This window comes from Strongylocentrotus purpuratus, unplaced genomic scaffold (assembly GCF_000002235.5).
Source record: "Strongylocentrotus purpuratus isolate Spur 01 unplaced genomic scaffold, Spur_5.0 spur5_scaffold_1, whole genome shotgun sequence".
Classification (NCBI taxonomy): Eukaryota; Metazoa; Echinodermata; class Echinoidea; order Camarodonta; family Strongylocentrotidae; genus Strongylocentrotus; species Strongylocentrotus purpuratus.
In genome coordinates, this window is record NW_022145594.1 from 41,653,417 (window position 1) to 41,797,595 (window position 144,179).

Sequence of the window (144,179 nt, forward strand, 5' to 3'; positions counted from 1 at the left end):
AAAACTCTTAATAAGAGCGGCCTCTTGCTCGAACTCGTACTCGCACTCAGCATCCATGGTGGTATACAGTATAGTACTACGGTACACATACAATTGCAATCGCACGCAGCCTAGCCAGCATGCATGCATGCAGCAAGCGGAGACCGTACCGTACCACTCATAAAAACGATACCTTCAGAATGGAACGATAGCTGCAAAACGGAACACTATCTGCCAGCCACTCTGCGTGGTGGGTTACAATATCTGCCGGCAGATTTTGTGACGGGAACAATATCTGCCGGCGGATTTTGTTCCGCGAACACGATCCGCCAGTCACACTAAACGCCGTCACACCGGCCGGTGTCGTGGCGTTATGTGTCTTAGCGAATTCACGTCTGTACAGACGCATATCGCCAGGCGATACGCGTCTTAGAGACGCGTCTCGCCGCATTCCACCGGCGATATGCGTCTCCTAGATGGGCGATATGAGTCTGCGATTGGCGAAAAGTGTCCACTCTATTTGTTAACGTTTATTTTCAGAAAAACCTTAAAACAAAAAGTTTGGCGTATTATTTAGTTGTTTTTATGTTTGAAGTGTTATGTTTTTATAATGGGGCGTTGCAAAAAATGTTGAGTTGCAATCGATTGCAAATAACTTATATTTTGCAACTATATCAAACGAAATATCTACATTAAAACAAAATGGCGATATATTTTCAATAATTAAGTTTAATGTCAGTATAACTTAAATGTCAATATATTTCTAATCATCCTCGGGACAATTATTCACTGCACAGCCATTAATTTAAATCGTGTAACATGTCTACATGCATGTATATTCGGAATACGAGTCTGAATTCTTAGACTGGGCGCGCGGAAATGTACGTACGTACGTACGTCCAGGCCGCGCATATTTTTTTTATTGTTCAGTCAAGTATACTGTGCGAATGACTGGAGACAGAGTCTATTTTTGGATTGCTGGAGCTGTACATACTCGGGCGTGTAGCTAGCAGCGGCTGTGATTAGCCACATTAATTGTAGGCAGGGGCGGCGATCCCAGGGGGACGGGGGACACGTCCCCCCGGAAATCCGAAAAAGTGCAAAAAATGAATAGCAAATACTGACTACAGACTGCAACACACTTATAAGCTCTGGAGGGCCCAAGAGTACAGCGTTTAGACTAATAAAAATGCAAACAAATATTCTCGCTCGTTCGCTATAGCATCCCTTGCATAATATCCTTCAAAACATACAAGTAAATATTGTAGAAAATCTATATATTCCATTGGTATCACGTAAGCACAGTTTACACTGTATATTTACAAGATTAAGAGTTATAGAAATAGATCAGTGCTAGTGTGCTACAAAAATGAATATTCCGCTTGCTCTTTTCAGTAAGGAGTAATACAACATATTAAGTGTATATATTTGCCAGGCTGATAATTTAACATCGGTAGAGCAGTGGTCTTGTCATCCGGTGACCCGGGTTCGAAACCAAGTCAAGGCGCTAGTGCCCTTTTGGAAGGCATTAATCCTCATTACCAGGCCCCTCGGAGAGGACCTAAAGCCGTCGGCCGTCTGGTTGCTTACTAACAAAACAAGCATTTATGCTTTCTTAGCAGTCAGGTAAAATAACCGCCACCAGGCTGATATTTGCCATTTCAACTCCCATAGCGATATCAATATACATGTATATGACAGAGGTCTAGAGTGGGAAATAGAAATCCCATCCATGCCCAAGCTTCCTACTGATACTAAAATTTACCTCCTAAACTGATATTTACAACCCTTCGGACTGCCCACTAGTTACCAGCAAAGTAAAAGAGGTATATTGCTTGGTTTTATAATATAGTTTTGCTAAGGAAAGTAATTTTTTAATACAACAAAACTTCAAAAAACCTGTGAGGGGATAGTCAGTGCCGTCACCTTCGCCCCTCTCGTTCACAATGCTCCCTCGTCCCTCGCACTGGCGTACTGATGGGGGCTTGGGGCAGTTGCCCCCCCCCCCCCCAAAAAAAAAAAGAAGATTCAAACGTATTTCTCACTTTTTTGTAAATTATACTGTTGTATTCGTTTATGGAAAATTCCCAAATTTACAGTCAGCCAAAACTATGCTTATTTAGAAGCCTACGTGTCAAGGCCCGCGGATCGGGGGGCTCGAGCCCCCCGCCCCCTCACTTTTTTGAAAAAGTGTCGCAATATATGCTCGTCTGACCGTAATTAAATACCTAAAATGTCTGAGCTTGCGGGGATCCACCCCTTGGGTCCTACAATGGACCCTAAGGCGGGCTCCTGGATGCTTATCTGACCGTAATTAAATGCCTAAAACCCCCGAGCTTCCAGGGGCTCTGCCCTTTGACCCCACTAAGGGCCATAAGGAGGGCCCCTATATGCTTATTTGACCGTAATTTAATGCGTAAAACCCCTGAGCTTTAGGGGGCCCCTTGACCCCACGTCAATTAGCGACCTGCCAGTGTCACAAATAAGGTATCAAAATATGCTTATCTTACCGTAATTAAACGCCTAAAACCCCTGAGCTTCAGGGGGTCCACCCCTTGACCCCCTTTGGGGCTTTTCGCCTGGACCCCAAGCAGTAAAGGCAATATAGTCTCAAACAAATCTACACATTCAAGCTCACTCACACATGATATATTGCTTTCAAAGCTACTTATTATTTCAAGTTCATGTATATACAAACGGCAACAGTTTCAATATAAAATGTAAGTTCTTCTCACTTAAAGGACCCATGATATCGAATTACAAGTGTATTCCTATGTTGGTGTGCAGTCCTGCAAACATCACATATTTTGATATGTAAACTTCTGAATTTGGTTCATAGATTTTTAAATATTTGTTGAAATATTTGTTTTTCAAACTTGCTAAGCTCCACCCCAAAAACCTCCAGATCTCATTCCCCTTGTGACATCATCTGTCAGTCATCAATGAGCTAACTTGAGAAAATGGTATGTATCTTTGCCGAAGTCGACCACCTGTTACAATACGTAATACAATAGCAACATATAAGTTGCTATGTCAGACATGCTGTAGCATCACCAGGAAGACAAAGGCAATGATGATGTATTGTACATTATGTATAGAAGCATGCAATTCTATTATGAACGTGTGCAAAGCTGGGGGAAATTACATACCATTGTCTATTCTAAAATATTAGTTTAATCTGACATGTCTGACATAGCAACTTATATGTTGCTATGGTTTGTGGTATTGTAACAGGTGGTCAACTTTGGCAAAGTTACACGCCACTTTCTCAAGTTAGCACATTGATGACTGACAGATGATGTCACAAGGGGAATGAGATCTGGAGGTTTTTGGGGTGGAGCTTAGCAAGTTTGAAAAACAAATATTTCAACAAATATTTAAAAATCTATGAAACAAATTCAGAAGTTTACATATCAAAATAAGAGATGTATGCAGGACTGCACACCAACAGGAATACACTTGTATTTCGATGTCATGGGCCATTTAAATCATTGGTCTGGAAACAATTATTTGCCCATTGTTGCATATTGTATTACATTTTCACTAACGATGAATTTACATTGTAATGCAATTTTCACGTTTCCCAGGTCTATTTAGGAGAATAGAAGATTGATATTGTTAAGTTGTTCGATAACATCACTCAATTCGATTTGATTGGAGATATATCTCAGTAAAGGCTATTATACTCTCAAACAAATCTACACTATTAAACTTCAAGCTCACTCACACATGATATATTGCGACACTTTCAAGGCTACTTATTATTTCAAGTTTATGTATATACAAACGGCAACAGCTCCAATATTAAATGAAGTTCTTCTCACTTAAATCGTCGGTCTGGAAACAATTATTTGCCCATTGTTGTATATTGTATAACATTTTCACTAACGATGAATTTACATTGTAATGCAATTTTCAAGTTTCTTAGATTTATTTAGGAGAATAGAAGATTGATATTGTTTAAGTTGTTCGATAACATCACTAAATTTGATTTGATTGGAGATATATCTCAGTAAAGGCTATATAGTCTCAAACAAATCTACACCATTAAACTTCAGTTTATGTATATACAAACGGCAACAGCTTCAATATTAAATGAAGTTCTTCTCACTTAAATCATCGGTCTGGAAACAATAATATTTGCCCATTGTTGTATATACTTGTCACTTGTTATATTTGTTATATGATACTAAAGCAAATCGTTACGCTTATCGATAGGATAATGTGAATAACGTGTCGAATAATAACATCATTGCGTGCTATTATTAACCGGACTAGACATGTAAACAAAAATTTAAACATGCATACACTTTTGCCAGCAAGCAAGTTTTTTCAACAAAGAATACAAAATGTGAACAACGTTTTACATTTTAGTCAGGACAGATTAGAAGATGCTTTAAAGCATGCCCTATAGTTGAACTGTAACAGTTGTCTTCTAAAGTCTTCCATATATAAATTTAAAGGAGGTCAATAATCATTATGAAGGTTGACACATCAATTATATTGTGTATACATGTAACAATTTGAAAATATTTTTTCTTGGGGGGGGGGGGGTGAGGGCGTGGGCAATTCAGAAAGGGACCGATATGTGAAAAATTGGGTAGTACTACTAGCCCATGGACTGTGGCCTAAATGGAGGTTTACTAATATCCTTCAAAATGTACGAGTAAATATTGTAGAAATATGTATTCTGTTGGTATCACGTAAACACAGTTTACATTGTATGTGTACAAGATTAAGAGTTATAGAATAAGATCTGTGGTACAAAAATGAATATTCAGCTTGCTCTTTTAAAAAGTCCCTTCCTGCCTACTTACTAACATTTACCTAATATATATTTACAACCCTTCGGAATGCACACTAGATACCGGCAAAGTAAAATTGAAGTGTGAAAAAAGTATATTGCTTGTAATTTTTATACTATAGTTTTGCTAAAGAATGTAATTTTGTAATACAACAAACCTGTGAGGGGGTAGCATAGAGCTATATAATAAGACTTATCATATGGCTCTATGGGGGTAGTCACTTCCGTCACCTCCTCCCCGTTCACTGGCGTACTGATGGGGGGGACCAGTACCCCCCCCCCCCCCAATAAAATCAAACATGGTTTATTTCTAATTTGATACCAACAATTTACAAATGTTGCTAAAATGGCATTATATTCCCCTGGAATCCCGGGGCTCTACCCCCTGGACCCTTCCGAGGGCCCTAAGGCGGCCCCTAGATGCTCATCCGTCTGATCATAATTTGATGCCTTAAAACCCTGAGATTCTGGGGGCGCCGCCCCTAGGCCTCACTCCAAATTAGTGACCTGCCAGTATCACAAATAAACCTTATCAAAATGCTCATCTGACCGTAATTAAATGCCTAAAGAACTCCTGAGCTTCATGGGGCTCCGCCCTTGACTCCCGCCGGGGCTTTGCCCCTGGACCCCACGCCAATTTAAGCTTTTTGCTTCGCTCGCTTTGCTCTACCTGATCGTAAACACTTGAGCCCCCCCCCCCTACACCCCACACACACACACCCCAACGTTTCTGCTCATTACGCCACTGGCCCCTCTTGCTCACTATGTTCCCTCGTCCCTCGCATTTCGTCCGTCCCCCCCCCCCCCCCCTGGTCATGAAAAGAAATCGCCGCCCCTGATTAAGATTGTAGAAGCCCTAATTGATTGGAGAGCCAGTCAGCTAGCTATTTTTTATTTACACGCTAGCGAGGGGAATTTCTCGATTAATTCCAATGGAACCGCTTAAAATTCCAATGAAACCGCTCGCGAAGAGTCTAGCCTGGATCGGAGAGCTCGCTAGTGCTATACGCTAGTGTGAATTTAAAAGACAATTTCTAAAGACAATTTCTCTCTTGAAAAGGCTCTGCCAGGCCCCTCAAGCTCTTCCATGTTGTATGGATCCATTCGAAAGCAAAATAAGCCCACTCAATAAATAATATATATTAAAACGTCATAGCGATTCATCCAAAAATAAATCCACGTAAGAGGCATTTTGAAAGTTTTAAGAAAATTCCTTCAAATTCCAGGATATTGGGTGTTATTTTTCAGGAAACTTTATTTAAACGAGTGGAAGCACTGGCGGTTCTGTTTTTTTTTTAAACTGTAACAATTCTCCTTGGATCAGATTAAGACCAAAAACAAGCCTCATTATCTTCAGTATACAAGTGTCATTTCGGACCTTACAGCTTTCATAGAATTCGCTTCTGGACCGTCAAAGAAAAAGTTTGAGAACCCCTGGTCTACGCATTATACACATCAGGACCAACTTGACAACTTGACACAAATTTGAGGGGGGGTTCGACCCCCCCCCCCCCTCGCGTACGCGCCTGCATGTGCATCCCTTTCCTCCTTATTCCCTTATCCATCGTTACCGTCACTACCATTTGAGTAGGGCTGGCCCCCTCCTTAATAACGACTCCCAAGCCATCAAGAATGACCCCATAATTTATAAATTACCATTCTGCGGTTCTTTGGAGGGGCCGGCCGGCGGGCGCGGCCTTTTCAGAAGTGTTTCTACTCTAACCTTTTCATGCACTACGGCTTAACATAAACAAGCATGGTAAGATTTTTTTTAAAAGAAGCATAATTCCGACTCAGTTTCGCATAACCTAAAAATAAGAATACGGCCAGTTACCCCTCCCCCCCTCCCCTCAATGCATCCGCCTTCACGCACCCCCCCCCCCCCCCTTCCCCTTGTCTTTCCCTTATTCGTCGTTACTGTCACTAATTTTTAGTGCCATTTCGTTGTCTTTCTTTCTCCCCGGCTCCTCTCTTCTTTTTCTTTCCTCTTTTTTGAACTCTCTCTCTTTTCTTTTCTTTTTTCTTCTCTTTTCTTTTATCTTCTCCTTTTTCCCCCCTTTTTTTTTCTTTCTTTTTTTCTTTCTTTTTTTCTTCCTCTTTTTTTCCATCTCAATTTTTTTTTGCGCCGCCAATAGGGGGGGGGCCGCGGCCGTTTCGGCCCACCCCTGGATCCGCCACTGAATGGGGTGGTGCGGATTTTGTTTCCCCCCCCCCCCCCGTCCCCAACCGTTTTTTGCTCAATTCGCCACTGCTGGTGTCACCATTATGAACCAATATTTGGCTCGCATAATTTCAAATTTGCCCCCCCCCCCCCTCATCCCTTCAAGAAATCCTGGATACTCGCCTGGTCGGTGAAGCATTTGTATTTTACAGGGCACTTTGGGGGCGGAGAAATTGTCGGCGGAGCAAATGTCGGCGGAGCATTTGACGTCGGAGCAAATGTCGCGGAGCAAATGTCGCGGAGCAAATGTCGCGTTTTGTGGAGTAAATGTCGGCGGAGCAATCGTCGGGGCATGTGTCGGGTTACCAAAGTTTCATATCAACACATGCTATATTATAAATGTACAACATTTAAGAGACTGGTGGAAATCTCGGTTGATAGTTTTCCCTTTATTCCGGATCAAAATTAATTGAACCTGCTATTGGGAAATGCAAATTTAGAGGCAATTACACTCATGAGATGAGATATAATTTGTTGAATCAGCAGTGATAGCAGACTTTTGTCTAAAATACCTAAAAAAGAAAATTATCTAAGATGTAGTGCGGATCCAGGGGTCCGCTCCCCCCCCCCCCCCCCCTCCCCCTGGGAGAAAATGGGAAGGGGGAAAAAAGGGGGGGAGGGAAAGATTTTTTTTTTTTTTGGAAAAAAGGTTTCCCACTTGTATCACAGAGAACAACAGTTTAAGTTAAGTCTAACGTTAACTTTAATTAGTTTAAAATGTAGAGTTCAGCCCTTGGCCTTAGCCCTAATTTAGGCCGTTACTGTTACTGTTTGAAAATCTAAAGTAAAATTAGACGGTTTTCACGGTTAGACCAAGTAATTGAGAGAAAAAAGTTTACCAGTCACTCAGACAACGTCAAGCAATCTTCTAGATCCATTATTAGGGTCTAACGTTAGTATATATAAAGTAGATGCAGGTGCGGATCCAGGGGGCAAGCGCCCCCCAGTGGCGGATCCAGGGGGCCTGAGGGGCCCAGCCCCCCCCCCCCCCCCCCCTGGCAAAAAAGGGGGAAAGTAGGGGGAAAAGGGAAAAAAGAAGGAAATATTAAAAAGGGAAAACATAAATTATCAAAGGCATCAAAATATGCTCATCTGACCTTAATTAAATGCCTTAAAAACCCTGTCTTCCGGTGGCTCTGCCCCCTGGACCCCACCTAGAGCCCTAAGTCGGACGGCTGGATACTAATCTGATGGTAATTTAATGCTTAAAACCCCTGAGCTCTTGGGGTCTCGGCCCCCTGGACCTCTCGCCAATTAGTGTCCTGCCAGTGTCACAAATAAGGTTTTAAAATATGTTCATCTGACCGTAATGAAATGCCTAAAACCCCTGAGTTTCCGGAGCTCCACCCCCTCGACCCTACAAGGGGCTTACGGCGGGCCCCTGCATGCTTGCCTTGCCGTTTTTAAAATGCCTAACACCCCTGAGCCTCTGGGGGCTCCGCCCCCTGGACCCCACGCCAATCCGTCACCTGCCAGTGTCACAAATAAGGTATAAAAGTATGCTCATCTGACGATTAATTGATTTATAACCTCTAAGCTTCTGAGGGCTCCAACCCCTGGACCCAACACCAATTTGTTTCCTGCCAGTGTCACAAAATAAGATATAAAATATGCTCATCTGACGATAATTTAATGTATAAAACCCCTGAGTTTCTTAGGGCTCCAACACCTGGACCCAACACCAATTTGTGTCCTGCCAGTGTCACAATATAACAATATGCTCATCTCACTGACCGTTATTTATTGCCCTAAAACCCTGAGCTTTCGGGGGCTCTGCCTACTGGACCCCACGCCAATTCGTGACCTGCCAGTGTAACAAATAAGGTATAATTATGCTCATCTGATGTAATTAAATGCCTAAAGCCCTGAGCTTCTGGGGCTCTGCCCCCCCCCCCCCCCGAACCCTACCATCTGACCGTAAACTATTGCCTAACACCCCTGAGCCTTCTAGAGCACCGCCCCCTGAACCCCACGCTAATTTGCCAGTGTCACAAATAGATATAAAAAAATGCTCATCTGACCGTTATATATTTCCCAAAAACCCTGAGCTTCCGGGGGCTCCGCCCCCAGGACCCCACGCCAATTCGTGAACTGCCAGTGTCGCAAATAAGGTATAAAAAATGCACATCTGACGATAATTTAATGTATACAACCCCTGGGCTTCTTGGGGCTCCGCCCCCTGGACCCAACACCAAATTGTGTCCTGCCAGTGTCACATAAGGGGTATCAAAATATGCTTATCTGACCGTTATTTATTGCCCAAAACCCCTGAGCTTCCGGGGGCTCCGCCACCCGGACCCCACACCGATTCTTGACCTGCCATTGTCTCAAATAAGGTATAAAATATGCACATCTGACGATAATTTAATGTATAAACCCCTGAGCTTCTGGGGTTCCGCCCCCTGGAACCAACACCAATTTGTGTCCTGCCAGTGTCACATAAGGGGTATCAAAATATGCTTATCTGACCGTTATTTATTGCCCAAAACCCCTGAGCTTCCGGGGGCTCCGCCACCCGGACCCCACACCGATTCTTGACCTGCCATTGTCTCAAATAAGGTATAAAATATGCACATCTGACGATAATTTAATGTATAAAACCCCTGAGCTTCTGGGGTTCCGCCCCCTGGAACCAACACCAATTTGTGTCCTGCCAGTGTCACAAATACGGTATAAAATAAGCTCATCCGACGATAATTTGATGTTTAAGACCCCTGAGCTTCCCAGGGCTCCGCCCTGGGAAGAAAAGTGTAAAAACACGTTATTTTACCTTTTTTTTTTGATAGCCCCCCCCCCCCCCCTTGGCGTTCGAGGTGGGGGTGCGAATTTTCACATTTTCGAGGGCCAAAAAAAAAGTTTTAGTGCTCACTCCCTCCCCAAACTCTGCGTCTTCACGGCCTATATTTTGCCCTCCTTTGAGGCAATATTTATCACGTGTTGTACATACATTTTTGGTTTCAAACCTTTCTCAATATTGACTTTGTCAATAGGTATAGGTGTTGGAAATAAATGACCCTTAAGCACATTTGCATAATTTATATAAACATGAAAAATGTTACACCTACATAAAGTTTTATATTCTCTTCAGTAACTTTTTCTTTTTATTTGGTAACAATCTTGTGGTCATGATAAGATAACATTGATTAATGATGTCATCACCAAAGGTCTCTCATTACCTACATGTGTAGGTAATGAGGGACGGTTACAAATCAAGACATTTTAAATACAATTTGAATGAAGATGGGATTGTTATAGTTAGTTCAAACACTTTTTGAAAGAAATGCATGCAACCAATGAACTTACTGTAATTTTGAAATGATTTTAAAACAATGTGGCCCAAATTATTTCTGTATTTTTTTTGTTTACAGTAATAAAGGTGCTTTAAATTATGTTTAAATACCTTCAGAATAATGTTCTGGCAATGTGACTTTTACATTGATAAAACTCACAGCATAGAAACAACCTCCTAAAATGATATGCATTCAAATTAGAATGGTGACACGAACAACCAAATATGTTTCATGATAGTGCCTTTCAACATGAAATGAACAACTGGGGGAAAGTTCGCCCCCATCTTGGACCTGGTTTCCCCATTGCCTACACACATTTCTGATCAGACCTGTTTATAATGTGCATTGCCTCACCCATTCACAACACACAATGACCATAGTTTTATGTAATGGTTGGCACACTTCATAAACTTCCTTTTAACACCCCTTAATATCTGCATACACCAAAACATTCAGTGAAAATTGTGTTTTTATATCAGAGCAAAATTTTACGATCAAAATTGCTTATCTTGGTCAATTTTGCCAATTTTCTCGGAGAAAGAGCACATTGTAGTCTTCGAAATGAATTGGATATATGCAGTAGTGTTTTAAAGGCCACAGATAGCGCTACAGCAATATTGGAGCCAACACGGCTTGGTGGTCTTCAATTCTCTACGGTCTCCAATTCCCTACACCTACCCTATTCATTGTTGTGAGAAACTACAACGACATCCAACATCTTCGAGAAAACTTTTTCTGACTTTTGTTTTCAATAACAAGATCGAGCATGATGCTGCTTGCAAGTGTCGACTTGCATGGTGATGTAGATATACAATAGGCTTGCGGGTGTACCATGTGAGAGAGAGGGAGGATTGAGGAGTCCTGAAAAGGACTCTCGGTAATCTTTCTTGAGGGTTTTTATAGTCCTGAAAAGGACTGTTGGTATAGTCTTGAAAAGACTGTTGGTTTTCTTTCTTAGCTTATAGTTCTAATAGAACTATATATTTGGAGAGGATGAGTGACGGAAGTGGCTCGGCTCTCCGTCGTCAGGAGAAAAAAAATGTGAATTTTTACATTTGTTAACATTAATTTTACCTTTTTTGGAGATGGGCCCCCCCCCCCCCCTCCCCTGGCACGCAAGGGGGGATGCATCTTTTCAAATTTTCTAGGACAAAAAAAAATAATGCTCACCCCCCCCCCCCCCCCCCCCCCCCCCCCCCCCCCCAGCACCGACGCGGCTGCCATAGTTGCCCTTCCTCAAGAAACGGTGCACACGGCCAACAGGGAAGTGAAGTCCTGCACGGGATGAGCGGCTCTTGGCCTTGCTCTTTGCCTTGCCTCCTTTACCACGTCCAGTCATGATGATTTAATTTGGTTTAGGTCGCTACGAAATGAAACGAATGAGGTTTCAAATTTCGCAGCCAGCTATTTATACTCTCGCGAAGATTGTTCTTTCCAGCGCACCGGTCGATAAGCTGCGACGGTGCCGCCGGAGGGCCGGGGCGCGAAATTTTTATTCCCAAACAGGTTTGCAATTTCTTATATTTCCGTTTTCCTCAATGGATGATATGTTGTACGTCATTAGCAGCTTGGAAAGAGGTCACAAACAATTAAACTTTGATTTCTCTATTGCTTTGCCTCACTATTTATAAAGGCAAAACAACTAAATAAACTGAGACTTGAACCCACAACACTAAGATTGTATTACCCTGCACCTTACCGATTGAGCCAACGATGGGTTAATGAAAGATGATTCTGCATGATATCTATAACCCTATCACTCACCCTAACGGTTACGTCATTGCTAATGACGTAACATATCAGCCAATCAGATGACCGGAAATATTAGCATTGGCAAACCGCCTTCCCGCACGAATGAGCGTGTAAGATGGGAAGATTACGTAATAGCTATTTTGAGGACCTCGCGGTCTGGGTGGCGCCCAAGTGAAACCAAGGAGTTACGAAACGACGAATGTTACACTTAATTATGAAAGAACGTTTTGCTAAAAACACGCTGAACATTATTCCTTTATCATTCCTTTTGGTACATTATATTATTCCTTTTGGTACATGGTATTACTTTAAATAATTCACTGTGTCTTTCGTCGGGATTTTTCAACAAGTTTTCGTAACATCTTGTAGAAGGAAAAAGAACATCATAACTATATGTATACCAAGAAGGGGAAAAAAGGTTATACCAAGGAGGTAATAACTCCTAGCTTGTACATACAAACCCACATTCAGAGTAAATGTATGAGGAATCTTTATATATTTATGTATATGTTATATTTGTATTAGTTTTTTTTTGTTTTACTAGGGTGGCTCCATCAGTAGTTAAATACTGTTTTCCGTGGAGGCCCTACAACATAAATACACAATTTACAAACACATTGGTGTAAACAATCCAAATCGAGACAAAATTAATTTAGTTACAACATTTTCGATCAAAAGAAAAGAAACAAAAAACAACATAATAAAGACCAGTTCAGTGATTAAGATTATCATAACGCCAACACACAAGAGTAAATAAACAAGTTGATGGCGCATTTCAGTAGTTAAATACTGTTTTCCGTGGAGGCCCTGCAACATAAATACACAATTTACAAACACATTGGTGTAAACAATCCAAATCGAGACAAAATTAATTTAGTTACAACATTTTCGATCAAAAGAAAAGAAACAAAAAACAACATAATAAAGACCAGTTCAGTGATTAAGATTTTCATAACGCCAACACACAAGAGTAAATAAACAGGTTGATGGCGCATTTCTTAAAAAATTAGGTAAACTATTCCAAAGAATCAAATGAAAAACTTTGTTTTCCCATCTGGGTTTTTATTTTTGTTAATTTTGGGGGGCTAAAATCTTTATCCTGTATACAATTACCATATTATCATATAATAAGAGATGGATTTTCACACGGTGATACCATATACCATATACCATATACCAATAACAATTATTGGTAATAGGCCCATCTTTGCTGATGATGGTTTGTAGCAAGAAGTCTATCCAACATATTTGTACTAAACCCTTTTCTATTGTTATTTGTACTATGTTCCATGTGCAGCCAACATCAAATTAGATAGAACTTTGCAGGAATTATGAGTATGTCACGTATGTCCTTTCTGTGAAATTTAAACGTTAAGGCCCGGTCCCACTGCACTTACGAATGCAAAGAGGATGTAAAACGTAAAAAAATCTTGCCATCCGTTGGAAAACGTTATGCATCCGTTGTGTACTCATTGCATACGTGTTCCATACGCTCTATCCATCGAGCATCCGTCCACTGTGATTTCATCCGCGCAAAAAGTTTTGAGCTGCACAAAACTTTTAGAACGGATGAACTTCCGCCGTGTACGATGTAAATCCGCGACAAATACGAGCAACAAACGTTCTATGTCCATTATCATCCGTTAAACGTCCGCTGTATCCTCTCTGCATCCTCTGGGCAACCTCGCAACTCACATCCGCTGCAGCTGAAAACGGAAATAGGGAGGAAAGATAAGGTACATGGAACGTCTATACATCGTTAGTAGCACGGAAATAGAAAGGATGTAAGCGTATGCATCTCGTATATAAAGTATTCAAAGCTGTCATCCACTTCCATCCGCTTTCATCCGCTAGGCTTCCGATGAACATCCGTTTAACATCCCCGCTACATACTACCCACGTCCATTATTTTCCGTTCTATTTTCGCAAATTTTCGCAAATTTTGTCCATTTCTAGAGCGGATCGAAACGGATGGAGTCACCCCCGAAATTTTGCTCGTCCGCTGTGTCCTTTATGCATACGTTTTGCGTCCATCGGCCAGTGGGACCGGGCCTTAAGCAGTGTCCTAGTGTTTAAATTATGCAAGGAAACCCGTTTACTTTCTAAACATCACTGTCAGGCACTATTTAGTGAGTAAGTGACTTTTTTTCTTTGGTAATATAACATACATAAAATGAGCTGTATTGAAAGGGTGCATGAGCATTTTTGTTTGTCTACATCAATAACCCACTTCTTTTAATGGCCAATATTAAAACTGATTGAATCTTTGCGCAGCACAAAACGTACACCATTCGGTTACAAAGGTCTGAAAATAGACTATACTAAAAGGATTGCAATCCTTAAAGTCGATCGATTCGACCACTAACGGTCGATGATTTCCCCACTAAAAGACATTTTCAAGCCCTTTCGTTATGAGGGAAGTTCTAAATTAGTATTGGGGTAGGTGCAGGGAATTGGAGACCGCAGGGAATTGGAGACCACCAAGCTTGAACGCATTACTGTCTGTCCTTGTCGGCTCCAATATTGCTATAGCGCCATTTGTGGCCTTTAACAACACTACTGCATTTATCCAATTCATTTCGAAGACTACAATGTGCTCTTTTTCCGAGAAAATTGGCATAATTGACCAAGGTAACCAATTGTTATCGTTAAATTTTGCTCTGATATAAAAACACAATTTTCACTGAATGTTGTGGTGTATGCAGATATTTCTTAAAAAGTAGTTTTAAAATGAAGTTTATGAAGTGTGCCAACCATCACAGAAAACTTATGGCCATTGTGTGTTGTGAATGGGTGTCTGATCAGAAATGTGTGCAGCTTATGGGGGACACCAGGTCAAAGATTTATTATTATTATTTTTAATCATTTATTGGTATATAATGATCGACCAGCAGCACAAGGCTGAAAGGGTCAATTTACAAAGGTACAGTGATGTAAATTATATACATGTACAATAGTATTACGAAACGTAGTAAATGAATCTGTAACATAATGACAATACAGCAGAATTATATTGCGTTCGTTTATGTACATTAAGTGAAAGGATGTACTAGCAGAAGATATAGAAGAGTAGGGGAAGGTATATGGCTCATGAAAGTGAGAGTGATAAAGCGAGTAGAGTAGAGAGAGAGAGGATGGGAGAAAAGGGGAAGTTCAAAGAGAGAAAGGAAGAGAGAGTGAGAGAGAGCAGGGAATGGAATGATCATTATTAAATAAACATATTATTCCTAATTACATGTAATACATTAATGAAAATTAAGAGAGTCAGATTTCGGCGAGACAACAATAATCATCATACAAGTACATGCTAGAAGACAGAAAAGGGACGGTTAAAAGAAAAAAAGAAGGAGAGAAGTTAGAAGAGAGAGAAAGAGGGAGGGAGAGAGATGGGGGTCGTTTGTTGTGAATGTCGAGTATGCCGAGAACAGTCAATGACCCGATAATGGTTGGTTAATTGTCCATGTACAGAAATATTTTGGGCCACATTGTTTTAAAATCGTTTCAAAATTACAGTAAGTTCATTGGCTGCATATATCTCTTTCAAAAAGTGTTTGAACTAACCATAACAATCCCATTTTCATTCAAATTGTATTTAAAAATGTCTTGATTTGTAACTGTCATTGTTATCTTCTTAATCAGTTACATCATGCCCACAATTTTGTTACCAAATAAAGAGAAGAAGTTACTGAAGAGAATACAAAACTTTCTGTATGTGTAACATTTCTCATGTTTGTGTAAATTATGTAAATGTGCTTAAGGGTCTCCAATTCCCTGCACCTACCCTATCTTTCAAATGCCGGTGAAATCTAACCCTTTTCTTTTTTTGGCCTGCAAGTTGGGACATGAAATTATGTACATCAATATTTCCTCAAGTATTCTCTCTTTTAATCAGACTGCATCATGACTCCTTTAAAACTAAAAACTAAATTTAGCCATAGGACTCAGAAAGCCCTTTATCCTTGTAAATAATTGATTTAGAATATATATAGTCCCAAGCATGAACATTTAAGCTGATTTTCTTTAGAGATCACTTTTTTTAGGGGGGAGACGATGAGAGCTCTTGAATAGAAATTTATAGTTCTTTTGGGCAATCCCCAGGCATATTTTGTTTGTTATTCTCTCTTTTTTAATCAATATTGTTATTATTAACATCAATTTTGGTGATAATAAATAATAATAATAATGAACGTTATTTGTATAGCGCATATCACTAACACGGTCCCTATGATGTGCGTATCCAGAGTCAGACCATGGTCTCGTGAGGGGCATCACATTAATTTTCAATTTACTCTGATCCATATACTTTTAGCAAGGAGGACCCTGGTTTACGTAACAAGGGTGGGGGTCGGCATCTTCCATGGTAAAAATGGTAAGCCTTTAGAGAAATATGTCAAAAAGTACCTGCGATTTATAATTACCAATGATGGATGTGGGGAGGGAGGATGTCGGAAATGGAAATTTGTCAGGGGAGGGGGGAAATCACTCCCATTGCCCTATGTCATATACGCTAATGAGAAGTAAGTGAGATGCAAATTTCTGCTCGAATATAAATCATCCAAAAATGGCGTTCATTTCATAAAATGTTCGTGGAGAAAAATTATACAAATTAAGTTTCAAATTCTAAGAGATATTTCATGAAATCGTTGTGTATGTGAATCCTACTCGTGATGTACGTACAATCTAATCTTGAGTTGGGCATCGTATGTACTTTGAACATTGGCTAAAATTCATTCTCGATTCATTATCAAAGTTCATTATAGTACAGCAGCCTCGTTAGCGCAGTAGGCAGCGCGTCGGTCTCATAATCTGAAGGTCGTGAGATCCTCACATGGGGCATACTGCTTTATTTTTTCGCACACTGTCAATTATTCTTTTTTTCTCACCTGAATTCCTGCAGTAGATTGATTGTTCGAACCAGTAAAATAAAAACAACCTCACAAAAAACTTGGTAGAAATCATCTTCAATAAAAAAAAAACACACGTCTCATTTTGCACATGGTGTATGTGTTGAACACATGGTTTTCTTTTTATGCTCATTACTTAGCCCTATACATTTTCTAGCAAACTAGTTTGGCACATGAACATGTATTGTAAGTTTTGTTGGATTATGTGAGAATCTTTAGCCTATACCAGAACTCGAGCTGAGCATTGAAGCCTTTTTAAAGACATATTCTTCACGTTCTCATCTACAGGTGACCACTAAAACAGGTCTTACTGTAATTATATTCGTACTACATGACTTGTGTAATGAAATATAACATTTGAACATTTAATATAATTCATAGCCCATATAGACCCCCTTTTTAGTATTGTTGGATTGATTTGTTCTTTGCCAACAGTTTTTTTTTAAATAGATAGTAATATATATCTTTATAGATTATTATCATTGTGTGCAAGTCCGGTGCTTTCGGCCAAATTTCATCTTCCTCCGTGTTTGTCGATGTATCTTTCATTTATAAACTGAGGTTATGTCATTTAATAATAATAATAATAATAATAATAGCTAGTTTTTATATAGCGCTTTTCAGTTCCGAAGGCCCTCTCAAAGCGCTTTACAGAAATATATATATTATTACCCCGGTCATCGGATTCAGGCTTACCCGCACACAATGTATGCACATTCTCCACTCCCTGGGGAGCATTCCAGCCAGGCGTCATTTTTACTGATATAAGCTATATGGCTATGAGTATGACTGATTTTCATAGAAGAACGCCGTCTTTTATTATCCTGATCCCCGATGAACGCAATATTATAGCTAATCTGATCTAGACCAGGCCTTCTCAACTAGTTTATTAGAAGTGCCAAAACAAAAATGTATTGAGGTTGAAGTGCCAACCTGTATGTTTGGTGACTGTGATGCGAGGGAGCGTAGCCGATACCGGGTGGGGTACAGGGGTGAAACCCCTGGAAGCTAGTGGATTTCAGGGCTTTTTTAAGGCCAAGATGTGGCATTTTTAACACCTTTCTATTCCATAAAATATAAATCATAATTTCATATTGAAGTGAAATAATTAGTACAATTCCTGGGTAAATGGAAGTAAATTTATATGTAGTTAATGTGGTGCAATAAAGACGGAAAATGTCAAAATCAAGTGAAAATCAAACAAACAAAATGGCTTGGTTACATTTTGGACTCTACTTCGACTGCGACTTTTTGATTTTGCTGATTTTTTTTAATTTTAAAATATATTTTTTTGATTTTTCTTTCTTTAATTTTGAATTTAAATTTTCATTAATTATTTTATTAATTTTTTGGAACAGCCGCGCGCCACTCCAACTGACCGCATGCGCCACAAGTGGCGCGCGCGCCGCCAGTTGAGAAGGCCTGATCTAGACAATGATATCTATTCAAAAAAATTCATGATACGAAATGGTATATGAAATCAAATGTGGCCTCAGGATGTGCCTTAGATAAATGATCAAACTGCTTATTTTCTATAATTAGATCATAAAAATAGGTTATATAACTTGATTTGAAATTCTCAATTTTTGTCATTTTATCATAAGTGAAGGATGAAGAGAAAAGGTGCCAAGATCACACAGGCCAAAGAGGAAAAACGTATAATTAGAAAGATTTGAGATAATAATTGAGGATATGGTGGCTCTGAAAAAGCCGTTTGTAGTAAATATGGCGTTTGCCATTCAATTTACTTGGAGGTGGTGTACTTGGTGACAGCCTTGGTGCCCTCAAAGACGGCGAGCTTGGCCAGCTCTCCGGGGAGGAGGAGACGGACAGCGGTCTGGATCTCTCGGCTGCTGATGGTGGACTTCTTATTGTATTTGGCAAGACGGGAAGATTCACCGGCGATGCGCTCGAAGACATCGTTGACGAAGCTGTTCATGATGGACATGGCCTTGCTGGAGATACCAGTGTCGGGGTGGACCTGTTTCAGAACCTTGTAGATGTAGATTCCGTAGCTTTCCTTTCGTTTCCTCTTCCTCTTCTTATTTCAAGCAGCGCCGCTGACCTTAGCCTTCCCGGCCTTCTTGGCTCCCTTTCCGCTTGTCTTGGCAGGCATGATGATTACTTGATTGTGTCGAGTAGATCAACTGATGAAACCACTAGCGGAGCCACGGTATTTATAACGATCCGCGGGGCCGGGCGCACGCACTGGTATAGTCCAGAATCTACACGGTCCTTTATAATTTCCCTACACACTTGATTCAAGCCGTCGAAGATGGCGTTATTAACAAACTTATAATAATGCTCACAAGCTTCACCGGGCGGCGCATATTTTTTTTACACAACTGTTTTAGCCATTTTCGCGAAAAAGTTCCAAGAAGTGCTCTGGAGTCTAAGTCGTCAGCGCACTATGCAAGCACGTACACCCAGGGAAGGGAAACTGATAGAAAGGGAAAAACAAGGATAGTGGAGATGATATGGAGAAGGAAAAACAAGGAAATACATAAGGAAAGAGAAGAGGATAAGTCAAAGGAAGAACATAGAAATACATAATTGAAGAGCTAAGAGCTAGGATCATAGACTAAGGAAAAACAGGGAAATACTTAAAGAAGGAGAAAGGAAATCTATCAGATTTAAACAAGGAATAAATGACGAAGGAGAAAAGGATAGACTGAAGGAGAAACAAAGAAATACATAAACAAAAGAGAAGAGGTTAGAATGAAGGAGCACAAAAGAATTACATAACGAAGGAGAACTGGAGGATAGATTGTGGAAAAACAAAGAAATATATAACGAAAGAGAAAAAGGATAGATTGAAGATAAAAAAAAAGTACATGACAAAAGAGAAGAGGAAAGATTGAAGGAGAACACAGAAATACATAATGAAAGAGAAGAGTGGATAGATTTAACCCGAAACAAATAAAGAGTATATATAAGGGTAATAAGTCGTTTGTACAGTATATTTGACTGAAGTGGCTAAACAGTTGTGTTAAAAAAATATGCGCCGCCGGGCGTCCTAATTTAATGATCACGCCATCATCGGCTGGTAGCAAGTAAGTAGGGAGAGGTAGCGTTGGTGTGGTGGAGATCAAAATTAAATAGGCCAGAATCTGTACTAGAACTGGTATAGTCCAGAATGTCGCTTATTCAAAATGATACGCTCCAAAAATCCTTTTGAAATCTTGAAACCTTGAACCTTAAAAATCTAGGTGAGTACAGGGTGTCCCTAAAGAAGGAAGCCCAAAATGTATTGTTAAATTTCTTAATAATGTAACATACCCTTTTGCTCATGAACACATCATTTGAAAGCTAGTCTTTCATAGTCTTCTAGCCTTTCAAATGAGATCATGATCACTGAATCACGCATGACCGATTCCAAAGAATCTGAAGTGGAACTGTGCGAAATCAAATTGTCCAAAATAAGTGGATCGCTATCACATGCAAGAGACTTTTTCATGATAAGTACAATATACACATTATACAGAATCATTATTCTCACCGGCATGCTTATGATCCCCCCCCCCCCCCTTTTTTTTTTTTTTTTTTTAGGGAGACCCTATATTATGGATCTGCCAGCTTAATAATATATCAACCAAAGGTTTGGGCAAACTTAATCACTATACCAGCGTGAGGCTATTACAAGGGAAATATGATTCAGTTGAATGAATAGGCTTAATAGCAAACTGCAGTTGAGTGATCAAGTTTGACCGTATTCTGGCCGTTGTTGATATATCATTGAGTGCGTGCGAATTCACCTACCAGAAACTTTGGTGTCCTCTACGACTCGCGCACGTACGTGTTAATTCTTGTGGAATTTTCCATCATTGAAAGCAACTTTAAGTATTAGTTTGGTGTGGTTTGTGAAATCTTATCTTCTCTACGTTACAGCTTGCTTTTTGGTACAGAACAGTCGCAGGTAGTAATAGGTAAGAATTAAAAGAACTATCTGTGTGTGTAGATCGTGGCAGAAGTATAAGTTGATTGCTTATAGTGAAGGTTACATTAATTCTCAACATGTAAATCAAGGTAAGGTTCAACGCCGTTGATGAAATCTTGTAACTCACTAAAGCTTTAATGATGTATGGCCATAACCCGCCGTATGTCGATCTTGTGCACGTCCTCGTCCCGAAGCTGCGTTCGGGTGGTATAGGACAACTCCAGCGATTAGTAAATCCTTCTTACACTTGTCTTACGATCCCTCATGGGCGGCTACAACCTCCTCACAAATATGACCCCCTCCCCCCCCCCCTTTTTTTTTCAATTTTCGTTTTACCTGAAAGACTCTGTCAGGTGCACCCATAACCCCCATGCAGGAGCCTATAGCGGTGTACTGCGCCAGACGGATCTATAGACCACCGCAATTCATTGAGTAGCCGTTCAATGTCGCAAGAAGCCCTTCGCTATGTTTGTAATAAAGTACACTACCCTCCAAAAGTTTGGCCCATTTATCATCAGATTTGTGGCACTGTTAGAATTTCGTATCAAACTGAAGAGTAAACATCAGCTTTCGAAGTTATTGTAAAGCGTTTCAGCATGACTGTGTGTTCATGGTGCAGTCAGGTGTTAACAAAGGCAACCTACCCGGCCCCAATATATTTATCTTTAGTGGAGTGAGGAAACCGCTGGTTTTGGTTGGTTTGTGCATTCTACAAAACCAGACCCTTGTTTGTACCGATGAAATGTATTCACTAATAGGCAATAAGCATCCCTTGGTCATACAGGAAACTAGTATTTTCATCTTAGAGACACATCAATATTTGGAAACACCGAAATGCGTTTTTCTTCTCGTTTTCACGTGAATTCATACTTTAATGATACATTCTTTGCTTTTCGGATATTCTTACAAAGAAAAGAATGACTAATTGAATGTCCGCATGTCATGAAATTCACATTTTCTGTATTTCCAAAGTTTTATTAAATCATACCTCAAATCATAAAGACTTCTAATAATGAATCTACCACCGGCATATCCACGGCAGCTTGTGAAGGTAGTCACTCGAAATATGACCCACCATAATCCTGTCCGATCAGAATAGTCAATGGCAAAATGCATTTTACCATTGTCTTTTCTGATTGAGAAATAATATTTGTTCATTGATTAACTGTGTATTACTATTGACCGGTAAATTACACACAAAATCCCATTGACTTTGCTGAGCGGTCAATAATATTTTTTTCACCCGTAGTTTTGTTGGATTAACAATTAAAATTCGAGGGCAATAACAAATGAAAATTGCTCTGCTTAGATGTCTGATACAGTTAAGAATAATTATTATCTACATAAGGCATCCAAGTGGTAAAATAAATCAGTGATTCAATATCTTTAGCGTAGTACTCGGATGACTGACCAATATTGTTTTCGTATTGCTCAGTCATTCGGGAACTTCTACTATCGACATCGATATCACACGAAAACAAAGCCATATTTACCGAGGTAAGTCAAATATTGATATTTCGCTAGTCAGCCTAATATAGATAATACTATATACCTCTCTTTAGAAATCTAGCCATCTGATTGGTCGAAATTAAAGTCGTGATTTAAGCCATTCCCGTAAAGAAACGAATAATGCCAGTAACGGTTAATAGTTCTTGAATGAGATTCCCGAAAGATTCCGGGTACCGGGAAAATAGTAAAATTTTGATGAGATCCGAATTGGTGTATGTGTTAAAACTTACTCTGTGCGAGCACGGATACCATACAGTGCTTTTTGTCTGCGATTCCCAAATGATTGTAACATTTAAATATCTTTCCAGCGAAGATTAATAGACAGTACGTGTTTCAGATTTTCTGTGAAGTTTTTTAACCAATATTTACTCAAGAAAAGGATAAGGTAAGAATTATTGGCAGATTTTTGTGTCAATCCGGTATATAAAAGATATAAAGACTGCTTTAATATTCGAGGCATATTTGTTCTTATAGGCTCTCGGGGACGTAACATCCTGTCATCACCCTCGGCCCCTCATTATATCTACAACAATTTAAAAAAAAATAGTATATGGCTTTGTTTTCGTGTGATACAATAATATATTACTCTCGCTATGAAAATATTGGACTCGTTTCCGACTCATTCAATATTTCATAGCTCGAGCAATATATTCTTGTATCACACTCAAAGCCATCCGATATTATATAATCATTATTATTGTTATTATTATCATCATTATTAGTAGTAGTAATAGTAGAAGTAGTAGTAGTAGTAGTAGTAGTAGTAGTAGTATCATCAGCAGCAGCAGCAGCAACATTATAATCAATGTCGGTAGTAGTAGTAGTATATCTGCAGTAATATAGGCTAAGTGGTAGGGGTATCATTCTTATCCTTATATTCGTTATATTGTAATACATGTCCCCAGGAGTATTGCTATTATCACATTGCCACACCCAAGATGTCTACCAAAGCTCTCAATTCGTTGCTGAAAGTATAAAATAAAGTAGAATATAAAATAGAAAAGAATATGAAGTAGAATATAAAATAATACGTGTTAAGATAGTATAAAAGATAGAATTATAGAAAAGAATATAAAGTAGACTATAATATATAAAGCAGAATATAATTATCAGAATATATTGCAGTCCATAATAGTGGATGTAATCCTGCGTCAAGTAATGATCCTCACCGTCAACCTTGTACTCTGACGCCGTAAGATATCATTCTCATGAGGAGAGTCAAATGATGCGTCAGTCATTGACGCAATCCTGCGTCAAGTAATGATCCTCTCCGTCAACCTTGTACTCTGACACCGTAAGATATCATTCTCATGAGGAGAGTCAAATGATGCGTCAGTCATTGACGCAATCATGCGTCAAGCAATGATACCTCTCCCCCCCCCCCCCCCGTGTACTCTTTAACCGTAAGATATCATTCTAACGAGGAACGTCAAGGATGCGTCAGTTTTTTACGCAATCCTGCTTTGGCAAATGGTGCATCTTGTGCATCGGACTTTAAATATCCTTTCTGTCTACCATATTTTCTATAACAGAATGACTCCAAGAACTTTCCTGGTCATCCTGCTATGTGTTGCCGTTGTCGGCATGGTGGTCGCGGTCGTGAGCGCTGAAGGAGAGGATGGTGCGCCCTCTAGCGGACTGCTGGAGATGCTCTTCTCTCTTAAAACTAAGGACACTGGAGAAGAAGGTATCATTTGAAGAAGAAAAAAAACTTTATTTCTTTCCATATCTATGTGGTGTTTTAGGAACAATACTTCTGTTAATACTTTGATAATACTTTAATAAACCTTGGATACGTTTATTATTTCCGGTATGTAACTGTTATGAACATCATCGTCGTCGTCATCACCATTACTAATTGTATTATTATAAATAATTGTTATTACTAGTATTGTTATTATTATTATCATTACTATTATCATTATTATCATTATTGTTAATATTATCATCATCATCATCATAGTTATTATCCTCAGTATTATCATCATCATTTTCATCTACACGTAAAATGGTATTTATTTGGCCATAGTTTGTGGTCGTTTCGTTTTGGGTGGTTGGGGTATTTCCTTTTCTTTGATGCGCATGTCCGCCTTATTTGAAATACCTTTTTTCTTTTTAATATCTTATTTGGTTGTGGCTTGTGTCTTTTTCAGCTCGCAGAAGCGGATGGCCACCTTGGCATTGCCCCCCTAGATGCGGAACTGGGCGTTGAAAGAGGAGCGGGTGGCATGGCTTATTTTTCTGGTGTTTTTTTTTTTGGGGGGGGGGTTGTGTTTTGTAATTCCATATATTCTAATTCAATTGCATTCTTTAAAAACAAATTGTACCTGAAAACTCTTGTACACGATAGAAATATTATGTAAACAATGGTATACTTACAAAGTTGTTATGATTATTTTTAATACAAAAACATTGTCGTGTAATCAGGGGAAGGGTTTTCGGATATAATAATCAGGATATTGATGTAATTATTTATTTGTGACAGCCCATTCTTTTTACAGTTAAACTGTATTATAAAGAACTTTCAAGTGAGATGAAGAAAGCGGTTTTCATAGACAGGTGGTCTTTTAGTACGTGTTTCAATAAAAATAGATAATGCTGTCACTATAGACAGGCCTTCCTTCTGTACAGGTGGTCGCTGAAGCGGGTTTCACTGTAAATTGTATTACTCTGTCGTACATTACAATGTAAAATAGCCTAGTAAATGGTTAAAGCGTGTAGGAAATAAAAAATCGAATCAATTGTAATCATATAAGATCATATCAAATCAAATTATACATAAATCGATTAGAGGAAAAATGCATTTAATTAAATCCATGTGATTTCTATGTCCAACTCGAATTTTAGTATTGTCGTTTTCAGAACGTAATATTTTGTTTATGATGTACTCATATAATCTCAATTTAGAAAGTGTTTTATTTGAGTTCTATGCAGAAAGCTCATTGAGTAAAGAATCACCTTGTTGATGTTTGTTATTAATACAAAAACGAATATTTATGATAACAACAACTACTACTACTACTAATACTACTACTACTACTATACTACTACTACTACTACTACTACTACTACTACTACTACTACTACTAATAATAATAATAATAATACTAATACCACCACTACTACTCCTACTACTACTACTACTACTACTACTACTACTACTACTAATACTAATACCACCACTACTACTACCACTTCTACTACCACTACTACTACTACTAATAATAATGGTGTTTTCGCATGGAGCTTGAAATTACGATGAAGATTATGAACGAAAGGGGTTGTCACACGTAAATATTTGAAGGCCGTCGTGAAAACAAATACATACAATGATACAATAAAGGTTATTCATGAAAACATATTTACAATGATGTATTGAAGTTTATTCATGACAGTGATACAATTAAGGTTGTTCATGAAAACAAATAAATACAACGATATGATAGAGTATGATTGTAAAGGCTGTAATGAAGTGGAAAATACATGAGCAAAGAAGAGTGAGGGAAGGTTGAGAGATAAAGAGAAAAAGGGAGATGGTAGGGAGGGAGAACGGATAAACAGAGAAGAGGAACAGGACAGAGAGTGAGGGAAGGTTGAGAGATAAAGAGAGAAAGAGAGATAGTAGGGAGGGAGAACGGATAAACAGAGAAGAGGAACAGGACAGAGAGTGAGGAAAGGTTGAGAGATTAAGAGAGAAAGGGAGATAGTAGGGAGGGAGAACGGATAAACAGAGAAGAGGAACAGGACAGAGAGTGAGGAAAGGTTGAGAGATTAAGAGAGAAAGGGAGATAGTAGGGAGGGAGAACGGATAAACAGAGAAGAGGAACAGGACAGAGAGTGAGGGAAGGTTGAGAGATAAAGAGAGAAAGGGAGATAGTAGGGAGGGAGAACGGATAAACAGAGAAGAGGAACAGGACAGAGAGTGAGGAAAGGTTGAGAGATTAAGAGAGAAAGGGAGATAGTAGGGAGGGAGAACGGATAAACAGAGAAGAGGAACAGGACAGAGAGTGAGGGAAGGTTGAGAGATAAAGAGAGAAAGGGAGATAGTAGGGAGGGAGAACGGATAAACAGAGAAGAGGAACAGGACAGAGAGTGAGGGAAGGTTGAGAGATAAAGAGAGAAAGGGAGATAGTAGGGAGGGAGAACGGATAAACAGAGAAGAGGAACAGGACAGAGAGTGAGGAAAGGTTGAGAGATTAAGAGAGAAAGGGAGATAGTAGGGAGGGAGAACGGATAAACAGAGAAGAGGAACAGGACAGAGAGTGAGGGAAGGTTGAGAGATAAAGAGAGAAAGGGAGATAGTAGGGAGGGAGAACGGATAAACAGAGAAGAGGAACAGGACAGAGAGTGAGGGAAGGTTGAGAGATAAAGAGAGAAAGGGAGATAGTAGGGAGGGAGAGCGGATAAACAGAGAAGAGGAACAGGACAGAGAGTGAGGGAAGGTCGAGAGATAAAGAGAGAAAAGGAGATAGTAGGGAGGGAGAACGGATAAACAGAGAAGAGGAACAGGAAAGAGAGTGAGGGAAGGTTGAGAGATAAAGAGAGAAAGGGAGATAGTAGGGAGGGAGAACGGATAAACAGAGAAGAGGAACAGGACAGAGAGTGAGGAAAGGTTGAGAGATTAAGAGAGAAAGGGAGATAGTAGGGAGGGAGAACGGATAAACAGAGAAGAGGAACAGGACAGAGAGTGAGGGAAGGTTGAGAGATAAAGAGAGAAAGGGAGATAGTAGGGAGGGAGAACGGATAAACAGAGAAGAGGAACAGGAAAGAGAGTGAGGGAAGGTTGAGAGATAAAGAGAGAAAGGGAGATAGTAGGGAGGGAGAACGGATAAACAGAGAAGAGAAACAGGACAGAGAGTGAGGGAAGGTCGAGAGATAAAGAGAGAAAGGGAGATAGTAGGGAGGGAGAACGGATAAACAGAGAAGAGGAACAGGACAGGGAGTGAGGGAAGGTTGAGAGATAAAGAGAGAAAGGGAGATAGTAGGGAGGGAGAGCGGATAAACAGAGAAGAGGAACAGGACAGAGAGTGAGGGAAGGTTGAGAGATAAAGAGAGAAAGGGAGATAGTGGGGAGGGAGAACGGATAAACAGAGAAGAGGAACAGGACAGAGAGTGAGGGAAGGTCGAGAGATAAAGAGAGAAAGGGAGATAGTAGGGAGGGAGAACGGATAAACAGAGAAGAGGAACAGGACAGAGAGTGAGGGAAGGTTGAGAGATAAAGAGAGAAAGGGAGATAGTGGGGAGGGAGAACGGATAAACAGAGAAGAGGAACAGGACAGAGAGTGAGGGAAGGTCGAGAGATAAAGAGAGAAAGGGAGATAGTGGGGAGGGAGAACGGATAAACAGAGAAGAGGAACAGGACAGAGAGTGAGGGAAGGTTGAGAGATAAAGAGAGAAAGGGAGATAGTAGGGAGGGAGAACGGATAAACAGAGAAGAGGAACAGGACAGAGAGTGAGGAAAGGTTGAGAGATAAAGAGATAAAGGGAGATAGTAGGGAGGGAGAACGGATAAACAGAGAAGAGGAACAGGACAGAGAGTGAGGGAAGGTTGAGAGATAAAGAGAGAAAGGGAGATAGTAGGGAGGGAGAACGGATAAACAGAGAAGAGGAACAGGACAGAGAGTGAGGGAAGGTTGAGAGATAAAGAGAGAAATGGAGATAGTAGGGAGGGAGAACGGATAAACAGAGAAGAGGAACAGGACAGAGAGTGAGGGAAGGTTGAGAGATAAAGAGAGAAAGGGAGATAGTAGGGAGGGAGAACGGATAAACAGAGAAGAGGAACAGGACAGAGAGTGAGGGAAGGTTGAGAGATAAAGAGAGAAAGGGAGATAGTAAGGGGGAAGAACGGATAAACAGAGAAGAGGAACAGGACAGAGAGTGAGGGAAGGTTGAGAGATAAAGAGAGAAAGGGAGATAGTAGGGAGGGAGAACGGATAAACAGAGAAGAGAAACAGGACAGAGAGTGAGGGAAGGTTGAGAGATAAAGAGAGAAAGGGAGATAGTAGGGAGGGAGAACGGATAAACAGAGAAGAGGAACAGGACAGAGAGTGAGTAATGATAGTAATGATAATACAAATAGTAATGATAATGATAATAAAAACGATAATAATAATAATAATAATAATGATAATAACTACTGCTACTGCTACTGCTACTACAGTTATGATCATAATAATAATAATAACAATTATAATAACGATAGTAATGATAGTAATATTACGAAATTGTGGCATTGTTTTGATTTTATTCAATTCATTAAAAAATAAATCAACAAAGACTAATAAATGGATTAAAACAAAAACAAACCAAAAGCCATTGACATGGAATGAAAGCCATATCAATTTGATATAACCCTGCGGCTTCTTTGCCTATAATCATCGGACATTTTGCCCTTATTTGAGGCAATATTTTTCCCCTGTTGTAAAGACATTTTTGGTTTCCAACCTTTGTAAATATTGACTTTGTCAATATTCATTGTTGCGAGAGACGACAACGACATCCAAAAGCAGATCTGGAGCTTCCAGACAATAGTTTGTTCTGACTTGTTTTCAATAAAAAGATCGGGCATGCTGTGTGTATCTACTGGGTGCAAGCCGACACTTGATTTACAACAATTGGAACTTCTCCCAGGAAGCATAACATTCAAACTATTTGTCACGTTCAGTATACGAGTGTGACGTAGATGGTCACGTGTCTCGGTAACTAATTCTGCCCGCCATTACCTTTAATAGAGTAATAGCGTGACGTTAACCGTATTGCTGATGTTATTTCTTTTTATATCTAATCAGAAGCTTCCTCAGATGGCACTCGGCTCGATCATCTAGAAACGATCCAAACAAAATTCACTATCTATAATTAGATCATGACGTGTTGCACCCGCATTTTACGCAAATCCTGCAACTTCGCAAACGTCGCAAATGTGCATTCAGGGTTCGCGGAGAGTTTCAATGAGCGTCAATTGATTAACGGCTCTGTGTGCTCGGTCAACATTGGCTGTAATATCTAAATATTAGCAATTACCTTCTAAAGAAAATAACACATATTTCTGATCACAGAATCACCAGTTGTAAATATCGCCTCGGTCTATATTCATTCTTTTACGAGAAACGACTACATCCAAAATCAGGAACTCAAAGACAACTTAAAGGGGAAATCCACCCTGATATTAAATTGCTGTTAAAGTCCCTCTGCACTAGTTTGGCATGAAGTGATTAGTGTTACAATGTTACAAATGTATTCAAGTGGGTAACAAAATATCCGTGTACATGAGTTACAAAGAAAAAGAAAATATCCATAGCCAGTTTAACCATATGTACAAATTGAATTAATCATATTTCATGTCATATCAAACCTGTGAATTAGCTATAACTTAATAATACGTGAACATTTGTGGCTGGAATTGAAATTCACAGAGTTCCAATAGCGTATAAGTGATTGAAATAAAGGATATTTTTTAATTTAAAAACTCAAAATGTTGTTAAAGGGAGAACCAAAAGGTAGCATTGATAGTATCGATATACATTTGCATTCATATTTAAGTAGGACAAGATTGAACGTTAAACGTGATCGCAAAGGCTTTCGAGAAAATAAACGAGAACATCATGTGTTATATACATTTGACAATTGAATTATTCATACCCCTTGTAAATTTGATCTTTTTGTGTTATTCTTCACTCAAGAATGACAAGTGAATCAATTAAGGGCCTTTGTTGAATACTTTTAAATGTTAGTTTCAATCTGTCACATTCCCAAGAAATATCGATCAGGAAAAATCAATTTTTCACATACTTAAAGTGCGGGTTCATAGAAAATCACAAATATGGCAAATATCGTATTACTAGAAACTGGTATGCTAACAGATGGCCATCATGCAAGTTTTAGGTTAACTACATATCGGGTGGTTTATAAAAATGCAAAAGTAAAACAACCTCCATAGCATCTGGGATATGCGAGAGATTCGCCGTAAAAAAACGATGTTTTAATGCCGTCACATTAATGAACCAACCCTGCCCAAGCAGACGACATCCCATGAAGAATGAACATAATTGCAATACTTTTATTTCTCAAATTATAATGAGTTTAGTGTATATAAATGTGATCGAATTTTACACCATTCAAAAAGGGGTATGACCCCCATTTTAATAACTAAATTATTTTGTTTGTAAATACACAGGATAGGAGTTAATGAACAATCAAAGAAACCACACTTTCAAATTAAAAAACCTCCGGAATGATAGCATGGACGTCATTTGTTACCTCTTGAAACGCCGAACATGCCGCGGTGTATGCAGCTGAAAATACAATGGCGTCTTATTTTGTTTACAAACGACGGATTCCTTTTTGTTGTTAATCCTTGAATGTTTCATCAAAATAATACCATGCACGGGATTTAGAGGCAATAGATTAAACATTTCGCCTGAGGGCATTGAAGTAAGAGAAATTACTGAAGAAAAGATGACAAAACAGGCACTGAAATTGTGTGAGATATCATGGGACATCGTCTACTTGTGCACATCATGTTCAACATTGTGACGTCATATCTCAGCAGCGATCGGATAGCTTTTCAGGGGCTATGTCAGGGCTGTATCTACGCGTTTTGTAATTGTTAATAATCATTACCTCGAATGTTTCCAAGCATTGGCTGTTGATACCCTTGGCCAATCAAAGTGTCACCTTTGCAATAATGGCATTAAAGTTAGATTTTTTAATCAATGAACCTTGTCTTTAAACAAAACTTGGTAAGGGCATGACTAATTTAGCTGTTAATTGTAGATAATACGTATTAAAATGTAATGTTCTTTACATGTTTTAATACTTTAATACAATGTGGCAACTAAAATTGCCTTAGCTTGAGTAATTTGAACGAGTCTTATTAAAGGCTCTTGGCGCAGTTCTTCCTTGACATCATAGTTCTAAATAATACTAGTATTGTTTTGATCTTTACATGGCATCATTCTCATCCTAATGTATAAGCAGCAGCTAGTTGTCAACAATAGCGCAATGTCTTGCAAAATAACAATGACGCAGGCGAAAATGGAAATGACCCTAGTTAGTTTGGAATTGACAAGGTCGTAAAATATTTGACTTGATCATTAATTTGTAAGAAAAAAAAGTCATCCTTAAAAGTTGTTAGCGAATCGATCTAATCTAAGAGCTGATGATGTTGAATTTAAGGTAATTGTTAGGGGTAGGGTGGTGAAGATGTTCAATTTGTACCGCGGTACGAATATAACTCAGAAATCAAAGATCATAACGACCATAACTTGGGGATTAAAGAAAAATTAATTAGATTTGTAATACCCATTCGATCTGTTCTCCCACATGAAAGTTGACAGATTGTTTTTCAAAATGTATTTTCAAATATCAAGATAATTATACCCTAAACAAACTATGATGTTGTTTCTATTCATTTGATTCCAATGAGTAATTCTACACCCCCCCCCTTTTTTTCCTCCCTCTCTCTCTCTCTCTCTCCATCTCTCCTTCTCTCTCCCTCTCTCTCCCTCTCTCTCTCCATCTGTCTCTCTCTTGCTTTCTCTCTCTCTCTCTCTCATACAATCTCCATCTATCTTTCTATCTTTCTGTCTCTCTTTTTCTATCTCTATCCCAACCACAATCTCTATCTCTATTTCTCTCTCTCTCTCTCTCTCTCTCTCTCTATCTCTGTTATTATTAACATTGTTTATTAGGCATTCGAAAGATACGATACAATGAAGACAGTACAAAATGATTCAGTTTTCCCTTCTGCACCTCCCAAAGTGACTAGGAAGGGGAAAAACGGAATGTTCAAGTCCTTTGACCATTGGGCCTTTCCCATCCCTCCCGGTAGCGCACCGGGGAAAGATACAAACATTATAACAAAGAGAAGAAGAAGAAAAAAGGGAAGCCAAAGAACATAAACAAGAAAGAAACAAAACAAAACAAGACAAAACACAACAAAATCAAAACAAAATCAAAATAAAATCGAACAAATATAATCTTTCTTATCTCGTCTCTACCTCTATTTCTATTTCTGTCTGTAGCTCTCTCTCTCTCTCTCTCTCTCTCTCTAGCTCCTATTCTCTCTCTCAGTATATCGATCTATCCCATCCCACCCCTCCTTCTCATCCCTCTCTCTCATCCTCTCTTTCTCTCTCTCTCTCTCTCTCTCTCTCTCTCTCTCTCTATCCGTCCCGTCATCCCGTATGTATCGTCAGTTACTAGTATCTGACGTCGCATGCCGTTGGTGGTTACCATGGTAATTAAGTTAAAGGATTGCTGTAATTGGTGGTAACTTCAGGGCGGAGTGTTTGTCAAGGATTAGGAGCTGTTGATCACGTTATCATCCCTTCATGTTTTTGACCGCGTCCCTTTCGGGAACACTTCATCCGCTCGCAATGCATTCTGGTCAGGCGGAACAAAGTGGATTGCTTTAGGAAATTTATTTTAAAAATCGATATTACTGTTCTCCGTAAATATTAAAAAGGTAAATGATGTTTGATATTCGTGAACGTCTGGATTTTAGCCATACCTGAATTAGGCTTGTCGATGATGATGTGTACTTTGAAAGGGTTTATAATTATAATCTCCGTGTCAATTTTGTTTATAATTTTGGTCTGTACATCCATTTAGGCCAAAGTTGTCTATAGCCGCTTTTAGGTCTTCACACATTTTGCTTGAACAGGGAAAATTCCCAAATATGGCACCTCATTCGTGAGATTTTGATATTTTGTCATTCAACTGGTCATAAAACCGGATTCCAAAGAAAGATTCTCAAAATATATTCTTTGTTGGGGGGGGGGGGGGGGGGCGGGGGCATTTAACATGCAAATCGTGATCTCCTTTTGAGCTTCCATAAAAACAGAAGAGGGCGCTCTTTTAGAAGCTCTTGAATGCGATGTTGTAATAAATCAACATTTTGATACGCCTTTATTAAACAGGCAGAATACAAGCCAGATAATGTTTTATTGTTACTAATTTATCATTTATTAGTTACCATTATCCTTATGATAAAATATATAATTAATATCAATATTATAATCGTTATAGTAGTAGTATAACAATTATTGAAATCCTACTTTAATAGTATTGTTACTATACATATTATTGTAGACTAGTATTCATAATATCATTTAGTAGTAATATTACATGTAGTAAATGTAATAGCATCATCATCATCATCATCATTTTTACCATTAATCATCATTATCAGTATGATAGTTATCGCATTTGCCATGTTTTAGTTACAAGTTAGAAGTCATTCTATTTGTAAAATAACAATAACAGCAAAACAAAACTAACGACAAACACTGAAGAAACACCAACATAAACCCCACTATCAATGTATCAAAAAATAAAAAATAAACTGTTTTATACGTCGAACTAAGCCAATGTGTGTATTTAGATGTTGTAATATCATAAGCAATGCAGTAGCGGTTTGAGATGGGGCTTGCCTGTGCTTGTGGTTCAAGCATTCTACCCCCTCCCCTCCAAAAAAAAATTATCCACCCCCCCCCCCTCAAATTGTCTTTATTATAAATGAATTTACGAGACACGTGTAGAAAACGACTGTAAGAACCCTTTACTGTCCCCCCCCCCCCTTTCCCTACACGAAAAAGTATATTCTCCATCTGTGCCTGATCATATGGAACGAATTTTATTTAGCATGGTGTAGATGGACTGATGTGTCCCTTTAAACGTCGTTATACCTGATGAGTCAATTGAGGAAAGGATCTTTGAGGAAGCTTTCAATCAAAGGAAGATCGGAAGCTAGATCTCACCGCTCCTACTCTTCCAAGTCTGAAGCACTTTCGTCCCCTCCCTTCAAACCCCTCATTCTTGGACGTGTTCACACAGAGAGGCTGCGTTCATACAAGAGTATACTTCCGCATCGGCTCATTGACGAGGGCAAACTTGCCAATGTCAATGAATTTTTGCCGAGACTAGTCGTTTATTTGATTTGTATATATCTATTCAGTTATTTTGTTGTTGTTGTTGTTGTTGTATATTTCCGTATTCATCATTTCATTCACGCATTCATTCTTGCATTCATTATTTATTAATTTAGTTATGTTTTCATTTATTTACTTGTATATTTTTTATATATATTTATTTATGTATTCAATATATATACAAATAATTCAAGTTGGATAATCCTTCATCGTGGAAATATACAAATAATTAAATTTTATAAACACATTCGAAATTTATTTAAAGGAAATATTATGGAGGGGAGAAACTGAACTGTTAAATAGTATCACCTCTGGAAAAAATGGTATTGACGTTAAAAACGTTTTACTCCCTAAAGTTGTGATATAGGCCTAAGTATATTTTATGTGCTTTTCTTTGTAGTCATTACTTATTATTTGTTTTTGTGTAAGTGTTTTTATTCAATTAAGAAACGATGGAAATTTTTGTTGTTATCTATTTTAATAATGATTGAAACAATTAAAATAGAAATTTAAAATCGTCGAGAGTTCACTGCTTCTCTTTACCGTTTTCAAGTTATTTCATCAGACAATGAATTTAAAATGAATGTACTTATCACGATAAATATAATGCCGAAAAAGCGGAAGAGGCATAAAACAGGAGAGAAGGGAAGAGAGAGAGAGAGAGAGAGAGAATGATACGACCCTCTCACCATCTATTATACATGAACTGAATTAAAGTAATGGAGGAATTTTCTGTAACCAAGGAGCGATCAAGAGTTATAACATTGTAATGATTGTATGAATTTAGGAAGCTCCTTCCCTGGAACTGGGCCAGAGTATATCACTAAACTCAACTTTTCCAGTCAAGCGCCATCTACGTTGAGGAGGATATGCGCCAAATTTGTTTTGTTTTATTTCTGCAGTAAAAAAAAGTTCTCACCTGACGAAGCGGTAAGTAAAATCACAGAACATAACTATTTCCGGTAAAATTCATTATTATTCATTAGCTGGCTTTGGATATTATTTTGAGCCCTTATTATTATTTCTTGTGAGATCATAGATCGTAAAATGATTGAAATATGTGGTAGTCTAGATTGTGAACGGAATATTTATTTTCGTAAAATTGTCCCATGTGTTGACATTGATGTATCATGTAAGCTGATATGAAATTCTTCATTATTTATGATCGACAACGCAATACTAATAGACCAGTTCACGGTTAGCACATGGCTGCAATGACCCCGAATATCCACAGATCTTCAAAACATGAAGAGGTCCCACTTTGTACATTTTGAAATTATCACTCCTACAGCGATGGAGATGCTGCATACTTAGCCTTTGTTTCCCTTTTCAAAGAATACTTCCACCTGTGTATCATGGAGTGCTCTGCTTGTGCATAAATGAATAATGATTACATAACTTTCATGAGCATGTATCCAGTATTCCGTCTCCGTGTATTTCACAATTTGTTCTGCAATGACCTTGATCTGCTCATGCTCAGACTGCAACCGTGAACTGGCTTATTGAAACGTCAACATCTATTTCTTTGTGTTTAATAGATCTATGTGAACTTTGTACATATATATATATATATATATATGTAACATATCATGTGGTCTCACATTTTGAAAAAAAAGTAAGTTTTCTGTGTCCTCATGCAAGTTTCGCTTTCACTTTCAGTTTTTCAGAAGTGGCCGCCATGTCGGAAAGCAGAGACGAGGTAGCAAAGAGGCTTCATCTGTGGGCTTCAAAAGAGATGCACTTCATCCCTCAGGGGAAGTATGTCAACACCCCAATGCCCTCAGCTGAAGACTTTAGAGAGTAAGTTGGTGCAACTAAAACTAAAGTAAAGCTAGGGTGTCTGAACTAGGCCTGAGTCATGTCGGGATTTTCATAAACCGGGTCCCGACGGCCTTGCACCGGTCGGGACCCGGTGTCCCGAAATCAGCTCGCAGGATTTGTCACTTGCCTCTATAAAAAGCGCATATCATCAGTATGTCCCTTAAAAGCGACATTTTTATCAGTCAAATAAATCAACACATGCATACCTCGGCACAGATTGGTATATTCTTCCATTTGACATTATATTCATCCATGATTGGCGATGTTTAGTGCCATTATCGTGCCTCTAAAAGTAAAAAAACTCGAGCAAAAATATAAAGACTACAATCGAGCTGCCATTTTGATTTATGCAGGTTGAATAAATCTGGTCAAAAAATATGAATGTTAGAATAATAAAACGGCTTTCTAAAAAATTCTTCTGTACAATATATGCCCATCATATAATATTTTAAAGACAAAAATAAATATTTATCTCTTATTTTAAACATCGCATGCTTTTTTTTAAAAGCTGAAAATTACTTGGTAATCACAAGAAGTTTCGATACGAATAGCTGTTGCAAGGCAAGTTCAGACTAGTCTCGGAAAAATGCGCAGTGCTCCTCGTTATCTGTAATGCGTGCCAGAACGAACCCAAACAAAGACATGATCGTAACGAGAAAAAAAATCATTAAAAACTACGAGAGCACAATTGGAAAGATATACTGCTCAAAATTACCATAATCAGATACATAACTTGGACAAAGAATTCAATAATCTCCCAAGAAATGCCACAGAAATTGTGATAATCGAGGAGTAACTGGGTACATTTTTATCGCAAGGGGCCTGCTGCAAATACTTGAATCCTTTGTTATACTACTTTTTACCGTAGAGGGCGGTATTTGCCTCGTGTTCAATTTAAACACGTTTAGATATATTGCAGCAGGCCCTTCCGATAATGATTGTACCTATAGTAACTCATTAAATATCACTATTTATGTGGCTTTTCTTGGACAACTATTGTATTCTTCCTCCAAGTTATGTATCTGCTTACGATAATTTTGAGTAGTTGTCTTTCCAATTGTGCTCTCGTAGTTTTTAATGATTTTTTTCTCGTTACGATCACGTCTTTGTTTGGGTTCGTTCTGGCACGCATTACAGATAACGAGGAGCACTGCGCATTTTTCCGAGACTAGTCTGAACTTGCATTGCAACAGCTATCCGTATCGAAACTTCTTGTGATTACCAAGTCATTTTCAGCTTTTGAAAGAAGCATGCGGTGTTCAAAATCAAAGAAAAAATATATATTTTGTCTTTTAAAAATTATTCGATCGGTATGTTGTAAAGAAGTACTTTTTAGAAAGTCGTTTTATTATTCAAACATTAATGTTTCTTTCAACCTGATTTATTAATTCTGCCGAGAGACCCAGCCAGTACAGTAGCTAGCTAGCAGCTGGTAACAACAACCCCATGGGGCGAACTGCTTTGCAACCCATATTTATATCAGCAGTTCGGATTGATTCTGGATGAGCTAGAATACGATTGGTAACAATTAAATACTTAAGTTTTAGGGTGGATTGATTTTAGTGGTGTGCAAAACTGCAATTTCTTACATATTTCATTATTTTTTTCGGAGCGCCGGTTCTCAAAAAACGAAACCGGGACCCGACGGCAACGGTCGGGTCCCAGTGTGATCGACCGTACCGACTCAAGCCTAGTCTGAACGATTTTTCAATTTTCAATTTGGGATCGTTTTTCACCATTTTTGTTTGATATTTGAATAAAAAATGTTATCAGAATAATACATTTCAAATTTCAAGTCTCACCGATGTTTCTATCAAAAGTTACAGCCCCTCCAAAACGCTGGTATATTCATATCATTTTGGTCAAAATCGACAAAAAAGACGTCCACGCAGAGTGATGTTGTTTTGCTAAATTCAGACAAACAGCTGTATCGCGCGATATGCAAGCGTATGCATATAGTACGCATGTTGCTAAGCCAATGCGCGACTTGCAACTTGAGCCACGCTGTCTCCGCGATATGTGCCATTGACTAGTATGGTTGGCAATTCGCGCCGTAGAACCCGGAAGTGAATACACGTTGTAGTCAATGGCAATATCGCGGAGACAACGCACGTTGTCTCCGCGATATTGCCATTGACTATAACGTGTATTCACTTCCGGGTTTATCGAGGGAATCGCAAACCATAATTTCATTCACTATAATGTGTAATTGAATTTGGGGTTTCGTTCGTGCGCGGAGATGTTACGCGATGTAACCATGGTTAGGACTGAGCGGAGCGCACGCCCCCTAATTAGCTGATCCACCAAATAGCGAGAAGGGTATTTTTAAACTGTTATCAGTTGTGATCCCTGGGGGCTAGCGAAAATATAAGCACATAGAATTGTTCCTTAGGACTGGGACTACTTATCGATCGGGGCGTCATATCTCAAAAGTGACAAACCTCAGAGTTAGCCAGGACACAATGTTTAAATTGCTGTTTTGACCAAGATATTTTTAGAATTTCGGGGGCTACGCCCCTTTGGAAATATTGGAATTCACCTGCTCTTTCACATGACACCTCATTTATTGATTATCACCTTCAGGATCACAACAGATAAAGGTTTGAATCTCGATTTGAAAAAAAAAATTGACTTTTTTTGCATGGTCGCGCAATGCACGTAGACTGCATAGGAATGCGTGTAATCTCTATGGGAAGAATTTTAGCACACAACATCGGGTGCGCGATCAGACACCCTACTAAAGCTTCTTCTTCTTCTTCTTCTTTATTAGGGTGTCTGAACGATTTTTCAATTTTCAATTTGGGATCGTTTTTCATCATTGTTGTTTTTTTTTAATAAAAAATGTAATCAGAATAATACATTTCAAATTTCAAGACTCACCGATGTTTCTATCAAAAGATACAGCCCCTCAAAAACTCTGCAATATTTATAGCATTTTGGTCAGAATGGACAAAAAAGTGGTTCACGCTGAGTTATCATTTTTTGCTAAACAGCTGCACTCTAATGCATTAGGCGATATGCAAAAAGTGGTGGAAGGGTATTTTCAAACTTACATCGTATGTGATCCTTTGGGGCTAGCAAAAAAAAAGAACATCAACATGTACATGTATTCCTTATGACTTGAATTAATTATCTCTCGGGTGGGGGGGGGGGGGGGTCAATTTTAAAAAGTGGAAATCTCCCGAGTTTCCATGGAAATGACATTTAAATCACTGTTTTGACAAGATATTTTTAGAAATCTGAAATGACACCCCTTTGGAAATATGGGGATTAGTCTGCCCTTTCATATGACACCTCATTTATTGAGTATCACCTTCAGGATCACAAAAGATAAAGGTTTGAATCTAAATTTATTTAAAGGGAGGCTTTACTACTTCAGCCAGAAGGGATTAGACCACACAGCGAGCCAGCGAGGTCACTGTGACAGGTGGCTATCTCATTAACTCGGCTCTCATTTAACATAAGAAAAAGAGGATCATGGGGGACCAACAGGCACCGATTGGGAAAGTTTTCTATATAAAGGGAGCAAGTAGTTACAAGTAGGACAGTGTGCCTTTAAACAAACGTTGACCAATTTTGGAATGCACATAGGCTGCAAAGGGATGTGTGCAATGTCTATGGGAAGGGTTTTAGCACACAAAACCTGGTGCGCGATCAGACACCCTATCTTTATTTCTTTTTCTTCTACTTCCTCTTTCCTCCTCTTTCCTCCTCTTTCCACGTCTTCTTCTTCCTTTAAAAGTTAATAAAATATGTCAAATTTTTACAATAATACATCATGTTCTTTGAAAGCAATCGCTCTGGACTATTTTTTTCTCCTTGAAGATATTGAGTCGGGTTTATGCTAATTGTGATTGAGTATCAGGTTATATGTGTAGGGTTAGGGTTCAGTATGTTGTTTGATCATGGTTGAAGTTCAAAATTCGGCCAATATCAGAATTCCCCAAGGATTAATTGTCACAGAGCATGTTTCCTACTACCAGTTTGTATTGTATAATAGGGTTTGGTGTAACATTTTGATCAAGAGTAAAGTTGGAAGTTGGTAATTTGGAAATTTGGGAATTTAGCATCGATCCAATATGATCCAAAACAATTTTTTTTGTAGCACGCCCAAAACAATGTTTTCTTTCTAAAAATCTTTAAAAATTTTAATCCATGGATCCCAGAAAATAACACCTTCTTTCATGAAATTTCCAAATACCTTGCATACACAAAGTCAATATTAAGTGACACTTCCAGGCCTTAATGTTGTTCAATTCTATTTCTTGCAGGGTCTGTCGTGGTAATCTGCTCCCAGTCTGGAAGTACGTCCTCAAGCATGTCCATTCCGCTCAGAAAGTTCATATGGTCAAAGGAAACCTCACACTGTATCCTTATGTCATGAATATGCAAATTCACCCTATTTAAATATAAGTGTTTCTTGTCTTTGTCAGTGCTTCACGGTATGCTCAACATACATTTGTTTTGGTTTAGAGTAACTTTTGATTAATTAAGAGCCCAGAAATATTATACCAGGTGCTTGAGTAGAAAGGGCAGACATTTCTTCACACATTGTGTCCATATTTTTGTTGTGTGACCAATTGCATTTGGTGCCATGAATTTTAAAAAGGACAATAAACTTTAAAGTCTTTAAATTGGCAATATGTTGCGATATACAATTTGCGCGTGTACAATTATATAATTTAAGAGTTATGCTGCTAATTCTCCCGAGGCCGCCATTGATTTCAAGCTTACCGCTCATGATGGCAGTCTCCTGCCTATTTTGTAATTCATCTTTTTTTATTGAAAAATATTTGTGTTTGTATGCATCTTGTTTAATGTACTAAAAACTTTGTAATTATATGTATAATGAAGAATAATTATTAATCTATGTATATGATTATGTACTATTTTGGAAATGCAGAAATAAAACAAAACAAATATACAAATGAAAAATTCCCCCATCAGATTTGGAAATTTTAAAACTTTTAAAACATAGTTCCCCCTGTCATGTCAAAAAAATAATGAAACAAAATCTACTGACCTAATGTAGCTTATGGAAAGCTGTGTCTTTTCATGTGCAGCTTCGTTTATAATACATGTATCTTAACACCCCTTGACTGAATGGAACCTCCCAGAAAAACCCTGCTTAGCAAGAGTTCAGCATACAGGGTCAAATATCAGGGAGATACCAAGTTCTCAGCAGAAAGAGAGGGGCAGGTCAAGAGATGGAGGGAACTGAATGCCAAGGTGGCTGGTGTCAAGGCAGATATTCATCACTTAGACCAGTTCTTGCAGAATCTAGAGAAACAGATTATTTCAGCAGGTATTGGCAGACTTTACAATTAGTATTGATTTTTCTTTATTTAATACACAGATTTTAGAAAAATGTTAACGGTTTCCTTCATCTTCTTTGTAGGAGAAGACTAAATTCTATTTTTAGCTGTGTTGTCTGCAAATGTTATTCTATGTTCTTGAAAGAGATATCACTTTATTAGCTGAGAAATGATTATCAGATTTGTGGTGTAACCTGTTTAGGTAGGCTTCCCTCGCCTTGCTGCGAGGTTCTTTAGACCGTTGTTATGGATGGCACTATTGCTGTTGCAGTACATCAATATAGGAGAGGGGGATGGTAGGTTGAAGAAAGTGTTTATTACTTAGCATTTGGAGTCCCCATTCATCAATGTGTCAGCTATAACAAAAACTCTGAAGAATCTTGCTGCAAAGCAAGTGAAAACTGGTAATTTTTTCACTGACTTTTTAAGAGCGATCACTGTCATATTCGCGCATGAGCATTGGAGCTTTTTTGTTAAGGAACATCAAGGAAATCACTTTTTTTTAGCTTTTTTTTTAAATAATCAGATTTTCTACATTTAATGCAAAAAGCATTCATAGACTTGAAATGATATTCTGTTTCTCTTTGTTCTTAATTGACAGAGGAACAGTATCAACAAAGTTGCGATAAACTGTCAAGTATTCACCACAAGAGGGCGCTGTTGAAACAGTACTCGACAGATTGTAAAGCTGATGCAGCCCGTTACAAGGAATATCAGAAACGGCTGGAGGGAAGACTAGAGCAGATCCAACCATCAGGAAGGTTTGTCAGTTTCTTGATTCTGCTGTAACTCTTTATATGACACACAAGTAATCTCCCAGTGCCACATTTTATTTTTTTCTTGGAATAGTTAACCCAAAGGTTTCAAGATTATTTAACTGTTTCCATTGCAAGACCAATATATACTAGTGTTCCAAGGGTTGTCATGGAGCTAATCAAGACTGTTAATGGTTAATTTTGCACAGCCATTGTGCTGCACAAAGCAATCCTTCTGTCAATTGGTGCCTATTGTTTTGTGCAAAATGGCATGTGTGGCAAACGAGCAACCACATAGAGACAAAGAAGGCAACCAAAGTGTTAAAGATAAATTACCTGAGACTGAAGCTATTAATCTTTGAAGATGGTATATAAAGGCTTGTCCACATATGACGTGATCACAACCCGCTGCACTAGATTGATTGATGTTTAACTCTTGCAGTGTCAGAGGTGCAAATATGCACCAATTAATACACACAATGCCCATAGACCTCCAATCTCCTTGGCATCAATCAATGTCCCTGTAATGTACCGGTATGCATTTATTTGAAGTATAGCAAATATGCTCAGCTATTTGCTGAATAGAGACTGGAGGTGACAGATATGAGGATGTTACGAAGGATACTAGGGCAATAAGAAGGGGCCGAAGGTAGTTAACATCCTGGAGAGGGTTAGGGAGATGAGACCGAGATGGTTTGGACACTTGGAGAGGACTGATGAAGAAAAACCACCAAAGGGCGGTATGACGCGAGCAGTGATAGGAAGCAGAGGAAGGCTGAGAACTTGTTGGAAGGATAAAATTAACAAAAGATATGAGGGAGCTAAATTTGACCCGGGCACAAGCAGAGAACAGTAGAGACAGAGAATTGGGTAACCAACCCCTGCTAAGGGAAGATGGTTCCTGGAGAAGTAGTACTAGAAGTAGTATTTGCTGACCCATTGACTTTTGATTGTAGTTTATATGGATGATAAATAGGTACATAAAGGGATGCCAATTTTCAGGCAATAGCCTGAATTCAGCCTGGTGAGTTATTTTCAGGCCATTTTTTAGGCTTTTTTGTGTACAAACTAGCTCATTCTAGGTGATTTTCTATCCCTCTGACCAATTCTAACTGGCATCCCTGCATAAAGTACACCACTTAGAAACATTAGTATGAAGTGATAACTCAATGTTGCTGTTGTTAATATTGTGCAATTTACACCATGAAATATTCTCTTTTATACAGCAATGAAGGAAAGACAGATCAGAGATATTTCAGCCGCCATGGTGCAAGAAGAGGAGAGAGAACAGACTCGCCAACTTTAGAGACCGCATGCACCGTAAGTCTGATACAACCTTAAATAATAGTATCAGTTATTTTTATTTTTTTATAGCTCACATATCCACCACACAAGTTGCTCAAGGCACTCCAATACTACTCAGGTTCTGCTTGGCTACCGATTTTGGTGCTCACATCATTCAAGGAATTCCTTCCTACCGGTACCCGTTTAACATCAAGTAAAGAGAAGGTTGAGTTCTGGTATAGACAAAAAATTAGTTGCAAGCTTTCTAATTTTATATCTGTTAGGAAGAATATCATAGTGGAACTGAAAAGGATTGCTAATCAAAAGTGTAGAAAAGACAATAATGCTGCTGTTATCTGATCAAATTTGATCAAATTTGATCATTATATCTAAATTATTATTTTATGATGTATTTTACCTTTTATCAATTATGTTGTGGTGTTCAATGTTTAATTCTTAGATACACAACCCTCCTTTAAAACCGCCCTTTAAGCTCCATCAATAAAGAAGATGAATTGTACTGAAAATTTGATTTCAGGAAGTGGCTGTTAACTGGATTTTTGTTGTTGACAATTTGCATTTCAGGTTTAGCAGGGTGTAATATTTCTGGCAACTTGTGATGTACATTGTTTTGTTGTCTTTGTAAGTTGGTATAATTTCTTGTTTGCTCAATTAAAAAATTGTCATTTTAATGATAATACCTTTTTTATCCATTTTGTTTCTTGTTACAGAAAAATGTTAGGGACGCCTGCGGAGAAATAACTGTATTTCTGAGCCAGATGCTGCAGGGACAGTTCAACAATAATCAACAGTCTTTGTAAGTTAATTAAAAATGTACACACAATATCTATAAGGTTCATCTCTCACCTTTGCCATGCAGTTTAAAAACGGATACTGTAAAAACCTTTTCCCCATAGGAAGGGGGGGGGGGACAAGAAACTTTAAAATTTGTTTTAAATTCAGTTTTAAGATCTGTGTGTTTTTTTTGTTTTTTTTTCCTGCATAGAACTTGGAATCTGGTCTACTTGTAAAGTTTTTTTGGTTTTACATTACTCCAAATGAAATTTCAGTTGGTGTAATAGCATTTTCCTCAGACATCAATATATTTGTAAACCACTTACTTCTAATAGTCCAGGGCTCATATTCATAAAACCATATCAAGCCCAGTTATCGATTCACTATGTAATTAGTTGACAACTAGCTTTAATGAATATGGGCCCAGTCCTCTGATTGATCTATGTAGGCATGACATTGACTATTGACTGCTTCATTACAAGCACAGGGCAATAGATAAAACTTACGCCTGGGCAGTAGGTCGTTTGCAGTGCCAAATTGCTAAATCCCTCTGTTGTTAGCGCTAAATCACAACCTTCATCTCGTTCCTATGTCCCTATCGCCTTTAGACAATCCACGAAAGACAAGATCTGGACTGGAATTGAGAAGGTCATGGCTGAGAACCCGCCACAGGATGTCCTCCAGTCTCTAGCAACCATCACCTTGGAAACGACCCATGACCTGAGACAGACCACGGCAAGTATCGACATCAAGGAAGATGCTGAGGAACTCAGGTGGGATAACTTTTCTTTCTCGTTTTCTCTTTCAAAATTGTTTTACAATCAGATTATTTATCCAGCATAGTGCGTTATGATGCAGTTAAACCTGTATATGAAGATCACTGAAGAGTGACGAAAAAAACGCAGTCATTATAGACAGGTGGTCTTTCTAATCTGGGCCCTGTTTCATAAAACTTGATGTCAATAACAAGTTAGAAGCTACTGTTATAAGCTACTGAAATCATGGCTTCTGATTGGCTGAGAAAAATTTGTCATTGAAATGTAGCATTTGTTATTGAAAACAAGTTTTATGAAGCAGGGCCCTGGTGGTCACTAAAGTAGGTTTCATTGTACTTATACTTGTGCACTCCCAAAGTGCTTTGGTAATTACTACTCTGCCTTCAGGCTAGGCAGTCAATATCAGCACATACATGTGGTATACTGCAAGGAATAAATCTTTTCAAGGACCCACTTACGTCACCTGGGTTGAGAGTGGCAAATGAAGGTTAATGTCTTACCAAGGGACATTGGTGCCTTCTCTCGTTCTGTCTGTCACTCTTTCACTAGTGTTGTGTTTTATGTAGAAATGTTGTGAGCTTGAAACTTGTTATGTTATTGTACCTTATCATATCTTGGACCAATTTTCTGGAAGAATCTTCCTATAATATTAATAATAATAATAATGGTGATGATGATGATAATAATATGTCTTGTTTATCCAGGGTAGCCTCATCAGTATTAATATTGTTCTCACTGAGGGCCCTGCAATCATATTATTTCCAAGGCTTTAAGTTTAGCCAAGCTGCCATGTAAACTGTAAAGGCGCTCAAGCATTCAAGGAATTTCTTCCTACTGGGTACCCATTTCCCTCACCTGGGTGGAGAGTGGCGAATGTAGATTAATATCTTGCCAAAAGAAATTAGTGCCGCTGCGAGACTCCATACCCGAACCATGCTTTTCACTGGCCGGTGACATATCCACTAGAACACGACACCGATCTGAATTCAAGAGACCTCCATTGTAGACTATTTAAACTTATCTCTTTGAGCTGTCTTTGCATATCGTATATTCACATATATACTTGTTCTTCCATATACCTTCTCTCTCTCTCTTTCCCTCTTCTCTCTCTTTCTTTCTCTCTCTCTCTCTCTCTCTGTCTATCTATTTCTCTTCCTTCTTTGAAATCCTTTCATGCTCCAGAAACATTGCCGTAATTTAAGTAGCACAGTGTAAAAGCTATGTATTATTACGACTTTGATTAATGTTGTTCTTTATTCTCCGTCCAGATTCAGATACGAGTCAGGCTCATTATACCAAGACACATCAACGGGAACCAATCAGCTACAGAGCGTGCACCAAATGATTGAAGTAAGCAAAATAAGTTGACAATATTGCTTGGGATTTTCCTCTTTAAAGGGATCGTTTAACAATGTTAAATCTGAGATACACGGCCCTACATGTTACCAGTGTCTGTGATATAGTGTAATATTGAAGCCCTAAAAAGATTGTGCTTCTAAATGATCACGAAGTGCCTCAAAAAGTAAAAATCTTTGAATGACCGGTTTTACCATACTCGTTTTCCCCAACAGACTGTAGTGTTACGAAAACTGTTCGGCGAACGGTTCTCAAAATTTGTAATTCCAATCATTAATATCTTGATAATCAGACAGGCAATCGGCTTGTAAAAGTCATGGAGTTCCTGAATGACCTTAAGGTTTATAATTATCATTGCAGCATGAGCTAAATCAAGGATTATTTCTAAAGGATCTAAGACAAAGTTACCGGATTCCTTTAAAAGATTGTCACTAATTTAAATTTAAGTAAAATTTAATTTTAAAAAGACATTAACTAAATATAAATCAAATCACACCCACCACCATCATCATCATCATCTAATACAAGGGTAATTTGGTTAAAATGGAAAATGTTTTTTCAAGTTAAAAAAAAAGAATTATTTGATAAAAAAACAAATTATTTGATAGAAATCAAATCACACTCATCATCATTTATTAAAGTCAGCATTACCAGAGCTGCCAACCATTCTGTTTTCCCGGAATTGTTCTGTTTTTTCATCCAAATTACGTTGTTTTTTTCTCACAAAATACGTTTTTTGAAATAAATTTTATAATTTTTTTTTATTTTTATTTTTTTAAACATACGTCAAACAACTTCCTAAATTGTTATTTTGATCTCAAAGTCAATAGAAAACTAAGGTTAAAGAGAAAATATTCTCAAAAGGATTGGAAGTGTGTAACGCGTGGTTGTAAGTTTTGTTTTAATGAATTGGTTTTTTTTTTGCTTGAAATTCCTTTTTTTGCTATCATGGTTCCTTTTTTTGGTCGCACAAGGTTGGCAGCTCTGGTTTACTGACTTTCACCCCAAGGTGGCTCTCATTCCCTCCACTTCTTCTTGTCTCGAGCATCCTCATTTAGACCAATGTTGCTGCTTTCTTTCTTCACCATATCTTTCCATGAAATCTTCAGGCTTTGAGGGATCTGCAATCATATCATTACGCACCAGTTTTACCCGAGCTTCCATGATAAGGCGCTCAAACATTCAAGAAACTTCCACCTAACGGGTACCCATTTACTACGCCTGGGTGGAGAGTGGCAAATGTAGATTAATGTCTTGCCAAAGGACATTAGTGCTGCCCTCGGGTTATCATCAGGAGCGGAAGGGGGGAGGGGAGTTTTCAACTTGTTCTCATATTCTATCCTGAAATTATTATTTTTTTTTTAAGGGATCTGGTAACTTTGTCTCAGATTTTGAAACAGAATCCTGGATTTAGCTCATACTGCAAAGTTCAGTTAGGAACTCCATGACTTTTACAAGCCGATCGTCTGTCTGATTATCAAGATATTTATGATTGGAAATCGAAATCAAATTTTGCGTTTGCCAAATGGTTTTCATAACACTACTGTCTATTGGGGACAATGAGTATTGTAAAACCGGTCACTCAAAGATTTTTTCTTTTTTGAGGCACTTCTTAAATCATTTTGAAGCACAATTTTTTTTTTGGGGGGGGTTCAATATTACACCATATCACAGACACTGCTTAGACATAGGGCCGTGCATCTCAGAGTTAACATTGTTAAACGATGCCTTTAATGTGTATTATGTTTTCAGGAGAAGCAAGCTGCCCACATCCATACCTTCAAAGAAGCAGAGAAGTGCAGGAATCGTGCCTGGAAGGTAGACAAGCAGTTGATGGACACAGCAGCAGCTGTGGATGGAAAACTAGCCGCTATGTTCAGCAACAATCCAGGTGCTCTGGAACTAGCCAGGTAACTTCAGCAGATTTACTAAGCCATCATTATCATCATCATCATCTCATCTGCATTGTCATTATCACCATCATCAAAATTTGTATTTTAGATTACCTATCCGTTTCTGCTTAATAAATGTGTTAATATATTTCATGAGTTTTGTTGCTGAACATAGCGGCTGTCGTATTATCAAGCATTCTGCTTACAATGCCAGTCCCTTTTCCGCAAATAATTTTTATGTTTTATAATGTTTGAGGAAATTTAGTGTTTATGACAGTTTATCATTTTGTTTTTTGAAAATAACAATTTATATATATTTATATATATATATATATATATATATTTGATTATTTATGATTCATTGTCAGAAAAATACTTATTGTAATTACATTATTATTGTTATCGAAAAAGTGTATACTTACATGAATGCAGAAGAAAATCAAATCAAATCAAATCAAATCATCTTCGGCAACATGTGCTCTATAAGTTCAGGGTTGTGAGTTAGTTTTATGTTCAGACAACGGTTAAGGTTGGGTGCAGTGTTGGTATTTTCTGTTTTATTAGAACTAAATTAGAAATGAACTGTTATCTTTGTCATTGGACCATATGAGTCATACATGTACACTTGCATCTTCTTGTTAAATATTTGGTTCTTTGATATATCTAATAGAATAATTGAGGCATTATACATATGGTATACATGTACTTAGCTATGTGTGTTCAAATGTAGGGAGATTTACTTTTTTGATCTTGTATTAAACAGCATGCACTTTATATAATTCGTAAACTGGAAATGGTCATCTTCATGATATGCAAAATGTTATAGTTGTACAGACTATTTTTTTTTTTATAATAATGCAAATTTTAATGCAAACTGGAGGGTGTTTCACAAAGATCCTAAGTTGAACTTATCTCTAAGTTGGACTTAAAAATTATGGAAAGCCGTTGGCATCTTTGAAAATAATTTGTAAAAGTTATTTTAAAAAGCATAAAATGTTAATTCAAATCATACTTGATTTTTTGCTTTTGAATATATTTCATTTGAAAGCTACAAATAGCTATCCATAATATTTAAGTCCAACTTAGATTTAAGTTTGACCTAGGATCTTGGTGAAACACCCCCTGGATGGTATGACCAACATCAATTATAAATATCCATATCATTGTTATTTTGGTTTACCAGAAAATTGTTCAGTACTGAGCTAGAGACATTATCAGCCAATGCTGCCCTCCAGTGTCTGCGAAGCCTCAAGGGTGACCTTTCAGAGGTCGCTGCTACCGAAGGGAAAGCGAAGGAGGCCCTCTATGCCAGGTATCAGAAGATACAAGATTTTAAAGGACTGAGTGTAAGTGGAAATACAAACCAGGGCCCAGTTTCATAAAACATCTTAGCGATAACAAATTCCAAAGTTCTAGAACAACTTTGCTCTCAACCAATCAAATGCAAGGATTTCAGTAGCTTATAACGGTTATTATAACCTGCCGTTGATAACAAGTTTTATGAAGCAGGGCCCTGATTTGTCAGGTCACCGTAATCCAAATATGGTATTGGAGATAAAAGTAGAACATGGCATCCCCAAGTTTGATTTGTTTTAATTTTTTTTTTTAAATCATGATTTTTCTCTTAAAAAAATTGATAGTTCCTGAGATCAATGTAAATCCTTTTTAAACTTAAGGGGGGTGAGGTGCTGTTGTTTATGACTAGCTTGAACACCTTAAAAAAGCGCCCAGCACCTCACTTCGCTCGGATTTCTAAAACTAAAACCTTCTTCCGCTTTTTTTTTCTCACTATCACCCCTGCATCCCATCCCCAAATCCCCAAATTGTTTGAGATATAGATATGACACTGCATGGGCTTATTCATCTTTGGACCAAGTTTCACAATTTTCCACCACTCAATGGCTAGGATTGGGAGAGGGGGAGGGGGGTTGAATCCACTGGTTGAGAGAGCACCAAAATAACAGGGTTAACTGGGGCAAAGGCACAGTACGAGCTAGCTGTGTTGGGTGTTGAGTATTCTCGTTGTGTCATAAGAGTATGGTCAATCAAATATACCACCATCATCTGATCATCCCGTTACCACTATCCATCTGGTGGTATGATCTACCAAATGTATACTGGGGGGTGTTTCACAAAGATCCTAAGTTGAACTTATCTCTAAGTTGGACTTAACAATTATGGAAAGCCATTGGCATCTTTGAACATCTTTTGTAAAGGTTTTTTTAAAAGACATAAAATGTTGATTCAAATCTTTAATATTTTCTATTACCAACAGGAATTTCATGTTCTTGATGCGGAATTTATAAAAAGTCTAAAATACTTCAATTTTTGCTTTTGAATATTTTTTTTTTCAAGGCTACAAATGGCTCTCCATAACATTTAAGTCCAACTTAGAGTTAAGTTTGATTTAGGATCGTTGTGAAACACTCCCCTGGTATGTATATTTGCAGGATCAGAAACAGAACCTCATTAGAGTCCTGGTCAGACAGAATATGGATGGAAGAAAGAAGCTGGAGGAAAAACAGAAAGAGGTATGTTTTATCTAGCTTTATTTAATACCATCTTCTCACTGTTTGTTTATGCCCTGTTAGTTGATCAGATCACGAGCTAAACAGCCATAGTTGTCATTTGATTCAAGATTCAAGTTTCAGTGTCCCTATACAGTCACACGTGCTCTAGTGACCACCTGTCTACAAAGACCGCATTTTTGGTTTCCTGTGAAAATGGTTTCTCATTGAGACATGTACTAAAGGAACCTGAACATAAAGACCATTTTTCTTGTCTCTCTTGTGTGGTCTTTATAGACAGGTTTCTCTGTATAATAATACAGAAACCTGGTCCAAACATTGAGGAACTATGTACTTATCCCTCAGTGGTAGCCATGCCTCATCACTTTAATTCCCTTACTAAATATTACTATTCATATCGTGACTTATGCTGTCTTTGTGGATATCTTTTTTCTTTCATGATGGCCTTCATGCTATAATCCCAGATAAGAAAATGAATAGACTATACCAGTGCACAAAAAGACAACAGTTCTATGACTAATAATCTCTTCATCTGTTTTGTGCTCACTTTCTCTCTCTCTCTCTCTCTCTCTCTTCCTCTCTCTCTCTCTCTCTCTCTCTCTCCTCTCTCTCTCTCTCTTTCTCTCTCTCTCTCTCTCTCTCTCTTTTCCTTGTCCTCCACTCTCTTGTATTAATTCCTAATTTGATCTTATCTTTATACCTCTATTTCTCTCCGATTCCCCTTTCACCTTATCTCTTTTATTCTTCATTCTCTCTCTCCTACTTCTTATCTTTTCTATATCTTCATTCCCACGACAATTTCATATCTGTATTTCTGTTTCTCTCTATTTTGTTGTGTATATGTGTTCCTGTGTGCCCCTTTCTTTCTCTCTCTCTCTTCCCCTTTCTCTCTTGCTTTCTCTCTCTTTCTTGCTCTCTCTCTCTCTCTCTCTCCCTCTCTCTCCCTCTCTCTCCCTTGCTCTCTCTCTCCCTTTTCTCTGTTGCTTTCTCTCTCTTTCTTGCTCTCACTCTCTCTCTCCCTCCCTCTCTCTCCCTCTCTCCCTCTCTCCCTCTCTCTCCCTTGCTCTCTCTCTCTCCCTTTTCTCTCTTGCTTTCTCTCTCTTTCTTGCACTCGCTCTCTCTCTCCCTCCCTCTCCCTCCCTCTCTCTCCCTCTCTCTCCCTCTCTCTCCCTCTCTCCCTCTCTCTCCCTTGCTCTCTCTCTCTCCCTTTTCTCTCTTGCTTTCTCTCTCTTTCTTGCACTCGCTCTCTCTCTCTCTGTCTGTCTCTCTCTCTCTGTCTCTCTCTCCCTTGCTCCATTCTCTTGTACCTTCCTTTGGCCAAACCCCCACCCCCACACCCAACCCCACCCCCAAAATCCCACTTTGTTTCCAACCCCTCTCCCTCTTCTCCCCTCTCTGTAAACCCATATTGACCCATGTAGTTAGGGAGGTACATAGAGAACAAGCTCAATGCACACACAGCTGGGTCTACCGCCATGACAACCAAGCTCAAGGATCGCATCACGAGGGAGGTTCAACTCTTTGCATCTCTTCCTCTTCATCTTCTCCAGATATCTGCTCTCGACAGGTGAGCCCAGCAAATTCTGATTAAATTCAAATTTTATTGCTCCAAAAGGAAATTTGTTGTGTTTACATGCATTATTCACAGAGAAAAATAGATAGAAATTTACATGTGACATGATACATACAACATAAAACAAGTATATAGAGAAAATAAACATATAGCACGTTAACATTCTTATTATATATATATTTCTTCTCTGAATTTACATTATTGACAATATTTTTTACTTTATCCAGAGTAATTACTTAAACAATATAACATTGTACAATATAATACCAGTCCTTTCAAACTAATTAGCAAGCAAATAAATTAGTTTGAAAGGACTGGTATTATATTGAACAATGTTATATTGTTTAAGTAATTACTCTGGATAAAGTAATGCCTGTTTGGTTTGTTATTACAAAAAAGGACAGGCTAAGGGATTCTAAAAAATTCTAGAAGAATGATACCAAATGCCAACAGTGGTTCATTGTTTATTTTCTAGATGCATTTTTAAAATTCTAATTCCCTCTTATTGCTCTCATGATAGTGGAGATGATGTGCCTGTTTGTCAGCTGTCAATCAATCGCCTGACTAACCAATCACCATCGGCAGGAGGCGGAATATTACAGGAGGTCCTGAGAGCTTTGAATTACCCCATGTACAAGGTAAGCTGACGTTTGCTTCAGGGCCTCATTTCACAAAGCCTTTTTTCAATGACAAATGACAAAAATCAGTGACAAATCTACTGATAACCAATCAGAAGCAAGGATTTCAGTAGCTTATAACAAAAACTGTCATTTGTCACTGATGACAAGTTTTGTGGAATGTCCCCCAGATTTTATTTCTTGATGGTTGATTATTATTTTCACCCGACTGCAAAGGAAGCATGCATATGCTTGTAAGTAAGCAACCAGGGGACGGGCAGCTTTAAGTCCTCTCTGAGGGACTTGGTAATGAGAAATAAAGCCTTCCTCAGAGGAAGAGATTCCTCAAATGCAGAGGTGATAATAGTACAGCGCTTTGGAAACATTAATATTAATACATGTATATATGTTATTATCATCTTTGATCTCCAAAGATATAGTGATAATGATGATGATAAGGTTGTTGAGACTTGATAAATGTCACCATTACATATGCATTTACGTATTTCACATTGTATATTATGATTCCGATGATTTCTATATAATTTTAATTAATTCTGATGTAGTCATTATTTTGTGTAATGTCATATTCTTCGGTATCTCTCACTTTTCCTTCCTTTTCCTCTCTTCTTTTTCTTGCGCTTAAAAACATTAGGAATATGCGTTTTATAAATATAATGTATTATATACCTCACTTAAGAAATCCAGCCATCCGATTGGTCGAAATTGCATTCATAAACTTTAACTATTTCTGTAAAATTCCCAGTAACCATGGTTAAAACAGTTCTAAAAATCCCAGTAATCATGGTTATCGGGAAAATAGTTCAGTCTCCATGGTTACCCCATAGGTTTACATGTTAAAAAATGGTTTGAGCGATCGAGGATACCGTACGTGTGCGAAGAATCGGTCGCTATATTTTACCAATTTTGTAATACAACTAGCAGCGAATCCGGGCTAACTCGCCCCACGGGACATCTCGCCCCAGCATCAAAGACTGGGTCGAGATGTCCCGAAACGATTCATCGATCGAGAGATACCAATGTGTATATGTTTGTGCTCATTGTACATTTTAGACGATATGGCTGATATTTGTTCACATTCTTTTGTCCTGGCCGTTAATTAGCAGACTACTGGTATCTCTCGATCGATAAATCGTGTCGGGATATCTCACTGGGGTGAGATGTCCCGTGGGGCGAGTTAGCCCGACTCCCTAGTACCTGCCAGAGCAGACGACCGACTGTACTACTAGGCCAAAATGGCTGAATTAGAAATGCTCCCAAGATTTCAGCTTCTTCATGATGATCAAATGAGAGACTTGATTGATTCTGCTGACAGCAAGAACACGAAAAATTCTGTTAAATGCTCCATGAAAATATTCGAAGACTTCCTGCAAGTTATCAAGACAGACCTCGATAGCGTAAACAAGCTTTCAAATTCGGAGCTGGACAATGTACTGCAAAAGTTTTACGCTGGTGTTAGACGGAAGAACGGAAGATATTACATGAAGAAGTCAATGTTAGCTATTAGATTCGGACTTCAGCATCATTTCCTCAACTGTAATAAGATAGATATCATCAAGCATGAAGATTTTTCCAACTCACAAACCAGCTATCTCAGCAGAAGACATGGACAAAATCCAAGGTTCGCTTGATTTGGATGATCCTGTGGGTCTTCAGGACAAAGTATTTATGGACGTTATGGAGAAAAGCCAAGGTGGTGTCATGATTCCAACTAATGGTCCACGATGTCCTGTTGCCTCCTTCTTACGCTACAAAGATAAATTGAATCCACGATGTAAGAGTTTTTGGCAGAGACCCGCAAATGCACAGGCCAAGCGTGAGTTGAAATCCAATCCATCTTCTTCTGATCCATGGTACTGTAATGCACCCCTAGGGAAAAACAGCATCAGAGACAAAATGAAAACAATTTCATCTCGTGCAGGTACCAAGGCTTACACCAACCATTGTCTAAGAGCAACCAGCATCAGTACCCTACAAAATGCTGGGTTCAGAGACAGAGAAATCATGAGTGTCTCCGGACACAAGGCGGAGACCAGTCTCAAGCACTATCCTATGACTAGCAGTACAGCCAAAGAAAACATGAGTCATGCTATCGCGGCAGCCGTTGATCCGAAATCAGTACCATCATCATCAAACATAGGCCATGGTATCGCGGCAGCTGTTGATCCGAAATCAGTACCATCGTCATCAACATCTACTGGTGGTCAGCGTAGTGAAAGCCAGGAACTGCGGGAACTAAATGACATTTTCAATGAGATCACAAATAACCCAGAGAACTTCCCACGCACATGCAACATCACTACAAGTAGCCATGCCCATGTTTCTACTAGTCAGCAGGTGCAAGCCCCCATATATCATTTTAACAATTGTACTGTAAACATTTTTAACAAATAGAGTATTTTCTACGGATTTCTACCAGTTGAGTTATTTTCTACAGAGTTATTTTCTACGGAGTTCTACGGTTGAGTTTTTTTCTACGGAGTTCTGAGTTCTACCTGAGTACCTGTTCTACCAGTTGATTGGTAAGTTGACTCTTCGGTATATAAAAGTATTAATGACTGCTTTGATATTCGAGAAATAGTTGTTTTTATACTCTCAAGGGAAGGTTACAATTGTGCTATTGCCCTCGGCACGCCTCGGGCAATAGCACAATTGTAACCTTCCCTTGAGCGTATAAAAACAACTATTTCTCTCAAAGCAGTCATTAATACTATACTATTATTATTTTCATAATAATTATGTTCGCTTCCTCTTCCTGCTCTTCCCTATCCAGGCACCTGAATGCCTCTTTGCCTATCTGTCAGAACTGAAAATTGAGATGGCGGACATAGAGGGCATCCTTGACTTCCAGAAGGTCCTTGGTTACTATGGCGACAGCGAGGAATCGGGTCACGACATCATCGCACATATCCAAGGTGACATTGATTGACAGAGCAATCATGATTAATCAAATAAAACTTGTTTCTCATTTCCTTGCAGGGTTTTTGACCCCTGATGAAATTTGTGCTCTGAATCATGAATCAATTGAATCATGTTTCGCATATTTGGCGGCATGTTTTTTCATGGTATCAATTTTCTGGCTCTTTCTTCTCTCTTTTACTCTCCAGTTGTCTGTCTCTCTTTGAAACTGTTTTTTTTTGTGCTAACATTTCTCAATCATTTACATCTGACATTTACCAAAAATTTAATATAGTTTTGAAGAGGGTCTTGTAAAGAGGTATTATAAGATGATGACTTGGATCCGAATCAAATGATTGGTTAAAAGCGTACACGTAACCAGGCATTTATTTTGCCTATCGCGTAATTTGGATAATGACCGATCATTATCCAATGGTAATGACTGGTCATTAGTAAAATCATTTATAAAACAAATACAACATATTGTTATCAAACAAATAATACACATCATTTTGTTCGGGCATTTTAGTAAAATTACCCACACAAGTTACCTTTGGAACAGTCCAACACACCCAAGGCGATAATACCAGTACGATTTAGTCGTATTTTGTACGATTTTTAGAAGCAAATACGACAGTACAATTATTTTTGTTGGTTGTATTTTGATTGTGTGTGTGCCATTTTCAATGGCAAAATGCCCATTCTGTCATGTAAAGTAATCCACAAGCATCTCACATCTGCAGTTTGGAGATGTGCATTGGTTCATCGAACACAACAGTCGTGACTAAATCATGCATATTCAACCAATGATCCATGCAAACAAAATTCCTGTATGTAGGAACTGTAAGAGGCATTCATCCACGTAACAGTCTGTTGTCAGTAAATTACAACTTTTGGGATTAAAGAATACAGTTTTTGAACTCCAGAGGTTGGTAGGTCTGATAATGCCCTCACTGCTGTGTATTATTTGTATATTATCTCACCATGAATAACAGACAAGAAGAGTTCTGCCCGTATTTCAAAAGAAATTCTTAGTAATCAATATCTTTAAATCTTCCTCAGTTCTACCCTCTTTTTCGATCCCCCACTTTCCTCTTTCTCTCTCCCCCCCCCCCCCCCCTCTCTCTCTCTCTCTCTCTCTCTCTCCATCTCTTTCTATGTACCTCTCCCTCTTACCCACCGTGTTTCCTATTTTTCTACTTTGCTCCAAAAATTACCAAATATGTATATTACTTTTTTTTACAGGGTTATGTAGAGAGATAGGGACTCATGATGAAGAACAGACTAGAAGACTCCTACCTGTCTTACAGAAAAGACTAGCTGAGTCTACCACTGCTATGAGTCATTGCATGAAATCTAGAGAACATGTGGCTGCTTGGTGAGTAGTTTGATAATAGTCATGGTTATGATGGGGATGATGATGATGATGAAATGATGATGAGGATGATGATGAGGATAATGATGATTATGAAGATGGTTATGATGGGGATGATGATGATGATGATGATGATGATGATGATGAGGATAATGATGATTATGAAGATGGTTATGATGAAGATGATGAAGATGATTATGATGATGATGATGAAGATGATTATGATGAAGATGATGGTGAGGATGATGATGATGATGATGACGATGATGATGATGATGTAGATGATTATGATGAAGATGATTATGATGGTAGTGTTGATGCTGATGATGATGATAATGATGATGATTATTATTATGATGATTATTATAATTAAGATGATTATGATGATGATGATTATAACGATGAAGATTATCATGGTTATGATGGGGATTATGATGAAGATGATTATGATGGTAGTGGTGATGATCATGATGATGATTATGATGAGGATGATGATGATGATGATGATGATGATGATGAACATGAACATGATTATAATGAAGATGATTATAATGATGGCGTTGATGATGGGGATGGTAGTGATGATGATGATTATGGTGATGATGATAATTATGATGGTGATAGTTATGATGATTGTGATCATACTAATACTTTTACCAATAATAACAAAGATAATGATGCTTATACTAATAATTATGTTTTTGATAATAATAAGTCTAAATAAATTGTAAATTCTCATATCCTTTGCAAGCAAATCCAGAATCAATGGGCTTTTCATCAAATAATAATGGAGTTATCTTTTCACTTTTGACTGCACAAAACCTTTGATTTGATTTGGTTTGATATTCATAAATCTAATGAGAGAATTCAGCCCTTGCAATGCTTGCATAGTTGTATTTATAAATATTGAACCTGTGGCCCTCCTGAGATCCGTTTCACAAAGCCTTTTTCCCATGACAAATGACAAAAATCAGTGACAAATCTGCTGATAACCAATCAGAAGCAAGGATTTCAGTAGCTTATAACAAAAACTGTCATTTGTCACTGATGGCAAGTTTTGTGAAACACCCCCCTGGAGTTGAGTGAATAAACACTTAAATCCAATAATGTACTGTTAACCCAACACAAGCAAATCTACAAACACAAATGCACCTGTCGACATTTGCAAACAAAGTCAAATCCAATTACATCAACTATGTGTCATACAATGGACAACTCTACATCAGTTGGATCTAATAATAATATGGATCTAATAAAATGCTGATTCATTTACTGCTCTTGACATGGCTTATTTCTCTCTCTTTCTCTCTCTCTCTCTCTCTCTCTCTCTCTCTCGCTCTTTCTCCATTTCTCTCTCCCCCTCTTTCTAAGTTTCCTCCTTTACTTTCTACCAATTTCCATATATATTTTTTCCTCTTCTAAATTTTTGGTGATATTTTAATGCCTTTTATTAAAGTGATTTGATGTTTTTTTCCGCTGTTAATTGCAATTATCACATTGTCGTTTTTGTTTTTTGTTTTGTGCTTTTTACTACTTTTAATGCGTATTATTCCTGTTAGTTTTATACTGTACTTACCTTTGTGAGCTTTGGTGATATTCATTATTTATATTTCCGTGTACTACATTTTTATCGTGTTCAGGACCATGATGTAAAAGAGAATTTGTATCTACAATGTATATCTGACTCTTGTTATCCTGAATAAATATATTTCAATAAAAATAAAATAAATAAAAAACATCATTATATGGATATGGGTCTTTGATCAACATAAGAACATAACTTGGGGGCAATAAATGGTTATATATATTTTCTTAGCCCTGCCAGGACAGAATTAATTTTTAGAGCTTAATTGATCATGTATTGTCCTTCAAATTGGCAACAATAATAGTTTTCTTTTATTCAGTTGCTAAATTATGCAATGTCTCTGATGACAATGTACATGGGTGAGAATGTCAACAAATTACACACAAATTGAAAAACTGATTTTAAATCTGTCCATGTGTTGCTAATGTTGGCAATGCTATTTTTCTTTTATAAAATTCCTGGCATCAAATGGTATACATAGCCATTAAAAAATGGATGATTTTTTTTGCCCTTTTCTAGTCATACATCTTGGATGTTTTTTAAGTCTCTGAATTGAAATGGATTGAGCCAAACCACAAAAATGTTTGTAAAATCACTCTATGGCGCATTCGAAGATCCATCTAGTTTCTGGTTTGCGAAGGTTTCCACTCATAACCCCTAAGGGTTCACACAAAAATAGATAACTGGTAGTTTGAATCCTGTATTGAAGTAATTCTTTATGGTAGTTGATGATTTAAATCAAACTTTGATGAACTTCAGTGAAATTTGTTTTTTAATCTAAAATATGGAAAAAAACAATACCGGTAATCTTGAACAAAAATTTTTGTTCTTCTTCATTATCATATCATTCAGAACATTTTGGACAAAGGTTGTCTCATGGTGACCCGCATGAAAGAGAAGAAAACTGCAGTGTTATTTACCAGTATAAGTTCAGTTTGATTCACATGAATTGATAAATCAACTCATTTTGAATCACACTGTTTCTGCTTTTGTATTTAAAGGTGGGACCAGCCAGCGCAACATTTGACCCCATGGGTCAAGGTCGAAGGTCAAACCATGCAGCAGTGGCAAGACAAGTGGACGATGATCGCTACTCGGATCAGACAGCTGGTCAAATGAACGTAAAACACCCTTTAGAAGATGATCGCTACTCGGATCAGACAGCTGGTCAAATGAACGTAGAACACCCTTTAGAAGATGATCGCTACTCGGATCAGACAGCTGGTCAAATGAACGTAGAACACCCTTTAGAAGATGATCGCTACTCGGATCAGACAGCTGGTCAAATGAACGTAGAACACCCTTTAGAAGATGATCGCTACTCGGATCAGACAGCTGGTCAAATGAACGTAAAACACCCTTTAGAAGATGACCTTTTACTTTAAAGAGAGATAGTCGGCTTCTGGTCAAGGTGAAACTAATTTGTGAACATTTTCATTCTTTTTAAAGAGAGTTCTAAGAAAGAGGTGAAAAATGATTTGTGACCATTATCATTCTTATTATGCAAGTGTGGAAGAACATCAGATAAGACATGTTCCCTGAAAAGCATGGCTCTTCAAATGCCTTCATATTATAAATATGTCATGTAACATCGTAAAAATCCAGGGTAGGATTTTTACGCCATGTGTTTGTGTAGTCCCATATACCACTTTCTGTGTACAGTGTTTGTAACTTTACCAAGACTTGGCCAAATTTCTTTTCATTTTGAGGAATCCAGAACCTTGCAATACACACAAATTCTTATATGCTAGATGATCAACCTTTTCTGGTCGATTCCATACCGTTTCTTTCACAATGCAATCGCATGACCAGAACTCAACTTCATCTTTAAGTCTGTTTGGAAGAATATCATTAAAAAATGTCCCCTTACAAGGTACTGCTTTTCAAATGCCTTAAAATGCTCTTAAAGGCATCGTTTAACAATGTTATATCGGAGATGCACGGCCCTACATGTTATCAGAGTCTGTGATATGGTGTGATATTGAAGCTCTAAAAAAATTGTGCTTCAAGATGATCAAGAAGTGCCTCAAAAAAGTAAAACTCTTTGATTGACTGGTTTTACCATACTTGTTTTTCCCAATAAACTGTAGTGTTAGGAAAACCGTTAGGAAAACGCAAAATTTTGTTTCGATTTCCAATCATAAATATCTTGATAATCAGACAGGCAATCGGCTAGTAAAAGACATGGGGTTCCTGACTGACCTAAAGGTTTATAATTATCATTGCAGCATGAGCTAAATCCACGATTTTGTTTCAGAATCTGAGACAAAGTTACCAGATCCCTTTAAATATCACCAAAAAATAGCTGATGATATGTGTGGACCAAAGTTTCATGCCACATGAATGTCTTGTCTCATAGACACAGCTCTGTAGTCATGTATAAGTCATTCTCAGATATTTAGTCATTATGACTGGGAAAGTGACTATTTGGGGGCTGTTTTTTACAAATAAACAAACACCATTCAATACAGATATGATTTCTGATGAATATATAAACTACATGTACTAACATTGTGAGCTTGTATCAGGTGGCTTACTATTTTCCATATGTTAAAGAAAAGATGGAAATGATATGACATATTTTGATAATCAAGATTTTAGAAGTTTCTAATTTTTCTGGAAGACTCGTCAGTAACTGAAACAACAAGATTTGACAGAGGAGTTTTTCATAACCGAATTTAGATGGCAATTTTGATGTTGTCTGGTTGTGGTTGCCCAGCGAGAATAAATTTTGTCAATCTTTCGCCATTTTATTTCTCTGATTTTTCTGCTTTCATACAAATGAAATTATTCCAAGGGTTGGATTGCCCTTTAGTGTTGTGTTGTGGCCCATGCTACACCACTGTACGCGAATGTATAGTCTCCCGACTTGCATGGGTTGATATGATTTTCACTTATATTCTTTTTGGCCCATCGTTGGTATTATGCAGAAAAGATACAAAAACTGATATTTTCACATGTGTCGTAATTATAATGATAATAATAATATGTCTTGTTTACCCAGGGTAGCCTCATTAGTATTAATACTGTACTCTCTGAGGGCCCTGCAATCATATTATTACCCGGCTTTAACCGAGCTACCATTAAAAGGTGCTCAAGCATTTAAGGAATTTCTTCCTACCGGGTGACCCATTTACCTCACCTGGGTAGAGTGTATTTCTTATCGCTGTAAATGATAAAGAACAAAATGTATATTGGATGCATTGCATCGCGTAAAATACACTATTGTAGATTTGACATTTACATTCTACAATGTATACAAAAGTATGTTACACATTTTTCTTGCAAATGTGCATCAAAACCATGTTAAAAAGAAGTGTATTGCATTGTATTGTACTGGTGTGAAGAGAGTGGTTGTTTCTTTTCATAAATTTATCCACTTGACATTTTTTTATACATTGTTTCTCACTACAAATCATGAATAACTGCACACGCATTTTAAGGGGTACTTTTTATTTGTTGGTTTACACAACTTGTTCTCAACCGGCACAAATATTTCAGAGTGATTGTTGAACAATTCATCTAAATATTGAGTTTATTATTAGAAATAAATATTTCTTCTAGATATCTTCAAGAATAGATCCCTCATGACAAATTTGTAGCTAAATGAAGGGGCAAGAAATTGACAATTAGTGAGCTTAATATCTTGGTTTCTGGTAAGGAGTTCTAAATTTCTAAACTGGCTTGTAGATATGATTTAAAACACGTCCAATGTGCTTATATTGTAGATGTGAGCTTGTATATATAAATAAATGTTTAATATCAACGACACTTGAGTCTCATTTGCTTCTTACTGTGAACACGTTTCTGGACTTATGCCTCTTAAAGGGGGTGTAGCATGACGATAATATGTGTCTTTCCTGTGGTCTGACTCGGGGGCCAATCAGGTATAATACGACTACGGATGACGCGACCACAGTATGCATGCGCGTGCAACATACATGAAACCGAGCATTTGAGCAGTCTTTTTTTACTGCTTATGCTCTTTGCAATCTGCATCCGTTTGAATAAATTATGCAAACTTTATGTACCTTGAAATGGGACTTTTGCCTTACATTGAAGTATCTCATTGCCCGGACAAACCGTCATCAAAGCAAAAGCAACAAAATTATGAGTTATAACCAGTCTGTAATATCCATACTGCTAGAGAATAAAGTGAAACTGGAAGAGAAGATTTAGAAAGAAAAGAAATATAGAAAATATGATTAAAATAAAAATGAAACTTTAAAAATGAAAATTGAATTATATAATTTAAAACAGTAACAAAAAGTAAATATGACGTTTATTGCTGTAAGAATAACATAGAACTACAAAACTTGTTTAAGTTAATTTAATTTGAACGTTCACAGTGCGAAGGTGTGTGCCTATAATTGAAATTAAAAATATTATTAAGGACGAAATTGAACATAACGCTGGCGCGAAATTGAGTAAAAGCGTTACGTCAATAAATTAAATGGATTTCTCTCTAAATCGAATAAAATAACATTTTAAAGGAATGATATAAAACGAAATCAAATTGAATGCTCTAAGAATGAAAATGAACCATGAGAGCAGAGAGTTGACGAAAATCATTCGAACTTGAACGCCTATATCATGAAATCGAATGAAACTACTCTGATGCAATTGGCCGGGAAAACCTATTTTACCCCAGTCATCGGATTCAGGCTTACCCGCACACAATGTATACACATTCTCTAGTCTCTACTTCCTGGGGAGCATTCCGGCGCGGCGGCGAAATTTTTATTCCCAAACAGGTTTGCAATTTCTTACATTTCCGTTCTTTTGATTGGCTGATATGTTCTACGTCATTAGCAGCTTGGAAACAGGTCACAAACAATTAGACTTTGGTTTTTTTTATTGCTTTGCCTCACTCACTATTTAAAAAGGCAAAAATAGGACAGAAAATTACTGGGATTCGAACCCACGACTCCAAGATTGAATTACGCTGACCTTATCGATTGAGCCAACGATCGATGGGTTGATGAAAAGTGATTCTGCATGATTTCTATAACTCACCCTAACGGTGTCATTGTTAATGACGTAACATATCATGGGGGTGGTAAGAGGACACTTTTTTTTAAAATTGAAAGTTGTAAAGTTACCATGGTTACGATGTTATTGATCTGCTATTCATAACAGCATAGATGAAATCACTTAGCATGCATTATTTGTTACCATGCCTGGCGACCTTTATATCTAGAGTGGCCCAGAGTACATTCTGTTAATTAAAGAACTATACTTAACATTTTATTAAGCTGGCCTATTGTTTGCGATATTTGTGAATTAAAAATTGTAAAGTTGGCATACCTAAATAATAGATTCAATATATAGGCCGGCCAATGAAATTAGAAGCGTTTATTACAAGCTCCGTGAACATTTTTTGTCCTCCGTAGTCCGTAATATAAAATATGATACCGATTTGTGGATAGTTATGCACACTTCTTTCTCTTTTTTTTTGGCCTCGAAATTTGAAAATTTGACATTTTGCTCCGTAGGGGGGGGGGGTATGGTCATTTTTTTTTTAGGTCAGCCATTGGCATAATTTATTTTTTTAATAAAAAAAATATATATTTATCCATTAAAAAAAAACTAAAAGGGGGTAACCCCCCCCCCCCCCCCTGCGTACGCGCCTGCTCCCATCTGTCTAAGCTATATCATTTACACGATCGCAAACACTTTCGCACATGCCAACTGTTTGTATTTGATTTAAAGGGCCACTCTAACACACCTAACATAGCCTTTCAAAACATGAATACACCTCTACTTATTAATATTCCAGCCTCTGATTTCTCAGAAATCTCTAAATTGACCAACAAATTATAATAACCATCCATTTTTCACAGTTCTCACGTTTGCTGGGCTACGTACGCCCCTTGAAAAAAAAAGGTAAAACGGTCACGTGGCCTTAATTGATGACGCATTTGACGTCATTGCGGGCATGTCCGATCTACGTCCTACAACTAAGGATCTTACAATAGGAATGACGAAATTGCCAGAAACGTACTGGTATTATCAAGTGCATATTATTTTTCGGATAAATGTCTTTTTTCCTTTTCAATTAATATCATAGTTTGCCTTTTTAAAGACATTTTAACGCCTAAATCACACTCTTTTTCACTGGAGAGGCGCCTGCAGTGACGTCATATGCTATTGCGCAATACAGCTCCGAAACTGGGCTTTTTTTCTGAGCGTTCTAAGTCGTCAATCTTAAAGCTAGATTCTAGAATTATTGATGATTTCTAAGAAAAATCATAGTCATGTTCGGAATCTCCGTCAAAAATTATTCTACATGTCTTCATTTTTTAGCCCGTTTTGGTTAGGGTGGCCCTTTATAAGATATGGCATCGAGTATGTTTGGATATTGTAAGCCTTTGTTGCAATGAATGATCTGTAAAAAAAAAAATTAAAAAATCAAGGCATGCTGATAGAGTTAGACAATTCACAACTTCCTTGAAAATGTTACTATCAAATTGCTCCATATTGGTATTCACTTATTTAATTGGCACCTTCCCTCCTCTTTTCCTCTTTCTCAATTCACATTATTAAAGTGTTTTTTTTTTTTTTTAGGTTTAATGCGCTATCCAAGAAGTGTTATATTATTGTGTGCACTTTCATCTTATAACGTTTCTTAAACCTGTCTTCAATGAGTGCATGAACTCGATTGCATTTTCCCGGAAAACGCGATCACGGGAACAGTATATTACCGGGTTTATGGCGGAGCTTGCACAAAAGAGTGTGTATACGACGTCGTCAGCGGTAACATACCATGCATCGTCTTGAATGCGCGTAGCAAGGCCGAGAAATAATCCAGTCGGCGTGAAGCATACGATGAAAGACGCAACCATGGATAGTATGATCTTCGTGGCTTTGATATGTCGCGCGTTGTGATCGTTGATCGTGGGATGATGATGCGTGTCCAATGCGCGCGTCATATCGGCGATTCGATTCGCTTGTCGGAATGCAATGAGAAGCACGTGGATGTTCAGAATTACGAGAATGAACCCAACCACCAAAACTGAAACGGGAACGATGAGATCAAATACCGCCGAAGCAACACCTCCAGTGCTGGCGCCTCTGAGTCCTAGACAGTACGCATACAAGCTGCCAGTTGTGTGCGACCTATCGACGCTCATGCGCGCAATTCCGTACGACAACGGAATGCACCAAGCAATCGTGAGCATGATCGCAATGCGCGTAGTTGTTAATATCGACTCGTATCGTAACGGTCTCGTGACTGCGATATACCGATCCGTGCTCACGAGTAAGAGATGCGTCAATGATCCGAACAAAAAGACGTAATTCCATATAAAGAACCACTCGGCAGAATGCAGTATACAAGTAAACTCACTGCGAACCGTTCGTAGGTGTATCTCTAACGGAATCGAAATCAAACCTGTCAGGAAGTCATTGACTGCAAGACTCGTGAGGATAAGATAGTTGTGTTTCTGTAGTTTCTGTCGGCTGCACACCGTCAAAATCACCAATGCATTTCCAAATATTACGATGATAGTAAGCGGTCCTAGCAAAAATGATATGATGACTCTATGTATGGTTGAGTCGTGGAAAGTATGAATAGATAAGTTTCTGTTTACGAAAAATTCCATTCTTCTTCAATCGAATCTGGAAACTTCAATGATGAAATATGGTTCAAAGTAAATCCACTAAATCACTCAATCAAGTTAAATAATCTAGATATCAAGTCATGTTTATGAAAGTTATCGGCGTGCGTCCTCTTGGGTATTTTAGTAAAAGAACAACGAAGCAGGTCCGAAAGTCATTATAATCCATAAATGATCGCTAAAACGAGCTAGTAGGCCCTAAACCGTCTCCAAAATCCGAAGCTGATACGCTACCAGCTGATTGTCCCAAAATCATAAGGTGCAATATGAACGATTTGTTGTTCGTAGTACAAGACAATATCAACGAGGTGTCCATGAATTAGGCTACCGACGATAAACTGAAACCGTTAATTGAAATCCACCTACGCTTTTGTCCAAAACAGTAGAATCGTAACGACATTTTTACTTCAGTTTTGCAGAGATTATTGGCTGACGTATATATATATATCTTCTTAGACACTTATCAATGACAAGCTTTACCGTGTGCGACAAAATTAAAATTAAAAGCTCGTGGAAAATATAAGCACTAAAGCGCATCCGGTGAATAAAGTTAGAGCTTCCTGTTTCGGTCGCGGCGCCACGCATTGGCGTACCAATCACGTATTAAGTGAACGAATACCGTATTCAGCCGCCTTGGCGCCAGCCGTGCGCTTCACTTTATTTATTTCAATTTGTCATGTTGTATAATAGACCCGTTTTACTACTTGAAGGGGAAACAAGAGAAAGAAAGTAATTTATATTTTCGATTGTATCTATTTAATTTCCATGCAATATTAAAACAAACAAAATCCGTAAAGAGACCAAGGAAGTAAGGAACACCACCTACTAATAATGCCCGAGAATAGCTAAAAGGAAATTAATTCCTGTTAAGTTCGTTCACCTATTAAACTAGTCGGTGGTATACAGACATGTACACCTGTACAGACAAACATAAATGCAAACAATCTCAAGTTAGACTGACGCCAGGCCTATTTTCAATATTACCTGTTCCTGTAGCAATGATGTACATGAAGAAGAAAAAAGGTGAACAACGGTCAAATATTCTGGAATAAGTTATTTTTCTCTTTAGCCACACATTCTTTTCTTTTGCTTTGTATTTTCCTTTGATATGTTTAGTGTTCCAAATATTTTTGGATTAATTTTGCTGCGTTTCTATTCACGAGTATTATTTTCAACATAATTATAGAGCATAATTATTGTAATGACTAATTTTAGGGGACTACGTTCATAAACTTCATGACCATTATGACATAAAAACTAGATTGACGTTACCTTGCCAACCAACATGCAAGGATATTTAAGCCAAAAATGGCTGGGCATATTTTTTTTCTTCATTTGATGAGTAGATATCGAAAATGCAGTTTCTTTGGTATTCATTAGTGAACCAGACAGGGAAAGACAATGAAATAACATATTGCATATTAAATAGTACTGCAATATATTTATTCCAAAACATGGGATTAATTGATTACATAGCATGGCGCTCTGTAGTCGCTCGTAAACTCAGAGATTGGTACTCCAAGCACGAAGTTTGCAATGCATTGCCAACATCAATCAACAGTTCTATTTGTTGATTGAAAACACTCCACGAGGTGCCGCTGGTTTATGGCGTCCATGTAGGTATTGAAATCAATAGCGACGAGTTTGGGCATGGTCGGTAAATATTGGTCTTTTTCCTCGTGTGCAGAGCGGTGATTCTCCTAAGATTCTTGCATCTAAGAGGGGTTCCCATCTCTACAAATGCATGTCTCGATGTATACATACATCTTTTTTAATGGGAAATCCAACCTAGCATCAAGCTGGCTCAAAATAATTACCGTGCTACAATATTTGCATCAACGACGATTGATCTTGGCTTTATTTCGTCAAAAGTGTAGCGTCCGTTTTAGGGTCACAGCTAGGATTCGGGTTAGGGCTGGGGTAACGCATAATATTTAGCCCATAGTTGCAGTATGGAATTCACTTAGGCCAAATATTTTTAAAAAGACATGTTTAGCGTGCTGCCTTTTTGAAAAAGAGGAAGGAGAAGACCCTCTTTTTGTTTCTTCTTCTTCAAATTGGCCGCTCGGTTCATTTTCTCTGACAGTCGGGCTATTTTTCATGATGGCGCGCCGCCGGTATTTTTTGTTTTTCAAATCAGAAATAGATTATTTTAGCAGTATCTTTTTCATAAATGAACAGGAACTATGTTCCCCTCGCATGTGTGTGATAGTTGACCAGACCGTCTGTTACCTGTTAAAAGAAATAAACCACATTTTCATTTTGAGGCAGAGTTCCATCATGTTGGTTGTTCTTGACTTTCTAGTCGACTAAATGGTACCGGGTATTAGCTATGCCGTAGCTACCAGGTGGTATGCAATTTTAGAATCTTTTCATGAATCCTTTATAAAATCCACCGAAAGGCTTGGGATAATCTAAAGGGAGTTAATAGGCTAATCGAAGATACTGCATTGAAACCCCCGCAGGTTTCCCACGTCATAATCAGGTACTCTAAAGATGAATATGTTTGGATTAACCCCTTGGTTACTGAATTATTTGATTCCCGTATGCTTAATGCAGGGAACTCCAGGTTCCAGTAGGCAATAGGTTAATCCATACTCTAGTAACCCCCAAGAATTTATGCAGTAAGATTTGATAGAGTTTATAAACTAGGAGAAGACTCGATCGGATAAAAGTGATATATGTTAATCTCTTTGGAGTAACCACCGATTTACAAGGGATTTCAGCAGGCTTGCCTTAAGACATGGAAAACCATGAACACATTCAAACGAAAACCAGCAAAATCCACGGATGAAAATAAGGAATTGACCAACTTTAATGTAGATTATAGACCTTCGTATGGCTAGCAAAAGAAAGAAAATATTTTATATTAACTCTTCACAGGGGGACCTCCTCCGTGTAAAACCTTTTAATGTAAGATTCTTGTGGCATAGTATTATCTTTGATGGTATGCACATTTTAGTTAAGCCTATATTGATTAGTTGTACTAGTTTTAAAAATACATATTACGGATATTACAGGGCAAAGGCCTTCGCCATAGAGATGTGGGTTCGTGGGTTGAATATGCATTGATTCATTGAAATGAATAGTCCTCTGATCAGAACAGTCTGAACTCGATTTGCATCACCGGTAAATCCTTTTAGAAGTGCTGAAAGAATGGTATAAAGGACGTGAGAACGCCTTCTTCAAGCACTTTGAGTTTGAGAACCTCATGTGCATCATTTCAGTCTGTTGATTGAATGATACTCAGATTACAATGGAACCTTGGTATCCCTTCAGGTTTGAGGGCCTTCGTCTTACGATAGTCCTATGGCTTCTTGTTTCTCCTGCATTCATGTCGCCCGGGCTGGACCATTCCGTATGCCTGCAGACATGTACCTGTTCGATGTTTAATGAAGTCGACTGCAGCACTCGGTATCTCACGTCTGTTCCTGTTGTAGGTCGTTTTCCACGAACAACAGAAAATCTCATCCTATCTCGTAACTTGCTCACCACCATCGAAAATGATGCCTTCTATCTCTTGTCGACCCTAACAGTTCTGCGCCTAAAAGCGAATTTCATATCGACCATAGAGCCACGAGCATTTTCTGGACTTTCTCGGCTGTCTATACTCCAGTTAAGTGAAAATTCATTAGTCGATATCTTTGCAATTCCACCTATTAGGAGCGTCAATCTTGACTTTAATTTCATTCAACAGGTCAATTGTGACTGTCAACAGGTATCCGCGTTCAACAGCGCACGTGAAGCTCAAATCAGCATGTCGAACAATTTCATTGTAAGTCTATCGAACCTAACACTTCCTCTAAGCAACGTTGTGGCTAGATCATCCAATCTCCGGGTGTTCGATATTCATGAAATGAAGTCGGCTCATCGCATCATTTTTATTGACGTTAGTGAAAACTATATCAGGTTGCTTCCTGATCTAACTAACCTGACTCGCCTCAAAACCCTTATTGTATCAGGTAACCATATCCAGGTTGTACAGGTTTTACACTGGCCTAAGAGCATGACGTTATTAGAATTAGATCTTGCAAACAGGGCAATCTTACCCGAACCCTCCTCCAGTTAAATAACTCGCTTTAAACTTAGCGGTACTGGAATTAGTTCCATAAGAGACCTTTTATACACGAACGTGACTTTCTTCGAAAGATTACACATTACAAATTCTTTAATTCGCGACATTAATGACTTTCCACAAGCTCCAAACTTAGAAGAACTCAGTATCAAACAGTCTGATCTAAGAGGAGACCTAATCCTTAGCCCTTGTTCATTTCCTATGCTGAAGAATATAGACTTTCGGGACAATAATATCACTAAATTTATCATCCTAAGAAACAAGCATGACGATTGGTGTGGGATTGATAACCCGTCTATGCAAATTAGTTATCTAAATCTGGTCAGCAATCAGATAGGCGAAACGAACTTCCTCAGAAACCTGTCGAGCCTTAGTTCTTTATGGCTATCCCATAACAAGATTTGGACTGTCAATTGGACTGCTTTAAATCAGAATGCGGAATTACATAGATTTTACATATCTGGTAATTATCTCGATAGTGTGGATGAATTTATTCAGTTGGGTCAACTCAAGTTTCTCGATCTTTCCCATAATCAAATAAAGTTTATTGTACTGGGTGCATTTGATGGTTCTCCAAATCTGTCCATGCTCAAATTGAATCATAACAAACTGATCGCATCACCCGACGTAACTCCCTTGCCACTCTTACACAAATTAGATTTGAAATATAATGACATTGAAATTGTTAAATTCGGACATATGGAAGGTTGGTTTAACATTGATATCAGTTCGAATAAAATCAAAAAGATTTCATCTCAAGATATTTCTAAATACAGTCGCATCATCCTACAAAACATCACACTAAAGTAGTTGGATCAATTGAACATTAGCTCGGTTAAAGAGTTAATTGAATTGGACGTTAGTCACAATCTGATTACAAGCATTGATAATCCAGACTGGATTGGAAGGAGGTTAGAGCAGTTTTTTGTCGATCATAACCACTTGCATAACGTATCCCTTCCTTCAAGAACAGAAATATTTAAATGTTCCCATAATAATATCAATCATTTGCCTGAAAATACGAAGTGCGCAGACGTTGACTTATTTTGCGAGACGGTATGTTGGTTGAGGGAATTACACGCTGGGTGGAACAAGATAACTACCATAAACGTAAACGCCTTTGACAATTGCAGTATGTTAAAGAAGGTCTACCTTCAAGGAAATCCATTAAAATCTCTTTCCTCAGATATCATAGCGAGTCTCTGGTCTTTTTCACTTTCACATACGCTGCTAAGAAGTTCTGATATTACGGTTGAGAGCTATAACCTTTCGTCTTTGGATATTGAAATGAACAATGTGACGCTTTTTCGGCAGCAGCCCAATGTGTCTCTGCAGTTTTCATTGCCATTCCTCGAATTCTCGCTTCTTCTTTGCTGCAATACAATAACTATATTACCTTCAATCGATGCCCCTTTGCTCAGAAGTCTCGATTTGAGTCATAACCGAATTGACTCACTTTCTGGAAACCCTTTTGAAAAATTGGCAGAAGTACGTTTTATTGATCTTCAGGATAATTTAATTGAGGGCGTTCCCCAACATGCATTTACATCATGTTTAAGGATTGATGAAATAAATCTCGAGCATAACCAAATTGAGTTCATAGCACAATCAGCTTTCATCAAACGCAGTAGCTTGACTATTCGGCTAGGTGGAAATCGTTTGATGACCTTTCAAGCATCCAGTTTTCCTCTTCTCTCCAAAAGGATCTACCTCGACCCAAACCCTTGGCACTGCGACTGCGAATTGACAACCCTCCAGAGATGGCTTTTGCAATCTGGCGTCCAGAGCGTGAACTGTGTGACCCCTTCTCACCACGAAAACAAGAATCTTGTATCTTTATCTTATCTCGAACTGGACTCCTGTCTAAGCTCCACTCCTGATTGGGTTTCGGCCGTTCCTGATGAGTTGCTAAAAGAAAGTCTAGGGAACTCCAGACCTTCACTTAATGGCCTTGCACCATCTCGTAATAGTAATGGATTGTGTTTAAAAGGAGCTGTGAATTGTGCCATCATTTCCTTTCTATTTTATTTGTTATGCTCCACTTACTGAATCCCTCTTTTTAAGTATCATCTCGAACTGGACTCTTGTCTAAGCTCCACTCCTGACTGGGCTTCGGCCGTTCCTGATGAGTTGCTAAAAGAAAGTCTAGGGATCTCCAGACCTTCACTTAATGGCCTTACACCATCTCTTACGAGTCGTGGGTTGTGCTTAAAAGGAACGGGGTATTTTACAATCATTTCCTTTCTTTTTGTATTTTTTGTGCTCCATCACCTTGTGAAGGTTAGTGTGCCAACCTTCCGGCTGCAGCAACATCTTTCTGTTGACGAAAAACTTTACTTTTGTATTATTCTATGAATGAAATGCACTCGCGAATTGTACGATCCGGTTTTTGAGGAATTCGCAATCGCATTTGACAGGAAAATTCCAATACGGACGAGGTTCTGGAATGTCATTATGAATAATATATTTCAGGGTGTTGCAAGTATGGTTATAGGATGAAGTTGATTGATTTATTGATTGATTGATTGATTGGCTTCAAATATTGATTGATTGGTTGATTTGATACATTTATTTATTGACTTATTGATTAACATAGTTTTCAGTACCTGTATTATTGATCAAGCGTTGTCTGCGTTGATTAGTCTCTAATGTCAGACATTTTATTTTACATATGATTAAAAAACCAATAGGAAATTTCTTAAATGAAGAAAATATAATGATTTTACTTCTCTGGTCTTGTGATTGTAGGCTGGATGGTTGCGATTGTTTACGATTGTGTCTTGTGGTGACGACTTAGAGGATATTTGGTTGTTTGTCTGCCCACCATATACCTCTAATGTGCAAAGGAAATGATCGCCCCGGACCCTGTTTCACAAACTTTTTAGTATTATAGAACAAGCATTTGAGTAACGATGAGTTACGATGAGTAACGATGAGTAAATTGTTTACACTTCTACAAACCTTTGGCCTTTGTTTGCCCCCCCCCCCACACACACACACACACATTTTGATACTTCTGTTCTGTTGTGTTATTTGTTGGAATGGAGCCCTGAATTCGCCAAAAATTTGATGACAAAGTTTCATTGAATTATATCATGATGTGAAAAAGGATGTCATTTAAAAAACACTTCTACAAAGATTTTCCCCAAAAGAAGTTTGTTTCAAATTATGATTTAATGTAATTTAAAAATTTTAATCAAATTTGTGGGGCTCCCGACACTTTAGAGGTGCTTTAATGAAACGGGGTACACAGTTTCGTTCAAAAAGGAACAAAATCCACGAAACTTTTAAGTGTAAATCCTACTACTTAAAATGGAAATCAACTACTGCAATAGTCAAATATATTGTAATTCAAACGGTCTGAATAAAAGGAATGTCCTCTCCCTACAGTGTTGTAACAGGTCAGTCAATGACTCTGACAACAGTCGACTAGAGTCACCCTTTCTGTCACTTGAATTGATTCGAGTCGGGGACGCAAAATTGATTGAAGTCTGAAGTCTCCACAGTAAACGATTTGACTCGTCTTTGACTTAAACAATTTGACTTTATTCATGACTCGAGTCATGTCCACTGACTCGAGTCATGTTCAGTGAACGAGTCATGATAATCACATTGGTCAGTAATTATGTGAATACTCAAAGCCGATGTTTTCTTCGGTATTAAAAATCGTTTAGTTAAAATCACCCTCTTTAACATTAAATTGAAACTGCCCTCCCAATTATCATTCTTAATAAGTACATTTCAGTTGTTTTACCACAAGGAAACGTATGTACTTTGATAATTATTAAAAAGCAAATATTAATCCATCACAGATTCATACGTCACTGCAAGTTTTTGTATAATGACAACTTTATGCTGAAGCGAATTTGGAAGTTTTGAAATGAATATTTTGTCTTACATAACATCTATGCTAACATATGAAAAGTAAAATGGACTTCGACTACAAAGGTTTGTGTGAAACTTCAAGATGGACTGGTCAATCATAATATTAGTTTAATTGCCAGCATCTGCCAATCGGATATATACATGTATAATGGCTGAGACAGGACTACACTCGACCTGACTTGACTTGTGACTTGACTACTCTTGACCGGACTTGACGTGTGACTTGACCTGACTTGACTTGTGACCTGACTACTCTTGGTCTGACTTGACTATACTTGACCTGACTTGTCTTGTGACTTGACCACTCTTGACCTGACTTGACTACTCTTGACCTGACTTGACGTGTGACTTGACTACTCTTGACCTGACTTGACTTGTGACCTGACTACTCTTGACCTGACTTGGCTATTCTTGACCTGACTTGACTATACTTGACCTGACTTGTCTTCTGACTTGACTACTCTTGACCTGACTTGACTTGTGACTTGGCTATTCTTGACCTGACTTGACTATACTTGACCTGACTTGTCTTCTGACTTGACTACTTTTGACCTGACTTGACTTGTGACTTGACTACTTTTAACCTGACTTGACTTGTGACTTGGCCAAAGAGTGACTCGTTACAACCCTGTTGCCCTATATCACCACATAAATTCGAAGCGGATATGGGAAAGTGTTACATATAACATAATTGATGCTTGTACCATATCGATGTTATTATTATGCTGTCATGCTGTATACATGTTTTTTAAATGGAGCAGTGCTGTGGAAATAAATCAATTCAAATTATAATTATAATTCAAATTCAGTTTAATTCAATTCAAAACCCAGTATTATTATATATTTCTTATAATTCTGTTTTGTCCTATCCATTTTCCGGTTGATTTTCAAGTCAGTTTTCAGATGACATTGCTCTTACTATTTTTTGTTTCTATTTCCGTTGTAACGTAATTCATATTATATTATATTGATGGACGCGCCCACTTTTCCACTTGTTTTGCATGATCAATTGCATTACATATTAAGTAGCGCATATACCCCCATTGGGTTTCAAAGCAACAGAAAGATTATTTTTATAACGTTATTTACATAACAATAAAGCACACGCCTTGTCCATTTTATCCATCAGCTTCATCTCCAAAGAAAAGATCATCGTCCATTTCTCAGATTTCTAAGAGAGATGGTTTCAAAGCCACCTTTATCAATTCGTAGTGGGTCCATGCTTTATCTGACTGAGAATGCGCGCACTACGTATATGGTATATGATACCAACTAACATCCCCTCGAGGAAGACGTAATGATAAGCCGAAAATTTAAGCTGTAACAATAAAACATGATGGCTTAAATGCATTACAAACCGGACTTTAGACTTATCATTTATATAATTATATATGTGTGTGTGTGCGTGCGTGTGTGTGTGTGTGTGTGTGATATGCGTGTAATAAATTAGTATATGAGTCCACGAAATCATAGGACACACACGCAGGGTACGTTTGCAGGCACAATAAAAGCCGAATCGACTTCAAATTTTAGACAATCGCACTACAGGAACGACTTCACTACGATTCTGAGCCGATTTAGCTTCCCTTCTGCACGGAAGCTTTAATTCCATTGAAATTGTAATATCATTAATCATATGACTAATAAAATCATCGGCCGATAAGATTGTAGAAGTTAGAATTTTCATATCAAATGCTTTTGCAAATCCTCCAAAATCAGATCGTAGTCAGATCGTATAGTGTGCGGTTGGCTTAAAGGTAATACAAAGTTTTGGTTTGGGGTCATGAATTTGGTTCAAATGAACATATTGGAAGCATATGCGATTGTCCAATATTCAATGATCGTTGTCGCGGTTGAAATCGAGTCTAAAGTGATGACATTGTAAATAATAAACTATTTATGTTGTATAGCTCCCTCTCAAGACTGATATTACTTTACCTTCAAAACAATGTTTCTTGACTACAATCGGCCGATTTGCTATTGCCGTTTGGAAATTATATATCAGAACTGCATATTCTGATATTTTCATGGTCGCAGCTACCATGGAATGGCCTTATTTGAAATATAACAATTTGAAATGTGCCGGGAGTAAATTTGTATTATTCAATTTGCTCCAAAGCAAAACAGTTTTAGGGACTACAATTTCTAGTGCTTATAATATATACACAGGGGCATCCAAATATTTCAAAATTTTAAATAATTACTATCCATCCAATTTTCAAAATTTCCCAAAACTGTGCATTTCCTTTAAGGTATCCTCGAGGAATCCTAAATGATTATAGGGTGAAAAGGACATAGGTCAACTATTTAACAAAATAATACAAAGTTTCATATCTTAAATGCTAACCAGGAGTTAAAAATAAATAAACATTTGAAACCATTGTTTGCATCATCATGATCAGTGTCAGCATCAGAAACTTGCCATATGGTCTACACCCAGTCTATCTACTATCCACATGATATATTAATCATTTCGTCTTCCTATCATTTGGTTTAAAGAGAAGGTTGAGTTCTGGGAAGAGGTAAAAAAATAATTTGTGAGCGTTATCATTGTTATTATGCAAGGGTGGACGAACATCAGATTAAAGGTAAAGACCAGTATTGGTAACGCCCCAATTTCAAAAAATGAAATGGAAGCTCTCATTACCAATCATGTGAAAGAATATGTTTTGACTAATACATGATGATAAAAAATTTGCCGGGAAACCGCCTACTAATTCATATATTTGGTAAATTTATTTCTCTCATGGTCGTGTGAGAGAGATAGGGTAGTCCCATATACATCTTTCTGTGTATAGTGCTTGTAACTTTACGAAGAATGGGCCAAATTTCTTATCATTTTGATGATTCCAGAACCTTGCAGATGCTAGATGCTAGATGATCAACCTTTTCTGATCGATTCCACAACGTTTCTTTCACAATGCAATCGCATGACCATTACTGGTCTTTACCTTTAAACATGTTCCCTGAAAAGCATGGCTCTTCAAATGCCTTCATATTCTAAATATGACATGAAACATCGTAAAAATCGGGGGGTAGGTTTTTTTCGCCATGTGCTCGTGTAGTCCCATAAACATCATTCTGTGTACAGTGCTTGTAACTTTGCCAAGATTTGGCCAAATTTCTTATCATTTTGATGATTACAGAACCTTGCAGTACACACCAATACTTATATACTAGATGATCAACCTTTTCTGATAGATTACACACCGTTTATTTCACAATGCAATCACATGACCAGAACTCAACTTTATCTTTAAGAACCATTAAGGCTTACAGACTTTTGGGTGTAATTTCCATTTGGTCTAATGTCTAATAAGTCTACTACATATATGGTCTATTGTTCATAACCAATTAGTTTAGTTCCCATGTTGTCTATTGCCCATTTCGTCTACTATAATCCATTGGTCTAATTATCATTAAAATATTATTATTTATGATAATGTAGGAAACTGGATTTATACGTGTTTTTCTTATGCAAATGACTTTGTATAATTTGCATAAAACTGCCGTTAAAATACGGTGAATAAAATGTAGTTCCTCGATTTATAAGTTTGTTTTGTTATAAGAATTGTTATATTGTGAGTTTATGTAAAAAAGGAATAAGATTGCATATAGTGTGTAATAACTCATTTTTACTTCATTCAAAAGGTGTTGTACAAGAAAAGCAAAAAGAGGAAGGATATTTTGTTTATAGAATTATGATAGGTCTTTGTATGTGGGCGCGGGAATCTGCCTGACATAGCAGATACGTAGGGACACATTGCATCTTGTCATGAGCGAAGGAGGTTATGCGTGTGTCGGGCCGTCTGTTTAGCGTGCAACGCCCTTGTTTCTTTTTACACCTTTGAAAGAAGTAAGTTGTTTTCTTTAAATGTCAGTTTGATAGTAAAGATTGTAAGCTTTGATACAATATGTTTATGAAATGTTTTATGTCCTTCAGGAGAGGAAAATAAGGATTATTTTGGAAGAAGAATGTACTTGATTTTGTACTTGACAACTTCCGTTACTCAGAATAGTGTGTCTTCATAGGGATATGGTATCCAGTTAATCAAATTACATCGATCGTTTAAATAAATGTTATTACATTTATTCTATATGATGTTTAGAGAAATTGTCATTTAAATGGTTAGTGGTTAACGCCTACCTGTATTTAGTGCGTGAATTATTGATTGTAATGATTTCGCCGTTGAGGGCGAATGATGTTAATATAGTGATAAAGATGGCGGCGCCCATGGAATCTTTGTATGATAATTTAATTGATGAGTTACTTGATGTAATATGTTATTAGTATACTATAAGGATGTTTTAATGATTTGTTATAGACGACATGCTAGCGAGGTTTGCTGGAAGCTGTCATATTGTGGTCTAGCTGGGACTGTGTTGTCTTTTGGGAGCCGGGAGCTGCTCCGGCTTGTATCTTCAGAGACCTTGGGTAGGAATTATAATACGTTATGATTTAATACATACATTGTTTAATTGGTGTAATGTTGTTTATTAATGCATTTTGAATATGTACTTTCATATAATATGTGTTAACTAAAGACAATGATATTGTCTTAATTATTATATTATCATTGATGTAGACTACATTAATGCCACAGTTTATGTAATACTGTACGCCAACAGTGTGATAATTTACTGTCTGTTTATACCTCGCCCACATTGTTGTATACTATGTATCAGATATATGTTGATAAGAATCTATACTTGTCTTGTATTTATGTTTGGCACATCTGATTGATTTGCAGGGTTTTCTTTTACCGCTGATATATGCTGATGATCTACAAATAAATGGGCTCATCACCCAACCTACCATCACGCTGCTCTCAAGTTCTTTATTGCTGTCTTATCCGTACTACGATAATAAAATGATTATTGGACCATGTGGATAGTAGACGGGCTGGGTGTAGACTATATGGAAAGTATACGGACTCGACCAAACGGCTATAAACCGTCACCCTCTACTCTTGAAGGTATCAAGTACGAAACCCACTTTTAGGAACATCGTGTAAAGTGTTTCTTAAACGAATTACCGGAAACATGAATGCGGTAATAAATAACGGGGAAAAGGGAAATGAGAAAATTGACGGATAACAAAAAAGTGGAAAATATGTCCATCGAATATGTAATGTGTCTAGTAAATTTTCCTCTACTGAAAATTGAATATAGATTGGATATGATTAATTATAAATCTTTTAATTAAAGTGCACCAATCACCAAAACAAGATTTGCTTTTTATGTTACGGATACCCTATCGCTATACTGTATTTAAAATCTGAGCTTAAAATATTACTTCTAAAATGAGATCTTGCAATTTGAATACCGCTTAATAAATACACACACAGCTTGTTAAACTAGTTGACGTACGCGTAAGCACTCACATAGAACATAATTATAGACAACAACGCACACGTAAAATAATGCGACGGTAACGGATTGGACGGATAACAAAAAAGTTGAAAAACGGTCGAATATGTAGAGCGTCTATAATTTCAAAAGTGTATTTCCCTTTCAAAGGATTCGATATAATTAGTTATAATCTGTGGATATGATTGGTTATCAATCTGCTCGAAGTCGAAAAGCAGAAGCTAATAGGGACTTTTAGATTCTGCGGGACGAGAACGTGGACTGCCCTTTTAAGGCAATCTGACGTCACATTGCCTTAAAAGGGCAGTCCACGTTCTCGTTGTGCAGAATCTAAAAGTCCCTATTGATTCAATGAGCACTACCGACTTTGAAGCGGAGAAAAGGGGTAAATGCCCACCTTTGACAAATTTCTATTTTATTTTATTGAGCAAGGATCCAGGAGAGCACCAGCAGAGGGTGGGGGGGGCGATCGCCTGACCTCCACCAATACCTAAACCTTGTTCACGCCATTCATCACCACCTATATCCGTAAAGCGCTTAGGCACATTGTTGGATCGATGTGTTGAGCACTATATAAACACGGAATATTATTATTATTATTATTATTATTATTAACATCACCACCATCATCACTGACGTGATCACCGACCAATAGAAAGATAGATAGATAGTTTATTGGTTTCCACAATATCTCATTTTACAAAGAGTGTAACAACATATTGAAAATGATTATAACATACATACATACAATACCGGTACACACTATTCAGAATATTGTCCATTGAGTTGAACTTAAGAGATATAGTGGCGGAGCCTATGGAAAAGCAGAGCTTGTTGTGGATAGGCCCCTCAAACTACAAATGACATAACTAACTAAAATAAAGTTTATAAAATACGAATATACGCTAAAACAGAGAAAGGAAGATTACAGCGATACATGAGCCGATACTCACAATTAACTACACAAGACAAGGGAAAGGAAAGGGAATAGCACTACCATCGGTGTCACCTTTGACCGCACATCCACCAATTGAAACAAACTAATATAGTCCTCCGATTTGTCACCACAACAAAGAATTGTTAAAGGTAATGCAACGTTTCGGTAAATCTTGAAAATTGGATGAGTATATAGTAATTCTTTAAAATGTTGATATGTTTGGATGCCCCTGTGGATGTAGTATGAGCATTAGAAAATTTAGTCCTTAAAACACTTCTTCTTTCGAGGAATTGAATAATCAAAATTTACCGGTGCTCCTGGTAAATTTCGAATATTTCAAACAGCGCCTAAGGCCAGTCCAAGGTAGTTGCGACCAGGGATATGATTGCTGCAACCATGAAAATCTCAGAATATGCAGTTCTGACATATATTTTCCAAACGGGAATAGCAAATTGGTCGATTGTAGTCAAGAAACATTGTTTTAAAGCTAAAGTAATATCAGTCTTGAGAGGGAGCTATACAGCATAAGAGTTTATTATTTACAATTCCATCACTTTAGACTAGATTTCAACCGCGACGACGATCATCGAATATTGTAAAATCGCATATGCTTCCAATATGTTCATTTGCACCAAATTCATGACCCCATATCAAAACTTTGTATTACCTTTCATAATCGCCACCATTTGGCGTTTCATCACAAGAACGGAGAAGTGCAATAAAACAAAAAATTCATTTCGGTAGTTTTATATTGGTCTCAAGAGCATTAATACACAAAACCAGTACAGATACATAAAGAAAGCTAATAAAAGAACGTTCTTTCTGTTTTTTCTAATATGCTTAATCATATGTTAAAGTTGCTCAAGCGTGGGTATATAGAGGCGAGCATACGGGAGCGTAATACCCATTGGCTCAGTGTTAGGTTGTGATCGCCAAGTTGCCTATTTCACGAACGACTATTATATGTACCAACGCATGAACATCTTAAAAATGTATGATATTCGAGACTAACCCACGTGGACAAGGACATTGGTCAGTCCTGAAAACTACGGTCAAAATAAAATATCAACCAATCAATCAATTTATCAATATATAATATTTAAAATTAATCATTCAATTATACATTAAATAAATATATCAATCAATCAATTGATATATGAAGTCAATCAATTTATCAATCAATTAATATAATGAAGTCAATCAATCAATCAATCAATCAATCAATAAAAAGAATTTTTCATCCTTTAACGATGCTTGCAATACTCTTAAATTTTGATTCTATTTATTATTCATATTAACATCCAAGAACCTGGTAGAGTTGATGTGGTTATCATAGACGACAATGGTGTAAACTGTATAACAATGCCATCTTGTAGGTGGCTCGGTGCAAATCCATTTACAACCTTTCTTGTCAAAAAAAAGAATATTGATGCCCCTGTCACACCAACGAGACCGACACCAGGGCCCTGTTTCATAAAACTTGTTATCTATAACAACTGCTAAATTTCTATGACAAATTTGCTCTCAGCCAATCAGAAGCCATGATTTCAGTAGCTTATAAAAGTAGCTTGTAACTTGTTATTGATTTCAAGTTTTATGAAACAGGGCCCAGATTAAAGGTAAAGACCAGTATTGGAAACGCCCCAATTTCAAAAAATGAAATGGAAGCTCTCATTACCAATCATGTGAAAGAATATGTTTTGACTAATACATGATGATAACAAATTTGCCGGGAAACCGCCTACTTATTCATAATTTGGTAAATTTGTTTCTCTCATGGTCTGTGAGAGATATAGGGTAGTCCCATATACATCTTTCTGTGTATAGTGCTTGTAACTTTACGAAGAATGGGCCAAATTTCTTATCATTTTGATGATTCCAGAACCTTGCAGATGCTAGATGCTAGATGATCAACCTTTTCTGATCGATTCCACAACGTTTCTTTCACGATGCAATCGCATGACCATAACTGGTCTTTACCTTTAAACAAAAACTTACATTACACCAAAAGGTGATGAGCGATGAGTAACTGGCAATATCTTTAGGACGGGAAGTAGATTCTATAGTGATGGTCCACTAAAATAATATTTCTTTGGAGAAAAGTTGTTTTAACAGAGGGTAAATGAAACTTATTTGAACTTCTACTTTCATAAGAATGAATTTCATCATTTACAAAGAACGTCTCATTGAATTAAAATAAACGTAAATTATGAAAGTTGCATATGATATAGAGACTTCACGTTTAAAATGTTCAATCGTTTATGCAAACATGCACTTTGAGAAAGAAATGGAGAATTTATTATTGCACGAACTGCCTTTTTCAGTTAAACCACAAAGGAAATTACTGATGGAAAATCGAAGCTCAAATCCGTTATTAAATTGACTCATATATTATCGGTTTTACATGGTTAGGTTTAATAGTAAATCTCATAACTTAAAAGGAGGGATTCAGTATTAAAGTGGGAGCATAACAAATAAAATAGAAAGGAAATAATAGCACAATTTCCAGCTCCCTTTAAACTCAATCCACGACTATTACGAGATGGTACACGGCCATTAAGTGAAGGTCTGGAGTTCCATAGACTTTCTTTTAGCAACTCATCGGGAACGGCCGAAATCCAATCAGGAGTGGATATTAGACAAGAGTCCAGTTCGAGATCGGATAAAGATACAAGATTCTTGTTTTCGTGGTGAGAAGGAGTCACACAGTTCACGCCCTGGACGCCAGATTGCAAAAGCCATCTCTGGAGGGTTGTCAATTCGCAGTCGCAGTGCCAAGGGTTTGGGTCGAGGTAGATCCTTTTGGAGAGTAGAGGAAAACTGGATGGTTGAAGGGTCATCAAACGATTTCCACCTAGCCGAATAGTCAAGCTACTGCGTTTGATAAAAGCTGATTGTGCTATGAACTCAATTTGATTATGCTCGAGATTGATTTCATCAATACTTAAACATGATGTAAATGCATGTTGTGGAACGCCCTCACTGAAATTATCCTGAAGATCGATAAAGCGTACTCCTGACAATTTTTCAAAAGGGTTTCCAGAAAGTGAGTCAATTAGGTTATGACTCAAGTCGAGATTTCTGAGCAAAGGGGCATCGATTGAGGGTAAGACGGTTATTGCATTGCAGCAAAGTAGAAGAGAATATCTGAGGAATGGCAACGAAAACTGCAGAGACACATTGGGCTGCTGCCGAAATAGCGTCACATTGTTCATTGTAATATCCGAAGTCGAAAGGTTATAGCTATCAACCGTAATATCAGAACTTCTTAGTAGCGTATGTGAAAGTGAAAAAGACTGGAGACTCGATATGATATCTGAGGAAAGTGATTTTAATGGATTTCCTTGAAGGTAGACCTTCTTTAACATACTGCAATCGTTAAAGGCGTTTACGTTTATGGTAGTTATCTTGTTCCATCCAGCGTGTAATTCCCTCAACCAACACACCGTCTCGCAAAATAAGTCAACTTCTGTGCATTTCCTATTTTCAGGCAAATAATTGATATTATTATGGGAACATGTAAATACTTTTGTTCTTGTAGGAAGGGATATGTTATGCAATCGGTTATGATCGACAACAAACTGCTCTAACTTCTTTCCAATCCAGTCTGGATGATCAATGCTTGTAATCAGATTGTGACTAACGTCCAATTCAAATAACTCTTCAGCCGAGCTCATGTTCAATTGATCCAATGACTTTAGTGTGATGTTTTGTAGGATGATGCGACCGTATTTAGAAATATCTTGAGCCGAAATTCTGTTGATTTTGTTTGAACTGATATCAATGTCGAGCCAACTTTCCATATGTCCGAACTTAACAATTTCAATATCATTATATTGCAAATCTAATTTGTGTAAGAGTGGCAAATGGGTTACGTCGGGTGATGCGATGAGTTTGTTATGATTCAGTTTGAGCATGGACAAATTTGGAGAACCATCAAATGCACCCAGTACAATAAACTTTATTTGATTATGGGAAAGATCGAGAAACTTGAGTTGACCCAACTGAATAAATTCATCCACACTATCGAGATAATTACCAGATATGTAAAATCTATGTAATTCCGCATTCTGATTTAAAGCAGTCCAATTGACGGTCCAAATCTTGTTATGGGATAGCCATAAAGAACTAAGGCTCGACAGGTTTCTGAGGAAGTTCGTTTCGCCTATCTGATTGCTGACCAGATTTAGATAACTAATTTGCATAGACGGGTTATCAATCCCACACCAATCGTCATGCTTGTTTCTTAGGATGATAAATTTAGTGATATTATTGTCCCGAAAGTCTATATTCTTCAGCATAGGAAATGAACAAGGGCTAAGGATTAGGTCTCCTCTTAGATCAGACTGTTTGATACTGAGTTCTTTTAAGTTTGGAGCTTATGGAAAGTCATTAATGTCGCGAATTAAAGAATGTGTAATGTGTAATCTTTCGAAGAAAGTCACGTTCGTGTATAAAAGGTCTCTTATGGAACTAATTCCAGTACCGCTAAGTTTAAAGCGAGTTATTTAACTGGAGGAGGGTTCGGGTAAGATTGTCTCGTTTGCAAGATCTAATTCTAATAACGTCATGCTCTTAGGCCAGTGTAAAATCTGTATCACATGGAAAGGGTTACCTGATAAAATAAGGTATTTGAGGCGAGTCAGGTTAATTAGATCAGGAAGCAACCTGATAAAGTTTTTACTAACGTCAATAAAAATGATGCGATGAGCCGACTTCATTTCATGAATATCGAACACCCGGAGATTGGATGATCTAGCCACAACATTGCTTACAGGAAGTGTTAGGTTCGATAGACCTACAATGAAATTGTTCGACAGGCTGATTTGAGCTTCATGTGCGCTGTTGAACGTGGATACCTGTTGGCAGTCACAATTTATCTGTTGAATGAAATTAAAGTCAAGATTGAGGCTCCAAATAGATGGAATTGCAAAGATATCGACTAATGAATTTTCACTTAACTGGAGTATGGACAGCCGAAAAAGTCCATAAAACGCTCGTGGCTCTATGGTCGATATGAAATTTGCTTTTAGGCGCAGAACGGTTAGGGTCGACAAGAGGTAGAAGGCATCATTTTCGATGGTGGTGAGCAAGTTACGAGATAGGATGAGATTTTCTGTTGTTTGTGGAAAACGATCTACTGCAGGGACGGACGTGAGATACCGAGTGTTGCAGTCGACTTCATTAAACATCGAACAGGTACATGTCTGCAGGCATACGGAATGGTCCAGCCCGGGCGACATGAATGCAGGAGAAACAAGAAACCATAGGAAAAGCGTAAGGCGAAGGCCCTCAAACCTGAAGGGATACCACGGTTCCATTGTAAACTGAGTATCATTCAATCAAAACACTGAACTGATCCACCAACTCAAAGTGCTTGGAGAATCTGTTCTCACGTCCTTTATACAATTGTATCAGCAATTCTAAGGGGAGTTGATGATGATGCTAATGCAATTTAGACCGATCTGATCAGAGGCCACTGCTCATTCCAGTTAATCAATTCATATTCAATCCGAGAATTCTCTCCTTATATTTAAATTAATATCACGAAGATAATCCGAAGTCGGTTATAGCCCTTCTTATAAAGAGACTCGTATGAAATTTAAAAACAATCATTTAAAAAAACATATTATTATTGGACGATGAAGTGGACGGGTCAAAAATGCCCTCTCGAATATGTAATTTATCATTCCAAAAGTAATTGTCCTTAGATTAGGATTAGACTAGGATTAGATTTGATGAGTTCTAATCTAAAAATCGTTGGAAGTTCTATCTGCAATAAGGGAAACAACTCTTATCTACTAAGTATAAGCACTAGAGTATTTGAAAGGAAGGAGTGCTTATAATACCTTCTGACCGATTTTCTTTTAATTATATAGGTCGCCGATCATTTTCATTTACTAATTTGAAATTCGACAAACCCTAATTTGCTCCTGAAAATCAACATTTAAACCGAAAATGTTAATGGGTGACGGTTATATTAGGTATTAAGTTATGGAAAAAATGCTTTTCTAAACAACTTTTTTTTAATTGAGGGAGGGAGCTGGAGTTCCGCTTTAACACTTCGAACAGAAGAAACAAATTATCCTCTGAAAACGATCTTTTTTTTCTCTAGGACAAGTTCAGTTACGGGCCGGACTTTGTTGCGTGAAAGGTACCCCTCTACCTGATATTTTGGGAACACGAATGGACGCTTGTTCAGAAACCTATCTCAAATCTGACCCGTAACTCCGGCGTGAAGATAAAAACATACCGAAAATGAAGTAAATATTCATTAAATGTCAAAATAAAGATCATGAGTTAAAGTCGTTATGTTTATTACCTGTTTCGTGTCAATTTTCTTGTTATTTTTGGAGTATTTTTCGGAAAAACGTTGATATTAGTATCAGTGGCGGATCCAGGAATTTCTTACCGGGGGGGGGGCACAAAATGGCATAATCGGGCCGGAAAATTTCGCAACGACTCAGTCGGCCGCTGAATAAGCGGGGGGGGGGGAGTGGGGGCTAAGAGGACATATATCTTTCTTTCTTTTTTTTGGTCTCAAAAATAATCGCAACGACTCATCCAGCCGCTGAATAAGCGGGGGTAAGAGAACATATATTTTTTTTCTTTGGTCCCTAAAAAATCGCAACGACTCAGCCAGCCGCTGAATAAGCGGGGGGGGGGGGGGGGAGGTAAGAGCACTTTTGATTCTTTTTTTTTTGCTCCCGAAAATTTGAAAATCGCGTCGGCCGCAAATTCGGTCAGTAGGGGGGGGTTGAGCACTAATTCATTTTATTTATTTTTTGCCGGAGGGGCACGTGCCCCTCTCCCCCCCCCCCTCGATCCGTCCCTGAGTATACACTTTTTCACAGGTTTCACGGCAAACTGCTGCACAATACATGCAGGGAGGTTTATCCCTGCTAATATCAGGGTGAACAAAATGTACGTGAGCTGTGGTGTGAGGGGATTTTTTATTGGGGGAATGGGGGTGTCTGTGTGTTTGTGAACATTTCTGGTTGTTCTGGTGCATATTTGGTTTGTATAGTTTTCCACATCCCAAAATATAATCAGATCACTGGCACCTTTAACGTTTTGCATACACCAAGCCATAATTGAGCCTTTGGTGAGGTATAATAACTTTAGTCTAGATCCATTATTACACTAAGTTAGAACAGGTGATTTCATGCATTTAAGGAGTATGACTCCTTTGATTTGATCTCATCATATAACCCCCAAATGTAATCATCTGTTCCCTTTTCCATTATGAACATATCCTGAAAGTTAGGCCTAATATATTAATAATGAAACAGTGACAAGCTGAGGTGACCGTGTAACGTTACTGTCTCACCCATACATACACACAGCAATTAACTAGACAATCAAGTACTTCGTTAAATCTAGGCCCAGGCGCGGATCCAGGATTTCTTAGGGGGGGGGGCCCACTTTTTTTTTTGGTCCGAAAAAAAATCGTAACGACTCAACCAGTCGCTAAATAAGCGGGGGGGGGGGGGGGGGGAGGGAAGGACACTTTTTTTTTTGGTCTCGAAATTTGAAAATTTGACATTTTGTTCCGTTGGGGGGGGGGTGAGGTCACCTTTTTTAGGTCAGCCAAAAAACAACAAAAAAATCACAGAAAAGGGGGGGGGGGTTGCTCCAAAATACACACATAAAAAACCGAAGGGGGGAGGGTCAACCCCCTAACCCCCTCCCCCCCCCCCGCCCCTTCCGTACGTGCCTACTCGTCTGAAAATAGTTTTTTCCCCTCCCGCGCGAAGCGCGGAAGCTTTTACGTTTCATTAAATCATTAGAAAAAGAAGACGATTCGTTGTACAGTTTTTTACTCTTAATGCTCGTCTTAATTCATCCCCCTCTCTCGCGCAAAGCTCGGAAGCTTTTACGTTTCATTAAATCATTAGAGAAAGAGGACGATTCGTTGTACCGTTCTCGACTCTTAATCCTCATCTGAATTCAGTTTTTCCCTCCTCCCTCCCGCGCGAAGCGCGGAAGCTTGTACGTTTCATTAAATCATTAGAGAAAGAAGACGATTCGTTGTATCGTTCTCGAAAATAATCCTCGTCTAAACACAGCTTTTACGTTTCATTAAATCATTAGCGAAATAAGACGATTCGTTGTACCGTTATGACTTTTAATCCTTGTCTAAATTCAGTTTTCCCCCCGCTTCGACGTTTCATTAAATTATAGAAAGAAGACGATTCGTTGTACCGTTCCGGAAAATTATCCTCGTCTGAATTAAGTTCCCCCTGCCCTCCCCCGCGCGTAGCGCGGAAGCTTTGACGTTTCATTAATTCATTAGAGAAAGAAGACGATTTGTTGTACCGTTCTCGACTCTTTAATCCTTGTCTGAATTTCAAATATGTTCTTTGTCTATTCCCTTTTCTTCCTACGTCCTCTTCCTTTACACTCCTCTCTTTTTTGGCCGGCGTTTATTGGGAGACCACCCCACTGCCCCCCTGGCTACGCGCCTGCTGTCAGATGAACATATCGTCCCTATTTTCACGAAGTGACGGTAGTGAGGAAAATCGTCACACAAAGTGAATGCAATTTAATTACGGTCAGATGAGCATTATTTTGATACCTAATTGTTACAATGGCAGGTCACTAATTGGCTTGGGGTTCAGGGGGCGGAGCCCCGGAATCTCAAGGGTTTTAGGCACTCAATTACGGTCAGATGAGTATCGAGGGGCCCGCATAAGGGCTCTTGGTTGGGTCCAGGGGGCAGATCCCCCAGAAGCTCAGGGGTTTTAGGCGTTTAATTACGGTCAGATGAGCATTTTTGATACCTTATTATTCGTGACACTAGCAGGACACTATTTGGCGTGGGGTCCAGGGGGCAGAGCCCCCAGAAATCAGGGGTTTTAGGCATTAAATGACCGTCATATGAGCATCTAAGGGCCCGCCTTAGGGCCCTAGGTGGAATCCAGGGGGCAGAGCCCTTAGGATTTTAGGCATCAATTTTAATCATGGTCAGATGAGCATATTTTGATACCCCATTATAATGTGACACTGGCTGTTAACTATTTTTTCTTTCTCGCTCTCTTTCTTTCTATTTCTCTTTAATATACTTTTTCAAAGGAAGTGTGGGGGGAGGGGCTCGAGGATCCCGATCCCCGCCGTTCCGCGGGCCCTGATATGTAGGCATCTCAAGGAGCATTTTCTTGCCTGGCTGTAAATTTAGGAATTTGTCATTTTCCAACAAACGCATGAAGTTAGGAAAATTATCTCATTTCAGCATTATTTGTTAACCACCGTTATGGAATTATAAATAAACCACGTTTGAATTCGATTTCTCCAACCCCCCCCCCTCCCCTATCAGTATGCCAGTGCCCCCCCCCCCCCCCCTCCGATCTACACCTTGTTGGCGGGAAAATTGCAACTGATATCCCCCTTCTTTTCTTTTTTTCTTACTATTTTGTCCTTCCCTTTATCTCCTCTTTATCTTTTTTCTTTCCCTTTCCTTCCTTCTCTTTTATTTTTTTTATTGGGTAGGGGGGAGGGGAAGGGGGGCAAGTCCTTATCCCCCCCCCCCGATCTTCTTCTTCCCTCTTTTCTTTTCTTCTTCCTCTTCTCTTTTTCCCTTTCTCTCCTCTTTCCCTTCTTTTCCTTCTCTCTCTCTCCTTTTTTTTTTTTTGTTGTTGCGGGGGAGGCACGCTCGGCCCCCCTGGATCCGCGCCTGTCTAGGCCTAGACCTAGGCAAAGTAGACCCTACGTTAGGGCTAGATCTAGCATATAGCTGCATGCTATGCTATGAGCAGCTTCGACTTGTGTCACGCGCGTAATACTACTAGTATCTTTGCAGCTCAGTCATGAATATTCATGATGCGTATACATCTAACAAATCAAGAGACATGATTTTAAGCTCATAGGTAAACCTGTTTGGGGGAAAAAGTTAGGGGAACAGGAGTCCAGAATTTGGCCTATTTTAATTTTAATGATCTCCATCACAGCGACCTCCCTGGCCCCTACTTGCTGCAGACCGAATATGATGTGATCCCCGAATGTCTACGCCCGTCGAAAGGCTGGGCGTACGAGTTCGTTGGTGATGCCATGTTTCGTGGCTTGAAGCAAGTTAGTGTAGAGAATATTAGAAATGTAGAGACAAAATGTAATAACCGGCCAGATTCTGGACTACAGATGGTCCAATATTTAATTCCGGCGACTTATATCTACGACTTTATTGTATGATTTTGTTTGTATCAGAAGCCCGGAGTGGGGAGTACTCACAATCAAGACAAACTGGGATGCAGAGGCGGCAGGGCGACTTACAAAGTGGGGGGCACCAACAAAAAAGGACACTTTCTGGGGAAAAGGGCACAAAGTGAAAATATACAATTTGTTAGACATTGGTATATACCCCTATATTGTGATTACATTATCAGGGATGATTTCAATATGTGTTTCTCTTTATACATCATATAAGATATTGCTAAAGCATCTACTTTGCAGTTGGGTGTGATGGTCTGAAAATTAATTTGCGAGAGAGTAAAACCAAATCCTGATCGGGTTATAAGCACATTCTCATAATGGAAGACTGAAAAGACCTTTGGTAATAAGATCTTTAACTGCGAGCGAGCTTTGGGGGATTGCTCTTAGTCGCTTGAAATTAGGGGCATGTTTAATGATGAAAGGAAAAGGGGACACTTATCGAAAGGCTTAAGACACTTATTAGAAAAGAAAATGAGCACGTGTAATTATCAGAGGTGAAAATGGGGCACTTCTTACACCTAAAAGAAAGAGGCACGCACCAGGGATGAAAAGGGATTTTATGAGAATGGGAAATGGGCATTTGTCGACGCTAAAGAGGCACCCATCAAAAATTGAAAAGGGGCGCTTACTAGAGATTACAAAAGACACTTATTAGAATGGAAAATGGACATTTATTGCAGAGGAAAATGGGAACTTGTCAAAGGAAAAGGGGTACGTGTCAAAATAAAAGGGGCACTTATCAGAGGTGGAAAGGTGAAGGGGCAATTTTATAAAAACTAATAGGGGCACTTGCCAAAGTAAAAGGGGCAGTTTTGGGGTAATTGAATAAGTGAGGGCACTGTGCCCCCCCCCCCCTCCCCCCGGAGAGCCGCCTCTGCGGGGATGTGCCGCTCTTATGGGTCGCTTTTTCACAAATATTACTAAACATGGGTCCGTTTTTCCAAAGTTTTCCAAAAAATGTAGGGTGTTTGCATGGCGAACATCCAAAATATATTTCGCGAAAAATCCCTAAAATGGGTACCTTTTTCTGCTAAAATGAACCTTTAAAAAGGCTAGGGGTTTCTAGGCTTGAGTGGCACACCCCGTCCAAACAAAATCTGAGTACCCATCCCCCCCCCCCCCCTCTCTCTCTCTCTCTCTCTCTCTCTCTGGGAACTGGTGGCAGTTTCACACCGGTGAGGACATGCCAGGACGGGTGGGAACCCTGCAGTGACTGGTCGAAGGATGTCGGGAGTACCGTGTCGTCAATCGCCCTCAATGCTGTCACGGTGGCATGGTTTTCTGCTAGGGTTTGCTTCCTTAGCCTTAGATCCTAAAGAAAACCTTAAACGTAATGCAGTGGTATACATGCATGGCTAGGGGCGCCAAACCCCATGGGGTATTGGTATACCCGCATACCTAGCTAGTACTAATGATATTTTCTTTTTTATATTTTTTACTACAAAGATGATATTTTAGTGTCTGATAATTTAATTTATTATTTGTGTCCAAAAAAGTGATGTATTAAGTTGTCAACTTTGTCGAATTTTGCCAGTTTTGCCAATTTGACCATATTTTCTGGCAGGTTTTCCGGTAATTTTGCGATATAAAAAAAAATGGTATAAAATCACAACGCAATGACCGATTTCAATTCTGTTTTTTGTTTTTTGAAGCTTTCATAAAGTATGATCATTTGCAACCATCAAATAACATGAGTTTGTTGTAATTATTTTTGGTGTGCTTTACCTACTACTAGTAAAGGTAGGACAGACATGGCCTACCTGCCCTATTTTATTACAACACGTAATGTATGCGCAATTCGTATTCTGACTATTGAAATACAATTATTCGTAACAGGTGAATGAAATAATTCGTATCAAGGCACTTTTAAGTATAAATGTGGTTACATTTCGCCAGGCCTTGTCTTGTGTCACACAACCTATTCTTGCAAGAGCAAATGACCCGGAAGCACATACATGACACGTCGGATCACCTCATAACCGACAAGAAATTGTTGGCCAAGTAATGGACGTAAAAAGACGCCGGGAGATTCGATGTATCTTCTAGAAAATTGATCGTTGATCAATTATAATTGGTTTCCTAAATCTAACTGGGTCAGATGCGAGGATTAAAATTGTAATTGCACGTATCAAAGGATTAGGTGATTTGGCTTGAAACATAATATATGAAATAATTCAAAATTGGAATTATTTCCATTACTGGTATTACTTTAAATCTCCATATATCTTCCTGAGCCTCTAAGCAAATTACAATTATTTTCATTATGGTTTTTTATTATTTGTTATTTGTTATTTGTTTTTTTTGTGCCTAATTTGCCTTGGGCTTCTTTTTTTTTTTCTTTTCTATTTTAGTTTGGTTTGGGGTGTTTTGGGGTTGTGTTCATTCTTGTAGAAGTGAATATTTTTTCAGTCTTGTGCCTCCCCCTCCCGCGCCGCCAAGAAACCATTGGGAATGCATATTCTCCATTGCAAGAATGTGGGGTATCGTCACATGGTGAGATCGGCAAAGTACCCCCCCCCCCCCCCTCCCCACGTTTATGGACAGAGGAAAGAATAGATACATCTCCGTTTCACAAATCCTGGAAACAGGCCTGTAAAAATCAACCTTCTCTAGGGTTAGCCACATTTTGTCGGCTTATGGAAAGACTTTTTTTTCTTAGGACATAATGTTCTTACATGGATTTAACTCTTGTTCACGTCTCCTGTACTTTGTATGAGTTTCTTTTAATAATTCCTCAATTTTATCTCTACCCCCCCCCCCCCCCTCTCTCTCTCTCTCTGTATATATATATATATATATATATCACATTTTCGTTTCTCTTCCTCTTTTTTGTGGTTTATATATCTCCCCCACTATGAAACATCACTTTCTCTTCCTCACTCTCTCTCTCTCGCTCATCTCTCTCCCCCTCCCCGTCTCTCTCACTCTTTTGCTCACCCCCACCCCCCCCCTTCCTCTATCTCGCTCCCTCCGTCTCTCTCTATCTCTCACTCATAATTCTTCCCATGGTAAAATAAAAAAGAAATCATGAGACACAGATTGAACTATACATGTACATTTAGTACGTAATGACTTTTTTAATTTGAAGATATGTTTCCATCTTTCTTAATTTTAAGCGTTGGAGACGAAACTATATGACTTTCATGATATTTTAGATGACTGGCAAGAACATAACGTTATTTAAACTAACTCCCTAAAATGATTTTTTTTTTTTTTTTTTTTTTTGTCCTTTTACTTCTTTGATAGATTTAAATGACACAATAAATAGCATTGATTAATAAATTTAGAAGAGAGACTTATATTTTAGAAAAGAAAATGACAAGCTCTATGTATCAATTGAAAATGATCTACGAACCATGACACATGGTATGAAGTTAGGGGCAAAAAAATTACATCAAACGCCTTGTACGGATTAAGAATAATTTTGTGTCTGTGACAACTAAATTTAATTGTCATAATTTTATAAAGTTGTTATATTTCAAAACATAGTTCATGAAGGTGAGAAATAAAACAAGAATTGGGGGCCTAAAGTATAGCCTACAAGATATTAAAGTAATTATCTTTTCAGAATTGAATTCAAGGGCGGCGATCCCCGGGGTTTGGGATTGGATTCTAGGCCCTCTTTCATAAAACTTGTTATTAATAACAAATGCTAAATTTCTATGACAAATTTGCTCTTAGGCAACCAATTTCCATGACTGCAGTAGCTTTTAACAGTTATTTTAACTGGTAATTGGTAACAAGCTTTATGAAACAGGGCCGTGGTTACAGCATACCCAAAAACTTTCCAAGCATAAAACCTTTGAGTGGTCGAGTTTTTTTGTTTTTTGTGTGTGTGCCACATATAATGATGGTAAATGAAACTTATTTGAACTTCTTGTTTCTTCTTGAAAATGACTAAATTGTGCCAGTTGTATATGATAGAGACTTCACATCTAAAATATTCAATCGTTTATACAAGGGTGAACTACGAGCAAGATACATGTATGGAGAATTCGTTATAGCACGAACTGCTTTTTCTGTAAAACCACGATTGAAAATTACTGATTGAAAATCGAAGCTCAAATCCGTTATTAAATTGACTCGTATAATATAGGTTTTACATGGTTAGATTTAATAGTAAATCTCACTACTTAAAAAGAGGGATTCAGTAAGTGGAGCATAACAAATAAAATAGAAAGGAAATGATGGCACACCTCCCAGCTCCTTTTAAACACAATCCACGACTATTACGAGATGGTACAAGGCCATTACGTGAAGGTCTGGAGTTCCCTAGACTTTCGTTTAGCAACTCATCAGGCACGGCCGAAACCCAGTCAGGAGTGGAGCTTAGACAAGAGTCCAATTCGAGATAAGATAAAGATACAAGATTCTTGTTTTCATGGTCAGAAGGAGTCACACAGTTCACGCCCTGGACACCAGATTGCAAAAGCCATCTGCGGAGGGTTGTCAATTTGCAGTCGCAGTGCCAAGGGTTTGGGTCGAGGTAGATCCTTTTGGAGAGTAGAGGAAAACTGGATGGTTGAAAGGTCATCAAACGATTTCCACCTAGCCGAATAGTCAAGCTACTGCGTTCGATGAAAGCTGACTGTGCTATGAACTCAATTTGGTTATGCTCAAGATTTATTTCATCAATCCTTAAACATGATGTAAATGCATGTTGGGGAACGCCCTCAATTAAATTACCCTGAAGATCAATAAAGCGTACTTCTGCCAATTTTTCAAAAGGGTTTCCAGAAAGTGAGTCAATTCGGTTATGACTCAAGTCGAGACTTCTGAGCAAAGGGGCGTTGATTGAGGGTAAGACGGTTATTGCATTGCAGCAGAGTAGAAGAGATAATTCGAGGAATGACAATGAAAACTGCAGAGACACATTGGGCTGCTGCCGAAATAGCGTCACATTGTTCATTTCAATATCCAAAAACGAAAGGTTATAGCTCTCAACCGTAATATCAGAACTTCTTAGCAGCGTATGTGAAAGTGAAAAAGACCAGAGACTCGCTATGATATCTGAGGAAAGAGATTTTAATGGATTTCCTTGGAGGTAGACCTTCTTTAACATACTGCAATTGTTAAAGGCGTTTACGTCTATGGTAGTTATCTTGTTCCACCCAGCGTGTAATTCCCTCAACCAACATACCGTCTCGCAAAATAAGTCAACATCTGCGCACTTCGTATTTTCAGGCAAATGATTGATATTATTATGGGAACATTTAAGTATTTCTGTTCTTGTAGGAAGTGATATGTTATGCAATCGGTTATGATCGACAACAAACTGCTCTAATTTCTTTCCAATCCAGTCTGGATGATCAATGCTTGTAATCAGATTGTGACTAACGTCCAATTCAATTAACTCTTCAACCGAGCTCATGTTCAATTGATCCATAGACTTAAGTGTGATGTTTTGTAGGATGATGCGACCGTACTTAGAAATATCTTGAGCTGAAATTCTGTTGATTTTGTTTGAACTGATATCAATGTCTAACCAACTTTCCATCTGTCCGAACTTAACAATTTCAATGTCATTATATTGCAAATCTAATTTGTGTAAGAGTGGCAAATGGGTTACGTCGGGTGATGCGATGAGTTTGTTATGATTCAGTTTGAGCATGGACAAATTTGGAGAACCATCAAATGCACCCAGTACAATAAACTTTATTTGATTATGGGAAAGATCGAGAAACTTGAGTTGACCCAACTGAATAAATTCATCCACACTATCGAGATAATTACCAGATATGTAAAATCTATGTAATTCCGCATTCTGATTTAAAGCAGTCCAATTGACGGTCCAAATCTTGTTATTGGATAGCCATAAAGAACTAAGGCTCGACAGGTTTCTGAGGAAGTTCGTTTCGCCTATCTGATTGCTGACCAGATTAAGATAACTAATTTGCATAGACGGGTTATCAATCCCACACCAATCGTCATGCTTGTTTCTTAGGATGATGAATTTAGTGATATTATTGTCCCGAAAGTCTATATTCTTCAGCATAGGAAATGAACAAGGGTTAAGGATTAGGTCTCCTCTTAGATCAGACTGTTTGATACTGAGTTCTTCTAAGTTTGGAGCTTGTGGAAAGTCATTAATGTCGCGAATTAAAGAATTTGTAATGTGTAATCTTTCGAAGAAAGTCACGTCCCAGTATAAAAGGTCTCTTATGGAAGTAATTCCAGTACCGCTAAGTTTAAAGCGAGTTATTTGACTGGAGGAGGGTTCGGGTAAGATTGTCCCGTTTGCAAGATCTAATTCTAATAAAGTCATGCTCTTAGGCCAGTATAAAACCTGTATCACATGGAAAGGGTTACCTGATAAAATAAGGTATTTGAGGCGAGTCAGGTTAATTAGATCAGGAAGCAACCTGATAAAGTTTTTACTAACGTCAATAAAAATGATGCGATGAGCCGACTTCATTTCATGAATATCGAACACCCGGAGATTGGATGATCTAGCCACAACATTGCTTACAGGAAGTGTTAGGTTCGATAGACCTACAATGAAATTGTTCGACAGGCTGATTTGAGCTTCATGTGCGCTGTTGAACGTGGATACCTGTTGGCAGTCATAATTTATCTGTTGAATGAAATTAAAGTCAAGATTGAGGCTCCAAATAGATGGAATTGCAAAGATATCGACTAATGAATTTTCACTTAACTGGAGTATGGACAGCCGATAAAGTCCAGAAAACGCTCGTGGCTCTATGGTCGATATGAAATTTGCTTTTAGGCGCAGAACGGTTAGGGTCGACAAGAGGTAGAAGGCATCATTTTCGATGGTGGTGAGCAAGTTACGAGACAGGATGAGATTTTCTGTTGTTTGTGGAAAACGATCTACCGCAGGGACGGACGTGAGATACCGAGTGTTGCAGTCGACTTCATTAAACATCGAACAGGTACATGTATGCAGGCATACGGAATGGTCCAGCCCGGGCAACATGAATGCAGGATAAACAAGAAACCATAGGACAAGCGTAAGGCGAAGGCCCTCAAACCTGAAGGGATACCACGGTTCCATTGCAAACTGAGTATCATTCAATTAAAAGCCTGAACCTTCTTGAGGTCTTGTGAGGTATCCTCAAACTTAAAGTGCTCGGAGAAGCTGTTCTCACGTCCTTTATACAATTTATTCAGCACTTCTAAGGAGAGTTACCCGTGATGCAAATACAGTTTAGACCATTCTAATCAGAGGACTGCTCATTCCAATCAATTAATGCATATTCAATCCAAAAAATTCTCTCATTATATTCAAAGTGACCTCACGAAGATAATCACAAGTTAGTTATAGCCCTACCATATAAAGAGACTCGTATGAATTAAGAAAGGACAAAAATACTATTGGACGGACGATTAAGTGGACCGGTCAAAATAATGCCCTCTCGAATATGTAATTTATAACTCTGAAAGTAATTGTCCTTTCAAAGGATTAGATGTGATTAATTTTAATCTAACAATTTCCGGAGATTTAAACTGTAATGAGGGAAACAAAAATTATCTACCCATTAAGAACTAGAGTACTTGAAAAGAAGAAGTGGTTTAAATCCCTTTCGACCGATTTCCTTCACTATAAGTAATACGGTTAATCTCCGCTGGGGGCATATGGCGTCGCCGCGAGCCCATTTATTCTATTGTTTTTTTAATGAGATCAGTGACCAAAGTTAAAGTGCAGCTATCTCCTCTTGAACCCTCCACTCGGGGTAACGGCGCCCGGTGCCTTCGTCCGTGGGAGAGTCTAGTAATTGGCTATACTCCGCCCGAGGTCCTAGCTCCTCCGTGTCGACGTCCAGAGCGAAAACAGACGCGGTATGCATAATGCATGATGTGCGTGACGACAGCGATGCGGCATGCATATTCAACATTACATCCGTATCAAAGAGCTACATGGCAAATGATAATCCACTCTCTTAATGTTATATAGCAAATGCACGATGCAACGGGTATGGCTATTACCCGGAGTTAAGCATCTTGCTATAGGATATGCTTTGTAGTCCGTATCAAAGAGCTACACGGCAAATGATGATCCACTCTCTTAATGTTATGTAGCAAATGCACGATGCAACGGGTACGGTCGGAGTTCAGCATCTTGCTATAAAATATGCTTTGTAGTACTGCGCTGCACAAGCCAGAGAGATACACGGGGCTTCCATCCACGTCTAAACTTAGAGACCTATTTCCATCATGAGCAGGGGCGTCGCCAAAGGGAGGGGGGGTGTAGGGGTGCGACACCCCCCCCCCCCCCTCCTGTCGGGATATTGTCGGTAAAATTGCGCTGCCGTCAGGAAAAAAAGATAAAAGGGGGAGGGAAAAAAGAGAGGGAAAGGGAAAGAAAAGAAAAAAAGAAAAGGAAAAGAAAAGAAAGGAAAAGAAAGGAAAGAAAAGAAAGGAAAAGAAAGGAAAGAAAAGAGAAGAAAGAAAGAGTAAAAAGAAGAAAAAGAGTAAAAGGGAAACAAAAGAAACGGAGGGGAAAGAGAGGAGAGAGAGGGGAGGTACATGTAAGAGCCTGAGGGAGGAGGAGTGGGAGTAAAAGAGAGAGGGGGTTGTTGGGTGGAGTCGTCTCGTCGAGGGAGCAAGAAAGACAAGGGTAAATATATTGCTGTGACGGGTCATCTGTGTCGGTGTTCTTGCTCGATCCTCGTGTACTATACCAATGCAGAACTTTGAAGTCGGTGAGATGTATATTGTCGGTCGGCCGACAAGTTTTTTTTCCCTACGAAGTGTGACTTTTTATCCGCTGCGAGGACTTCGAGAGTGACTAAAACTACAATACTTGTATTTTCTCGAAGTTCCACTTTCCTATAATATCAGCTAAAGTAATCAGAGGTTTAAAATTTTCGGGGAAACTAAATTCAAACGAGGTTTAAGAGTCAACAACGGTATGACGAATCGTCTTCCTTTCTCTATATTGTGATGAAACGCCAAAAATTCCGCGCTTCGCGCCTGAAAAGGAAACTGAATTCAGACAATTACGGCTTATTGAGAGTCGAAAACGGTACAACGAATCGTTTTCTTTTTCTAATAATTTAATGAAACGTCAAAACTTCCGCGCTTCGAGCGGGAGGGGGACAACTTTATTCAGATAAGGATTAAAAGTCGAAAACAGTACACCAAGTAGGGCTTATTAAGAGTCGAAAACGGTACAAACGAATCGTCTTCTTTCTCTAATAATTTAATGAAACGTCAAAGTTTCCGCGCTTTGCGCGTAAGGAGGAAACTGAATTCAGATGAATAGGGCTTAATAAGAGTCAAAAACGGTACGACAAATCGTCTTCCTTTCTCTATATTGTGATGAAACGCCGAAAAGGAAAGGGGAAAACTTCATTTAGACGAGTCGAGAACGGTACAACGAATCGTCTTCTTTCTCTAATACTTTAATGAAACGCCAAACTTCCGCGCTTCGCGCGGGAGGGGTAGAACTAAATTCAGATAAGGATGAGTCGAGTACAGTACACCGAACCGTCTGCTTTTTCTCATAATTTAATGAAACGTCAAAGCTTCCGCGCTTTGCGCGGGAGGGGGAGAAACTGAATTCAGACGAGGATTAACAGTCGAGAACGGTAAAGCAAATCGTCTTTTTTATAATAATTTAATGAAACGTCAAAGCTTTCGCGCTTCGCGCGGGAGGGGGGAAACTTCATTCAGACAAGGATTAACAGTCGAGAACGGTACAATAAATCGTCTTCTTTTCCTTATAATGTAAGGAAACGTCTAAGCTTCCGCGCTACGCGCGGGAGGCCTATCACCTAGCTACACCCCTAATGAGCGCTCTTTAAGTGATTCGCTTGCTCACTACCGCCCCTCCCTAAAATAAGATCCTAGCTCCGCGCCTGCATTAAAATATATCAGCTATGATGCTGACTAAGTTGACGAAATAATTCGTATATTTATGTCGTCAAGGAAAATTTGCGCATACGCAAGTACTATAGATAGTCCATAGGAAAAACAATATAGCCTTTGGCCCCGTGTTTATAGGGTTAAATTTGTAGTTATTAGACATTTAATTTTGTCGGTAATTTGTCGCTAGTTTTGTTGGTAATCGTTGGCCTCTACACCCCCCCCCCCCCTGAAAAAGGTCTAGCGACGCCCCTGATCATGAGTGCCGCGATTTTTATATAGTTTCCGTGAAAAGAGGTATGATATCAAAGCTTATTTTGTGATGTTTACTGAATTTTGATTATCATTTTTTAAAGGAAAGTTTTCACAAGAAAATCAAGAAAAACATCGTGACTGACAGTTCAGTTGCAAAGCTGCCGTGAGCCAACACATGTACGTACGTATACAGTGTGTAGTGCATGCTGCTGTATGAACTTTGACTGAGTGAGCTAGAGTCGAAGTCGAAGCGACTATGGAGGGACAAACATGCCAATATTCGTACAACTATTCGACTATATGTCTATCCATTCATACGACTATCTATCCATCCATTGAAGTACACGTGAACACAACAGCGTGTAGGCCGAAGTGTCCTAAAATCGTTGGGGGGGGGCATCTTATAATTTACATGCAGGCCCCGCGAAACGTTTTTCAAAGTAGAGGGGGGTCAGGTAGATCGTAGCAAGCGAAGCGAGTTGAGTGTAAATAGGCGTGGGGTCCACGGGGTTCAAGGGGCTGATCGGCTAGTTTGACAGTAGACTCATATTTAGGTACCGATTTTGAGTGAAATCAGTTGAGTTTTGTACAGTGGTGTTTGAAATGTTGAGAATCAGTTGAGGTCGTTTAAACAGTTTTTAATACACGGCCAGGGTAGTAATGCAGTATATAATTATGTGTGATTACTTTCGGGATTTGAAGCCTCTTTCACACCGGGCCATACGTAGAGTTGCGTACCGACTACGCCGACATGTCTATTTTTTTGCATACTTTCGGCGTAGACACTTGACGCAGAAAGTACGCTACAGTATGCCATGCCTACGCAACAGTACGCTACCCTACGCCAGTTCGACGAAGCAGTAAAAGCTTGCGCTCACAGTGAGCAATAATTGTAAGCAAACCGGTAAGCCAGGCCTATGTAGAGGTACGCAACCCTACGCCTGTCATACGCAATCGTATGCGTAGGTATGTCAATTGCATATACCGAAGTTACGTGGTGCCTATGTACAGGGTATGTAACCCTACGCCATCGTACGCCAGCCTACGCATAACCTTCGCAGGAACTACGTATTTTTCATTAATACTCTGCTAATTCCTGCGTAGTCGGTACGCCACACTACGCAACTCTATGCAGTTCCAGTGTGAAAAGGGCTTTAAAAGTACCGGTAGAGTTGGGTCGGGAACTTATGGTGTTTTCTAAATGGCAAATAAAGTTCTTTGTGGTTTGATTTAGAGAGTCTCGATATATCTAGTTCCCCCCCCCCCCCCCCTCCCTCTAGAATCCCGCTAGTTTAATTATATATAGGCTAGGTTTACTAAGAAAACTGTTCGAATTCGACAAACTCAAATTTGCTCTTGAAAACCAAGATGTAATGGAACATTTAATGCCGGACGGAACTATCAGGTATAAAGTTATAGAGACAATGCTTTGCTAGCAGCTTTTCCAAATACTTTTTTTTAATTGAGGGAGGGAGCTGGAGTTCCGCTTCAACAAAACACGGAATTGTCTTCTGAAAACGGTCTTTTTTTTCTCTAAAGGACAAGTTCTGTTTCAGAGAACACGCCTGATATCCTTGTTTGTTTGTTTTACTTGAGTGCTACGAAAGCATGTGTATGCTTTGTAAGTAAGCAACCAGGGGGACCGACGGCTCCGAGGGACGTGGTAATGAGGATTAATGCAAAGGGCACAACCGCATCGACTTGATTTCGAACCAGGGACCTGTCCGTTACAAAACCACTGCTATACCACTAAGCCATCACGCATCCTTGACTCGGCTGTCCGCTCGGTCGTTGGGGCCGTTGCCTAGAAACGCTATAGAGAAGCCTTACAGATCTGGACCCCGTTTCATAAACTTGTTATCAACAATAAATGTTATATATCTATGACATATTTTCTCTTTGGTCTAAAGTCTGCATCCACAGACTCTAATGTAACGCTGTAACATGATTATTACGGAAGATGACCTGTAGCCAGAATCTAGCCGGTTTAAATTTTAATGATCTCCAGCACCGCGATTTCCCCGGCCCCTACTTGCTGCAAGCCGAATATGACGTGATCCCCTAATTTCTAAACGTCCGTCGAAAGGCTGGGCGTACGAGTTCGTTCATACCGCCATCTTTGGCGGCTCCCAGGTCGAAAATCCCATAGAGACCAATAGAGACCATTAGAAAAATTCTATTGGTCTCTAATGGTTTCTGTTGGAGTCTGATGGTTTCTGTTGGACCCATAGATTGAATCCAATAGAGACCATTCAAACCATTAGAAACCAATAGAAACCAATAGCACCCATATAAACCCATAGAAATAGAAACCAATAGGACCAATAGAAACCAATAGGACCAATAGAAACCAATAAGACCAATATAAATCAATAGGATCAATAGGACCAATAGAAACCAATAGGACCAATAGAAACCAATAAGACCAATAGAAACCAATAGAACCGTTAGGACCAATAGGACCGATAGGACCAATAGAAAACCAATGAGACCAATAGAACCCAATGGGACCAATAGAAACCAATAGGTCCAATAGAAACCAATAGAAACCATTAGCTAAATCTATCTCATGCATATTCATGATTACTTTATACGTGTTCACAGAAAATTACATTTATCATAATTTGTTAAGCAACTTATGACAATGTACATCAATTTTGTGATTTTTATTTTCTTTCGGCAACTAATGACCAATAGATTATTTGTTTAATCATGTTACAATTTCATTAACGTTTTAGCAATAGATATATTGATTATAATGATTACTAACCAAGAAACAATTCATGTATGTTTATTATATAGAATAGTACAAGCTAGGGTGTCGATTTGTATCCGTGGTTGGGGGGATGATAGGTGCCAAAATATTTTCGGCAATGGATCAAAGCAATCAAGAGGTAGAAGCGTGTGCAAGTTGCACCCCTCCAAAGCGCGTAGCCAGGATTTCATTTTGGGGGGGGGCGGTAGTGAGCACGCGAAGCGCGGTCCCTAGGGGGTTGCGTGCAGGGAGGGGGAGCCCCCCCCCCCCGCGAAGCGCGGAAGCTTTGACCTTTCACTAGATTATTAAAGACAGAAGACGATTCGATGTACCATTCTCAACTCTTAATCCTTGTCTGAATTTATTTTCGCCCATTCCTGCGCGAAGCGCGGAAGCTTTGACGTTTCACTAAATTATAAGAGAAAGAAGACGCTTCGTTGGATCGTTCTCGACTCTTAATCCTTGTTTGAATCAAGTTTCCCTTCCTCCGCGCGTAGCGCGGAAGCTCTGATGTTTCATCAGATTATTAAAGAAAGAAGACGATTCGATGTACCATTCTTGACTCTTAATCCTTAATGTTTGAATCAAATTCCCCCTTCCCCGCGCGTAGCGCGGAAGCTCTGATGTTTCATTAGATGATTAAAGAAAGAAGACGATCCTATGTACCATTCTCGACTCTTAATCCTTGTCTGAATTCATTTTCGCCCATTCCTGCGCGAAGCGCGGAAGCTTTCACATTAGAGAAAGAAGACGATTTGTTGTATCGTGTCCTTCATGAATTCAGTTTCTCCCCTACCGCGCAAAGCGCGGAAGCTTTGACGTTTCACTAAATTATAAGAGAATAGAAGACGATTCGTTGGACCGTTCTCGACTCTTAATCCTTGTTTGAATCACAGAAGAAAATATCTAATGGACCAACAGAAACCCATAGAAGACATGGGTGGATGCTGGTCCAATAGAAGCTTTCTGTTGGTCCATCAGCATTTCTTTCTGTGGGTTTGTGTTGGTCCAATAGATTTTCTAATGGTTTCTGTGGGTCCATCACTTCACTTTCCCCATTGAAACCATTAGACACCAATAGCTCTAATGGTTTCTGATGGTCCAATAGGATCGGATCCTAATGGAATTTCGACCTGGGCTTGAATCAAGTGTAGAGACAGAATATTAGAACTGTCCAAATTCTGGACTACAGATGGTCTGACATTTTTTCCGGACCGGTTTTTATCAGAAGTGTAAAATTAGGATTGCAATTGGCTTCTATGTTAACTTGTGGACTAAGGTTACATTTAGGTATAATGTTGAGTCTTAGATTAAAGTTCAGAATTCGGAAATCCTTCGTTCAGACTACAAGAGTTCATCTGATGGGTATGCGAAGCGACAAAGACGTACCGCCTTCATAATCATAAGGTTGCTTGCAAAGGAGGGTAACTACCGGTGGCGCATATTTTAGTTCTTGCGGGGGGGGGTAGTGAGCATTTTTTTTCTTCATTTTTGCCCCCGGAAATTCTTAAATTGCGCAGACCGTTTTTTTTTTTTTTTTTTTTTTTTTTTTTTTTTTTAAATAATATATATATATATATATATATTTTTTTTTTTAAAGGTTGGGGCCGGGCCAGTCCCCCCCCCCCTCCCCGGTGGATACTCTCAGTAACTGGTTTGAGTTTCACACCGGCGAGGACAAACCAGGACGGGTGTGAACCACTAGACCCTGCAGTGACTGGTCGAAGGATGTTCCGTATCGCCAATCGTCCTCAATGCTGTCACGGTGGCATGGTTTTCTGTTAGGGTTAGCTCTCTTATCTTTAGATTCTAAAGAGAACCTGAACCCCCGGCCCCCACTCAGAGGTCGGAATGACCGCATGCGTGTATGCTATATGGCACGGACGCCAAACCCCATGAGGTATTGTTATACCCGCATATACCTAGGTAGAACAGACATCACGGAATCCCGGCACGGAATGCCCTACCTTACATTTGGACTGCCCTGTCTCATATACAACACTTAATGTACGTGCAATTCACATTCTTACTATCAAAATACAAATATTCGTATAACAGGCCGTGAATGAAATAATTCGTATCGGCACTTTAAAGTATAAATGTGGTTACATTACGAAAATGGTCTATTATATTGTCGCACAATTAGCCTCATCTTGCATCACAAAACATATACTTGCAAGAGCGAATGACCCGGAAGCACATACATGACACGTCGGATCACCTCATAACCAACAAGAAAGTGTTGGCCAAGTAATGGACGTAAAAAGACGCCGGGAGATTCGATGTAGCTTCTTGAAAATCGGTTGTTGATCAGTTATAATTGTTTGTCTGAAATCTAACTGGGTCAGATGCGAGGATTATAATTGTAATTGAACGTATGAAAGGATTAGGAGATTTGGCTCGAAACATATATCAAACAAAAAAATTATAATCATTTCCATTACCGGTGTCCGGTATTACCATAAATATCACAATATTTTCCTGAGCCTCTAGGCAAATCATAATTATTTTCATTAGCGGTATCATCCTACCGACTTAGCTGTATAGGTCAAGTGCATTAACAGCCTTCAAAATATCTCTTAAAAAGCTTTATTTTGCAGGATAGTTGGAGGAAAAAGAGAAGAAAAAAATAATAAAACTCGTCAAAACTCCACTTGACTCGGGAAAGTTTTCTGAAATCCAAGATAGCGTCCATTTACCCGCCTTTATAAAAAATGGAAATAATTTCGGAAATATAGGTAATCTCAGGGGCGTACGCAGAGGGGGGGGGTTGGGGGTTCAAACACCCCCCCTTTGGTATTTTTATGTATGTAAACCCCCCTAAAAAAAACTAAACCCCCCCCCCCCCTTTGGGTTTTTTTTTTTTTTTTTTTTTATTAAAACAAAAACAAACAAAAAAAACAAAAAAATTATACCCACGGCTAACCATGAAGCAGGTATTTTCCCTTGCGGATTACAATGGAACCCAATTTGTGACCACTTGTAAAGAAAGACCACCTGTCTAAACAGGTCGTTCTGAGAAGTGTTCCCCTCTGAAATGCACAAAAGCTACATCTGCATGTGCATATAGATCACCTGCTTTTATACAGACCACATTTCTTGTCACCCTTGAGTAATCTTTATTTACAGATGTAATACTTATAAAGGAAATATTATCCTGCTGTCCCTCTTTCTAGCGCTCTGTAAAGTTTGCTACGACGATGTGGGTTGCTTTAGTCGAGTCTTTTTTTACCTGCCATCATCGACACCCGGACTCGCCGGCCAAGATCGGCACGACGTTCACTCTCTTCACCCGCTCGACCGCCGGCGACGTCGGAGTTGGAGAGTCGATGGACAGGAAAATTCCGTCAACGATTACAGCGTCGAAGTTCGATGCGAGGAGGGGTACGAAGATTCTGATACACGGCTGGAAGGGAAGTATGGAGGGATACAGGTGGACTGGTATGAGGGACGCTCTGCTTTTGAGGGTACGTGGAAGACAAGAGAATATTATTTTAACAGAAGTTGTTATGAGAAATTGTAATACTGTCATGTGCAGAAGTAATACATTGCTTCCACTCCATATATATATCCCCCCACTCTCTCTTTCTATCTCGTTATTTCTCCCTCACCCCTCTCCCTCCCCCTCTCTCTTGCTCTCTCTGTCTCTGTCGCTCTCTCTCTCTCTCTCTCTCTCTCCTCTTATTCCCACTCTCGATCTTCGTCCCTCTTCCTCTTCTCTTTCACCTCTAATATAATTTCTTTCTTGGTACCATCCTTTCCCACTCCCTCTTTAACTGCCGGTCTCTCCTTAATTTATTATTTTCCATTAATTTGAATTTATTTGTAGATATTCACGATCGCAAACTATATAAGTAATTAACTTTATCGGTTATTTCTATACCTTCTTTTACAACCAACAGAAATAAAGTTCGGATGACAAGAAGATGTGTCATAATCTTTATTTTTAACATTTAACAGTTGAAGCATCACAATCAGGCTATTGAATTTGCCTCTTATAGATTTTAAAAATAAATAATTTGCGATCTTGTGTAAAGTTTCCATGGTTGCGTCATGTGTTCTTTTTAAAGCAATACAGCCCTGAATGTTAATAAGGGCTGATATTTCGGTATTTTGACACTTTTCGCCACTTTTACCTTTATAAAAACACAAAGGAAGACGTCAACGTGATCATGGTCGACTGGTCTTTGGGTGCTCGAAGACAATACCCGACGTCGAGGGCCAACTCTCGCGTGGTCGGTCGCCAGGTCGCCAGGTTAATCGAAGCCCTCAATGTACACGACGGGGCTCTTTATATCGACGTCCATATCATTGGGCACAGCTTGGGCGCCCACATTGGGGGCTACGCAGGGTCATCCACCCACGAAATGATCGGAAGAATATCAGGTACATGATTTTTTTGTTTTAATTATTGTTATTATTTATTAGGCCAATCATTAAAGCACAATACAATTACATTTTGACAGATCATGCAATACATACAAAATACAAGAGGAAAGGGGAGGGAGCAGCGTGTGGGCCAGGACTCACAAAAGTGAAATTCAACACTATTACCCGGAGGTATGTGAGCCCTCACATGTTGCTCCCAAATCAACTTAAATATAAACATAACATTGTCACACACATAATATTGCACATTGTTTAAAAAAAAATCTTAACTCCTCCCTCCCTCCAAACACTAAGACTAAAATGACACATTTATTACATATCGCATATTCCTACAAATAAGGATATAATTCAGATGTACCAAGACAATTATAAATCATTATGATACAAGCAGCATTATATTAGAGTAATGAGGAATTAAACAGTTAGGAATCTGGTATCTTCAACAGGGTTGAGAAAAATCACATAATGCATCTAATAAAGACGCAGGATATAAAGCTTACAGTATGCAAGGGGCCTAGTATCAAAATGAAAGTGTATAAATGATGTAAAATACAAGTATAAAGAGAATATAAGTGTTATATAGGCCTGAAGAAAAAATGTCTATATTATCTGTGAGCCTATTAATATATAATAAAGAAGTAAGAGTAGTTATGTACAATACAATTGTTATATGTATAATGTTTGTACATTAAATCCAGCAAAGAGTGGCGCCCCCCTAAAAAGATAATAACAATGATAGTGGGCTTACCGACATTCTGGTAAAAAAAAAAATAAGATGCACCATCATGAAAACAAGTTTCAAGAGCCTTGTGAGTCACCAATTAAAATGTTTGATCATGACAATGACGCGTTATTACGTAATCTCAACATTTCTGTAGGAGTCAATAGCGCATTGATAATGCCCTTGAGTTGATTTTTCGGAAAACGGTTTGCATACCTGACTCTCAACATTTTGCCGGTCCGTTCATCATTCTGATACCATTTTCTTTATAATAATATCGAATATTTAGGAGCGCTAAAAACAATAAGTACCATAGCGCTTACAATGAAAAGAGGACAAAAAAGCACAGTACAGGGAGTATATCACATAGATCATTGGGGGAAAAGGTGAGTTTATCAGGAAAGTACTGACATAGTCTAAGAACCTGTCCCGAAATAGTCACTCAATTAGACCCATGTAACATTGGACCCTTAAAAAAATCGTAACTGAGCATTATTTTTTCTCAAGCCTATTCCGGTCCTTGCACGCTTCGTTCGCCCATAAGATGTACACTCTGGCGAAAGGTGTCTTGGATTCGATTACTTCTATATTATAAATATTTCCCCAAGAACATTGCGTGTATTCTGATTGTTGGTATTGTTGATATTATATGATATTAATTGCGGGGGGGGGGCATATAGCTTGAATTACTTAAAGCTATTTTTACATTCCATTTTCTTGTTACGTAATTATGCAAATCTGTTTCCTGATGCAATAGAGTACTAGTGAACTTCGCCTTTGTTGAAGCGGTACTCTCTAAAAAAAATCGAGTGATCACGGACGTCACTCCTCTGGAGAGTGAAAATGTAGTGAAAATAGAGTGAACATTCACTCTGTTCTTCTTAGAGAGCACTCTAAAATCAATCGATTTGCACTCCTAAACAAGTGATCACAGACGTCACTCCCAAGAAAGTGAAAATAGAGTGAAAATTCACTCTTTTTTTTAAAGAGAGTATTGCTAGTAGTATAGCATCCTCCGATGTCGGCGGCGCTCTCCACTTTGTATATCAATATGACAAACAGATGCTTCGGCCTCATACACGTAGGCCCCTATTGAAAGAAAATGGGAAATGGGGCCTTCATTAATTTGATATTAACTTACCCAATCTCTCACCCGCCTTCTCTCTCTCTCTCTCTGTCTCTCTCTCTCTCTCTGTCTGTGTCTCTCCTCTTTCTCTCTCTCCCCTCTCTCTTTTTCTCTCTCTCTCTCTCTTTTCTCTCTCTTTTCTCTCTCTCTTTTCTCTCTTTCTCTCTCTCTCTCTCTCTCTCTCTCTCTCTCTCTTTATATATATATCTTTATACCAGGTTTGGACCCTGCAGGCCCAGGGTTTGGCGGGAAACGGGTGAGGAACTTCTGTCGTCTAGACAAATCCGATGCAACTTTTGTTGACGTCATACACACTGACGGTGAACTGATCGCAATGGGAGGGCTTGGGCTCATGGATGAGGTAACTATGGAAACTATTGTAAAAGATGTTCCTCTTTTTTGTGATTAAAGAAGGGGAAATCAGAAAAGGGCTACATGACGTTAAACGTAGGTCTACTCATTTCTAATCTAATTTGGTAATACAGGGGTACTATCTCTACCCCCCCCCCTCATTTTCGCCTTCCCCCCGCCTCCCACCCATCAACTCTCTTTATCTATATCTCTACCTCTGTCTCTGTCTGTCTGTCTCTCTGTCTCTCTCTCTGTCTCTCTCTTTCTCTTTTTCTTTCTTTTCCCCTCTTTCCTACTTTTCCACGTTTTACGCCTTCCCCCCCCCCCCAAAAAAAAAAAAAAAACCAAAACCTGGGCGGGGGGCCAGGGGGCACATTATTTTCCGGGGAAAAAAAGAAGGATTTTCAGGATTTTTATTGACTTACCAACAGACCGACTTATTTGTTTGAGTCATTATTCAGGTCTCAAATTGAAAGGAATCTTTAGTGTATTCCCTGGGAATTTCAAGGGTAGAAACAAGGGCGGGTTGTGGTCTCCTAAGTTTGCCAGTATTTCCCTATATTCTCTGAACACTCAGTCGCTTCTTTGTCCTAAATCTTTTCACAGCTTGGCCACCAAGATTTCTACCCAAACGGAGGGACGGACATGCCCAATTGCTACTTCAGCATCATCTGCGACCATATGAAAGCCATTGCATACTACACTGAGAGCATCTCCAAAAGTACCCCATGCCGCTTCAGGCCCACCACTTGGGCACCTAAATGGGACAACTACAAGAAGGGAATACAAACCCGGGACTGTCGGAACATGGCTTGTCCCGATATGGGTTACACTGCAAGTCCCATTCATGACGAAGGCGTGTTTTATCTCAAAACAAATAAATATTATCCCTTCTGTCAAGGGTGATAGGCGATTTCAGGAAATTTACCACAAAATGGAAGTACGAAAGAAACAAATATCAAAACTCTTATGTACACTTTGTTTAAACGTTGTGATGAAGATCTGGGCCCTGTATTATAACGAGTTGATATCAATCGCAAATTATTTGCGATTGATATCAATCGCAGCTATGTACACAAGAGATAGGAGATTGCAAACTTGCGATTGATCGGAGGACTTACGATTGATTTGGATCAATCGCAACTCTTTGTAAGACGGTGCCCTGTAGATGCCTACTATTAAAATGATAAGAGATACATTATGTACATATAAAAGTAATTCCTACTTCTTTTCACCTTCGAATGTATCCACGGTCTCGCTCCGTCATTATTATCTGAACTCCTGGGACCCGTTTCACAAAGCCTTTTTTCAAAGACAAATGACAAAAATCAGTGACAAATCTGCTAATAGCCAATCAGAAGCAAGGATTTCAGTAGGTTATAACAAAAAATGTCATTTGTCTCCGACGACAAGTTTTGTGAAACGCCCTCTGCATACATGTAAATACCAGGCAGTTTTCCCGTGCTCCCTTCGCTCCTCTCAAGGGCATCATGCTACCAACCCTTGGTGACAGAGCATTCACAACTCCTGCATCAAAACTATGGAATAATCTACCCAGATTCGCAACCAGCACTTTTTAAATGCCTTCCAAAAATATCACAAAAGCTCACCTCTTCTGATAATAACATTATTGTAAAGTGCTTTGAATATTGTTGTTATGATTATTACCATTGTTATCATTATTGCTATTATTATTTCTTCTTCTTATTATTATTTTTATTATCATTATTTTTTGTCTTCATTTTAATATGCCGTGAATTCCTATTGTTTTTTGCCTGTTTATATTATCATATTTTGCTGTTGCTGTTATCATAAGTTAAAGAGCTGCATGCACTTCAAGTGTACGCTTACGCTGCAGCTCTTCTGCATTTTGCTATGTCAATCGTTCCCAACATTTTGTTGAACAAATAATATTCAATGACGGTGATTCACCACTATGTACAAAATGATCAGATTGTTACTGGTTATTATTGTATGAAAAATTGAGAAATCAATCAACCGAACCAAAATCAAATCAAATTATTATCATTATTATAACACAATGTTTTGTGTGTTTTTTCTGTTAAACTGCTACCTCAACATATTTCATTTAACCCATTGCTTACACTGGAACCGAGTGGCCCCTGTATTAAGCCTAGAGTAATGAATAAATTTAGTTGTCAATAGGTTAATGTGAAAATACAATTTTAAATATGTCAAGTGTAGTCAGTGTATCTTTTGTAATAATTGATCATTTTCTTCTTCTTTTTATCACCATTATCATTTTCTTTATTTTTTCCTTCGAGTCAGAGTTAGAGCCTCATCAGTAGAACAAAACCTGTGTGTAAGTAAAACCATTCAACCTAACTGACATTAAAAAATAAACATACAAAACTTTGGATACGTAAATTTGAATGATTTAGATGTAATTGAAAGTTGTTTCAAATTATAATTTAAACATATTTTCAGGGTAATAAGGATCAAAATAGAAACACGAAATTTAGGAAAATCAAAAACAAAGGCATTGGTAAATGGATAAAATGAATAAATGAATAAATTGATGAATGACTGATGAATAAATTAATAAATTGATGAATGACTGATGAATAAATTAATGGATGGATGAATTGATGAATAAAAGAATGAATGTTGAAAAAGTGTAAAAATGTCATTCATATATGGATGCTTAATAATAATCTTAAGCTAAACGATAGTGAGCGTGCATTTTGGGTTATCGGAACTTCACAACAAATTTCAAAATAAGAGTTGGATCCTCCAATGTGAAACCCTTTGTTACAGCAAGGAATTTAGGAGTATACTTTGATACTAATTTGAACATGGAAACACAGTCATGTTAGAAATATATGCAAATCAACATACTATCTTCTATACAATCTCAGACGTATCCGCAGATATTTTGATCAAGAAAGTATGAAATTGGTTCGATATGCTCTCATCACAAGTAAGCTTGATTATTGTAATGGGTTGCGGTTTGGAATGCCTGATTCTCTGATATAGCTAGGTTACAAAGAGTCCGAAATGCATGCCCAGGTCGAAAAAACAGTTAGATACCAGTTGAACCAACTGGTACTGGTATCAGTTGATTCCAATTTGTGAACTGGATTCAATATGGATATTGGAATACTGGAATCAACTGGTAACCAATTGATTCCAGTTGGACCAGTTGTCAACTGGTATCTAACTGTATTTACCTGATGAAGCACCATCGCTGCGAAACTTCAATTTTCTTTTGTTCAGACGTTTCGAGGAATCATTTATGCATTCATTTTCAATTTGTCACGTCCGGATGTCACGTACACCCGACCTGGCTTTTATCGTCTCGAAATTGTGAAAACAAATTATGATTCTTACTGGATTCCGAAGTGGGCCTATTGCAGTTATTTGAACCAGATAGATTTATCGCTTTGGTCTCAGACCACCTGGGCTATACATGCACGCAGAGTACAAGAAAAATAATCAGCAAATAGATTTTGAGGCCATTGAACAAATTGTAATAACAATGTAATGAAAACTCTAAAACCGTAAAGCAGGCATAAAATTTCGCGTCCCAAATCTCGGATACGTTGCAAGTTTTTGGCATAATGTAGATAATAAACGAGCCACAGAAATATACATTTTCTAACGCTCGATTCCTTCGCTTTCACCGTCTTAGTGAATTAATTCCAGAGGGCACAGTCATGTACAATTTCATTGCTAAGTATTGTCGATTGTTGCTTTTAAAAAAAATTGGCATACTATCTTAGGTCTCTATATAGGGTTGATTTAGTTGAAGAAACACGCAGGTTGATGTTTAATAAAACGATGAAATAAAAATGATAATATTTCATTTGTCCTGTCTTATTTAATAAACACTGGTACAGGGTAAAGGAGGATTAGAGAGAGGAAAAGAAAGAGAGAGAGAGAGAAAGAGAGAGAGAAAGGGGAGGAATAGAGGATGAGAGAGAGAGAGAGAGAGAGAGAGAAGAAAAAGTGAGCGAATAAAAAATTAGAAGGTTAATAATGTCCAATGTATTCAAAATATAGTTGTATGCCTATCTCCAACAAAACATTACAAATCAATTATTCGTTTACTATAAGGAAACAGAGAGGTCCACTAAAATAAAGCATTGCTTGTACAATTATTGTAGTCCCCTCAAATGATAGTTAGGAATAATGATAAATTAAATTAACAAAATCGTAACTACAAAAAGGAACTAAAATAGGAAATAAAGGGGAGACGAGAACTGGACAAGAGAGAGTACTTTAAGGCCAATAAATTATTGGAGAATACGGTCACAATACAAAAAGTATAATAGACAATGCCAAATAAGCAGGCGCGTAGCCACGGGGGGCACGGGGGGGGGGGCACGTGCCCCCCCTAAAATTTCCAGGATCGGTTAAAATTTTGGAGACCCCTTTTTTTGACCTCGATCGATTACATGTATGTGCCCCCCCCCCCCCCCCCCCCAAACATCAAACTCTGGCTACGCGCCTGCAAATAAGAAGTAAGAGATCGGGGTACAGAAAATAATGCAAAAGGATGAGCTGCATGAGGGGTTGAGAAGAAGATGAGGAAGGAGAAAATGCGCATTAGAAAGGAGATATGCATGAGAGGGCACAATATAGTTTATCTAATTTCATTATGAGTCAGAATTCTGAAATCATGGACGCGTATACGTCACCACGATTCGTAGTCGGCCGGGTTTCTTCTCCGACAAGAATCATCTTAATGGAAAAGTGCAATTGAAAATGGCGTTTCGGACGTTACATTTTCCGTAAACAATGTAGACCCTTATTTAACCCACTAGAACAACAAATTAATGAGATTGCATATGGTTTGAATGAGTTTATTAGTTGCTCCAAGTGATTATATTAAAAGAAAATATAATTTAATTATAGTAGCGCTTATATTACAAATATACTCAAAATTTGAAAAAGTTGTCTCATTTTCCGTAAACAGTTTTGTAACGTCCGAAACAATTTTCAAGTTGAAGTAGCAGAAAATATATGAACAGCAGGATATATCTATCATAACATTTTGTTAACATCTCATGGCAGCTACCCACCAAAACAAAGAAATTTGCAATACATTACTACAATACTATTTTATAGTTAAAACCAATTTTCCGTTAACAGTTGTAACGTCCGAAACAAATGTAACGTCCGAAACAAAAAATACCAATAAAATGATAATAATCCATATTTTAAGGTATCTATAGTGAATAAATTATTATGAAATAAGTTATTATAAGTCTTAACACAAGTCAAAACACAAATCAGGTCTTTCAAATCCATTTATTTGTTGTAATCACAAGAATGGTGTTTCGGACGTTACACAATTATATTGTTAACACAAAGTCGACAAATTTCACCTAATTTTCGATCATATCTGCAAGTTACCATTTCACAATGGACACTCCTGTTAAAAACACTGTTTTGATGATTTTATTCAGATTTAAATATAAAAATGTGTAGAAATATGATGCCAAAAATCAAATAATCCATAAAATATCTAATTTTCTCCAAAATTGACTTATAAAACATGAAATATTGAAGCCACACTTTGTGATGCAAGGCATGGCTGGCTGCTTCAGTATATCCTTAATTGTAATTTATCAGAAAAAATCTCAACAAAAGTGACTCGTAACAAATATTCAGCCACTTTAACAGCACTTTCTGGTATGCTGTTAGCACGTTTCGGACGTTACATTAAACTGTTAACAGACATTTTCATACTTTAACTAGTTCAAATGAGGGGCAATGATAGATGTGAGAATAGCAAATTTCATTTGTTCAACTTCTCCTTTTGCTATTTACATTGGTGTGTGTTTGCAAATCATGAGGTTTTCATTTTTATAGAGGTTGTTCAAAATGATGTCATATAACCAAAGATGGTATGGTCAATTTACACTATCTGGTAGGTTACAAAAATCAAAATCACCCACTTAAGCAATACCCAGTGTGCATGGTCATGACATGGATATGATACAGGTATATGAAGTTGATAAAATCAAGCAAATTAAAATGTTTTTCTAAAAATTTATGAGAAATATGTATTTTCATCTGAAAATACATTTTTAAAAGGGCACTCAGTACATGTAACTAATCTATGTAGAAAGGATTACTACTGCCATTATCCAAAACTGGAATTGGCATTTACGCTTAATAATGATAACAATTTATCAAGCAATTTTATGAAATTGGCTTACACACTACATGACACACTCATTGGTTGCATACATGTACAATTGATGAGCACAAAGGCTTTCATTATAAAACAATAATCAGTAATCAGTATCCGATACCTATTATAGAAACTTGTACAACATAATGTTGACATAGATGTAGATCTGCCAAATTTCCAAATGACAAGAAAATGGATTACCAATTTGTGGGGGTAATTAAAGAATGAACATGAAAATAAGGTGTAGCCTCTTCAAAATTAATTAATTCATAATTTTTTCCTTTCATTGGATGAATTACCCTCAAATGAACTAGCCTTATGTACAAATACTTTTCAAATGCTTGACCCTCATGGGTGTTGATCCGTTGCGTCGTGCTATTCATCAGGGGGGTATATGATCTTACTGTTTCGTGCCCCACTGGTGACTGGGGTGGCGCAGCGGTTCGACGCCGGTGCCAAGAGTTGCATTATTATCTATAGTAGTTTATTATTAGTAAGTGCAATTTTACCTTGTAATAATTAATTCTGTAATCCATTGCGCAATTTAGTTTTTAGCTACGAAGCATGGAATTAATGAACATTTATTGTTTACATGTTTGATTTGATTTGAATAAACCATTTATCTATCTATCCATCTATCTATCTATAACAAAATGTACATGTTAATGATCATTTCATGATCCTAAAGATATAGTAACTTCCTCAAATTTATGCAAAAATATCGGGATGTACAATGAATTAGGATTCCCATATTTCTTATTGCGTAAATGACTGGGGATACTTTTGTATACTTTTATTTGTTAAAAGTATTTTTGTAATGTTTTGCTTACCCTGTACACACTGTACATGTATGTGATAGTGATAGTATTGAATGACACACTACATGAATCTAGTTTAAGGCAAAGTACAAAGCAAGCCGATTAAACATCTATGTTGTAAAGTTTGAAGAAATTGATGATCTGATTAAAATGTTCACATCTTGTAACATCCGAAACAAACTATAGCATATATTGTACACTGTTGTTCATAACCTGCAAAAGAGAGTATGTTTGTATAAAGTGAAATTTCTAGGAGTTGTGATGACTACAATTGCTATTAGCTCCATATTTCACTTTGTTAGATCACATAAGCATTTTAAACTACACGTTCCTGAAATGAACAGTTTACCTTACATAAATTGAGTAGTCGATGAAGACAAACTAGGTATATGTGCAAAACTAATTAAAACTACACAAGTTTTTCAATAAATGTTAAAGAAATATTTTTCTGCAAACAATTAATGTTACTTAGGTCAATAATACCTAAAGAAAAGCAATTAACTTGAATAAAGTTATGATGTTAACAGTGTGTAACGTCCGAAACACCAGTGGTGTGACATATGAAAATTATTAGGCAATGCACTGGTTCCCCAATTTTTTGGGATGTATTTAACTTATATCATCAGTTGTTATAATAAAATAAGTTTGACCTAAGAAAAAAGCATTTTACCTATTGAAATAAAAACTTGTTATTGTCAAAATCCTAATTTGGAGCTATTTTTCACTTTCAAGGGACACAAAATCTGTATTTTTCAAGATAGAAACTCAAAAATTTGCATGAATAATCTCTGAAACATATTCTTAAAGACCAACATATTTGTTGGTGAAGTTAATAGCAAATGAGTTTTATATCACAGTTATTAGATATGCTATAGTTCACAATGAAATTGTAAAAACTCAAAGTATTCATATCTGGTGAATAAATAAGGAGATAGATTAAGGTCCAAAATTTGCATTTCTCAAAAATATGAATAGTCCTAATCCTAAAAATACATGTTTGAAGTGAGTAAACATGATTTCATTTCAGACCCTATTGTGGACACATTTGGTATATGTTAAAAAAACCAGTGCATATACAACAACAAAAAATTAACAGGCGTGGCCCATCAATGCGTTTCATCTAGAATACAACAACAAAAGGGGAGAAAATAAATCTAGGCCATATCCATCAAGAAGGCAGCAAACAGAAAGGATATTACATCAATAAGACTCGCGAAGTTAAGGACACGGCAGGCCCGCCTTCTCTCCTTTTAAAAAACCAACGGGAATACCCTAAATATATACACACCATGCACAAAGGGAATGAATCTAGGACATTCTCTCAAAGCATACAAATATAAATATCTAATCATTAAAACCACTAGGATATTGAAGGGTGAAACCGACCCGCGCCCCCTCCTCCATGAAGAATCTAACTGACATACTGTAAGTAACTTACGCAAACAAGCCATCCCTTTAAAGTATGAATACCTCCCCTCCCACCTTACATCAGTCCACAAAGCCCCAAAATCCTAACTAATGTATGTAGAATACCATTTGGGAAATTTGACAATGTACAGCCATGCCGAGAATTGTCATGTTAGACCAATCATGACAGAAAGGATGTATTCTACATATTTTGGACCAACCCTTTAAAAAACCTTAAAATTAATGGCAAATGCTTTTAAACGTGACTTTCTTACTACCTTGATTCCATGAAATCTGCTTCTCATCCATCCAGTGTCGAAACCTGATGTTTGGGTCATCACAGTTCAGGTGACAAGCATGATCCAGGAGAACAGTTGATGGTTCCAAACACAGATTCCCTTCTACACCATCTTCCCATGAAATGGCAGGAGACGCCCCTGGAGGTTGGGAACAAGAAGAGAAAAATGTTTAGCCTGCTAACCCATGGATGTATGAGAGTGATATGCAGTGCGAATAAGGGGATGTCCAGAGGTCAACATCCAAGAGGGTTTAGCCGGGGGAGAAAGAACCAGCGAAGCTCCGATTAAGAAAGTGAGGGGGAGGGGTAGAGAAATCTGATGTTAAAAGATCGTCATCGGGTTGCCTACTTCAGTTACTGGTGCACAATAATATTGCATCCCAAAGAAAGACTAAAGCACAGGAATAGATTAACCGAGAAGCCATGGACATGATATATCCCATCTCAAAACACAAGATTAGTGCTATTTTAGCCATGGCATTTCTCGTCGCATAAGGTGTGTTGTGCAAACTTGAACATTAATGGCCAAAGTGGCCAGCCCCCAGAACCTACTATATTTAAGACATATTTAAAAATGTATAAATAACTTCTGCTACTGGAGCCAGAAGCTAACATAATGTTTGACGTTTTAATGGATTTTTATTAAATTGCAACAGTAATTACCTATAATAAAGTGCAAAACACTTTTATCAAAGGTCGCAGAAAAAAGAAAAAGTATTTTAGAATAAGAAATATGCGTATTGCTCATTTTTTACCATTACGAGTACATCCACCTGTATCATTCCAATGATAATGTATACTACGAAAAATTTTCAACCGTTTTGATGTCTGTTTTTTTTTTTGGGGGGGGGGTGGCAGTTTAACATTTACAAATGGGAAACTGAAAATTAGATATATGACCAAAGACATAGAATAACATTTTGGCTAGAAAGCCAACTTCCTGAAATGAAATTTTTGCCTTAATTGCAACAAGCACGTATCACCATTTGTATTTGAAGTAAGCAACCCTATGACTTGATATGAAACAAACATGAAAGAAAAGTGCCTTTCAGAAAGACCTGCAAAGAAAACAAGCCTCCATTATCATTACGTTTTCCAGTGCAAAGTCCCAAATGAATCATATATCTGACTAATCAACCATGTTTAGAGATGTTTGACCTTTAATCTTTAATAGAGATTGAGGAGGAGGGGTAACTACTGGATACCAAAGTGTGAAAACAAGACAATATGTGTCATTTCATTCCCAGGCCTGTAAACTGCCCCTAGATTAGGAATCAGGAGTTTCAGGAGTTTCAGGAGTATTCTATCAAGGACTCTTCCCGCTCTCTCTAGCCAGAAGGAGCAAATTTAACGCCCTGCACTAAAGCCTCGATCAGATACCCGCGGCGGTTCTTTTATGACGCCGTAAGGTGCAATACGCTTCACAGTTCTGTATCTCATTAGACAGAGCTAAGTGAATTCATGAATCTGCGGAAATTTTGATATTGCTTCCATTATTAATCGATGAAGAATTCTAGCATCTTGTATAACAAATCAAAGGTTTTATAAGAGATAAAAAAATGTTCAAAAATAATTCTTGGTCCTATCAATGTCCTTTTTCAATTTTGAAAACAAATCAAAGTGTAAAAAGGGGGTATGTAACGCACGTAAAGCGTATAAGTCAAAATAATTAGTTTTTCTTGTATATAACAGAATGTTGATAATTTATTTCAAAACTATCAAGATCTTTTTCTTTATGATCCTGAAATGAATTTATATACAATTTGACTTGTTCAACATATATATAAACAATGAAAATGACTGCTTGAAAAACACATAGTCTATAATTATATTCTCATTTTCACAAAATTATTTTTTTTTTTTAAATCGAAATCTACTGAAATTAATTCCCAGGTTGAATCTTTGCCTGAATGATGAATGAAATGCCACAGCCTGCCCCCAGCATGTGAAGATTTTATTCAGATGGCTTGGGCCCCTCCTTCAATCAAGCCCAAACCCCTAATCATTCCCCTATGATCGGACCAGCCATCCTCCACCTAGGTTATTAGAGCTAAGACCATCACAGTGACTACATTGACTACGACTGAAACAAGGACATGTGAAGCTATGCCTGTCGAATATCAGCACTGTAAACAGTGCACATACTAAGCAAGCACTTGCCTCACAAATCTTTATTTCAATAGATCATACGCTCACAAACATGACCATCATCAGCGGGGATTTGACATCGTTCTCTGCTTGTTCTCCGGCTCTAGGGGTGTCTCTGCCATTCCATGATCCAGTGGTAGAGAGGGGAACCTGCTTTTGAAGTCACCAGCGGCACTCAAGAATCATGCTTGTCACCTTAACTGATCAGACTCAAACAAAAGGTTAGGCACGGCATGGATGGTACAAATTTCAATGAACCAACGAGATAAGAAAGTCATGTGTAAAAACATTTGCAACCCTTTCCCGTTTTACTCCCGAATTTACTGCTGTAAAAATTCTACCCTCTAACCTAAAAATAAAACGGGCTCACTTTTCTGATCCGTACAATAGCCCTCCCCCCGGAAATACCCTCACCACTCTCTCCCCTCCTTCCCCTTCCCCTATTCCCATCTCTCACCCCTTCCCGCCCCCAATAGAAAGAATGACATTACTTCAAAACATTTGGAAACCTACAGTACCAAGCCATCGTAAAGTATGAAACTTGAGTAATACTAAAGGGGACAAAGAAAATGGGACACAAGCATTGTGAAATGCATGCCTCTACAAACAGGATGGAAGGGGCCAATAATATCTGTGGTGTATACGCAATCCATGGAGCACTATGACTATTTCCAGAGATGAAGTGAATCATTCAAAAGGCTTAAAACCCAAAATATGAATGATAAAAGGTAAACTATGTTCACACGAACAAAATAATACATAAAGACATTGTAGTGTCATTGAATATACGAAAAACTATGCAAAGGTCTACAGAAAGAAAACAAAAATAAAAACAAACAAACAAACCAGTGTATAATTGAGCGTGCTGTTCACCTATAGTTTAAGGGTAGAGCTGAGTATGCTCATCATTCACAGCTCACCATCCCCCAGCCGGGAAGTACTGTATCTATACTATCGAACCTCATGACCGATTACATAGAATAAAATCCGGAAATCATGCAAAAGACGAACGTGGTATACAATAGGGATACCCATTGAAAATATACACGATAAAACAATACAGACATGGTATTTCTGGTGTCTGTTTGTAGGAAAACCTGTGCATGAGACTTGGTCCCCCTTAATATGGTGGGGCCAAAAAATAATAGTTTCTGACAGAACAAAACTCCACATGAATAAATGAAACAAACCAACTGATTGGGCGAGCCGTTGAGCTGTCACGAGCATGAAGAGAATGACATGATGACACATAGCAAGCACCTTAAACTACAAACTAGCCCTACCGGGGAAAAAAAGAAGGAAAAAATACCTGATCTTGCTGTACCGTTCTCCAGCAATTTAAGGTACGAGACCAGCTAGAACATCATTCAAAGGTGCTCTAGTAAGACAGGTTATACCCTATTTACTAGTTACAGCTAGCCCTTGTATCATCCAACCTGATCTCCCATAACTCTCAAGGCACCCACAACTATCCATCACCCTGCACGTCGCTGGCTGTACTGTCTACGGCATTACAGTAACAATTGCGAGACAAGAAGTACTCAAAATTGGCCAGACTAAAAACTAACTAAACTAAATTCTGGTGAGCCTTTCGATTATTTTGTGAACAGTCAGTACCTGACAAAACTAACCTATTCACCAAAAATAGCAAGTGACTGGGTGCGCTGTTCACCTATAGTTTAGGGGGCGGGGCCCGGTAGGCTCATTATTCACAGGTCACCGTCTCCCAACTAAGAGTTAACTACTCTAAACTTCAAATAGCCCTACATAAAAAGAAGAAAAATAAAGTTTCTTACAGAACAAGGCTCTACATACATGAGAGAGGAAAAGAAATAAAGCTACTGCCTGGGCGTGATATTCACCTACAGTTTAAGGAGCGGGGCCAGGTAGGCTTATTATTCACAGGTCATCATCGCCTCTCAGCCAGTAATTAACTACCCTATATTCTAAGTAGCCTTACAAGAACAAAAAACTAAAAAAGTTTCTGACAGAAAAAAACTCCACATGAATAAATGAAACAAATCAACTGATTGGGCGAGCCGTTGAGCCGTCACGAGCATGAAGATAATGGCATGATGACACATAGCAAGCACCTTAAACTACGAACTAGCCCTACCGTGAGAAAAAAGAAGGAAACAAAAGAAGGAAAAAATGCCTGATCTTGCTGCACCGTTCTCCAGCAATTTAAGGTACGAGACCGGCTAGAACATCATTCACATGTGCTCTAGTAAGACAGGTTATACCCTATTTACTAGTTACAGCTAGCCCATGTATCATGCAACCTGATCTCCCATAACTCTCAAGGCACCCACAACTATCCATCACCCTGCACGTCGCTGGCTGTACTGTCTACGGCATTACAGTAACAATTGCGAGACAAGAAGTACTCAAAATTGGCCAGACTAAAAACTAACTAAACTAGGTGAGCCTTTCGATTATTTTGTGAACAGTCAGCACCTGACAAAACTAACCTCTTCACCAAAATAGCAAGTGACTGGGTGCGCTGTTCACCTATACAGTTTAGGGGACGGGCCCTGAAGGCTCATTCTTCATAGGACACCGCCTCCTATCAAATGATTAACTACCCTATATTCTAGTTAGCCTTACAGCAATAAAAAAGCAAATTAAGTTCCTGACAGAACGAAACTCTACATAAATAAAAATATACAAAAAAGCAAATACAGTGTAAGGGGCGGGGCCCGGTAGGCTCATTATTCACAGGTCACTGTCTCCCAACTAAGAGTTAACTACTCTAAACTTTAAATAGCCCTACAGAAAAAGAAGAAAAGTAAAGTTTCTTACAGAATAAGGCTCTACATACATGAGAAAGGAAAAGAAATAAAGCTACTGCCTGGGCGGGCTATTCACCTACATTTTAAGGAGCGGGGCCAGGTAGGCTCATTATTCACAGGTCACCGCCTCTCAGCCAGTAATTAACTACCCTATATTCTAAGTAGCCTTAACAAAAAATAAAAAAGTTTCTGACCGATAAAAACTCCACATGAATAAATGAAACAAAGCAACTGATTGGGCGAGCCGTTGAGCCGTCACGAGCATGCAGAGAATGGCATGATGACACATAGCAAGCACCTTAAACTACGAACTAGCCCTACCGTGAGAAAAAAGAAGGAAACAAAAAAGAAGGAAACAAAAGAAGGGAAAAAAATGCCTGATCTTGCTGCACCGTTCTCCAGCAATTTAAGGTACGAGACCGGCTAGAACATCATTCACAGGTGCTCTAGTAAGACAGGTTATACCCTATTTACTAGTTACAGCTAGCCCATGTATCATGCAACCTGATCTCCCATAACTCTCAAGGCACCCACAACTATCCATCACCCTGCACGTCGCTGGCTGTACTGTCTACGGCATTACAGTAACAATTGCGAGACAAGAAGTACTCAAAATTGGCCAGACTAAAAACTAACTAAACTAGGTGAGCCTTTCGATTATTTTGTGAACAGTCAGCACCTGACAAAACTAACCTCTTCACCAAAATAGCAAGTGACTGGGTGCGCTGTTCACCTATACAGTTTAGGGGACGGGCCCTGAAGGCTCATTCTTCATAGGACACCGCCTCCTATCAAATGATTAACTACCCTATATTCTAGTTAGCCTTACAGCAATAAAAAAGCAAATTAAGTTCCTGACAGAACGAAACTCTACATAAATAAAAATATACAAAAAAGCAAATACAGTGTAAGGGGCGGGGCCCGGTAGGCTCATTATTCACAGGTCACTGTCTCCCAACTAAGAGTTAACTACTCTAAACTTTAAATAGCCCTACAGAAAAAGAAGAAAAGTAAAGTTTCTTACAGAATAAGGCTCTACATACATGAGAAAGGAAAAGAAATAAAGCTACTGCCTGGGCGGGCTATTCACCTACATTTTAAGGAGCGGGGCCAGGTAGGCTCATTATTCACAGGTCACCGCCTCTCAGCCAGTAATTAACTACCCTATATTCTAAGTAGCCTTAACAAAAAATAAAAAAGTTTCTGACCGATAAAAACTCCACATGAATAAATGAAACAAAGCAACTGATTGGGCGAGCCGTTGAGCCGTCACGAGCATGCAGAGAATGGCATGATGACACATAGCAAGCACCTTAAACTACGAACTAGCCCTACCGTGAGAAAAAAGAAGGAAACAAAAAAGAAGGAAACAAAAGAAGGGAAAAAAATGCCTGATCTTGCTGCACCGTTCTCCAGCAATTTAAGGTACAAGACCGGCTAGAACATCATTCACAGGTGCTCTAGTAAGACAGGTTATACCCTATTTACTAGTTACAGCTAGCCCATGTATCATCCAACCTGATCTCCCATAACTCTCAATGCACCCACAACTATCCATCACCCTGCACGTCGCTGGCTGTACTGTCTACGGCATTACAGTAACAATTGCGAGACAAGAAGTACTCAAAATTGGCCAGACTAAAAACTAACTAAACTAAATTCTGGTGAGCCTTTCGATTATTTTGTAAACAGTCAGCACCTGACAAAAGTAACCTCTTCACCAAAATAGCAAGTGACTGGGTGCGCTGTTCACCTATACAGTTTAGGGGACGGGCCCTGAAGGCTCATTCTTCACAGGACACCGCCTCCTATCAAATGATTAACTACCCTATATTCTAGTTAGCCTTACAGCAATAAAAAAGCAAATTAAGTTCCTGACAGAACGAAACTCTACATAAATAAAAATATACAAAAAAGCAAATACAGTGTAAGGGGCGGGGCCCGGTAGGCTCATTATTCACAGGTCACTGTCTCCCAACTAAGAGTTAACTACTCTAAACTTTAAATAGCCCTACAGAAAAAGAAGAAAAGTAAAGTTTCTTACAGAATAAGGCTCTACATACATGAGAAAGGAAAAGAAATAAAGCTACTGCCTGGGCGGGCTATTCACCTACATTTTAAGGAGCGGGGCCAGGTAGGCTCATTATTCACAGGTCACCGCCTCTCAGCCAGTAATTAACTACCCTATATTCTAAGTAGCCTTAACAAAAAATAAAAAAGTTTCTGACCGATAAAAACTCCACATGAATAAATGAAACAAAGCAACTGATTGGGCGAGCCGTTGAGCCGTCACGAGCATGCAGAGAATGGCATGATGACACATAGCAAGCACCTTAAACTACGAACTAGCCCTACCGTGAGAAAAAAGAAGGAAACAAAAAAGAAGGAAACAAAAGAAGGGAAAAAAATGCCTGATCTTGCTGCACCGTTCTCCAGCAATTTAAGGTACGAGACCGGCTAGAACATCATTCACAGGTGCTCTAGTAAGACAGGTTATACCCTATTTACTAGTTACAGCTAGCCCATGTATCATCCAACCTGATCTCCCATAACTCTCAAGGCACCCACAACTATCCATCACCCTGCACGTCGCTGGCTGTACTGTCTACGGCATTACAGTAACAATTGCGAGACAAGAAGTACTCAAAATTGGCCAGACACTAACTAAACTAGGTGAGCCTTTCGATTATTTTGTGAACAGTCAGCACCTGACAAAACTAACCTCTTCACCAAAATAGCAAGTGACTGGGTGCGCTGTTCACCTATACAGTTTAGGGGACGGGCCCTGAAGGCTCATTCTTCATAGGACACCGCCTCCTATCAAATGATTAACTACCCTATATTCTAGTTAGCCTTACAGCAATAAAAAAGCAAATTAAGTTCCTGACAGAACGAAACTCTACATAAATAAAAATATACAAAAAAGCAAATACAGTATAAGGAGCGGGGCCCGGTAGGCTCATTATTCACAGGTCACCGTCTCCCAACTAAGAGTTAACTACTCTAAACTTTAAATAGCCCTACAGAAAAAGAAGAAAAACTAGAATTTAATTCGTCACGAGGACGAATAAGGTGGTCTGCCTTCAAGTTATATAGACATGTAAACAATGATGATCATCATGATGATCATGATGATGATGATCTTGATAGTAATTGTGATGACGAATATGATGATGATGATGATCATGATGATGTTGATGATTATCATCAACAGACCATGATGACATCAGACTGAAAAAAATGAGAGAACATTGAGATAGTATATAGTCTCAGCTACAACATACTCAAAAATCAACAAAAATCAAGCCGAAATAACGGCGATATTGCTCGCAAAAGACAAGAATGTAGAATCCAGATTTGAGAAAAAGTCATCTCCCATAAGGATTACACGCAAAAAGTAATGGATCAAGTGATAATAGGGTAATAATAAAGTAAATATGGTTGTTTATTACATTATTTGCGATTGTATGTGTTTTAATATTCAAAGGAGATGGTACAGTGAAAGGTCAAAAAGAAAAAAAAGTGAAGAAAAAAAATTGTTGGAGACGCCCGGACTCGAACCAGGGACCTCGAGGTCGGAAGTCAAGTGCGTTGCCGATATACCAAAACATTTCCTATAGAGATTACACGTAAACGGAAAATGTAATTCTCAAATCCCACTTTGTAAGTGAAATATGAGCATGATCCCGGCATCTGATCGAAAAATAAAAGGCACACTTGTGATAGCTTATTGTCTCAGCTACAACATACTCAAAGCTCAGCGTAAACAAAGATAAAACGACGGAGATATTGCTCGCGAAAGACGAGAATGTAGAAACCAGTTTTGAGAAAAAGTCATGTCCCATAGAGAATACACGCAAAATGTGAAAAATTGACATGCCTCCTTTAATCGCAAAAATACGCCATGATGCCTTTGTCAAAATGAAATATCGTGGTGACTACATTTGTAGAGAATATTCTAAGGTAGAACATATCAAAATTTGAAAGAAAATTGATCAATATTTGCAGAGATACAATCAATTTTCCAAAAATCTGCTGACGTCATAATATGAAAATTGAAATTTTGAGTTCGGAGGCCATTATGATGACGTCATGAGTTAATTGAGGGTCAAATGAAACATGAAATCATATCTCCAACTCATAATCTATTTAAATATGAAAGAAATTGGGGGGTATCTATCCATCCTGAAGAGTTACAATGAATTTTGTATAGGCATGTTTTTGCACATGTATGTTATGTATTACAAGAGCTCGCACGCACGGTAATTATCTTAAACGGACGCTCATTCCGTTATTAATGGGCAGAAAAAGTTGAACAAGGTATCAAAATGCTTGAAAAAATGTGCCAAATATGATGACAGAAAAAATTTGGCGATTCTATGTTGGAAGATGCAATTATGCGCGAAAACGCGCGCGCATGTCCGTGCGCGCGTTTTTTTGCAAAATGCTTAAAATGGCCTGAAACGTATGCAAAATTAATTTGGAACGAATTTGACCATTTTAAAATTTTAATGCGCGCGTACGTGCGCGTCGAGGTGCGCGCGCAAATTTTTTTGACATTTTTCGTTGACCTTTGACCTGAAGTTGATGTATACCAAATATGGTTGATTTTTGATGACTCGTTATCGAGATATGATACTGACCTGATTTTTACAAAATGGCGCCTGGATGACGTCACGATGACCCCATGAACTTGAAAAAGGTTTCGGGAACTTCATATCATAGGGCCTGATGACTAGCAGAAATTTGAAGGAAATTGACCAGGTCGAGTTCGAGTAAACGTATACACAAAAAAAGTGTACGGAATAAATAAAAATAAATAAAGAATAAAGAATAAAGAATAAAGAATAAAGAAAGAAAATTCTAACGAAATCAATAGGTGATCTGTCATCGACAGACCACCTAATAAAGTTTCTTACAGAATAAGGCTCTACATACATGAGAGAGGAAAAGAAATAAAGCTACTGCCTGGGCGTGCTATTCACCTACAGTTAAAGGAGCGGGGCCAGGTAGGCTCATTATTCACAGGTCACCGCCTCTCAGCCAGTAATTAACTACCCTATATTCTAAGTAGCCTTACAAGAACAAAAAACTAAAAAAGTTTCTGACAGAAAAAAACTCCACATGAATAAATGAAACAAAGCAACTGATTGGGCGAGTCGTTGAGCCGTCACGAGCATGAAGAGAATGGCATGATGACACATAGCAAGCACCTTAAACTACGAACTAGCCCTACCGTGAGAAAAAAGAAGGAAACAAAAGAAGGAAAAAATGCCTGATCTTGCTGCACCGTTCTCCAGCAATTTAAGGTACGAGACCGGCTAGAACATCATTCACAGGTGCTCTAGTAAGACAGGTTATACCCTATTTACTAGTTACAGCTAGCCCATGTATCATCCAACCTGATCTCCCATAACTCTCAAGGCACCCACAACTATCCATCACCCTGCACGTCGCTGGCTGTACTGTCTACGGCATTACAGTAACAATTGCGAGACAAGAAGTACTCAAAATTGGCCAGACTAAAAACTAACTAAACTAACTTCTGGTGAGCCTTTCGATTATTTTGTAAACAGTCAGCACCTGACAAAAGTAACCTCTTCACCAAAATAGCAAGTGACTGGGTGCGCTGTTCACCTATACAGTTTAGGGGACGGGCCCTGAAGGCTCATTCTTCACAGGACACCGCCTCCTATCAAATGATTAACTACCCTATATTCTAGTTAGCCTTACAGCAATAAAAAAGCAAATTAAGTTCCTGACAGAACGAAACTCTACATAAATAAAAATATACAAAAAAGCAAATACAGTGAGCCATCACGAGCATGAAGAGAATGGCATGATGACACATAGCAAGCACCTTAAACTACGAACTAGCCCTATCGTGAGAAAAAAGAAGGAAACAAAAAAGAAGGAAACAAAAGAAGGAAAAAATTCCTGATCTTGCTCAAAATTGGCCAGACTAAAAACTAACTTAACTAAATTCTGGTGAGCCTTTCGATTATTTTGTGAACAGTCAGTCTGGGCGCGCCGTTCACCTACAGTTGAAGGGACGGGGCCCGGTAGGCTTATTATTCAAGGGTCACCGTCTCCCAGCTAAGAGTTATCTACACTAACTTCTAATTCGCCTCACAGAAAAAGAAGAAAAGTTAAGTCTCTTACAGAACAAAGCTCTGAATAAATAAGAGAAGAAAAGAAAAAGGCTACTGGCCTGGCGTACCGTTCACGTACAGTTTAAGGGGCGGGGCCCGGTAGGCTCATTATTCACAGGATACCGTATCCCAGCCAGTAAAACTATCCTATATTTTAGTTAGCCTTACAACATCAAAAAATGATTAAGTTTCTGACAGAAAAAAGGTCTACATAAATAAAAGTATAACAAAGCAACTGACTGGGTCTGCCTTTCACCTACAGTAAATGGGACGGGCCCGATAGGCTCGTTATTCACTGGATAACGTCTCCCAGCCAGTAATTAACTACCCTAATTAGCCTTACAGAAAAAGAAGGGAAAAAAGGAAGTTTCTTACAAAACTAAGCTCTGCATATAAGAGAAAAAAAGAGAGCTACTGACTGGGCGTGCCGTTCACCTACAGTCTAAAGGGCGTGGCCCGGTAGGCTCAGTTTTCATAGAACACCGTCTCCCAGTCCCCAGCCAGTGTCTAACTACACTAAGTTCTAATGAGCCTTACAGAAAAAAAGAATAAAAGGGAATCGAGTACATGACTGAACCACGCTCAACGTATAAACAAAAAATGGCAAATGATAGGGCGTACCTTTAACAGTAGGCTAATTATTATTCACATCACACCAGATCCTTACCATCAATTAGAAACAAAGGAAGGTACAAGCTTTAACTATGTATTACAAGAAAATGTAGTTACCACGCGTTAGTGTCAGGGAAACCATAGAAAACATTTAAAAAATAGCAACTGGCTAGGCTTGCTGATCACCTACAATTTATTTAAGGGGTATGGCCCGGTAGGTTCGTCATTTACAGCCCACCATCTCACAGACAAGCATTGCCTACCTTAAATTCTTTTGCAAAGCCTTACATATTGTAAAAAATACAAAAATGCAAAAGTCAATAAAAGAGTCCCTGATCGGGCGTGCCATAGACCTACAGTTCAAGACCCAATAACAAACACCTGAGAAAAAGGACATCTAAACATCATGCGAAATACTAACTTATCTATCAATATAACAATATAAACTGTGTCCACAAATATTCAATAATTATATGAAATTTTCGGGGTTATGTAATCCAGGGAAACCTATAATGGTAGCCCTATAAATAATAATGGATGACAGACCACTTGATTGGGCCGGGGTGCCGGTAGGCGAACATCTCCCAGACAGAAATTAACTACATAAACGATCGAGCACCTTGACTACTTACAGAAAAAACAGAAAACCTGAAATTACGAAGAATATCAATATGTCAAAGATCATGGATCTTAAAATCAAAAGTAAATATACGAAAGACAATTCCTATATAATAACCGAAGCCTCATTATTCGTAAGTCACTATCTCCAGCAAGGCATATACCAATAGGCCTCTGAAAGGGATAGTCTACTCTTGATACAAAGCTAAACTCAGTCAGCCGGTCAGGCGTTACTCATGTACCTTTTCCTCGAAGAAATATCTTTACATTAACTTGTATGTGTGTCAAACGTGCAATGCAGTTGGACAAGAGGCATATAAAGCTAGTAACCTAATAAACCCCTAATATCGGCTTCATGACTGGAATCCTAAAATCCCAAAGGAATGGAATATATACGGAAAAGGACAGTAACAGGAATTTTAAAAATTAAGGAGAGTACTTATTCAAAATTCTTATCTACCTACATATAGAATACCCCCTTCCTCTCATTTTCCTTCGTTTTTATCTTGTTTATTTTGAACAGCCAACGAAGGTTTGCATGATGCAAACACTGCCAAAGAAATGCAAATCGGTTCGAAATATCCCCCCCCCCCCCCTAAAATGGGGTATTCTGTATTTGGCCCATCCCTAAAACACCCTTAAAATGAGAAGCAAATGTTACACATGACTTTCTTACCACCATGATCCAATGAAATCTGCTTCTCATCCATCCAGTGTCGAAACCTGATGTTTGGGTCATCACAGATAAGTGACAAGCATGATCCAGGAGAACAGTTGATGGCTCCAAACACAGATTCCCTTCTGCACCATCTTCACATGAAATGGCCGGAGACGCCCCTGGAGGTTGGGAGCAAGAAAAGAAAGAAGTTAAACCCGCTGACCAATGGATGAAGGTGAGTGGAAAAGGTGAAGTCAGTGTGAGATTACGTGATCTTAACATCCAGGGTGAGACGCCTGGTGTCCCGTTCTCACAGGGGAACCTCCACGATGCGGGAGTCCATTAGGAGGCGGAAGAGGAGTGTTGCATTATTTCGCACAATTCGCACAAAGTTTTGGGAAATTTTGAAAATTTGCTGGATAGTGATTCTTTACAATTTTGATATTTTGGATGCTCCTGTGGATGTATTATAAGCACTAAAAAATTAGCCTCAAGAAAACTTCTGCATTCGAGAAAAATTGAATATCAAAACTTACCGGTGCTCCCGGAAAATTCTGATAAATTTTAAATTTTGGAAAAAAATTAAATAGCGCTTACGGCCATACAATGGTAGCTGCGACCATGAAAATGTGATTTTTATTATGGTCTTCAAGGATTTGGGGGAAGGGGCAATCACAGATGATGACAGATGCGAAGCAGAAATAAAAAGAAGAATAGAAATTGCTAGGAATACATTTCTGGCAATGAAAAGATTATTCACAAATAGAAAGGTGAAATTTGCGCTTAGGTTGAGACTAGTAAACTGTTATGTATGGTCTGTTCTATTGTATGGAGCAGAAATATGGACGATAAACAAGGCCATGGAAAATAGAATAACATCTTTTGAAATGTGGATCTACAGATGAATGATGAAAATATCCTGGAAACGAATGAAAACCAACAAAGAGATATTGCACATGGCAGGGCGTAAACAAATTGCACTAGTAGGATTAGTTAACCCTAAAAATGCCGGGCTATTTGAGGTCTTAGTACGGCCGGGGGGGGGGGGGGTGTTACACCCACAAATGTAATAACGCCCACAAATGTAATAACACTTTACCCACAAATGTAATAACACCCACAAATGTAATAACACCGTACCCACAAATGTAATAATTTCACCCACAAATGTAATAACCACTTTACCCACAAATGTAATAATTTTGAATCACCCACAAATGTAATAATGACTTTACCCACAAATGTAATAAATTTGAAGGGATATTTTGTCGAATTTGGTCAAAACTAAAACCCTGTAATAAAGAATGGGTATAGCGCGCAGTCTTTACTCCAGACCCGGTTATTTCAAAAATTTAAAAAATCTTCAAAACTAAGACCCCATAATCCTTTTCCTGTGGATTAACTTCTTCTTCTTCTTCTTGATTTGATTTTGTTTGGCAATCAGTCACAGTTGACTATTTTTGCCACACACTATTTTATGAATTATTTATATATATATATACATTATATGTACAATTTCATGTCATAAATGACTATTTTTAGGATTCTTTCTCTTTCCATCCCCTTTCCTTCCGCTTATTTTCTTTTTAGACCCTATATATATTTGTTTTTTTGTTTTTTTTAGAGAAAATTCAATAAATTAATAAATTTGGAAAGAGATGGCCTAGCCTAGCGAGTTGTACGTACTTGTGTTTTCGCGCACGTACGTGCGCGTTCACATACCACCTCTCTATGCACATGTGTACTTCGCACGTACATGTACCCCCACCCATGAGTATTGAGCGTAGTCTTTCCTCCAGACCCGATTATTCAAAAGTTTAAACAAAACAAAACAAAACAAAACAAAACAACAAAAAAACCTTTTAAACTAAGACCCCTCCATCTTCCAAATTAAGACCCGGTAATAAAGCATGGGATTAGAGCGTAGTCTTTACTTCAGACTCGGTTATTTAAAAAAAAAATCTTCAAACTAAGACCTCACCATCTCATTCCTGTGGAATAACATGGGTATAGAGCGTAGTCTTTCCTCCAGACCCGGTTATTTCAAAAGAAATAGAAATTTAAACAAATCTTCGAAACTAAGACCCACCATCTTATTCCTCTTTTTTTTCATTTAAAAATAAATTACATTATAACATATGTGGATACAACACGTCACAAATAAATGATTGGTGGGCGGTCGCACGAACTGACGAATCAGTAAAAATGGTCCATATATATAACACACAGAGGAGGGACCGATTCGATGGTTCGTTGACCGTCGACGATTTTTTGTAATCATGTAAATATTCTAACGCCCACAAATATCCTGGAATTCAATGTTCGTAGAAAAAAAAGTAATCGAATAAGTGACCTTAAATGTATTTAAATATTGACGCTGATTGTTTTATGCATGTGATTATGAAATATGTTCACGATATGTAACATATATATATATATATATATATATGTACGCTATTAGTGACATTGAAACGTTGGATTGCGATGTTATATTTTCATGAGTGCGTGAATGAATTACCTTTCTTCATGTGATGAACGTATCAATTACTTATACTGAAGACTACCAATTGGTACGCGGTACACGGTACACGGTGTGAATTCATGAGAACGACATTTATTCAAAGGCAAATACAAACAAAACACATTTATATTACAGTTTTCCCTACTTCTGAAACACTCAAGCAGCTATATAAACAAGAACAAGTCTGAAATGATAATCGGTTAACAAGCAAATAACAACGCATACTTTCATATAACAAATCACTTGATATGACTCTACAACTATGGAAGCACTGAAAAATAATTATCTTTATTATAAGTTCGAATAGAATACAGATCAATTTAATTCCGTTCTCTTGGGAGCCAAATTATACACATTGACACAGTTTGGACAGAAATAATCATATAAAGGAGTAACAGACCCATATCACATATCTAGAGAGATGTACACCCACTTGAATTAACAAGTGAACATTTGAAATGCCCACAAAAATACCTTGTTTATTAATGTTATCACGAAAAGTGTACTTAACCTGTCGGTATACAGTGAAAATACACGACAATAAACAGCTCTATGTGTATATGATTAGTGTTCGTATGATTGTGACGTGTTGTATCCACATATGTAATAATGTAATTTATTTTTTAATGAAAAAAGAGGAATAAGATGGTGGGTCTTAGTTTGGAGGTTTGTTTAAATTTATATTTCTTTTGAAATAACCGGGTCTGGAGGAAAGACTACACCCTATAACCATGTTATTCCACAGGAATGAGATGGTGAGGTCTTAGTTTGAAGATTTTTTTTTTAAATAACCGAGTCTGAAGTAAAGACTACGCTCTAAACCCATGCTTTATTACCGGGTCTTAGTTTGGAAGATGGTGGGGTCTTAGTTTAAAAGGTTTTTTTTTTTTTTAACTTTTGAATAACCGGGTCTGGAGGAAAGACTACGCTCGATTCTCGTGTTATTCCACAGGAAAAGGATTATGGGGTCTTAGTTTTGAAGATTTTTTAAATTTTTGAAATAACCGGGTCTGGAGTAAAGACTGCGCGCTATACCCATGCTTTATTTCAGGGTTTTAGTTTTGAACAAATTCGACAAAATATCCCTTCAAATTTATTACATTTGTTGGTATTTGTTGGTATTACCAATAATGACCTTACTAAGGTCATTATTACATTTGTGGGTGATTCAAAATTATTACATTTGTGGGTGAAATTATTACATTTGTGGGTAAAGTGTTATTATATTTGTGGGTGTTATTACATTTGTGGGTAAAGTGTTTTTACATTTGTGGGCGTTATTACATTTGTGGGTGTAACAGGGGGGGTTATGGCCCCCTTAAGATCTCGGCCGTGAAATGTGCATGCGTGTCAAGTGAAGTGTATAGAATAATATGATAATTCAAATTTTCTGAAAAATTCACTCATTTGCATATTTATGGTAATCTTTGCAAATATGGTCATAAAATTACATTTTTACCCATAAATCATACATTATTCATATTTAACAATTCTTTTTCACTTCATATATTCATTACACCATTTAGAATAACAATACGATAACAAAATTATGAAGAGCTAGCTTATTCCTTATGTTATCTGTTGTTTTCATATTTCTTATGTATTTAATTGTTTTTATCAACTTATGTATGTTATTGTTTTTGTTGTTTTATTTCATTTCTTACTACATTTCAACTATTTTGACTCCCAAAACAACCACCTAAACTTTAAACAAGACCCAATAACCAATGTTTGATCTATTTTTTTAAAGGAAAAATGACATTTCCATATGTTTTGTACACAAATCACAAAAAATGAGCGATTTTCGGGCTGACATGCAAAGACAAAATGTCACATGACCTTGTAACTATAGGTCCGGTTTTCAAAAGAAATCTTTTAAAAGATGCGCAAGACTCGAAAGAAAAAAAGTCAGCGAGCGGCGGGGCGCCATCCATATGCGTTCCAGAACAATCAGGAAAATCGTGGGGGGGGGGCATAATGGCCCCCGGCCTTATAGGGTTAAGGAGAGAAAATAAAACACTTTGGTCATGTTAACCTTTTGAAAATATGTCTTGTTTATATCTAAGGCTTTACCCACTTTACTTAACCGATCATACGCTTTTATTTCCACATTGTGAAATCCCCAAAGGAGTGGGTAATCTGCCATGGTAGGCAAGTCATAGTTAGAAGTGTATTCTCTAGTTTTCAGACCTACATTAATTTTGAGGTAAGTTCTGTCTTCAAATGTGTAAACTGAATAGTTTAAACATATTTTTTAACATTTGGAATGCTGAAGTTTTGTAATTTTGATGTGCTGACGCCTAAAACATCGGACACAAATTTCATTACATCGTATTTTTCTAAGAATAATATATTGGTGTATTTTTATAAACTATCAAATGAAAATATCCGGGGGATACCCATCAAGAACAAAACTGATTCACCGGTCATGTAATAAAATACTCACAATTATATTTTACAAGTACTTCTATTGTATAATCTACACAAATTTGGAAGTATATTGCATCTCTTATTTCCTGGAATCATTTTCAATCTTTTTTTAATTCCAGCCTGAGGACCTATTTTTCGCCGGGCGTCCTTGATCACGCCATCATCGGCTGGAAGCAAGTAAGTAGGGAGAGGTAGCGTTGGTGTGGTGGAGATCAAAATGAAATAGGCCAGATTCTGGACTACGTAGTTGGCGGATAAAGTTATGACTGTCTTGTCGTTGGTTTCTAGGAACGGACCCCCGGTCTATTGCCATGAATGATCTAGAAGAAGTACCGGTAAACAGCGATGGTGGACGAAGGCGTACAATACTTTGCCTCCTTCCTTCCCCTGTTAGCCGGTCATATCAATTTCCATGTAGGTCTACGGAGGAGGATTAAGGTCTTGATCTTCCCTCGCAATTCGTCGTTCTTTCGGGTTGTAATGATCAATGAATTGAATTTCAGATCACTTTTGAAACGCCCTCCCTGATGAAGTGTTATTTAATTTGGGCTTGGAAAATAATACAATATTCAGATTTTCTGGATCGGGCCAGTAGAAATGGGAAATACAGTGCGAGTCAAAAAAAAATTACACCCAGAAAATTGTTAATTATTTTACAAATCATCTATGAACAGTAAATTATTATACATCTTATGAAAGAGTGTTTTATCCCGAATCATTTAGTATCATTTTTGTGTGGTGTGTGTCCACGTTTGGGTGAACAGGAGGCATTGTTTGCAAGAGTGTAAAAATCGACTTGCGCCGAAGTGATGCCTACAGTATGTGATATGCTGGATTAAAGTGAGAGAATGAATTCAATGTATCAAATGAAATGCATTGCATATGCTTTTTTGCAGAAGGAAAGTCACAATCACACACACGCATGTGTGGCATGATTACTTTTGTTAGGGATTTTATTTTTTCTGCACTGACCGAATTAATACCCAAATCCCAATTGTTTTATTCCAACATCACAAAAGCAACGTTGACGCAAGTCGATTTCTGCACTCTCGCAAACAATGCCCCCTGTTTATCCAAGCGCGAACACATACCACACAAAATGATACTAAATGATTCGGGATAAAACACTCTTTCATAAGATATTTAATAATTTCAAAGATGATTTATAAAATAATTAGCAATTTTCCAGGTGTAAACTTTTTTTTACTCACACTGTAGATGTTACCCTTGTTGATGGACTTTAGGAGGATACTAGTACAACAGGTCGTTAGTACAATACTCCTAGCCTTTCAGTGCCACCCCTCCCATCTAATAAACAAGACTGATTCACCGTTCATGAAACGAATAATCACAAATATATTTTACAAATAATTGTATAATTTAATCTACACAAATTAAGTATACTGCATATCTTATTCCCTGTTACTATGTTTAATCTTACTTTTATTCCTAATTCATTTAAATAATTGCAGTTTTCTTAAAATTACTTTTTGTTTAATCCGGTAGAGTTGCGACTAAGGTTATTTCTTGGCTCCTCTTCTTGCCGATAGTATCGATTTCACGAGATATCTAGCTAGTAAGCACGTCATGAAACGGTTTCGGAAGATCAGCGACATCTCCGTAGTTGCTTGATAAACTTATGACTGTCTTGTCCAGTGGCGTACGCAGGATTTTTTCAAGGGGGGGGGGGGGGGGGTTAAAATCGAGTCCAAAAGTTCGCAACGACTCAGGAAAATTTGAAAATCGCGCCGGCCAAAAAGTCGCTCAGTGGGGGGGGGGGGAAGCGGACACTTTTTTTTGGGGGGGGGGGAGCCAAAAAAAATCGCAACGACTCAGTCAGCCGAAAAGTCGCTCAGTGGGGGGGGGGGGGGGGGGGGGGGGGGGGGGGGGTAAGAGGACACATTTTTATTTTTTTTTGGTCTCGAAATTTGAAAATTTGACATTTTGCTCCGTTGGGGGGGGGTAAGGTCAGCTTTTTTAGGTCAACCATGGGAATTTTTTTTTTTTAAATAAAAAAAAGAACAATTTTTTTTTTTTAAATCCAAAGGGGGGGGTTTAGAGAAATTTAGGGGGGGTTTACACACAAAAAATTACCAAAGGGGGGGTTTAACCCCCCAAACCCTCCCCTGTGTCCGCGCCTGGTCTTGTCGTTGGTTTCGAGAAACGGGCCCCTGTGTTTTGTTTTTCATCTGCGAGCATCACTTTCCTATCGTGGAAGAATGCGCTCATCTGAATAGGTCGAATAGGGAATAGCTTCATAGTAGTTTCTCCCTCCATCCCCTCCCCCCTAAACAAAAAAAAATGAAAGAAAAACAGAAAAACATGAAGGAATTAAACTAAATGAAAAGCGGGAAGAAACTTACTCTTCGTACGTCAGCTCGGCCTTGTGTTGCCAACACGTTTTTGTGGCATGGCGACTTTTTCTCTTACATCGTTCTTGTCCTATGGCTTTCGTCCGACATACGCACCTGTAGCGTACTGCACCGTACATCGACGGGTGCTCAAAGTCAATGTTCATCTACGTAATGAAAGCAGAGCAAAGAAAACACACACAAATAAATGACTGAGATATTTAATCAAATTTGAATGGAAAATTGAATTGAAAATAACTCCTTTCCATCATCACAGTCAAAGACCAAACAGATGGATAAAATGGATGACAAAGATAAAATGATTGTTTTACAGAGTAAACGGTATTACAAAAATACATATAAAGTACATATCATGTAACCATATTACAAATAGAAAATGAAATGCTATGCTGATAAGGCTTGATCATCCAATGCACACCATGCGCATTGGAGATAAAGATATTGGTTAGGCCTACAAATAAAGAAAACTGGATTGATTTTGATCGAATATCAAATTGTATTTCCCAAGAACGGGTCTTAAAACCTATCGGGGTTCTGGTGTTTGGACCGAATCCCACTACCCTTTTATTAAAAATCCATTTGACTTTCCTTAAGAATCAAACTAACACATCATATGTCATTTTAAAGAGTAATTAAGATTATATCTAATGACACGGATGACTGAGCAACAGCTATTTCAAAGAGGAATTGTCAAAATTCTTTTCTACCAAGTTTAGAATGGAGAAATATATATTTTGTTAAAGCCATTACGCATTGTTACTTCAGTCCAAAAACCATTGCTGATTTTACATTCACATTGATTTTGTACATTTGAATAGAAAAGGTGAACCTGTCAACTCAGAAAAAAAAATGAGGGAAAAAAAGACATTTTCTTTATTATGCTGACACAATATTGGCTTTTCTCATATCACCTTCTAAGGTAAGCCATGTCATTTCATCCAAAATGGATAAAGTTTACTTGGGACACTATCCTTTTTCCAAGAAATTTACTGTCAGCATCTTTGTTAGTTATCATAATGTGTTCTTTCGCGCATCTAAGCTTTCATGTGCTGCTCGAAACAAATAACTTATAAACCTTACACACATCAGAAATGTGAAATGTTGCAATGGATAAATGAGCGGAAAGATCTTAGATATCAAGAGACGAGAAGATAGGCTGAAATAATTCAAGATTGTCCCGGTGAATGAAATAAGGTCATTTGAAAGCTTAGGTAAAATGGATCACTTTAAAGAGAAGGTTGAGTTCTGGGAAGAGGTGAAAAATAATTTGTGAGTGTTACTCATTCTTATTATGCAAGTGTGGAAGAACATCAGATAAGACATGTTCCCTGAAAAGCATGGCTCTTCAAATGCCTTCATATTCTAAATATGCATGTAACATCGTAAAAATCGGGGGCTGGCTTTTTACGCCACGTGTTCGTGTAGTCCCATATACATCTTTCTGTGCAAGTATTTGTAACTTTACCAAGACTTGGCCAAATTTCTTATCATTTTGATGATTCCAGAACCTTGCAATACACACAAATTCTTATATGCTAGATGATCAACCTTTTCTGGTCGGTTCCACACGGTTTCTTTCACAATGCAATCGCAAGACCAGAACTCAACTTCATCTTTAAATGATGAAGCGCTACAGTTTGAAGGAGAATTTCATTATTAAAAGGATTTACAAGACCAAAGTAAATATGCACGACGCGTTACTTTGGCATATCCCACATTTAGTGCATGATCTCAAACGTTAGACAAGGAGATTTGACAGCACTTTTTAAAAGACACTGGTGATCGATCAACCGTAACAGGAAAAAAATCCCAATAGTGCAGGGGCAGAAAACAAGTTACTCATACCTTGAAATACATCCACGATCACATTGATTGTGAATTTGTAATCCTAAGCTACCAAAGTTGGGTATACGTTCTTGTTTACACACTCATTACCTTTAAACGTAAATTATTCTAGGACCGGGCTTCCCCGGTGATGAACGGAAAATACCTCCAAGTATTGTAATGCCATGATATTTGCTTAGTTTGTTTCGACATGTTCCTTATTGGCATATGATTATACATATAATCAAATCGTGTTTCTGAGGATTTCAAGATTAACATAAACATGATGAATATAAAAATGTAACCACACATTCTGCTGTATAATGTCGCTACATTATCATGTACTTACGGTGGATTGAAATGTGTATAATTGCAGAATCGTGTTGAAGAATGGCCTAAGGATAAAATACAACAAAAAGAGAAGAAAAGGTCATTAAAGCGAATAAGATATGTTAGCACATAGAAGTTAAAGGAAACCTCATCCCAAAATATAAGTGTGTAGCTTTTCTGAAAAAATGAGATGTACTCAAGCCCTTTCGTGTATAATATTCCTTACGAAAATATACAGAAGATATATAAATGAATAATTATATTCTTGGCATGATGCCTTTTAGCATGACATGGGCGCAGCCCATTTTCTTGAAAATGTGACTAACCAGTTAAAGCTACATACTTGTATCATGTACCAAGCCTGCACTTAAAGATACTATGTCCCTTTTGCACCGAACAAAAATTCTGTAGAACTTTGCAGGAATTACGAATATGTCTGTGAAATTTAAACGTTAGCAGACTATGCAAGGAAACCTGTTTACTTGCTAGACTTCACTGTCAGACATTATTGAGTGAGTGACTGGCTGTTCTTCTTCTTTGGTAATAACATGCATAAAATGAGCTATAAAGGTATAATGAGCAATTTGTCTTCATCAATAACCCACTTCTTGTCCAAAATTAAACTGATTGAATCTTTGAGCAGCCTAAAATATACGACCATTCGGTACAATGGTCTGAAAATCAGACTATTACTTACTGGCTCTAAAGCTCTTAAGTCGATTCAACAACTAATAGTCGTTATTTTTCCACTTAAAGACATTTTCAAGCCCCCTTGTTTTTAGGAAAGTTCTTCTTCAAATGCTGTTGGAATTTAACCATTTCATTTTGGCCTGCAAATGGGACATAGTACCTTTAAGTGAGTTGGAAAGACTTTTTCAATTAATAACAAATACCTTAATTTTCAACGAGAAACATCAAAGATGAAAAGATAAAATTCATATTAAATTTTGGTGAAATATATATATATATATATATATATATATAACCAGTGGCGTACGGAGGATTTTTTCAAGGGGGGGGGAGTAAACAGTTTTAAATCGGGCCGAAATTTTTGCAACGACTCAGCCAGTCGCTGAATAAGTGGGAGGGGGGGGGGGGGGGGGTAAGAGCACATTTTTTTTTTTTTTTATTTTGGTTCCAAAAAATTCGCAACGACTCAGGGGGGGGGGGGTAAGGTCACTTTTTGGGGGTCACCCTTTGGTAGAAAAATATATATGTATGTTTAAAAAAAAAACTTATTTCTTAATTTATTTTTGTTTTTATTAAAAAAAAAACTTATTTCTTAATTTATTTTTGTTTATTAAGGGGGGGGGGGGGGTTCCTAAACAAAAAAATCACGCACATAACAAAAATTGAGGGGAGGGGGTTTCAACACCCCCCCCCCCCCACCCCCCCCCCCCCCGCTGCGTACGCTCCTGTATATAACAAGGGATTTATTATTGTAACTTATTCATTGAAAAATAATAAAATGTAGTACAGTCGAACGTGTCTATAGCGACCCCCCCCCCCCCCCCCTAGAAAAAAATGCCCCTGCGCATTGAAATTCGTCATCCTTTGTTATAAAACAACGAAATTCCCATACCAACAATCTTTGGTACAAGCTCGCTGATTGGTTGTTTATTCACTTGGGACGTCATTGAGAACGCCCGTAGATTTGTTCTTAAACCGTTCTGGATTTCAGTACCTCAGCGGTCACCCAACTGTTACTATACCGAGTGAGTCAAAAAAAAAGTTTACACCTAAAAACTGATAATTATTTAAAAATCATCTATGAACAGTAAATTATTATACATCTTATAAAAGGGTGTTTTATCCCAAATCATTTGGTGTCATTTTTGTGTGGTATGTGTTCACGCTTGGATGAACAGGAGACATTGTTTGCGAGAGTGCAAAAATCGACTTCCGCCAAAGTGATGCCTACAGTATGTATTATGTTGGGATTAGCGGAGTGAGAAAATGAATTGAATGTATCAAATGAAATGAATTGCATATTCTTTTTGAAAGGGCAAAGTCACACACACCCACACACACGCGCACAAATGTTCGTAGATATTTGATATTCGATATGTGATATGTGTGGCATGATTAATTTTGTAAGGAATGTTATTTGAAATTGCAAAGACCGAATTAATACCCAAATCCCAATTGTTATATTCAAACATCACATAAGCAACTTTGGCGCAAGTCGATTTTTGCACTCTCGCAAACAATGCCTCCTGTTCCTCGAGGCGTGAACACACACCACACAAAAATGGTACCAAATGATTTGGGATCAAACATTCTTTCATAAGATATATAAACAATTTTATGTTTATCGATGATTTTTTTAATAATTAGCAATTTTGTAGGTGTAAACTTTTTTGGACTCACACTGTAGTAGCTTCTCGATTTTGCGCACGCACCCAGGCGCGTACGCAGGAGGGGGGGGGGTTATGCCAATGGCCGACCTTAAAAAAAATGACCTCACCCCCCCCCCCCCCCCCCCCCCCCCCCCCCCCCCCCCCCCCCCCCCCCCCCCTATGGAGCAAAATATCAAATTTTCAAATTTCGATACCAAAAAAGAACTGGCAAAAACCAATCTTTGCAGTTTGGATTCTGTTTG

General features: G+C 38.2%; 3 protein-coding genes and 3 long non-coding RNA genes across 7 annotated transcripts in view; 4 read left to right on the top strand and 2 right to left on the bottom strand.

Moving 5' to 3' along the window:
• Positions 1-18,387: 18,387 nt before the first annotated feature.
• LOC752634 (late histone H2B.2.1-like) lies at positions 18,388-19,066 on the bottom strand. Its single transcript, XM_011672428.2, is given in 1 exon segment — positions 18,388-19,066. A coding segment is annotated over 1 exon segment (372 nt). The 3' UTR covers positions 18,388-18,694.
• Positions 19,067-20,696: 1,630 nt separating this feature from the next.
• Positions 20,697-25,354, top strand: LOC105441364. Its single transcript, XR_971992.2, has 3 exons — positions 20,697-20,876; positions 23,929-24,083; positions 24,550-25,354. It is a non-coding gene; the product is annotated as an uncharacterized LOC105441364 (long non-coding RNA).
• A 9,841-nt stretch (positions 25,355-35,195) lies between these two features.
• Positions 35,196-60,095, top strand: LOC100888041 (AUGMIN subunit 5). The gene is made up of 17 exons (XM_030978246.1): positions 35,196-35,256; positions 35,986-36,126; positions 40,419-40,514; positions 41,265-41,452; positions 42,064-42,223; positions 43,444-43,537; positions 44,233-44,318; positions 44,905-45,069; positions 46,341-46,422; positions 48,181-48,338; positions 49,504-49,666; positions 50,771-50,851; positions 52,270-52,415; positions 52,942-53,059; positions 55,833-55,974; positions 57,203-57,335; positions 59,919-60,095. Exons 2-17 carry the CDS (start codon positions 36,005-36,007, stop codon positions 60,034-60,036), a joined length of 2,052 nt encoding a protein of 683 aa, XP_030834106.1. The 5' UTR covers positions 35,196-35,256; positions 35,986-36,004; the 3' UTR covers positions 60,037-60,095.
• An 18,085-nt stretch (positions 60,096-78,180) lies between these two features.
• LOC105438130 lies at positions 78,181-79,301 on the top strand. The gene is made up of 3 exons (XR_970849.2): positions 78,181-78,352; positions 78,822-78,931; positions 79,248-79,301. It is a non-coding gene; the product is annotated as an uncharacterized LOC105438130 (long non-coding RNA).
• A 27,727-nt stretch (positions 79,302-107,028) lies between these two features.
• On the top strand, positions 107,029-111,551 carry LOC115921376 (pancreatic lipase-related protein 2-like). The gene is made up of 4 exons (XM_030978800.1): positions 107,029-107,314; positions 108,002-108,233; positions 110,302-110,444; positions 111,041-111,551. Exons 1-4 carry the CDS (start codon positions 107,048-107,050, stop codon positions 111,338-111,340), a joined length of 942 nt encoding a protein of 313 aa, XP_030834660.1. The 5' UTR covers positions 107,029-107,047; the 3' UTR covers positions 111,341-111,551.
• Positions 111,552-139,351: 27,800 nt separating this feature from the next.
• LOC115921131 overlaps positions 139,352-144,179 on the bottom strand; it is an 8,483-nt gene continuing 3,655 nt past the window's right edge. Inside the window, exons 2-3 of one of the 2 annotated variants that reach the window (XR_004062758.1) lie at positions 141,597-141,642; positions 139,352-139,569 (exon numbers count right to left, since the gene is read on the bottom strand). This is a non-coding gene — a long non-coding RNA (uncharacterized LOC115921131). Of the gene's footprint in view, positions 139,570-140,654; positions 140,669-141,596; positions 141,643-144,179 lie in introns of those variants that run through there. The other variant, XR_004062759.1, reaches the window with a different exon arrangement.

Excerpts from the sequence above, each read along its gene's own strand:
- LOC115921376 (XM_030978800.1), top strand. The coding sequence starts at position 107,048 with ATGTGGGTTGCTTTAGTCGAGTCTTTTTTTACCTGCCATCATCGACAC. Across the intron at positions 107,315-108,001 it reads GGGACGCTCTGCTTTTGAGG|GAAGACGTCAACGTGATCAT; the intron begins GTACGTGGAAGA and ends AAAAACACAAAG. Across the intron at positions 108,234-110,301 it reads AATGATCGGAAGAATATCAG|GTTTGGACCCTGCAGGCCCA; the intron begins GTACATGATTTT and ends TCTTTATACCAG.
- LOC100888041 (XM_030978246.1), top strand. The coding sequence starts at position 36,005 with ATGTCGGAAAGCAGAGACGAGGTAGCAAAGAGGCTTCATCTGTGGGCT. Across the intron at positions 40,515-41,264 it reads GTCAAAGGAAACCTCACACT|AAAAACCCTGCTTAGCAAGA; the intron begins GTATCCTTATGT and ends GGAACCTCCCAG. Across the intron at positions 45,070-46,340 it reads GAAGATGCTGAGGAACTCAG|ATTCAGATACGAGTCAGGCT; the intron begins GTGGGATAACTT and ends TTCTCCGTCCAG.